General features: G+C 39.2%; 2 protein-coding genes across 7 annotated transcripts; one reads left to right on the top strand and one right to left on the bottom strand.

Annotated features, from left to right (window-relative positions):
• Window positions 1-39,328: 39,328 nt before the first annotated feature.
• Window positions 39,329-101,725, bottom strand: mettl15 (methyltransferase 15, mitochondrial 12S rRNA N4-cytidine). Of its 5 annotated transcripts, none has more exons than XM_018764027.2 (6): window positions 101,621-101,725; window positions 99,157-99,416; window positions 68,741-68,877; window positions 54,059-54,262; window positions 50,528-50,706; window positions 39,329-40,400 (listed from the first exon to the last, which is right to left on the bottom strand). In XM_018764027.2, exons 1-6 carry the CDS (start codon window positions 101,655-101,657, stop codon window positions 39,946-39,948), a joined length of 1,272 nt encoding a protein of 423 aa, XP_018619543.2. In that variant the 5' UTR covers window positions 101,658-101,725; the 3' UTR covers window positions 39,329-39,945. The 5 variants fall into 5 exon arrangements, with proteins under 5 accessions (XP_018619543.2, XP_018619545.2, XP_018619544.2 ...); XM_018764029.2 differs by lacking the exon at window positions 101,621-101,725 and adding an exon at window positions 101,338-101,570; XM_018764028.2 differs by lacking the exon at window positions 101,621-101,725 and adding an exon at window positions 101,245-101,327.
• A 189-nt stretch (window positions 101,726-101,914) lies between these two features.
• kif18a (kinesin family member 18A) lies at window positions 101,915-133,369 on the top strand. 2 transcript variants are annotated; one of them, XM_029256315.1, is made up of 18 exons: window positions 101,915-102,028; window positions 103,989-104,349; window positions 106,472-106,629; window positions 106,842-106,946; window positions 107,615-107,725; window positions 109,154-109,351; window positions 115,030-115,206; window positions 115,333-115,407; window positions 115,518-115,618; window positions 118,034-118,196; window positions 119,055-119,219; window positions 119,794-119,915; window positions 120,919-121,151; window positions 121,835-121,894; window positions 130,186-130,552; window positions 131,148-131,240; window positions 131,635-131,753; window positions 133,159-133,369. In XM_029256315.1, exons 2-18 carry the CDS (start codon window positions 104,031-104,033, stop codon window positions 133,296-133,298), a joined length of 2,706 nt encoding a protein of 901 aa, XP_029112148.1. In that variant the 5' UTR covers window positions 101,915-102,028; window positions 103,989-104,030; the 3' UTR covers window positions 133,299-133,369. The 2 variants fall into 2 exon arrangements, with proteins under 2 accessions (XP_029112148.1, XP_029112147.1); XM_029256314.1 differs by having other exon boundaries at window positions 119,055-119,225.
• The last annotated feature ends 10,810 nt before the right edge of the window (window positions 133,370-144,179 follow it).

Genomic DNA, 144,179 nt, shown 5'->3' with positions numbered 1-144,179 from the left:
TCAGCTAAGGTTTTGATGGTGCCAGTGCATAAGGATAGACCAGGGAAATGTCAACACTGACTCTCTGGGACTCCTTGCTGGGCTCTGGGTCTGGTCCTTTGTTTCATCTTACTGGGGAGACATGTTAAATAGACTGTCAGTGATGAATTACCCGCGTTCGGGAGTGCTCGGTGCTCCCCCCCCCACCCTGGTTGTGTGACCCCATTACCAAAACATAGTTTAAATAAATGAGTTAAAAGTTACATGGTAATAATTTATTTCTAGAAGAGCTCAAAGAAACCGAGCTCAAATCCATCCCCTGCTGTAGTACCACTGATTAAGATAGTTACCCTGAATTGCTCCACTAAAAATTACTGTAACATTGTAAGTCACAGTGAATAGCACTGAATCAGCTATGTATAACAGACAGACACACAGAGGTTTCTTCTAATATAATTTAGTATATATAACATATCATTTCACATAATTTATATTTCTTTCAGATGCATTTGATCAGTTTAATGACAAGTTTATATGTAGTTTAAATAGGTGTAGACTTCATGTAGATGGGTAGAGGGATTATATATAAAGATAAGGAAATAAACTGCAGTGGTTTAAATTAGAATTCAGTGCTGACATTTAGTTTAATCAGTAAAAATACAAACAGTACAGTGATTGAATTTCTGTTGGATGATAATTAAAGAATTGCTAATATTTTTTTCTTACTTAGTTTTTAATGAGGGGAAAGTTATTAATTTATTTAGACTTTACCTTTGGCCACAGAGGTCCCTAGAGTTTATGAATCAGTAGATGACTCATCTTCATTTAAAATCTGACTTGACAGCAAAGTTTGGGCCTTGTTAAGTCCATGTATTAAGTTGCAGAATTATTACATTGGAATTTAAACTTAATGTAGTCTTCTACAGATCTGGAAACACCTGCAAAACATATGTACGTTTTAAGTTCGCTGTATGCAAGACCAGAAAACGCATATTTACTTTTTTATCAGTTTAGCAGATTTTTTTTTCTCCTTGTAAATGCTATGTTTTTAAAGACACATTAAATCTTTTTTGTTTCATAGAAACACAAAAACTGTTTTAAAAGTTGTCAGTTGCATTTTTATTGTGCCAAAGAATGGCTATAATGAAATGTAGGCCAAGATCCAGTATTGAAGTCGATGGTTCCCCTACCAGTCCCACTAGCATATCTAAAATCTGTGCAATGCTATAAGATCAGGCTATTAGAAAATGACATGGTTATTATCATTTCATGTGGCCTCTGTGCTGTACATGTGAAAACCAAGGTGTCCCAGGGTCACACAAAGCATTACTTCTAATGCTAAATGCTGCCCTCAAAGCAGCAGTGTCCTCTGCACATATTGAGCTCAGAAAAGAAGGGTCCAGAGAGGCATGCAGTGGGAGGACACCAAGTAGGATAAGCTGGAGCAGCTTTCTACATGACTGATTGCCAGATCCACATCCACAGTCCCATATGGTAAAGGAAGAACCAAATGCAATAAGTTCTAATAAGAAGCTTGGAGTTTTTTTCTATGATACCTTCTCCACAGCTTTGAAAACAGAGGGGTGACTAATAAAGCCATTTAAAAAACTGATTCACATTAAAAATCCATTTTTGTGGCTTGCATAACTCTTTATACAACTCTGTTAGAGCCAGGTCCTAGCATTAAAAACACTGGTTGCCAGTAAAACACTACTGCAAGCAACTATACAGATTAAAACTGTAAGATGCTTCTGAACGCTGGAGACCTGTAGCACCACAAAATTTCAAATTTCATATTTTGCTCTGTTGAGTCACATTGTTTCTGGGAACAAGTGAATTACACCAATGAGTTGTGTTATTTAACTCTGCAATGTACTATAAAGCTGTTATTTAATGTAAAGTCAGAAATTGATACCTGTACACTATCCTATGTCACCAAAAGTTCCAGTCAAAAGTCTGAGTACATCTTGCCATCGTTGGCAATACTTGAACGGGATGAACTGGACAGGGGAGTCAAAAAAGCAACCCAGAATTTCTTTATATCTCTAGGAGTTGTTGCATAAAGAAATGTTAGCTAAGCCCTCCTAAAACCCCAATGAATACCCTATGAAAAAACACAAAATTTTATTACCGTATCACAAATATCACACTGGAAAAATGTGAAAAGGATATTTTGGATTGTAATATAATACATTTAACATTTTGTCATGATTCTGGGTTAACAAAAGAGTGCAATGAATAATGGATACTTGAGTAGCGCTTAGACAGAAATAGCTCATATTCAGTCATTGGCCAATGAGTTAGCTGAACAATCTTCAGCTGTTTATGAAGCACAGAAGATTTTTTCAAGTAATTTATTTAAGTCTTGTTAGCAAAAATGATGCAGTTTTCAGTCCAATCTGGACACCAAAAGATAAACACAGAGGGGGCTGTAGATGTGTTTCAACTCAAATCAATCAAGTAGCTATGATGCTCTTTTCAAGGTACGAGAATAGTATCAGCAGCGATCGATAATGATGGTCTAACATACATTAGCTAACATACATTAGCCCTCCATAAAACATACTGTTGGTGCTAGACCTTGTCCATTATTGCTTGCTGCATAAAGACATTGACTCTCCAGACTCCTGCAACAAATTAGGACCAAAATAATTCCATAAATTGCCGGATCAGTAGTTTTACGAAAAGCCAAAAATGTTCTGAGAGATTTCCCATTTATTTGTACTTTTATTCCTTGTAACAATAAAGTACGGAAACCTTGGATTTTTGTAGCAGAAGTGATAGCAATTTTATGCATAATGTCAGCAAAGCCTCCGTAGAGATTCCACTGATTTTGTTTAGAAAAAAAACAGCCATCAAACATTCCTGGGCCATTTGGAATCCACCGAATTACATCACTGCGTTGCCTCTAAATCTAAAATGCAGACATCTGGAGATTAAATGCCATGTGCATATTAGAGAACTAGGAAATCTGTCCAATTCCATCATCCTCTGTTTAGCAATTTAGTACTGCTGGTTCCATGGCACCCGCCATAACCATGAGTGATATGCACATTCAAAAATAAGTCTCTTTAATTTACTTCTTATGGGATTTCAGTAAATTGTATTGAGTTAGGTTTATTGCAGCAGCCTTCACAAAAAACCCTGATACAAAGCATGAAGAAGATGAAGATGACATGTAGAACAGGTTTTAGAAAAAAAAAGCATGAATAATGGAAAAATGTAGATTAAACTAAATTTAATTTATTTTTGTTTAATTTAAGCTTAAACTGTTGTCCTGAGAACTATGCCTTCCCGGTTTCTGTTGGAATGATTTTTTTCTGAATAAAATGTTAGAAAAACGCCATTTTATGAAAGAAACCCTAATAACAGAACTCATATTCATCTCTACTCTTGCTTGCTCTCATGTGGTCTCTAGCTATCTGTTTTTTTTTTTTTTTTTTTCCTAACACCATGTGCAAATGTGCTAAGATTGGAGAAATGACACTGTTGCAGCTCACCTTGGCCATACTAATATCCTGAGCTCAGGCTTGAAATGTTAGTATACATTAACACCTGATCCATAAAGACAACAGCACGCTGTGAGTATTAGTCACTGAGCTCTGGAAATGCGGTCATGAATTTTCAGGACTGGCTCATGTCTGGATTCTCAATCATACACACACAGTATTGATAGGATGGATGTTCTGTATACCAGTCTCCTTGTTTCTGTGCCCTCCACAAACATGCACATTGTTCTTCAATGACAGCAGGAAGGACATGCAGTTAAAAATAATACATTTTACATTTTATGAGCTTGTTTTTTTTCCAACCAATTCAGTTCCTCTTATATCTGTTTATTTGACAGATACTGCATGTGCTTAGTTTTAACTGATTTTTGTGCATTTTGAAAAATAAAATATATTTGCAAGGCAGCTTTTAATGTAAACCAGTAAGTTTTTGTTGAGACTAGTATTATTTTAGTTGTGACAATATACATCTGCTCTGTGATCCTATGTTTCAAAACAGTCTGCTTGTTTCTATTTGTTGAATGGTTTCGCATGCAGTGATGGAACTGAGTACTGCTTGGAGGCTGCCCCTGTGTATTGAAGAGTTCAGGTTTTTCTTCTTGAGGGCACCTTGAGGGATGAAGACATTCCACCCAGCCACTTTTCTGACTCTCAATATGTTACAGTCAATTCATTTTCAGTTCAGTTCATCTTTATGGAGTGTTCCTTTCAGCAAAGTGACTCAAAGTGCTGAACAGCGGATAAAACAGAACAGAAAAGTGATGTATGACTAAGCTGGTCAACAAAGCTGGTTGTCAGCCGAGGAGAGGAAAACAAACAACCCCCATCCATGATGAAGGGGAGCAAAAAAGCCTGTAGGTGTCCAAGTGCCAATGGCAACCCATCCTTCTGGGCTTCTAATCTTGTTATGGTGGACCTGTGTAGATTTGTCTATGGTAGATATATAAATTTCTTTATATATTTAAATTTTTTTCTTCATTTTCAGTGATGGCCAGCATCATTAACAACAAAGAACAGGTTGCTTTCAGCAAACAGGTATTTCAGGGGGATTATTAAAAAGCAGTTGGGACTTGGTGTTCTATCATCCAAAATTGCTTCAGCGAAATATTAAGGAAACTGAGCAGTCATAAGCAACTAGGCTAGTAGAAATGAAATGAAAATCAAATTCCGCAAAAACTTTACAATCTAACTTTTTCACAAGATTAGCCCTCGATGTAACAGTTTGAAGTTGTCAAAAGTATAAAATGCGTAGTTAAAAAGGTCTTTTTTTTGCTCACGACTAGCTCAAAACAAACATAAATGTTCTACCCAAAAAGCAAGGTAATAATAGTAATAAATAAACAGAATATGATGAGAAGCAGCGCAGACCTTCTGTCATCTGTTATCCCAACCTTAGTCAAAATATTTTCAGAATGTGACTGATCCAGCAGTGCAGATTTTAGTGTCTTCTGAAGAAGATAGTTAAATTAAACATAAAGCCATAAACAGAAAAAGATCAGTAACCAAAAACAAAATTTATCTCAATGGTGTCATTAGTGAAAAGTAAAAATGAGACGAAACAACACAGGGTAGAGTTTTTAAGTGTCTGTCCACCTATTTGTATGTCTGTGTGCATGTGCAAGTGCCTTTTCATGTCAGAATCAAAGTACCACCCGATACAAATATTGCAATCTATAAATAGCATGTTGACGTCAAACAACGGTTATTTCGGTTCGCCAGTTTGCAGTTTGCATCTTTCATAAATGTACACAAAACACAAACTTTGTGGTATTCTGGGATCCCCAGAAAATATTTGTTTTTGTATCAGCTTCAATTTCAAATTTTCTACAAATGATAAGTATAAATCCCTTAAAATATAGTTAAATTACAGTATAACTACCATGGAGAAAGCAATCTTTTTATTTTTTATAATTATACAATATATATATATATATATAAATATACTTTCTATACTTTTGTGAACAGTACTGGGTCACAACACACAAACAGAAGCAGTACACAAAGAAATTGCAAAAATGTCTACATACATAAAATTTTAATTCTAAGGTCTCCACCTGAATTTCCCTTTGTAAATATTTGCATTACAGAAGGGTTTAATTTTTATCCACTTGGAAAACTAACTAACGAACTATTTGACCTACTATACATGACAGTTCTGAAATTCTGGAATGTCTGGACACCCATCTGAAACTTATTAGATAGGGTTATGTGACCATACCTGTGAAATACATTTACATTTACATTTATTCATTTAGCAGACATAGTTGCAGACGTGATTCTTAAGTAAACTTAGTTTGTTTCTTTCCACTTTATGCACCGATGTTCATCGCACGAGCAGGTGCATAAAACTCAGGATAGACTAATCCTGATCACATTCCTGCAATTTTTTTTTAAATAAATAGGTACACAAACATTTACATATAACACAGGAGTAGGGGCTGTGTAAAGGGTTATCTGGGTATGATCATAAAGTTACGGTGCATAATACCATTACACCATACATGAGCTTGAAAGATTATGAGGAAGTGATCCAGAGAAGGGTGAGTTTTCAGACCCTTCTTGAATGTAGAGAGAGTTTCAGCAGTTCTGAGTGAGAGCGGAAGTTCATTCCACCACAACGGAGCCAGAACTGACAAACTCCACGCATTACCTTTCATGCTCGGGACCACAAAGTTAGCGGAAGTAGATAAGCGAAGGGGTCTGGTTGGGGTGTAGCGGTTGATCAGGTCTTGTAAATAGCTGGGAGCAGCTCTGTTGATGCATTTGTAGGCAATAACCAAGGTCTTGAATTTCATCCGGCCAGCTCTGTACTGCCAGTACAGAGAAACGAGTAGAGGAGATTCATGGGAACACTTTAGCAAGTCAAGCACAACACGTGCAGCAGCATTCTGTATCAGCTGCAGAGGTTTGATGGCAGTAGCGGGAAGGCCACACGAGAGAGTTGCAGTAGTCCAGATGGGATGTCACTGTGGCCTGGACAAGTAGTTGGGCAGAGTCAGTTGTGAGGTAAGGACGGATCCTGCAGCTATTATGCAGGATGTATCTGCAGGTCCAGGTTGTGACCTCGATGTGCTGAGAGAAAGATAGACTTGAGTCAGTCGTCACTCCCAGAGTCTTAGCCAAGGAGGTAAGCAAAATGAGTGAGTTGTCCAGTTTAATCGAGAGACTGTGACAGGACAGGCTAGCTGGGAGGTGAAGAATCTGTTTTGGAGAGGTTGAGTTGGAGATGGTGATCAGACATCCATGCAGGCAGCAATGCGTGCAGAAATGTCTGGTGCTCCATGTGGAAAGCAGTTTTGTTTTTGTCTTATTGGCTCCTTGTCACTGATTTATATTTGTTTTCTTGTTTTACATGCTACACCACTACCTAGCAATTTAGAAAATGCCCTTTCAATGACAAATTTTATTTATTAAATCACCTTGCTTGCTGGAGCAATTCAGGTGAAGATACTTGCCCCATAGTATGTTAGCAACGCCTCTTACTGGATTACATTTTGGAATCTTTCTGTTTTTAGGTTTTTAAATTTATTCCAGCACAAGTTGCGTTTGACCTGGTAAAGCATTCTCATCTATCTTCAGTCTTCATCTCTCTTCATTGACTTCATGCAGCTCACGGTATCAAGTTCAACGCTCCAGTTCTGTCCTACAAGACTGTCAAAGGATCTACAGGACATGATCAGCCTCAGCCACTCAGCTAAAGCGCTGTGCTCCTTCACCTCCGGCCATTGCTCATGCCCATGAGGGATTCAGATTTGAACACCTGTCAGTTTTGCCCCCAGTGTTGCAGAATAAACTCATGTCCTAATTCAGAACTGCTGAGTGCATCCCAGCATTCAAAATATGGGTAGGTGCTTGATTATACCTGTGATATATTATTAACTTTTGATCTTGAGTACTCATCTATGTATGTTGATATATGTGCAATTTCTCAGTGTATGTTATGGCAACAGACGGAAGACAGGAGGTAGGTTGTGAACCCAAGTACGGGTTGGTTTTATTCGTTTCTCCAGGTTCAAAGGGCAGGACAGGATCAAGGTCAAAGACAGGCGAAAGATCTTCAAGGCGCGAACATCACAACAAGGGCAAGGCAAACTCGGTGGTCAGGAAACAGGTGAAGGTCAGGAGTTGGGAACAGTGGTTGTAGATACAGAGCAAGAGATCGCTGATACCGCAAAACCACGTGGGCGTTTGCAAGAATCCACGTTGTCTTGCCGACCCTGAGCTCCTTTTATCCTGGGTGTCAATTAGTCACAGGTGTTGCCGCTCTGCTCGTTCCTGTCGGCGTGACAGTGTACTGTCTCTACCTGTATGTTGTTGTGACCCTGTGCTATTCATCAAAGCAAAACATATATAGGTAGAGATATAGGTATATGACATATATAGGTAGCCCCATTATTAAGTATATAGAAAAATGGTGGTATCACCCAAACAGCCATAGGGATAGCTAGTAGAGTAATGGTTAGTAGTGCTGTCTTTGGGCTCAAAGGTCAGAGGTTCAATCCCTACTTCTGGCTGTAGTACCTTTGAGCAAGGTACTTACCTTAAATTACTCCAGTAAAATTACCTAGCTGTAAATACCTTAACACTGTAAGTTACTTTGGTGAAAAGTATTAGCTAAGTAAATAAACTGTCATGTCAATCATGTGTCTTTATCTAAAGCTGTTTATATGATACCGAATGTACTTCTGTATGTCATTTTAGAGAAATGGTTCTGTCAAGTAAACATGAATAGATGTGAAGCTGCTTTTTAGAAATGTGTCTGAAATGACTGCAAAGCAGGTAAGTTTTATTCTTTCTTATAGGTTAGGTGTTGTCATGTAAATTGTACAGTTGGACACTTATACAGTCAGATTCTCTCAAAAATCAGTAATCCAGACTGTAGACAAGAGTGAAAAGGCACATAGACATCTATCCGAAATCAGAGTTCAGTTAAGTTTTTTAAGGATGAAAAATGAAGCTTAGGAAAAGAAAAAAAAAAACTATTGCAACTCAAAAAACCTGACCTTAGCTTGAGAGGCATCTGACGTTTCCCCACAGCTCTTCTTTCAGTCCTTGCTGACGTCATTCAGCAGCTAATCAATGGCACTTCGCAAGGGAGAGCCTCGACCCTCAGACCGACGCTTCAAAACTTTTGATCCAACATGTCCAGGACGCTCTGTACAAGAGCAGTTATTTCTGGCTTTCTCTGATCATGCATTTATTCCACCTGCTGCCTCCATAAAAAAGACTTTAGTAATCTCTATCGGTACATAGCTGGTCTCAGGAACAGCAAGTACAAACACAGTTTTACTACTTTAAAAGCATTGTAAACATTGCAAATCTCTGAAATTCACATTAACACGCACAGATATTTTGCTGTTCCAGATAATTGTGTCTGTAACTATGTGCAAAGACAAGTTGTAGTTACAAAAATGTTTATGCACCATGGTCATTTTGCTGAAAAACTCACATAATTGCATAATTGAGAGGGGAAAAAAAGAAAACAGTGCCTATGTCTGTTATAGTCAGCAGGGGGAGAAAACATCACACCCACTGAGGCTGCCTTTTCCCCATGCAAAGTAAGAATGTTTGAGGCCAGAGAACTAAGCGTCTATCATAAGTGGCGCAATGAGTGGCAGAGAGAGAGGGTCAAACAGTGTATGTGCTTAACAAATTACCTACTATCCCTCCATATGCCATTAATGACAAATGCGGATTATGTACGGCTTTCTTGTCTGTGTTTGTTTTCGTTCCTCCTTTTTGAAGATATACCCTGACCCTATTACTAAATGAGGTATAAAAACACTCGGCGCCTCTGCTTCATGAATTACCACACAATATAACAGTAATTGCTCCACATTGTGTTTAAAACTCAGTTTAGGACTCTTTTTTTTTTTTTTTTTTCTCGGAATATGTAACACAGTCAGACTTTCAAGTCCACAGGAATATGAATAATAGATTACGTTTCAAGAGCCGTAAAAAAAAAAATCTACACGTTAATGTGTGAGGAAGAATTCTGAAATTTGTGGAATACAAATAGGGTTAAAGAAATTAGAACATGTCTTTCAATAATGATTCTAAAATTGACAGCCTGACAGTAACATGCTGGTGGATGTACTCTGCAGATAGTTTCTGCGGAAAAAATGTAAGTTAAGCTTTATGATGTATGATGATATCAGCATCAACACAGGTTTTGGTTCAATGTGAAGTTGCACATATTGTATATATCCTTCTTTCCCTGCCACCGCAATAGTGAAAACAAACAAGTAAACAACAAAAGGAAAAATATACCCTTTCTCCCTTCCACTGCAAAGCTGAAAACAAACAATCAAACAACAAAAGGAAAAAATGAACATAAAAAAAGTAAATAAATTATAGCCATGGCTCTTTAAGGGCACAGCACATGCATTCTTAATTTTTAATGAAAAGTTTAAAATATGATTCTGTCTTACATTTTTAAAACAGTTGAAATAGCAAACTGTACTGAGGTTATTTGACGCAAACACTAGCAGAGACTTCATAAGCTTGGTGTGTGTTTGATACTGTAATTATCTTACAAGTTAATATTTGTATTTCTGGATTGCTTTAATCATTTTGAGTACATATTCTACATGTGTATGTCAAAATTTTAGGAACTGGAAAAACAAATTAATGTGGTATGCATTAGAAAACTTTACCACATCTTCGCTGTTTAGCTTAGGGTACAGGTATTTTAGGACATACTACTGCTTGTGTGTTACTAGCAGTTATTTAATTATAAGCAAATATTTTGCTTCATTGATGAATTTGAATGGACATAGACATTTACTAATTTAGCCAACGCTTTTCTCCAAAGTATTATTAACCCATTTGAACAGCTGGATAATTTCACTGAAGCAATTTGCAGTAAGTTTCTTGCTCAAGCGTACGACAACTGGAAGTGGGATTCAAACCTGCCACCTTTGGTTCAAATGCAGTAACTCTAACCACTACACTACCAGCAAGTGTAAAATGATGAAATAAATATAGTAAAGTGCAAACATACACCCATCCTTCAAATAACAAGGTCGGATACAATAAAAAATAATACCGTGTGAATATCCCGCCTTTTTCATACAATGGGATTAGAACAATGACATTTTTGTGAATTTGGAAAAGATACAGTGCTCCATAGAAACTCAATCAATTCATATAGAAATGCAATCAAACCTGCATAGTTGAATTCTGACAACACAACTCCCACCACACTGGTTCAGAATGCAGTGCAACATATATTTACATACATTTACATTTATTCATTTGGCAGACGCTTTTCTCCAAAGCGACATACATCTCACAAAAAGTGCAAGAACAAAGAGAACATGGAATAAACACTCATTTGAACATTTTGGAACAATGCAAAAGAAATAATTCTTCACTGTGTAAAACAAACAGTTATGCCCAGTGCAAGTCAATAAACTATGAACATGCAACTATTAACTCAGCTACACCATTGTGGCACATGGTTCTTACAAGGAGCGGAACTGACGGAATGCATTTGTCAAACTTGTGTTTTTTATTTGTGATATTTACAGAAACGGTAACTGGTGTGGGATTATGGTGAAGCACTGAACATGGGGGAAGTCTTGGAAGTGGATTCTCGTTGGCAGGGATTTCCTCTCTTTGGTGTCCTTCTCAGGGTTATGGACTCATAATGCCAAGGAAGTTTTACTGTAAATAAAGGGTGATGAGGATATTGTCCCTCCTCCCTCTTCCTTTTGTATTGCCATGACCACACACACCCCAAACATATAAACAGCTTTTTGCTTCAAAGCAACATATAACTCAGAGAAAACAGAAGTGCACTAAATCTACAGATTGAGAGATATAGATGCATGCAATTCTTGGAGTGCAGTCAGCTTGTCTAATACCACCATTTAAACCAGCATTACATGGATAGCTGCATACCCGATTTGTAAAGAGTACAAAATTCAAATTAGAGTGCAAAATCTTTAAAAAATTACAAAATTACCAAACAATGCAAAATTAAAAAACAGTACAAGATGAAAACAGATAACACTAACAATAACATCCCATGAGTAGTAGCACATGGAACAGATGAATAAGGTCATTGTAAAAGATAATGCAATGGAAATTTATGGAAGTAGATAGCAGATTCAGAGAGATGTAAGTCTGAAAGAGATTTGTTCTGAGCCCCTTTTTGAAAGCTGAGAGGGATTCAGCAGTTTAGTGACAGAGGGAGATCATTCCATTACATGGGAGCCAGACCTTTTCCATCAAACATTTGTGAGTAGTACTGCACAGTGCCTTAACAGCATAGTGTCTATATGCTTTGCAGGATGAATGACAAAGGCAGTATTCTTGGGAAATTTATTCTTTCACCCTGTCTCCCACCATGTAGTTTTGGGGGTGGATGAGCAGATATTGACAAGTGAATGAATAGGAGTATAACACTGAAAGATAAGGAGTGTCATTCTCATGCATAAAAATACTTTTCATTTAGGTTTAATTAATTTTAAAGGAAAACATTTTTCCATCCAGGAACCAATTATGTTTATTCCATAAGAAATATTGCTAAATAATGTTATTGATCCCCTCGCAGGAAATCAATTCATCTCTACTCCATAAGAAAGTAGCCAGGGGTAACCCAGATTAACCAGGTTATCAGGTGATTCAACAAGAAGAAACCCACAGTTTCTACATGATCCAAACATATCAGTAAAGTCACAGGATATATTACAGTATCTACAATAGCAGAACCAAAAAGCTGCCAATCTAGAGCACTAATGTGTAAACAAAGACCACACTTCTGTCTGGGAACCCCTCAAGATGCAACTAATACACTACCCATAATAACACCATAATGCACAAAATCTTGCTTATCAACACACTGTACAGCCCATGTTATTCTAACTGACAGGAACAAGTGAGAAATCAATTCACCGCAGATGTTGGCGTGGAGCTCCATTGCAATGGCCAGTAGTGATACACTCCCGCAAAGTACAGGTAAAGGTTCTCACAAATGCAGTGCTGTCTGTCCTCCGACGACAAATAACCTCACCCATTCTGCATGGATTTGGGGTGGTCCAGGATTATTCCTGATGGATGGTGCTGATATTCATTGGAGTTATGAGGAATATGAGGAAATGACGTAGTCCAGGGCTAACTAAACATTCAACAAGCTTATCCAGGGACTACGGTTCATTACGGCACGCTAACTCCCCCAGAGCCAAAAACCCCATGTGGTAGCTGGATGTGTAAATCATTAATGAGGACAAAAAGAACTCCATAACAACATATAGGGAACTGCAGATCTCTCTTGCCTCAATTCAAGTCAGGGTTCATTACTCTACAATAAGAAAGACACTGTGCAAAAATGGGACGTATGGGAGAATGGTAAGTCAGAATCCAGTGTTCACTTAAAAGAACACGAAAACTCATCTACATTAGGCCAAAAAGCATCTGGATGTCTCTGAAAACCTCTGGGACATTGTTTTGTGGACTGATGAATGAAAAGTGGAACTTTTGTGGATGACATGGGCCCCGTTACATTCGGCAAATGCCAAATATAATATTTCAAAGCAAGAACCTTCTATCAAAAGTTCAAAATATTGGAGGGAATGTGTCTTGGATGATTTGCTGCAATCAGGACTTGGGTGTCGGGCTAATGTTGAAGGAACTGTGAGTTCTCTATGTAACATATAAAATCTTAAGGAAAATGAGTTGAAGCTGAAGCGTAGCTTGGTCATACAGCATGGCAATCATCCAACGTAGAAGCAAATCAACACCAGAATGGCTAGAAAAAGATATAGATTAGCCTAGGCAAAGTGTTGGCTTGAATTCGACTGAGACATCGCAAGACCTGAAAACAGCTGTCAAAGACATATAAATTTTGATGAGTAAAAGCTCTTCTGCCTGAAACAGTGGGCAAACTCATCTGTGAGACCCTGGTGAACAGCTACACGAAGTTTATGTTGCAGTCATTGCAGCTAAAGGTGACACATCTAGTTACTGACTGTGAAAGGACAGCTCCATTTTCGCACCAATATTTGCTCATTACAGGGGGTGCGGTGGTGCAGTGGGTTTGGCTGGGTCCTGCTCTATGGGGGGTCTGGGGTTTGAGTCCTGCTTGCTGCGAACTGGCGTCCTGTCCTGGGTGTGCCTCCTCCCTGTCCAGCCCTGCGCCCTGTGTTGCCGGGTTAGGTTCCGGTTCGACACGACCCTGCTTAGCACAAGCGGTTTCAGTGTGTGTGTCTGTGTATTTGTTAATTTCTTTATCTACCACACAAAAGAAATTATAAAATATTGGTAGAAGGTTCTTAATTTGAAATGCTGTGTTTGGTTTTATCCAGATGTAATCGGGCCCAAGTTATCCAAAAAAATTGTACTGATGTCTCTCAGACTCCATTAATGTATTACTAACACTGACAAATTCATTCTGATTGAATTTAATAAATGAAAGTATCAAAAAGAAATATTTCCAAAGCACTGTATTATTTATCTGAAGTATATGCTTTTATTGTGGTGTACATTGCATATGTATATTGATTGAAAGAAGCAATCCAAGAATAAGGCCAGATAATAGGACATTTTATGTGCAGTCAAAATTTCCCTCCTTCTATGCACCTCGCCACACATACATTTTGCATTTTAATTGTCCTGCTGTTTGAAGAAACTCAAAGCGTATATACAATTTGTCAGTTGATTCCTTTTCTTCCAGGCTATGAATAAAATGCTTTAATTATTTATGCTCTGACGTCACTGGGCCGTTTGTATGATGGATGCAGCACAGGCTCCTTTATCTCCTGGCTTCATTTGCCTTCTCTCACAGCAAAGGTTAATAATGCAACTATGCTCTTACGTAGCTGCTGCTTGCAGAGAGATGACAACCAATAGAAAGTGGCATCTTCTTCTGTGAAGTGGAGCCCATTCACAGCCTCCCAAATAAAGCAAAAAACGTGCCTTAGCTGTGATGATGCTGCAATCTGACACATCAGTAGACCTTGTCTTGCCCTGAAACTAACTGCACTGTCCTTCAATTAAAAATTTTTTAAAGTAAAAGACCACTTTTTTCACATCTGCGCTGTTTGTAACATAACACTTCAAAGAGTTGCTCAAACAAAGGAATATACTTAAAAAAACACAACCAATTCCTGCCTCATACAGAATCTCAAAAATATATTTTAAATGGGTTTAAAACACACACACACACACACACATTTTCAGAACCGCTCGTCCCCCACGGGGTCACGGGAAACCGGAGCCTACCCGGCAACACAGGGCGTAAGGCCGGAGGGGGAAGGGGACACACCCAGGACGGGACGCCAGTCCATCGCAAGGCACCCCAAGCGGGACTCGAACCCCAGACCCACCGGAGAGCAGGACTGCGGTCCAACCCACTGCGCCACCGCACCCCCTATATGGGTTTAAAACAATTTTTACAATAAATTATACTTCTATTCTTGTCAAAATTTTTTGCAAAACAATATTGTAAAAGGCAAGGGCATGTCAGATCCAGGTAGGAACCAGAAGTGAGATGAAAGTGTACAGGATTTATTACTGTTACTGCCCATTATTAAAACAAAAAAAGCTGCCAAAGAATTATAATGAAAAAAAAAATCTTGCCAAGAACTTATGAAACAGGAAAACAAGTCAAATATCAAACTGAATCTGTTTCCCTGAAATTCAACTACTTTAATATTTGTAGACACTTCAGAAGCTCAACAACAAATCATATCTCTCACACACACACACACACACACACACACACTTGCTGAAGCCACTCGTCCCAAGCGGGGTCACGGCAAGTTGGAGCCTAACCCAGCAACACAGGGCACAAGGCTGGAGGGGACACACCCAGGACGGGATGCCAGTCCATCACAGGGCACCCGAAGCAGGACTCGAACCCCAGACCCACCAGAGAGCAGGACCCAGCCAAACCCCAAACCATATCTCTCAAATTCAAATTTGACATCCAGTCCTGAGCACAACTTTGTTCGTGGTATTGTGGAAACCAAAGGGAGGGTTGGGCTAGAAGGAACAGACTGCAATTTGTGTTGCTGTTGCCTCCCGAGGGCACTAATAAGGAATCTGAAAAGGGTTAGAGGCACTTGTTACAGCCCATGATGGAAGCTGAGAAAACACTACAGTTGAATGAGTGTCCTTAACTCATATTCAACTCTTGGTGTCCAGTCACCTGCAGTAGGAAAGGGTATGGAAGTGGTTTGTCATTTCTTTGTTTCACACAAATCTTTGGACTATGAGAGAAATCAGAGCACCCAGAAAGAGAACCTCCATCCACCCATCCACCCATCTATCCATCCTGTGGCATCACTAGGGTTGGTGTCACCCAATGCGGGAAGTCATGGTGTCACCTCCCCCCCAGTCCATGGACCTCCTCTCATACCAGACCATACAGAATCCTTAGTAATGTTTTTGCACCAGTGTCACTCGTGAATCGTAATTCCCGTATATCACTTAATGTAATGGCAATAGTAGTGACATAAACAACTACACACACACACAATGTCGACAACTGCTTGTGAAGTTTTAGATGTATTACCTTGAAGAAGTGAACACTTAAAGGCAAAGAAAAAGAGAAGTAGAGATGTAGTGACTGAAGGACTTGGAGGATGAGGAGGCATGAAAACCTGAAGGCATGGAGGACTTGAAAGACTAGGAGGTACAGAGCGCATGCAGAGAACAGGTGAACAGGAGGCAGGAACACGCAGGCAGTAAACACTGAGCAAACTCGATCAGGCAGCCACTGATTATTTTGCACTGGTTGTGATTACACAACCTTCCAGGTTATGCCGCACATAAGTCCTGGTGGTTACTTGAATGCCAAATTTGCAGATAGTGTTATGAAAATTTGATATGTTGGGTTCAGCCAGAGAGCTCCAATCAAGAGCTTCTGTGAGAAGTGCCCACAGTTAATATTGCTCCAGACCCTCTTAACATACAGGTAACATCTTACACGCTTCTTTTTCAAGATTTTATATTCCTTGAAAAATAGATGGTCTCTTAGTTAGTAGACACAAATTGGATTTTTTCATGGCCTTCCTTAAAGCCAATTTAATGGTAATATCACAAAAAAGGAATATATCACAACTCGATTTCGTGAGGTCTTGAACATTGCAGTCACTAATGTAGTGGCAGATGTACAGTACATTTGAAAAAAAAAACTGTCAGTGCTGTGAAAAATATCTAGTGAGCTCATCTTCGAAGTGATACTCTGCATGGAAAAAGTTGGAAGCATTTTAAAAAGAATTGTATCAGTTCTGAAGCCTCATTAAGAAGCCTAATGTGATTTAATCAGGGTCTTGCTGCCCTTGGAGTGAAAGACTAGGGCTCAATTCTCACCACAGCTTGTTCACTGCTGGGACATTACATTGGTGTCAGAATTGTTCATGGCACTCTTCAGTCTGGGTATTTAAATAAGGTACCAGCAAATTTTGGTGGGGTACTCTCAATATTTTGAAGCCTTGCAAGCTGGCAAATGCTTATTACTGATGTGATGTTCAATTGTGGTCTGGAATTAATATCATTGGTAGTTACTGTGATACACGGGTTAATCTGACAAAGGTTCATAAACCAAAGGTTTTTGCAGTTGTAACTGCCCGGACAGATTTAGAATTATTGCAATACTACATAAAAAGAACATTAAAAAACCCATTATACAGGAAGTTTGTAAGGGGATGTTAAAGGGAGAAGATGCTAGAAAACTGGTAATTAACCAGTTGACTTTATATTACCATGTTCTATGATTTTCACAAGGATTCATGTCACATTTGAGTAAACAGTAGGAAGACTATGTGCCATTTTAACCTGATAAAATAAATTATTAATCTTTATGACATTAGAAAAGTTAACATAATATATATTAATACTGTTAGGTCTAATGAGATGACATGATGAGATGACATCATGGTTGGTCTATTCAAGTGCGCAAGCTTCATTGACAGTGAACAGTGTTGGTGCATGAAACAACCACAAATGAATAATAACAAGGGATATGGAAGACAAACTGACCCAAGGAAACAAAAGTTCACAAACTAACACTACTCTAGCCAAAGTTAAAGACTTTCTTTTTACCACATGTTTTCACACCAAAGAGATGCCTCCTAGTCAACAAGGAAAAGGAACCCGCTGGAGATGCAACATCAGGCTTTCTTGTTCTGTTTCTTTACCTTGGTCTTGCTTCAGAAATAATCACCTTCATGTCCTACAAGCTAATAGTATAAACGTCACATAAACTACAATATTTGCAAATTCTTTTTTGGCAACATTCGGAAACATGTACCAATGAACTTGGGTCAGCAAGTCATTGCAGTCAACGCTGCAATTTCAGCTGAATGAGAGAGATCTTCCAAGTTACTTCACACATGCACTTATCAAAGGTATTTCTTCAATAAACTGATATTTTTACACTGTCATAATATACTGTATAAAATGTGTAGTTGCATTTGTGAGTGTATCATTTATACCCTACAGTGTGTGACTGATGTAATATTCTCATAAACATAACTGAAATTCTAAAGCTTTCACATGGTGAAGCTTTTTAAATCTTGTGTAGATGACAGTAGGTGCTGAATGTAAAGAAATGTAAAGAAATACATTTCACACACACACACACACACTTTCTGAACCGCTTGTCCCATATGGGGTCGCGGGGAACCGGAGCCTATTTCAGTAATTATTAAATGCTCTATTATCTGGTCTGTTCTAAATGTGGTATTATCTGTTGTCTATATATTACCTGTTCATTATCAGTTTATCCATCTGTACCAGTGGATGGAAAACTGCAAATATGACATGAAGGTATACTGTGTTGACACTGTCCTTATCTACAAGGTTATGAGTTCATGTCTGCCTTCATATGTAGGTGGATTTAGTAACATAGTTTTAGCTTAAGAGCACAAATAAAATAGTGATTTCTCAAGTTATAATTCAAAAACATACGGATGTAATATATCTTTACATATACTGTAATTCACTAAATGAAATATTCTTAACTGTTTTTAACAGATTTTTACCAGTTATTTTCAGTTTATCTGACTTTGCGCTATGAAAGTACACGTACATTTCACTTACTGGTACTATAAATTGTAACATGTACTGGTGTTTTCCTGAATGTTCTTTGGGATCTCCAAGCTTTGGGAATCTAGATGGTAGATGGATTTAATAATAAATATCAATGGTATGTGGTAAATAAATACAACGAAGGAGGTGATTCCCCACTGGCTCACTTGATGCACTGTGTGCTTTTTGTTTCTGTTGTTCTCTCAGTACTTAAGACTTGCCATCCTATCATGTGACTATTTAATTTAGTTAATGGAGAGTCTACGCCTCAATCTTTAAAGACAAGTGAGGACAATACATCAGCACTTAAGAACTGATCTTCCGTCCATCACTTTTGACAGAAAGGCTCAGTTCATTGTCAAGGTAAGATCGGTATTTTCAGTTATTAGTATCCGCAATGGACACTGAGAAGCAGGACCAAAGAGGAAATATTCAGGTTGCGCTGGAATGATGACACGGAGAAGGTGATCGGGAGGATGGGCAGAAGACAGGTTAAAAAGGTGAGAAATTGGTGAGCTGAATTTGTCACAGGGCTGAGCCTGTAACATGTGGCCAGTAGACTGCTTGTAAATAATTTACAGCATGAAACATTAGGTTGTAATGTGCAGTCAGCTCTCCTTTCAGGTGTCAGGTGCATTCATTCAGCTTACACTGAAATGCATACAGATTCGTCACATGTGCAGCCAAACACTATACATCTATCTGTTAGTGGGAGGACTCTTCAGGTCAAGAACTCTGCTATACTGAAAAATAAAATGAAAAAAAAAAATTATATACATTTCTGATAAAGACCGTAGAATTGCAGATCTCTAAAGATGACTTGTAAAGTTAATTTCTCGATGGGCCATGTGCCTGCTGCTTTTCATGCTGGCCCATTCCTATGGCTTAATTAATACAATTGTTTATCCTCACTATTTATACAAGTGTGTTTTTCTCAGAATGCAGTTTTTATGTACATTATTCCCAAAAAAAAATTATTTCCAAGAATTAAGTAATTGGAATGTACAATTTTTTTTTTTTTTTTAATGTTAATGTGTGTAAAGGGTTAGAGGTGCAATATTAGGACATCGTGGTGGTACAGCAGGTAGTGCTGCTGTCTCACAGTGCTTGGACTTTACAAAGACTGGTTCAACTCCAGATCACAATGCCTTGTTGACTTAGGTTTCCATCAGGAGCTCTGGTTTCCTCCCATAGTCTGAAAATGTGTTTTATGTTAATCGGTGACTCTAACTTGCCTTCAGTGCAGAACTGTGTGGCTGTCTTGCAGTGGACAGCTGTCCTGTCCAGGGTGTACCTTGATTAGCCTAATTCCCTGTGCTTCTGGGATGGGCTTTGCACTACTGTGACACCAGTTTGAATAAGTGTTGAACAACAGTGACAAAGTGAGATGCAACCTCAGTCGAATGATTCTGGTGCCCTATCTCCAAAATAATAATCTAATCCAAACCGAAATTTTCTTTATATTTGTGACACATACAAGCCACAGCCATCTCCAGACTTTTTTTGGAATATAAGTATGTATTGTCCAACAGAACAAGGTTTGAATTGCATTTTTCTCCCAGGTTTGTGGTGGCAAATATCCCAGTTCTTATGCCTTCTACTTGCAGCACCATAACAAGTCAAACACGGGACAGCTGAGCATATAGCTCATGGGAATGTTGTGAAAAATACACAATTTCATTACATTTTGTACATCTTTCATCAGGCAATGCAACAAACTTGGAGGAATTAGGTATTTGCCCATTTTCACCCACAGTTCTGTAGCTGTGGAGGAGAGAGGGTACTAGAACTATTCTCTCCCTCTACATATATATATATGAAAGGGAAAATTTTGCAAACGTGATGACAATGAATTTTGTATTGACTCTTGATTGTGTTTACTTAGCAGACCTTGTTCCTGTTGATCCACTCCCTTGTGAAAATACTAGTGTATTCTTACCTCACTCAGGGGTACGATACTATATATTCAAGGGTGCTATAGCAGAAAATGGGATCTGAATCTACAATTTCAAAATCCAAAGGCAGCAGCTCTAACCAATACACTACCTGCTGCAATAATGATCAGCTGAATGTTGTAAGAGGATGTTCTACTAGATTATTGTTCCAAGAGATGTGTTTCAGAAATCATCTTGATATGATGTGTTTTAATATGCAATATTCATTAGAATTACGAGATTGTAGAAAGCATAGTTGATAGTTACTGTGATACCTTAAGTGAAAAATACAGAGGTTGTCATAGTAACCTAGATTGCCTACTCTGTTTATAGCTATTCTCAAATTGTGTGCAGAAAAGTGTTTGTTGTCATGATATGTCAGCAAAGAATTATTTGTATATGCTATGTTCAGCAGTTTGTACTCGTAATACTGTTAATACCAGTAACTTCACACTGAAAGCACATTATGTTCTTTGCAATTTTAATTGTAATGAACACTACCAGTCAAAAGTGTGAGTACACATGTGCAACCTGGGCACTACTTTCATGGGAAGAACTGGACCAAAGGAAAGTTTTAGAGGATGGGTACTCAAACTTTTGATGGGCATTATATATGTTAAATCATTACAGAATAATTTAAGCTCACTGTAATATATAGATATTTTCTGTTGCAAAGAACCACTTACTTTCCTTACAGAGACCCAAATAGTGCTCTGTGCTGCCTTCTACTCTTATGGTTCTGAGAACCACTGTTATGGGTACACCCACAATCAGAACGTCACATGCTAGTACTCACACATATTGTCTGAAACCGCTTGTCCCAAGCAGGGTGGTGGTGAGTCAGAGCCCACCCCGGCAATACGGGGCACAGGACTGGAGAGGGAGAGGACACACCCAAGACGGGATGCCAGTCCATCACAAGGAATCCCAAACAGGACTTGAACCCCAAACCCACCAGAAAGCGTGACCCAGGCAAACCCACTGCACCACCGCACGCCCCTACGTACTACTAACTGACCGACAATATTCACCCAAGGCACATCGGTCAGCAAACTGTTAGCTGAATGCTATAGCATTTAATACAGAGATAAAAAAGTAAAAAGTGATTTGTATCAAATATTCTTAGATTTTATGACATGAAATAAAATATTTCTTATATTTTGTATAATCTGAAATATTTTAGATAATGTGAAGTTTTGCATTTCCAGAAAGATTACTTATTAAAAAAACAATTTGGTTTATTCTGTTTTGTGCTGGACTATTGCTCATTCACATAGGGCTTCTGCATTTGTTTAAAACTTGGGGATCCCCTTGAGGCAGCTGGACAATTTTTAATCTTTATAATCTGAACAACTGCATAGTAACTGTGTGGCTGTCTGTCCAAGCTATGAGAAATGAGGGAAAGAAAAATTCTTCCCACCTCTTCCCCATAGCAGCAAAACACGTGCAAGGGTGGTAACAGTGGTAAATAAAGGAAACTTTGCAGGAGTGTGAGAAGGGAGCCACAGAGATTGCCAGTGACGAGCTAATGGCTGCACAACTCCAGCGAACTGATGCTCTGACTCATTGCATTCCCAACGGGATTGCGGCTGACGTCATTCTGAGAACACGGGTCATAATGGGTACAGAGCGAAAGTCGAGCCAGCTGCGCAGAGTCAAGCAGTGTTTGGGTTCAGACAATGGCTCACAGTCTGGTTTTAAATGCTGAATCTCTGTGGCTGATCAGTTGCACTGGAATGTACACTGTATGTGTCCCTGCTGCTTGTCATAAGCAAACAGTTACAATACAATTCTATACATACATTAGCAAAGAGAAATTCTGATCCTGTCCTAGAATAACATTATGATACAAATGTAATCAAATAAATGTTCTACAAGATCAGAGAGAAAATCCATAGAATAGGGGAAATTGTTTCATTTTCAGGAGCGTCAGGGCTGAGTGATTTGTTTGCTGATATTTCGGAATCAGTCTGATGACGGCATCTTGTACGCACCTGATAATCAAATGTTAATCTATGAGTAACTTCAGCAGTCCATTGCTTCTTTCTTGGTTAAAACACTTCGTTTTCACCCTCAACCCTGTCTCCACACTGGCTTTGGCTCTATCAGACAAGATTGGGGTAGAGTGGGGGTGACTTCTCCCAAAGCTCCAAACTAATGAGCTCCCAGTAGCATTTGTGAAGTGCTCTGAATGGGTCATCTCATTAAAAGTACTGGTAGTGTGAAAGTTAGTTTGTTTTATGTATTCATACCAAACTTCTTAGATTCTAGATAAAATGAATGCTTAGTGGTAATTTAGGTTAATTTTCTTCATGAAGAGTAAATGAATAAACTTACTGATTATGTCTCATATGTGGAATATTCCTTAGATTTGGCTTTTATAAGCCAATAATAATGCTACTTCTTCTTTACTCACTAAAGATCGTAAACATATTGTTATCAGTGAAGAAATTTTAAGGACACAAACTTGGGATGTGCAGGTGAACCCAGTGCAGAGTTTAATTACAGTTATAATGGTGCAGACCTTCAGTTGCAAATGAATCTTCAAACACAAGACACACAAGGCACTCAAGAGCACGGTCAACACAGGCAAGAATACACCAGGGTTTTCCCATCAGAGCAGATTAGCAACATGATTTGCAAAGTAAATACAATGAGGCTCAGCAAAGACAGTATTCTGGATTTGCTTTTAAAGAGTCCTCATTAGGGGATGCAGGTTGGGTGTCCAGGAAGGCTGCTACAAGTCTTGCGTAGAGGTACTCTGATTTTCTCCCAAGGTCACTGGAGTTTGTAGAGCAGCTCCATCAGCTGACTGTTGATATGCTGGATGGGATCACCAAGGGAAGACATTGGGTGTTCCAGTGAAACTTCATATTGAGGGAGCTGCCCGAGATGTTATGGGACACTGTCAGCACAGTACAGAAGGCAACTATCCTAGCGTTTGGAGTCCAGGAAGGAATGGACCGCATATGCTGGAGAACGCTCTACATCAATGGTGGGAAAGGGTAATGTCACTTATCAGAAAGACAAAGAAAGTCTGACAGATGCAACAGTAAGGAATCAATTGCAGGTAACAGACTGTCAATTATTTTAAAGGTTCCTAGGTAACGGGGACCTAATGTTTTCCATTTCAGTCGCAGTTTTACATCACATGTGGATAGCCAATTCCTTTGTCCAGACTGGTACAAGGTAGTTTGCTCTTTGCAAGCTTCTACCTTTCTACGAAAAGTTTCCCTTTGGAAAAGGGACATGGACAGACCAGCAGACTTCCTCACTTCTGCTGAACCAGTTGTCCGCTGCAGGCATGTCAACAGGTGCGAGGATTCACGGGAACAAGGCAGGGTGATAACCTAAGATACCCAAGAATGGAGGCAGTGTATTAATTGAATGGATGAGTGAATTCTAAGCATATTCTGCCCATAGGAGAAACTTCTTCTAATCTGCTTGGTTATGAGAAGAGTAAATTTGTAAGTATTGTCCAGTCTTATCATTAATCCACTCTGTTGTGTATATATAGGAATTAAGAGCTCCATATAGCCTGTAGAGGGTCCGAACTTTACATTCGTGGAACCTACCAAGTATGCGATGGTAAATCTGGACCTGTTGAAAATGACGGGCCCAACTTGTATATCTGGGATTTATCTGCTGATCCTTTTATCAATATTCAAAATTTAGCAAGAGTTGGGGGATACACTGCCCACAGGAAGCCAGTCCATTGTAGGGTAGCCACACACACATACACACCCAAAGGTAAATTTAGCATCACCAATACACCTCAACTGCATGTCTTTGGAGTGAGGGTGGGAACTTACATAGGCACAAGGAAGACATGTGAGATGGCAGCTCTACCCAGTGCACCATCATGCTGCATAATAGGTATAGTATATATTAATTTTCCAAAGGTTCTTGCGGGTCATATTATGTGAAAGAGCAGGCTGCATGCATTTGCATTTTGATATAACAGTAACTTTCAGGTACTCTGTCAGTGTTGCCATGGGAATGGGATTTTTCACATAGTTGATGGAACCTGCAGCAAACACATAAACAAACACATGAAGGCTGTTCAGTTGTCTCAAAGGTTTTGTGAAGAGAGTTAACAATATAGGGAAATGATGCTCTCTTAAATTCATTCAGTTAGTGGACAGCTTTTTCCAAAGCAATTTGCAACACTAAGCTTCTTACAATTGTTTACCTGTTCAAACAGTAGGGTAAGCTCACTAGCACAGTTTTAGGGTAAGCACCCAGCTAGAGGGAGGAACTAAACCTACAACCTTTGGAACCAAAGGCAGCACCTATAACCACTATGATACTGGCTGCCTTCATTAAAGTTGTTCACTATTACTTCTAAGGTTAACATGTACAGAAGGCTCAAATTTTTAAGTAACTTTAAATCAGGACAGTATATCAACTATTTCAAGACCCTTGTTTCAACTGCAGTCAGTTACAAAATTCAACATGTGCAGCAATGAGTTCAAAAATCAGTCGTTCTATGGTAAGATGACAAAGTGAATTTGTTATTTCTTTTGTTTTAGTTTTCCGTGTTTGTCTTCATACATCAGTAATGGAATCCTACTATATTATTTATTGAACTATGGAAAATAGCTTTCAAAGCATCTGAAAAATATCTTTTTAAGTATGTAATAAACAAATTTATAGACTGGTCAACTGAACTTTAAAATCCAATGTAGCAGTTTTCCATTAGCAAATTATTATTTATTAGTTTTCTTTAGATGTTAAATATAATTTTTTTTAAACTAGTTAACTTGTGTCACTGTGTTCTCTTTCTCAGTTGTGAAGCCCAAGGTTGAGTTACACGTCTATCAAAAATGAAATTGCCTCCCAGTGAGGCCAGACCGTCAGTTCATGAACATTGGCAAAACATTTATGGCCACAGCTGAAAACAAATGTTCAAATGAATCTGTGAAGTCTGTCACCCTATAGATGTCCTTTTTCTACAGTTTCCTAAAGGGCAGGTGAGTCTTTCCTTGAACCGAGCCTCTGTAATTTGCAGTTGTGCTCTGTGGCCATGGAAAGTTTTTTAAAAATTAATATTTAATTTTTTTCTTCTAAGTCAACTTTGCCTTTGCCTTTTGGATGGTAGGGTGGAAGGCACTCAGGTACTGATTTCGGAGTCAAAATGCAGATTAAACATATTGTGCACACTCATCTTTTCTAGTTTGACTGGAATATAAAGGATATCTATCTAAATCCAGACAAGGAGGATATTCTCCCCACATTTGCGTCTCAGTTATGCTCATGCTGATGCATGGACTTGGCCAATTGCCGTATTACTCAGTCCTGATTTAATGACAGGCCGTCTCTGAAATAATGATACCACTTACAGATTAATGTGGTCTTTATTGTATAATAGCTGTCTTTGTGCCCTAAATGAATTCGATGGAGACCACTGATGACCCACATAGATTTCAACGGACTTACTTTTCACACAGTTGCACATCAGATCAAAGGTCAACAGAATTTTATCAAGGGCTTAAAATAAGAAATCAAGACAGTGATGTGAACATACTAGAAAGAAGAATAGAACATTCAGAGAGTCAACATGAAGGTCTATAGGTTTCGTTCCTTCTTATTCTGAAACAATGCCTAAAATATAAAAAGAAAGATTCTGTCCACATATCTGATCCTCCTATGAGCTTCCTGAGTGCATGAAAGTCCATGTGCTTCAGAAACATCACTATGGGAGTCTAACCAACCGATCAATAGCCACTCGTCCCGAGCAGGGTCGCGGCGAGACTGAGCCTATCCTGAAGACGTTGGGTGCAAGGCTAAGGGACGCGGGGTGGAGGACACCTTCAACGGGATGCTACTCCATCAAGGGGACGCAACTAGGTACCCAGGCATACAGCCAGGTGAAGGCACTGGCGCAATTGCAGGGTAAGCACCTTGCTCAAGGGAACTACAACTGGAGGTAGATATTGAACCAGCAACTTTCGGAGCCAAAGGCAGCCGCTCCAGCCACCCTACGGCAGTGTCTCATTTGCAAAATCACACAGTAAATACAAACAGGCCACTCAATAAATCCATTGAAGGAGGTTTGGTGATGTTGATATGTGAGCCTCTGCAGACCATTCATCTTGTTAAAGTAAGAAATATTCAGAGAAAATTGGTGACTGGAGAGGAAATGTATATATCCAGCAAGTAATCTCAGTATTGATCACATGAAATTATTTGCCATTTTATATGGTTTGAAACTTTTTTCTTTTAAACACATAGCAAGCAAAGAGGAAGGCATTCTAGTTTACCGCTCTAGTTTGAACTGTGTGGTTTAGGTCAGTGAAAAAATTTAGATCTTTGGCTCGTTCATTCATTTATGATGTATGAGGAATTTCCAGACAGCTGATTAATCACAGCATCATTTCCGCCGTTTCCCCTTCCAGCTGCAACAGTAAATTAGCAAGTCAACAGTTAAAACTAATGAATGAATAATCAATACTGTGTCACACGTAGTATTGTAACATTACCCAGGCTAACTGAATTTCAGTGAAATGCAAGTTCTGGAACAATTGATTATAAATGAAATTATGTGGCAGAAATGGTGCAAAAACTGCTCTAGTGTAACTTAACTAAATACAACTCGTGTTTAAAGTTCATATTTCTTTATTATATGGCACAGAAAGATTCACTGACAAAACCCTAGGAATGTTATTATGGATGAATTATTGATGAATACAATATAGCTATAAGCAGACTGCTTCAAATGTGAAAGATGTGCATTGTGAACCATTCTGTGTAATTATGCTTTAGAAGTATTACTTTGCCCCTGACTTGTGACTTGTAATAGGGCAGCCAGTGTCCTCTAACCGCATTTCTTCAAGGCGAATTAATCTTTGTATTTTTATATATCGAAAACAGAAAGCTATATACAGTAAATGTATGAGTGTACTATAGGCAATCCAAAGTGTGTATGTACAGATGATTGATTTAATGTTACATTCTTTTGGCAGTATGGAGGTGCAGCAGGCAGCACTACCCCCTCGCAGAGCCCGGACTATTTTGGCTGAGGTTTGAATCCAGCTCAGTCTGTGTGAGTTTTCTCCAGGAGCTCCAGATCCCTCCTACACATACCTCAAACATACCTGTTGTGTATGTTTAAACATACTGCAGCGCCGAAGCGTCGGCGCATGTGCATTGCGCTTGTCTGTGCTGAGTATGTAGAAATAAAGTTGTCGCGTTCTGTTCCACTGAACCTCGTGCGGACCTGATTGCTTCACGGATTGCGGACATAACAATACCTTTAGGGTGGGCTGGCAACACAAAAATGCCTGTAGCATGTGGCTATCTTGTGAGGGACTCGTGTCCTGTCCAGAGTGTCCTAGGTCTCCTAGACTAGTGCCCATTGGTTCTGGGACTGGATCTAGACCACTGTGACCCTAAAAAGGACATGCAGGCAACAAATGTCTGATATACACACTGTCTACAACTGCTTGTCCCGCGGTGAACCGGAGTCTAACCCGGCAACACAGGGTGCGAGGCTGAGGGGGAGGGGACACATGTAGGATGGGATGCCAGTCCACCACAAGGCCCCCCAAGCAGGACGTCAACCCCAGAAAGGTCTCCAGGGCAGTCCCTGGCCAAACCCGCTGCACCACTGTACTCCCCCATGTCAGTTATGTTATTTTTTAATTATTAGCAGCACTGGGTCACAGCATCATAGAAATAAAAGCAGCAGCACAGAGAGAAGATGAGTCGATCCACAAATATCAAGCATGAGCTGGAAAAAAAAAATCAATATTCAATAAAATACGGAGAACAGCTGGTAACGTAGTGATTAGAGCTACTGCCTTTGGATTCAGAGAGCTTCCAAAAGAAATAACTCCTAGGGAGGAAATCTGTGCTTGACCTTGAGGAAATGTCCATGAGGAGGAGTTTATCACCGATGATGCATTTTGCAGTGGACGTGATACGCAAACACTAGAGAGCGCCTGTGGTCCAATTATGTCACTAAACAAGGTTATAGTTAAAGCTGTGTTACTTTATTAAGTTATGCGTTCACATTTTCAAACTCTCGTCACTTTAAACATGAATTGCAACTTTAAGTATTGGAATTTTTTAAGACGTTTTGCTATATTCCTTCTTTGGAAGTATTTTCGTTTTGTATTCCAATCTCACCTTTCAGCTGTTTACCTCCAAGTTACCATGAAGGCAGTATTTTTTGACAGACTCAGATCATGTGTTCTTTGGGGTTGGTTTAAATACTGAATCCACAGGATAGAAAATGCATTACAGGCAGTTTATTTTATATTTGTTTGATGCTTTTCTCCAAAGCATTTTACAATTATTTACCTATTTGTACAGCTAGAAAAATTTTACTGGAGCAATTTAGGGTAAACGGGTGTGGTGGTGCAACGGGTTTGGCCTGTACCTACTCCATGGGAGGGTCTGGGGTTTGAGTCCTGCGTGGGGTGCCTTGTGACAGACTGGCGTGCCGTCCTGGGTGTGTCCCCTCCCCCTCCAGCCTTGTGCCCTGTGTTGCCAGGCTAGGCTCTGGCTCACCACGACCCTGCTTGGGACAAGTGGCTTCAGTCAGTGTGTGTGTGTGTGTGTGTGTGTGTGTGTGTGTGTGTGTGTGTGTGTCTATATTTAAATAAGGGACTTAAATTCAAATTTCCATAAGCCTAAACAAGATAAGGAAGTGACAAGAACCATGTTACATTTATTTATTGGGCTAATGCTTTTCTCCAAAGCAATTTACAGTGTTGGTCAACCTACAATTATTTATCCATTTACTCAGCTACGTAATTTTACTGGAGCAATTTCAGGGTAAGTACCTTGCTCAGGGCTACTACAGTCAGAGATGGGGATCAAATCTGTGACCTTTGGGTCCAAATGAAACAGCTCCAGCCACCACGCTACCAGCTGTCCCATTGTATGTAATTGTATGTGTTGTATGTGATCGTTCAAAAGCTTAAATGATATTGTTTCAGGGAAGATGCGCTGCTCCAGGGGATGCGGCCAGAAGTGACTTCTACCAGTAGCCTTAAGGCTCTATAATGAGTCTATCTGTTGTTGGAGTAGTGGCTTCCTAATGGCTGAGTGGTACAGAGCTTGGGCTCCATTGCTGTATTCCTCCCCCATCATAACTATGTTCATTTTCATATTTGTTTATTTGTATGTGTCTGTCAATGTCAATATTTGTTCATGCCATCATGTCTTCTTTTTATTACCCTATGTTTCTGCTACAGCCAAGTGCGTTTTCCCTCTGGAGTTAAGAACGTTTTCATTTATTACTTTATTCATTAACAGATGAGGGCTTCAACCACATAGTCTTGAGCTCGTTCAGTAAATACGAGAGAGACCGTCACACATTAAAGCACAACAGCCATTTATGCGCCGTCTCAGGTTGAAGAAGCATGAACAAAGGCGATAATTGGAAATGATAAATCGCAGTTAGTTCTCCATGGGTAAGGCATTAAGCATCCTGATGGATAATTATCCAGGAATCAAGGATGGATAACTATCAAGGAATCAAGGCATGTTGCTCTCCTCTCGACCATATAGCACATACACAAAAGCGCCGAGCCTTGTTGCCTTTATTATAGGTCCAGCCATTATATGCGGGAATGCAAGTAATTTTCTAGGGCCCAAACCTTGTCATTACCTCGGATTCTGTGTCCTTTTTACCTGTCTACCTTAGTGTCAGTCTTGGAGAGGACTGCATTAAAGGCTGGGAGCACAGCAGCTGGAAGTATAACACAGTTCAGTGCTGTATTATTCGCTTTACCCATCTCATGCCCTACAGGACTTGAACCTCTCAGAGGAGGATAATGGAGGGGAACACCAGGCCGGGCCCGTGCCTAAGAGCCTCCTGCCGGGAGGAGGATGATTTGATTCTGTTGTAGTAATCTGCCGTCTCGAAGGTGTTGATTACAGGCTGCATGCTGCTTCCAGTCGTTGCCACTTCTCCACCGATGACTCAGACAGAATTTACTCTTCCGCTGTCAATGTAAAAATGGTTTTGTACCGAAACAATGCAGATGTTGAACCTGAAGACACTGCAACACAAAACATTTATCCAAACATATCCCGGTACAGGAATACAAGCAAAATAAATTAACATTTTTTTTTTATTATTCATAACAATAAGTTGTCGACCATTTGAACGGATTTGCATTTTTAGAGCTGAACTACATGCACGTTCAGTTCCCATCCTCTATTGCGGAGAGTGTCGCAGTACAAGTAGACTGAAACCTTCCTGTCTCCAGCTGCGTTTGGGGGATCACCAAGTGTATGGGTGGAATAGTGGCGTAGTGAGCTGTGCTGCTGTATTACAATGCCTAAGTGGTGTGAGAGGACACGGGTTTGATTCCTGCTCAGTCTGGGTGGAGTTTGTATGTTCTCCCCATGTCTGTGTGGGTTTCCTCTGGGTGCTCTGGTTTCTTCCCACAGTCTAAATACATGTTGTTGAGGTTCCCCCATAGTGTGTGAGTGACTGACAAAGTGTGTCTCACTGATGTATGGAGAAGTGAGCCATTGTTAGTAGTGTATCTAGCAGTGTAAGTCACTGGGGTGAATAAGGTGTGTGAGCTGATATCACTATATGGAGTTTGTTGGAAGTTGCTTTGGAGAAATGTGTCTGCTAAATGAATGTGATGTGTTCCCAACGCAGCTGCAATGTGTCCTTGCTCATCTGCTGTTTACAAGTCCACAAAACCAAGCTTTCCATGTCAAAAACAAAACACATATAGACTTGATTAGCATATCCATATGCCTACTCAAACAGCTGTGCCAGGGAAAGTCAGTAGATGAAATTTGTGTTGTTCCCCCTGAAACTATGGAATTTAAATTTATTTATTAGATGCTTTTCTCCAAAGCGACTCCCAACGAGCTCTAATAATCTGGGACTCAATGGAGCCTCTTTTCAATGGATGGAGCCTATCTTCCAGTATCCTGGCACAGGCTTTACCAGGGAGACTGAGGAGTGGTGAACCTCCCTGTAGCTTTTTGTTTCTTAAATACAAGGGCCACCCCACCACCCCAGATTGCCAGTCTAGAGGTACCCTATCCACCTTCCATGATGCACGGAGTCATACGAGCCACACTTGTATCAACTGCCATTTGAAGCCGGTAATGAGAATCCAGGGACAGAAAAAAATATAATTAATGTCCCAGTTTTTTCTTTCGTATTAGGACACGGTTGACTGTTAATTATTAAAATTGACACAAATGTGTAACACACATTATTTTTGAGCGTGTGTTAACGTTAATGTTAGAAAAGCAGTTCAGTCATTGCCAGTGGCACATACTCAGGTGTAATGCAGCAGCTTCTGACACAAGTTTTTGCTAAATTTATATTTATACCAGTTGGATTTATAGTACTTGTTATTACTGTCATCTTTTCAGGAAAATATTTTTGAGTCGCTGAAATGCTACTAGATATTTTCATATTCTCAATGCAACAAAGCATTGGAAAAAAAAAAGTTTGTCAAGTTGTAATTATTTAAAATAGTATTCAGTAACCCCCATAACATAGGGGTGACAGGTGACCTCCTGCTGGAAGCCAATGACAACTTTTGTTTTCCCTGGGTTGTACATTCCTTTAGAAAAAAGTGTCTGCTAAAGGAATTAATGCAAATGTGAACCACTTCTACCTTGTGTTGTATCTTTGTGTTGTGTTTTGTACTAAGTCCTGCACTTTTGTTCAGCGCTCTGTGTCTCCTTGGTGAGAAGAGCACCCTATAAAAATAAACTGAATTGAACTGAATTGAAATAAATTGAACTGAATTCAGCTGAATGGATGTATGAACTGGAATGAGTTGAAATGCTGCTGTAGAAATTAACACGGCCTGCACAAAGGATCCAAAGAATATTCATTCTGACAACTAGCCTCATTTGGAAAATTCATGCATCTGTAAGAAACATACAGTCAGTCACATATTACATATTAAAGTAGTTGGTAGTGGGATTTTTTTTTTCAAAATACAAAATATGCAAGTATATATTAATTTCAGTTTGCATGCATATTCTGTGGGGGGGGTTGGTGGTGCAGCGGGTTTGACTGGGTCCTGCTCTCCGGTGGGTCTGGGGCTCGAGCCCTGCTCAGGGTGCCCTGCAATGGACTGGTGTCCCGCCCTGGGTGTGTTCCCTCCCTCTCCGGCCTTGCACCCTGTGTTGTTGGGTTGGGCTCCAGCTCGCTGCAATCCCGCTCGGGACAAGCGGTTGTAGACAGTGTAGCTGTATATTCATTTTTTCTTGAACATAGACATGCATTTTAACACAGTCTCATAATACTGCTCCTTAAGAATGGATAAAGTTGAACCAAGAGCTTTCCTGCTGCAACCTTTGTTGTATTTTTATGTTTTTTGCACTTGTTTTTTGAATGTTTTTGGATTAGATTTCACATTCGAACATGAATCAAATTCCCCTCTGGTGTAAAGGAAGTTATCAAGCCTGAAATGTTACATATGCTTCATCCACAAAAGACTGGCTCTTGCAACTTTCGGAAGCATTTTTTGGCAGAACAGAATATCTTCTGTATTTGTAGATAAATTCCATACAGTACTGTGAACAATGGATGCGGTTTGAAATGTGAAGCTGGGTAGGTGTGTTTTTCAAGGGCAAAGACCAGAGACATGTGCAAAAGTGCTTCTTCTGACGTAAGAAGGGGATTGAGTTTGTTTCTCTGGAGTCCCTTCCCTTATTCTCAAAGCTGCTTTTCGCAGTGCAGACCACGCAGCAGAGATTGGGGTCCGGTGACACAACCAGTCAGCCAGTCAGCCATTGCAGGGGACCTTGGTTCTTTTTTCAGCGGTCCAAAATGTCCTTTATAACAAAGGGCTCCTGCGGGAGACAATAAACCCCCAGACCTCTCAACAACAGTGCTGATGAGTTGGCAAGTGTTACGGTCTGCTCTGGTTCTTTCCCAGTGCTGTGGTCCTGCAGAGATTGGGAGCCCACTCATGGCTCCAAAGTGCAAGGGAGTCATGGGGCGCACCTGTGGGTCCCTTTGACCACAGATGCATTCTTCCTCCCATTCTCAAGTTCATCCTGGACTACTTTCATCTTCCCCCTCATTCTCCACAGCGATTCCCATTAAGCTTTCCTGCACCCCAGGGAGTTCCTTTCCTTTACCAGCTTGTACCCAAGGCAGCGAGGCCAGACATGCCAAGATAATTCAGGAGAGGTATAAATAGTGCTCGGTAGGAATACTAGCTATGAAGAAGGAAAGGTGTTTCCATTCTGTAAAGGAAATAATTATTATAAACAAGTGCTTATATAGTTCATGAAGAGCCCTTGTGTGGCGCATCCGGTACAGAAATTCTATATTCCATGAGCATCATTTGCAGGAAAGTCACTCTGGTTTTTTTCCCAGCTTTCTGTGAGCAAAGGCTGCCGTGTTTTAATATAGATTACATACTTTTTCTCTTTCATTTTACAGTCACAGACCATCCCCCAGTTACCCTATGAGGGTAAGGATTCCTATTCTGGGATGGTGACAAGCAGCATCATTTGTTATTTTTGCAGTCTGGCAGAGGCTTATGAACAATTGGCATTGCGCAAAAAGTTTGAAAAATTTCAAGGACTGTTTAGCATCTGAGGACAATCTACATGCCGCGCGCGCCGTACTTTGGCGTTCGCCGAGGTTCATCCCGTTTTAGGTTTTTGATCTCAATTTGAAAATCGCCTCTGTCTTTGGCCCTGCTCCCGAACACAGAAATGCTGGAGAATACAGAAAGCGTCGCCCATCATCGTTCTCCGAATAACTGCTTTTTCAGGTCTTAATCTGAACTGCAGCAGCCTATCACACATGGCTCATTTATGGTATAGACTGGCAAACAACTGTGAAATGTATGCGTAGCCCTTTTTTGTGGGGGGAAGCCTCAGTAGAATACATCCCAGGAAATACCCTTTTTGTCCAGTGAACAAGACAGAGAGACAAGGAGGAAAGGAGTGAGGAAATGTGACAATTAGGAGGAAATGAACAAGAGGGTGGGAGAAACAAGGACTGCGCGGCTTTCTCTGGGCAGTGACTCCCATATCCACTGCCAGAAGCTCCCAGATGGACGGTTTCAGATCTGTTTTTATTAAAGTTTTAATTGAAAGTCTCTGAAAGGCAGGGGGCTCCCAGGCTGCACCATCGCTCTGCTCCGACGTCGCTCTCTCTTTCTCTTCAGCCGGATCCGATCCGCCTCCCAGGAGAACGAGCTCCTGCGTCATTCACAAAAATCATTCAAATGGCTTGAGCCTCAAAGCCTTTTCATTGAGAAATCTTTTTATAGCACAGGAATGCAGCCTTTACCTGATTAACATTGCACGGCACAGCTCACGCGGAAGGTTTTTCGGCAAGTGCGCGAGGCACCGTTCGCAGGTCGGAAATATTCCGTATCCTGGGAGCTCCGATGACCGCAAGGCTCTCTGTTTCCAGAGCCTGCCTGGTTCTATCCTCCAACAACACAGTTATCCCATGTGTTCAGTCAGGGGGCATTATTTACACTCTTGAAAGAGGAGCAGAACCATATATTTTGTTGCTGCTATGTGCGTGTCGTTCTGCAGTGCTGTAATTATATGAAACCATTATGATGTTACTGCTCTGTGTCTTATTTTGCAGAAGTGACGTTTTTTTATTTGTTTTTAAAATATCCCTGCTATAAATTATACACAGGGGGGCGCAGTGGGGCAGCGGGTTTGGCCGGGTCCTGCTCTCTGACGGGTCTGGGGTTCGAGTCCTGCTTGGGGTGCATTGTGATGGACTGGCATCCCGTCCTGGGTGTGTCCCCTCCACCTCCAGCCCTACGCCCTGTGTTGCTGGGTTAGGCTCCAGCTCGCTGCAACCCTGCTTGGGTCAAGCGGTTTCAGCCAGTGTGTGTGTGTGTAAATTATATACTGCATAAACTAAAGTCATCGGAAAATTTGGTTTTTCCTTAGATGTGTCTATATACGAGAGAAATGCACAACAGATAACATTATACAGTATTTTCATTCATTCAATGCAAAAAAAAAAAAAACTACAGCGTTTTGTATGTCACAAAGATGTACAGTAAACACTTAAAAGCAAAGATTTTTTGCTTTGAGTTCAACTTCAACAGCTGCTTACATTTATTCGATGCTTTTCTCCAAAGCAACTAATAATGTTTAACTAATAATTATTAACTCATTTATACAGCTCAAGGGCACTACAGTGGTGAGACTTGAACCAACAGCCTAACTTTCAGATCCAAAATTACCAGCACTAACCATTACATGATCAGGAGTCCCTTATGCACATGCATATTACTTTCCCTGGAATCTTTTCATTATATGCACAATATTATTTTCTTAACCCAGTCATTATTGGGCAGGATACTAAATAATGGCTAATATTTTACCATTATATAGCAATTATATTCAAATATGTACATTTTTAATGCTGAAATGAGACTACAGGAACACAAGTTACTCATAAAATGCATGTTAGGGCAGGGCCCGTCAACCCTGAGCGTACGTGAGGGCACTTCAGGCATCGTGCCTTCGCCACTGGGTACGTTACACTGTACGGCTGAAGATTACGCTCTCAGACACGTTCTACACAGCTGTAGAGGGCTGGGCATAGTAACTACCTCTTGACAAGAGTATTGAATTGTAACGAAGAATGCAGGCTACACCGTTTTACATCTTTCTGGGCTCATTTTCATCCTTTGAAGCTAACAAAGCAAAGCCCATCAAAACGAAATTATGGACGGATTCTTGTTAAAATTAAGAAGATGAGAAATATATTCAAGTGACTTGCTTCCAAAAACATGCAATTGTAGCTGATTTTCGGACTCTCTGTTAATAAATGCATGACTGCATATAATCTGTATGTGTCTGAATGAGTTGTATTAGGTCACTTTTCCTTTTTCATCCCCAGTCTAACTGATGGGGGGGGGGGGGGCGCATTCTTCACCTAGTGCATTTTTCCACTGTTTCATGGAAGCGCATGAACCCTAAAAAGGAATAACCGAGGAACACCTGCATGCACCTGTACTTTTCCCTCCTTTGAGCTTCTGCTGCAGGGTTTGCAGATCAACCAGACTTTTCTTTGTTTCAGTAACTGACGCCGTAAAGCCTGCTTAGGTTTTTGGAGGTTGGTTTTATTGCTGACTGAGGTAACCCAGTGTTCATGTGGCTCCCCGAAAGCAAGCTAAAGGGGATGTTATTTTGTTATTTTGAACTTTGCTATGTTTTATTTAACTCTCAACACTGACGCCCCTAATTAAAGTGGAATTACTTTTCGCAAGTGCTGCCTATTGGATGCCAGATGCCGTTTTGTCATCTGCTTTATTCTATTTGTTTTGCTTTTTGGGCATTTCATTGTTTATTTTACTGACTTTCTTTTGTCAGGACCAGAGAGGACAGACTCTTGTTCAGCAGCACATTGTGGCCTTTGGCCACCAGTGTGGAATCCCAGAAGGCACTCCATCTCTTTGGATGGTGGGAAGAAACCAGAGCACCCAGATGAAACCCACACAGACATGGGGAGAACATGCAAACTCCACACAGGCTGAGCAGGGATTGAGCCCATGTCCTTTCACACCACCCAGGCACTTGAGACAGGAGCACTACTCGCTGTGCCACCATGCCATCCATTTAGAGGGAGTCACATGTGATGATTGAGCACAAGGGCAGCCCCAGTCTGTGAGTAATCCTCTCCTTTACTTTCTGCACTAGTGACAGCAATTGCCCTGTATGGCACAGCATTTTAGCCATTTTAATGTTTCTGTTCATTTTTCTATTGTTTGGATTGTATTCCTTATGGAGCGAGGGGGTGCGGTGGTGCAGTGGGTTGGACCACGGTCCTGCTCTCCAGTGGGTCTGGGGTTCGAGTCCCGCTTGGGGTGCCTTGCGACGGACTGGCGTCCCGTCCTGGGTGTGTCCCCTCCCCCTCCGGCCTTACGCCCTGTGTTACCGGGTAGGCTCCGGTTCCCCGTGACCCTGTATGGGACAAGCGGTTCTGAAAGTGTGTGTGTGTGTGTGTATTCCTTATGCTTTCTTTTTCGTGTAATAAGCCTACATTTTACTGTGGACTTAACTTTGGTATGACTTGGGGATGTGGAAGTCACGTCTCTGACTTTCTATTCAGTAGATGAACTGTGGGTAACCCTTTTACTGTGTCTTAAGTGTGTCAATCAAAGGAAAATAGCTCCGTATCTCCAAGATGGGATAGTTGAGTGGAGTGTGTGTACTTTTGCATGCACTCACTTTTACAATACAAGCCAAACCCCCCTCAAAGGGGTGCCCTGGGGCAACCCACCATATATACATTACTTAATGTAAGATCTGGACTTTCAATGAATGCACGGTGTTTTTCTGGGCAGAAAATATGAAGCAAGGTCAGACTGAAATGTGACAGGAGTAGAATAATTTCATGAACTAGGACCTCTTCTATTTAGCCACACTATCCCAATTTAGGCAGAGCTTAGTTGCATCAGCGCTTACAGGGCCCTTTCCTGTAATCTACCAAAATCGAAGGCAAATTGAAGCCTATTAAGCCTGATTGTCTTGTTTTGTGTGCCGTAATAAAGCCATTTCATGCTTAAACTAACAACCGCAGACTAAGTGATAATTATAATAATTCTGCAGTAATTACTACACTTTGTCAGTAATCTTGCTTGTTGAGAATGGAGGACATCCTCCCCCAGCAATTACATTGCTTAGCAGCAGCATTATTCTGTGGTCATGTTTAAAGAGAGGCAGCAAAATAATATAAATGCAGACTGTGGGACGAAAGAATATGACGGGGAAGAACCATGTTGTACTATGGAGACTGTATACAAAACATGAGCATATTAAGCTCATGAACTGCCATGAAGCACCTTTATTTTCACAATATTCAGTGCCAGATTTACTTCTGGAGCAATTAAAGGCTAATTCTACTGGTCAAAGTCTGTTAGCATAACTATATGTAGGCTGACAATGCAAAGTGGACCTGTGGATTTAGTAACGAAGGTTATTCTTACTCTTCACCCATTTTTTCAGCAACATGCAAAATTGCTATGCATTTTTTAAGCACATAGAAAATCTAATTCAAAACCAAGCCCAGAATATCAGAACATTCTCTAACAGGTAAACCTGAAGAAACTGAGCTGCCAACCCGGGAAAAAAAAAAAGAAAAATTTCAGGGATCTGGTTACTTCTCTTATTGCAGTGATCCTTGTGAGTTTACACAATTTTTACACTTTATTGCAGCATGCAATAAATAATTGCATTTTCAACTGTTGGCACTAGTGTGTGGTGAGCAATCAACAGTGTCTGTATTTGGGTTTGGGTGAGATCTTGAGAATCGTTTCACTTTGAAAAAAATTAACACATTGAGTAAATTTAGTAAAATCTGCTTGCTTTTGTTTCCCCTTAGTAACATAATTACCCTATTCGTAAAATAGTATTGTGTACATAGTCAATGAAAATTTGTGGAAATTTAGATTTTCCGTAAATCACACAGTGAAAAAAGTACTGATTATGTATTTTAAACACCATAAGATAAAAAATGCATCATAAACCTTCTATACTGTTGTTACACTTCTGTGAGTCGATAGAAAAACCGACAACCCCGAGAACGGGTAATATACTGCATTAATATATTTCCAACACTTAATTTTATCGCAAATATAAGAGAAAATTTTATAAAAATCACACCTTTTGCATTCATGTACCTTGTATTTAAAGGACAGATATAATTATTGATTTATATGTGTTCAGTTCAATATCTCTACCTAGTTTTCAAACTACTTCTTGGTAAGACATGACTACTGAGCAGAATTTAAACTTGTACATTCATGAGTGTACGTGGTCATCTACATTTGTTGTTTATACTTGTATGAATTCTGATGAAACATGTATACACAAATGCATGTGATTTGGTTAATAAAACACAAACAAGCTTTTGGTCACAAAAAGAGCTATATATTTGTAACAGAATTTGTAAATCAGTAATTCTGAAGCAAATGGAAAACTGGCAGTGTGTGCAGTAAACATGTAAATGAAAAGTGTGCTTGGTTTAAGTATGATGGCCTGATTCTTTTCCAGGAATGAGTGCAAGTGTGGTTACTCGTGGCTCTGGGAACATGAAGTAACTCACCAAACTGTCAGCAGCTATATCTAAAACAAGTCAGCAGCAGAGAGGTAGATTTCTGTTTGCCCCAACGTAATGAAAATATCGTAGCTCTGTTTGCTGATGTGGAGGAATCACAAACAGTCACTATGACAGAAAGAACACACCTCAACTTCCCCAGACTTTTGCCAATAAATATACTTATATTCCATGTAAGCATACTTCAGGCCATTTTGCATAAATAAACCTTTTACCACACCGTTTGCATACTTTACATTTTTCCCATTTGAGTTAAAGAAACACATAAAAATGCAGCATGTAAAGCAGCCAATTAGCCATTAAATCATACTACCATATAAAACATAAATGGTGTTCATACACTGTCAGGCACAGAGCTCCCTGTCTGGTAATAAGAGACAGATTCCTACTGAGGACCTACAAGGACAGGATGTACTTGGTCCTACAGCCTCACAGCTGCCCTGAGCTTGGCTGAGCGTCCTCTGGGATTCTCCTGTAGCTCTGCCTCCTGGGGCATTATAGCCTTCTTTGGCTCACAGACCCAGCAGGCATTCCTTGCAGTCACCACCCCCTCGTCCTCCTCATCCTCCTTCTCCTCTTGGTCCCCAATAGTCCTTCCCTGAAGTACCCACTGACGGACACTTCGGCGGGGTGGGGCGGTCACATCCAGGCCATGCAAGAAGCGCTTGACCAAACGGTCCTCTAGGGAATGGAAGGTTAGCACGCAGAGCCGGCCACCACAACCTAGCAACATCTCAGCTGCCTGCAGTCCACTGTGCAACTCATGCAGCTCATCATTGACAAAAATGCGCAGAGCCTGAAAGGTCTTGGTGGCCACATGTGCAGGCCGTTGAAGTAGGTCTTTGCGAGCATACAGGACGGAGGGAGAGAATGCACCTGGAAGGTGACAGGAGAACAGAAAACACATTCAGTTTTCTACCTCGACAAAGCAATATAACATCAGATATACAGTATAAAAAGCTGAAAATTCCGATATGAGGTGCTGGAAAACTTTTGATCGATTCATTCATTGTCAAAGTAAGGATTAATAAAACAAAAGCAACACAACAGAGCAGGAAATCCACCTGTATAACAAAACTGTCCACCTGTCCTTAAATCCACCTGTATTAATAAATATTAGCATATGTAAGTTACTTTGTGTACGTCCATCAGCAAAGCTAGTAAAAGTCATGCAACAATAAAAGTGGCCAAAACTGGGAATTTACATTTGCTCATTTAGATTATGCTTTTTTCCAAAATGGCTTACAATTATTTACCCTTTTATATGCTGGGTATTTTCACTTGAACAATTTACCCCTTGCTCAGGAGTACTGTAGCCAGAGGTGGGGATCAAACCTGTGACCTTTGGTTGAAAAGGCAGCAGCAGAAACCAGTACATTACCAGCTGTCCCTACCAGGTTTGCTCGCTGTTCCATCAATTCCTCTTAAGAGTGGTGATTTAAGCCATCAGACTGAAACCAGCTGAGAAGCATAAGGAGATTTCACTGCACAAGTTCAAGTTCAGCTACACTTTACAAAGAGATTGTTCAAAAAACGGACTGCTTGTGGCACCAATCAGAATGCTTGTTTCAGGCTCTCCTCCAAAACTAAACTGTCTTAAAGCCTGTTTGCAGATCAAGAAGTATTTAATATTGTGATTTTAGAAAGTTTTGAAATGCCTTAGTTTAACTAGAGGGGGAGGAGAGAAAAAAATATTTTTCTATTTACCTCTACTTCAAGTTGATTATATGCAGTTGAGAAAAAATGTGAACTCTTTGGAATTATTTTGATTTCTTCGTGAAAGTCTCCTAAAATGTGATCTAATCTCCATCTAAGTCTTGTTCAACAAAAACACACTTTTCCATATTTTTGTTGAACAAATGGTTTAAACAATTAAGAATATTTATGGAGAGGAGGAAGTTCCCACTAGTGAAACTTCCTTCTTTGGCAGTAGCCTCAAACCAAATGCTTTTTGTAGCTGTTGACTGACCTGCGCAACAGTTATGAGGTATTTTGATCAATTCCTCTAAAAAAAAAAAAAAAAAGTCACTTCATGTATATTTTCTTGGATGTCTTGCATGAATGACCAGCTTCAAAGCACAGCATTTCAGGAGGACTGAGACCAGGACTCTGACTTGACCGTTCTAACATATAGAATTTCTTCTGTCTGAGTTACTCTGGGGGCGCACGGTGGCGCAGCAGACTTGGCTGATTCCTGGTCCTGTTCTTGTAGTGCTGTGGAAAATCAAGGTGGTCTTTAGCAAACTTGAGACAGACAGCAATATTTCATATATCTTTGGAGAGTAACTTGCCATGAATTGTTTTGTCTTTGTTTTTCTCACGGCAGACTCGTGAAAACAGACCTTATTAAGTGCAAGAGATACCTGCGGATGATTAGTTGTCACCCTAGGGTTCTTTGTCACCTGTTTCAACACTATTTACATCTACATTTATTTATTTGGCAGACGCTTTTCTGCAAAGCGACTTCCAATGAACTCTATGTAGCGTTATGAGCCCACACACCTTATTCACCGCGGTGACTTACGCTGCTAGATACACTATTTACAATGGGTCACTCATCCATACATCAGTGGAACACACTCTCTGTCTCTCTCTGTCACTCACACACTATGGGGGAACCTGAACAGCATGTCTTTGGGCTGTGGGAGGAAACCAGAGCATCCGGAGGAAACCCACGCAGACATGGGAACTCTTACGCACTATACAGTGTGCCCTTGCGCTGATATTTGTTGGATGGTCATTCCTAGGGAGAGTAGCAACAGCACAGAATTTCTGGCATTTACAAACTATCTGATGAAGTCAGAAAAAGAAATCCTTTTGTTACCCTTTAGAGTGTTATGAGTTTCAAGAAATCTTCTTTTGAGGTCCTCTGAAATCTCTTTTGATCAAAGATGCCCTATACATGTGTACAATGAATGTAGTAAAAGCAGTGACATATGAACTGATACAGCAACCAGGTTTCTTTTTTGTGCTGAATAAGGGAGATTGAGGGAAAACTAGCACCACCTGCAAAACCCCAACCCCCTACTTCCCCCTCAGTCAACCACCTTTAATGTCTGGCTTCGTCTAGCAGCCCTGTGGCATTTCTCATCCCTGTCTGGGGCTGTCGGGAGTGACTCATCAGATCAATAAGGAACCTAGGCCATCCGCCCAACAGTGAAGGAATTAACTCCACACGTTGTCATTCATCTTTAAAAGGTCCAAATGCAAAAAGATGTCCTCTCTGTACTGGGTGATGATATGGAACTCAACTTCAGATGGACATCGCCAGCCAAAATGTGCAGAGTGGTGGAGGGTTCAAGGAGCAACAACACATTTGACAACTGAATCTTTCACACCGTGTGCATCTTGACACCCACAGCAGAACCAGTGAATAGAATATCAGCACATGTGTTCCACCATAGCGTGCTAAACAGGTTGTATTAACAAGACAATGGAAAACTGCATAAACATAGGTAGGTACAGAAATCATAAGGACAAGGGGCCAAGGAGGTGTGCGGGGATGAGAAAGCAAAAACTGCTTTCAGCTGCTCCGGGCAAGGCTGAAATGACCATTTTCTTACGTTGTAGTGCTGTATGAAGTTTAATACTGTGTTGCCAGGAAAAGGATCACTGTTCATGCCACACTGAATGCACAACGTACAATTATAATCTCGTATAATTCTTATTTCTCTCATATTTGGGGACAGAGAGAAACAGATGCTGTGTGAGCACTGGCTTTGTTCCAAAGTAGTAAATGATTGATAATGTCTCGGATGAAAAGGTGTTTTAATAATGACAACGTATACTGGCTTAGAAGTGGAGTATGGAAAAGTAAATTACCTAACCTGTTCTCGTAACCTTCTGATAAAAACACGTCATCATCGATGAAACTGTTAACAGTTGTGTACTTTATTCTTTTTCTTAGTTTTATAGTTCCTTTAAGCACTTCACTTTTGACCACTCATAAACTGAATTCTTAATCTCATAATACCTTAAAACAAGGCAAGTTAAAGAAAGCTTAGACACAGTCCTACAGTCTTTAAGGCCCTTTAGTAAGAGATGCCGTACCTTCATAAAGTATTCAAGCCTCTCCATTTTTTCCTTTGTTGTGTTCTAGACTTATTTCAAATGGATTCAACTGATTCTTTTTTTTTTTGCCATCACTCAACACACAATACCCCATAATGACAAAGTCAAAATATAAAAATCTCCAATTTGCCTAAGTGCTCAGACCCTTTACAGTGATACTCCAAATTGAGCTCAAATGCATCATTGAAATATCTCGACATTTTGACTGTAGTTCACCCACTTGTGGCAAATTCAGCTGATTGGAAAAAATTTAGAAAGGCACAAACCTGCCTTTATAAGGCCAGAATCACAGTGCATGGCAGAGTAAAAACCAAGCCAAAAAGGTTTCAAACAAAGTGTAGAAAAAAATGGAGGGGCCTTCCTGAAGACAGTGTATATCATTCCGGACACCTCACCGTAGCACATATTACAGTCCTGAAAGAAGGCTCTAAATGGAACAGTACATCTGGATTTTCCTCTCTTCCCTCAGGAACCACAGCTGCACCAGTCCATACGATCCTGGACACTTACGTGCTCCTACACTTACACACAAAACTACAGCTTGTAACGCAGCTGCTAGCTGGCAGGGCTGCGATTCAAGATTCCACAGGTATAGGCAGTTGAGCTGGACCGATAAGTGTATTAACAAACAAACAAACAAAAAAAAACTGAAAACTGCTGTTTTTTTCCAAGAGCTTATTTCATATATGCTCCAGTTACAAGAAATGTAAAGTCAACATTTATTATATTCCGCAAGAAGTCTGAGGATGAAGTTTCTTAGAAACCATAATAAGCTAATCAATAGGTCTATATTTAATACCTGTATGATTAAAGTTACATTCTGCTGCACTGTCATGTTTGGTTTCATTCTGAAGATTCTGGATATTAATAAAATCAAGTGGTGATAATGGAAAGTGGATTACATTTATTCATTTAACTGACACTTTCCTTCAAAACAACTTACAGTGTTAAAGTTACAATTATTTACCCATTTATACAGATGGTTAATTTTACTGGAACAATTTAGGGTAAGTACCTTGATCAAGGGTATTGCAGCAAGAGGTAGGGATTGAACCGGCAACCTTTGGATGCAAAGGCAGTAGCTCTAACCACTACACTACCAGCTGCCCCCCGGGAGAGGGACAGGGACAGGGACAGGGACAGGGTTTCATTCAGCGCAGGATGTCTTGTTGTCATACTTTGCTTATCACAAACTGGTCAAGGTTAACGTAATGCTGCTTGCTGGCTTATGTCTAAAAAAAGATCATCTTCAATTAAGTACAACAATGCTAAAATCAATAGTGCTCAGATATTCAAGCATAACAGTCAGTGAGGGGCACAGTGGTTAGGGCCACTGCTTTGCAGTCTGAAAGCTCCCAGTTGAATTCCGTTATTGCCGTAGTACCCTTAATTATAGAACTTAACCTGAATTCCTCCCCAAAGAAAATCCTGCTATGCAAATGTGTAAGTAATGTTAACTCATGGCATACAAACATTGTAAACCATAAGTCATTTTGGCTGAGCTAAACAAAGAATACATTGTGGAGAAGTACTGAGTCATGTTATAGAACATAATGAGTTCCCTCACTTAGGCCAGATGCCCTAGTAACCACAGCCCAAAATGTGCTGCACGCTGATAAGCCTGCCCCCTATCTTTTTTTTTTTTCATTTAAAAAAAAAAAAAACCACTGGCCGCCCTGCTTGTGGGTTACTCTGCCGAGTCATCTCCCAGCACACTGCTTAGCACCATTGCACCCAAGAATAAAGGCGAAGCTGCATTGAACCTGCGATGTGCGTAAAATTCTTCAACACCCTTTCCTCATGTAACAAGGTCCCATACAATGAAAAACCAGCAGTCATAAAAAAAATACAATTTTTTTTTTCCACACAGCAAGCTTCATTATTCAGTGAAATGGCATTCTTGCCCTCACCATTTTACTTCCATGCTTTTATTCACTGCCTACTATGCATTTCGCTCAGCAAAGCATGCAAACATAACGTTTCCTATAACAAAACCAACTACAGCATATATTTTCTACTTCCTGCCACATCAAAAAAAAAAAAAAAAAAGAAAAAATCAACTAATCGCAAACTCAATTATGGAAAACCGAGCTGACAAGTAAAAATCAGATTCAATGGTAAGCTGTAGAAATAAACTGAATAAACATGTAAATATTAGCTCAGTTAATAATTAATTTCCATACAACAGGCTTATAAATTCAGTCTAACAGCATTTTTGCCCATTAATGCTTGTTTCACTTTCGTAAATGTGTTTTGCATGATTATGACAGACAAAACAAACTGTAGAACTACACATCAATCTAATGTCAACAGAAACAGCAGACTATTCTTAGAAATTCCTTCAGTTGATCCTCTTTGCAAGGGGGTGTGGTGGCACAGTGGGTTGGTCCTGGTCCTGCTCTCCGGTGGGTCTGGGGTTCGAGTCCTGCTTGGGGTGCCTTGTGATGGACTGGCATCCCATCCTGCATGTGTCCCCTCCCCTTCCGGCCTTACGCCCTGAGTTGCCGGGTAGGCTCCGGTTCCCCGCGACCCCATATGGGACAAGCAGTTCAGAAGGTGTGTGTGTGTGTTAGATCCTCTTTGCCAGTGTGACTTACACTAGTAAGCTACTAACAGTTATCACATTTATTAATTTCGCCAACATTTTTCTATGAAGTGATTTATAATGTTTGGCTATTAACTTATTTACCCATTTATACAGCTGGGTAACTTCACTGGAGTAATTTAGACAAAGTACCTTGCTCAAGGATACTACACGTTGAGACTGGATTCAAAGCTGCTACCTCTGAGTCCAAAGGCAGCAGGTCTAACCACTACACTACCAGCTGGCTTTCAGAAGTAAGAAGCACTTTGTGGTGACAGTGCCTCTTACATCCTCTCACAGAAAAAATAACTCGTTAGGTATGGGATGGGTGTACCATTTATTTTGGTAATTTAATTTATTTTAGACTACATATTTTTTTATCCAGAAACCTACTTTTTCCAAAAAAAAAGTTCATCCCCCTTACAACAGAAATTCGACAGGGTGATTTCACAGACCTAATTAATCCCGTTAGACGGATAGGCTTGATAATCTGAAATGTGACTTCAGTTCCCTAAATCAAAATGGAAAATGATAATGAGGTCCCAAAATTCTGTACATGTCAGGGGCATACAAAGCCTTGCAAAAGTGCTTAGACCATTGACCAATTCTCTGAATTAATTTTACTGTATCATATGTGGTACATGGTAATGTCTTTCTCTGTGCCTTTTATTTCAGAAGACTGAAATTCTTCTAGAAAAAAAAAACTGAAATGTGATGAAATATATACAATCCCCACTCAACCTGTATGAAATTTGCATGTTCACACTAGTCTCTGCTGATGAAAAGCAACTCCACTGCATGATGCCGCCACCACCACTTTAGCATGTTGTTCTGCCATACAAGGCAATGCTGCTCAAGCTTTAAGGCAGACTAATAAATGGAGTTAGCAGCTTATCCTTTTCTCATATGGTCTCGACAACTGATATAGTTGGAAGGGCCAAAGAATTTGCAACAGAATGCCATACTGATATACCAATGCATTAACTTGATCAGTGCTGCTAGCCAACTGTCCAAGTCAGAGTAAGTTGCCTACGCAGTAGCTACAGCATCCCACAAGCTGCTGTGAAAAAACCTACCTAAGCGCTTCACTGGCTTCTCCAAAATGCAAGGAATCAAAGTAGTTTTTATGTTAAAGTAGAACTTATCCGTAGGCTTTCCTTTCCTCAGCACCAGACACCTACAGTTTGGTGGCCCGAAAACTCATCCTAGCTCATGCGATTAGCCTTTCAAGCCACCGAAAATCCCACCTACATCCTGGGATGGACATTGTAATAATTGCCAAGTTATCCGTGAAGGCTATAATCAGTAATTACGTGACACTTTGAAACTACATCATTATACTCTAAGCACCAGGTACCTTGGGGATTCCTCCTTTTTGCGCTGATGTGTCAAAATATGCATTCACTCTCATTCAAGGAAGTCAGTAGACTTTGTGGTTCTATCAAGGTCCTGCATCACCCCAGCTCCTGGCCTTGTAGAATTACTCTGTGCAGTTTCAAAGTAGTTGTTAGAGATAGACACTGACATTTTACCAGTGCTACTCCTTCTTCGCATGCTGTCTGATACCTAGAACACAAAACTCACTACCCCTGATCTACAACTGTCTTGGTGCCTTCTCCACAGCCTCAGTAACAAAACAAAACTACATTTTCTCTTCATAAAAGTTCCATTTTCCTGTTGACGCTGCAACTGTAGCAAACCGTATATAATGTTTTCATCTCTCTTATACACACACACACAGATACCCATTAAAAGATGACTGTTACGTTCCTTGTCTTGTCTGAGAGCCAGAAATCATGTAGTTAATCATTTTTCCATCAGTCCTTACAAAACAGCAGAGAGCAGATGCAACGCCACCTGGCTGTTTGAAACTTAGCTGTGACGCATTCCCACAAGTCTAATCCACCCCCAGAGAGCAAGCAAAGGCATTCATACTTCAAAGAGCAGTGACATTTGATTGGATAAAGACTTCTTGCGATTGCCTATTGATGGTGCAGGTACAAATCTGTTTTTGTGACTTCCAGATGACAGTTAGACATGAGATTACACAACTGGTCTCAATTCAACATCTTGGTGAGATGTACAGAAAGGCTTGCCAAATTAAGGCACAAGGATGAAGTGACGCATCCTGCAAGATGTTATGCTCGAGCTGTGCAAACACATTTTCAGTGGGAAACAAGGAGTTCACATCTGCTGCACAATGACCAATTTATAATGGATACACAACAACTCTACCATGTCTAATTTACTGTGCCTTGCAAAATTATTCAGACTCTTGACCAGTTCTCTCATGTTATTGAACCACAAATGGTACACTGAAATTTGGTTCTCTGTGATATCCTATTTTAAAACACTGAAACTCAAAATGAAAAGGAAATACAGTATATATGCTTTAAATAAATATTTAATCCCTGTGCAGTAGAGGTTGCAAGTTCACTCAGTTGAAAAACAGTTTGTCTAATGAAGACACAATTAGCTTTCAATTGGCTTCTATCTGTGAAACATTAAAATTAACATTTTCTAGATAAAAAGCCCACAAATAAAGGAATCTGGTTGGAAGGCTGGGAATTTGAAGGAAAGGTATGAAAATAAGAAGCCAAGAAGAATAAGAAGATTTCTTCAGAAGTTAAAATAACACAAATGCATATAATGCATTAGGAAGAACACAAAATATTGTCCAAGTGTTTGGGTATCTCATTGGGCACTACATTTTGGAAGTGGAAGCTATCACATTCACTGCCTAAAAAAAGCCACCCCCGTGATTGAGAAACCGCAGCACTCTTTGAAAATCTGCAGTCTTCAAACACCATCCAATGAATCTGAACAACCTGCAGCACAAGATAGTTCAACTAAGCACGAATGTGATAGGACTGAATACTTATACAAACAGTATAATAACACAATATACAATGATTTTCCCTTCTTTATTCAGTAATACTGTATAGCTCAATAGAATTTTTGCTGTTTTATTATTATTATTATTAGCCACCTTCTGGTTTACATGGGGTGGGTCAGACAGATTTAAGTATCTACTGGGAGAAGACAGCATCTTTACTGTACAAAGATAAATACAAAGAATTTAGCTTCAAGCAATGAAACCTGCCTATGTGCAGCACCTAAGACTTTTTCCTCACAGTCTCTCCTCCTTTTGTGGGACTTAAACCAAGGTGACAAAGCAGAGCTGAATTCCACTACCTTGTCAGCCAAGAACTCCACTGACAAACATATTTGAGCTGTGACCTGCCTGTCATGACAGGCAAAGTAATCTGACTGCCATGACGATATTGTTTGCTTTTCTCCTACATGACAAATTTAAAATCATTTAACTGCAACGCTATTGTCCAACTCTTTAAATTCTACAACATTCCATGTCGGAGTTACTAAAATGAGGTCTCGGGGGCATAGCAAGAGTCTTATACCTTTTTAGATTAAATTGTGCTTTTTGGAATGCAGCAGCACTTTTCCATTCCACAGAAAAATGACCACAAATTATTATCGATACGAAATAAATTAAAGGAAATTTTTTTTCAGTAACAGAGTCAGCAGCAAAAGATGACTTAAGCAAAACCAAACACCACCAATGGACAATACTGCTGTGCTTTGCAATAAATGATGCAAATTGATTACAGACAAAAAGACAAATTAATGCACTCCTCTGCAGTTCAGCAAGGGTTGCAACAGCCTGGCCCTGAAAGAGGACATTCCCTGGCACAAAGAACTGCAGCCAGGCACACTTCCAATAAAGGAGAAAATCTGTCCAAGTCTGAGCCACTCCCCAATCAATAATTAAGACATCTAACTGCTATCACCACCCCTGCTTTGTTAAGGGAAGTGTGTGACAACTTAACAGCAGAAGACACAGCTGGACTCCACACCTCCCAGTACCCATGTAGGCAAAGCCTCTGCAGACTGATTGGATAGAGCATTGGAGCTGACATAAAAAATAAAAAAGGATAAATAAACGGGCCCTTGTCACACTCGTTCCCTCCAGTGACGCACAAGCGCCACTGTGCAAGTAAGTGAACCCTCTTCGTGACTCAAAAAGTGGCGGAGGGGGTAAGGGGGTGTCAGGACAAAATCAAAGGAAAGCAGAGAAGGAGAGGGGTGAAAATTGAGAGAAGTCAGACAAAGGAGCCTCACCCCGTACAAATGCCTCCTCCCTCCATTAAAGAGTCTCATCAGGAAGCAACCGGTGAAAACATAAACACTGACGTGTGAGGATGATGGACGGGATTAGCGGCAGTACGATTTTCCCGACAAATAGATCCCACTGGGAGGGACTACATTAATATTTCTCCCCATCCCTCTGCTCTGCTCAGGAGGAGGTGCACAGAATTAATGAGGGTACCTGCAATGATGCTGGCTAGCTGCTGGGTCCTGGTGATGGGCTGGATGCTGCGTGCCGCCACGATTGCCGAAGCTATTTTCTTGGCGTACCTCTCCTCCCCGTACGTGCTCAGTATGGACACAAGTGCCTGTTGATCTAAGGCATTCACCACGTCAGCGGCATCGGGCATGGTAGGGAACCTACGTAAAAAGAGGAGCCCAATTAGTTGCTTGACGTCACATCCTCATTCACAGCTCTCAGACAACTTTCAGTGCATTCGCCATTTAGAGAGCTAAAAACAGAAAAACAAGGGAGGCAAGGGAGCACCTTGGAGATCTATATCTTTTAATTTTTTTTAAGTGAGACAATACTTTATCAACACCGGAAAAAAAAAAAAAAAAAAAAAACCTTTAGCTCTGATCCAATAAAACTGTGAAATGAAAAATGCATTGGTACAGCAAACAACGCAAGAGAACAACTGAAATGGTATTAGAAGTGGAGGACTTTGCATGCTTGATGTGACTTGTAGAAAAACACAAAATTAACATTGTGAGCAGAGCAACACTACATAAGTGCATGGTCTCAAGTGAATTAGTTTCAAACACTCCAGCCCTTCAAGGATGGCTGTTACCCTTGGGATTTTAATGACTTGTCAAATACGGAGGTCACTCTTTTTATTTTTTTCAAAAACTGAATGGAAACCAATGTGAATAGCTTGTAAGCATTGAAATACTTTTTAATTATTTGCAAACACACACACACATTTTCAGAACCGCTTGTCCCATATGGGGTCACGGAGCCTAACCCAGCAACTCAGGGCGCAAGGCTGGAGGGGACACACCCAGGACGGGACGCCAGTCCGTCGCAAGGCACCCCAAGCGGGACTCGAACCCCAGACCCACCGAAGAGCAGGACTGCGGTCCAACCCACTGCACCACTGCGCCACCGCACCCCCTTATTTGCAAACACTTTTTTTAAAAATATTTGACTTAATGACAACTTTTTATTAATTACTTTGCTAGTATGGAAGGCAAAGACCAATTTAACTAAATATAGAAGCATGCATCTAAATTTACATGTGAAAATGAATAAATGTTATTCATTTTATGGTTTAGTAATTCTTCCCCAGGAACATGACAGGATATGTTGGGCTCTAGGAGTGACGAGATATGGGGCTGTAACAGCTTGACTTCCATTTGTTTTTATTGAGAAGATCCATATGTGCAAACACAAAACTCACTCTCTTCAGCCCTAAACAGTATTTAACAGAAAGCTACAAACTGAGCTCAAACCATTTTCATCACAATAACTCTTAAAAACCCAAAAACTCTCACGCAGAATTTGCTGTCACACACACCCTCCTCCGTTTCCATAACGCAATCTTTTATAAGGAATTCTTAAATGCTGAATTGGTAGCAAATGGTGTTCATTAGTTAGACACCACCTCCAGGTGCAGCCGTCAGGTAAATGGGCATGGTCAGGTTCCATCTCACTACATCCCTTCTTCACGCATTCAAATCTATGCAAGTGCTATGTGCATGACAGAGAGAGATGGCAGAACCCAAAACTGAAAACCAAGATAGAAAGAAAAAAAATTCCTTCACCCCAATCCTCCCACCTTCCCTTAGAGAGCTTGTCGGCGACCACTTTATTTACAGGTGCCAGGCAGGGAATGCACCTCCAAACTAATAAAAATCAGATAAGACACAAGATACCAAAAGAGAAAGAGTAAAATAAAAACAGAACAAAAAGAAATTCTGCTGTATCGAGCACTTGTGTGAACCAGTCTCAGCCTTTTGGATTTGCCCGATACACTGGCAGATGCTGAGTTGTCAAAGGATCTTTCGCTGGGAAGGAGAAACCATTGTAGATCTTCCGTTCTTTAAAGCTCTGGTGGTCTCAGAGAATTTCTGTGTTCTCCGCATGATTTTAGCTGGCAGATCAGAGTAAAATCCGGGAGGGTACTCTTTAAAGATGATGTTACATTTCTTTGCTGCAGCTTTATCAATGTCTTCTTTGTCAGAGAGCTGCAGAAACCAAGCCAAAATGTTTATCGGACAGACGTTGGGTTGGGAGTGCAGCCAGGGAGTAAAATCCATCTCAATAGCTCTTGAATCAGTCTCAGCCAGGAACATAGGCAGCCTTGCACAAATGATTTGAGGAGTGTTTTTTTCAGAATCCTCCATTAATCCCACAATTTTCAAATTGTTGTGACAGTGTTTATATTCTGTTTTGCCCAGTTTTGCTTAGCGCAACTCTGCTTTTCACTCTTGAACGGTTATTGATTCACCTTGTGAGTCCTGCAAATCCTCCAAAGCACAGATTGAGCATTCAGTCCCAACAATACGATTTTGAGAGTGATTCACATGGTCAGCCAAGTAGGTAAGTTTTACTTCTACGGCCACAAAGGAGGAAAAGTTTCTTTAGTTCAGCATTGACATCACCCAGCTTTTTCAGATTAGCTGCATACATCTTAGCTTAGCTTCTACAAGGCTCACTCCATCAAGACAGATCCTTCATAGCACTTGCATGGCTTGCATAACTAAATAACATTTGGACCCAAAGGTCACAGGTTTGATCCCCACCTCCAGTTGTAGTACCCTTGAGCAAGGTACTCACCCTAAATTGCTCCAGTAGAATTACCCAGCTATATAAATGGGTAAATAACTGTAAGCTTGTAATAATTGTAACCTTACCATTACAAGTCACTTCGGAGAAAGCATCAGCTAAATTCAATTCAACAAATGATGAAGCACATGAAATAAATTTAAATCATGCCTTTTGTAACATTTCTTTTCTTTATGACATCCAACTTTTGTGGCTTTGTGGCCTTTCTTTTATGATCTCTAGGAACCCTTGGACCATCAGAACACGCATCATTCAGGCTACTCACGTATAGTGGATAGTACAGCAGAGCAAAATTAAACACTAAATATGACAAATTTGTGGTGTGAATGTCAGTTTTTGGAATGGCATCGTGTCAAAATAAATTTGTAATAAAATATGAATTGTGCTCTATTTATTCATCACGTTATATTAAGTTGTTGCAATTAAAACCCTTTTTGCAGCAAAAGCAGCAAAACTGAGTATATTCATTTAGGTTTACACACGCGGATGGGTAAGGCCATACGTGTAATTTGCCAAGAAACGGAAAGAATAATGAACCACACCACGACAGTGCTCAGTCAAAGATGTAGAGACTTTGCTACCCCTTTACTCCCTCTACCTGTGAATCCATTTGCCCCTGCCAACTCACCTTCAAGGCCATACCTTCACTCTATTAGTACAAAGTGTACCTCTGCATTAATTTGTATCTGTGTAGTTTGGTTTCAGGCATTGCCCATAAGAAATTCACCCTGAAATCAAAGTTTTCACATTTTATCTCTGAAACAAATGTATATCAATGATGTGTTAAAGATTAAGGTGGAATATATAACATCAGTATGTTCTGATAATGTTGTTGTCTCTTTCACACAGCACATATGAAAAGAAAGAAATAGCTACTCTGAGAAGTTAATTCCTCCTCCACCAGATGCTTCCTTGTGCACCTACCTGTTTTCATCCATCCGCATGTCCAGTGGCCCATCCTTGCTGATGGAGAAGCCCCTTTTTGGGTTGTCCAGCTGCATGGAGGAGCAGCCAGCATCCAGGAGAACAGCATCCAGACTGCCCGGATGCACACCTTGCCGTGAAAGAAGGTCAACGACGTCACTGAACCGCCCCAGTATAGGGTGGACCCGACTGCTGGAGGATGACCTAAAACAACAGAACGCTCAGAGTATCATGAAATGCCCCAGGATAAGGCAAATACCTCCCCACACCATGGAATCTCAGCTAAATTCATTCATAAAAATTCATCTGTAAGGATACTGTGGGAACACAAAGCAGTTATTTCAATTATTTCTTGAGGAAAAAATTACGGCAATTCTACTGTCCAAATGAACTCAATCACTGAAGGACATATACAAACATCAGTAACATTATTTTATTCTTATAGAGAATGATCCTTATCCTGAAGACCCCTCTTCAGTTGCACAACTATTTACATTTTCCAACTTTATTCCCTTTATTCAAACAAGTATTTACAGATCCATTCTTGCTCCTATAGGTCACATACTACTGAACTGAGCCCTGTTGATATACCACAGAATAACTTAAAACGCGGTGCAAAATTTTGGACTCCATGGCCCACAATATATTTTGTCTACTGTGTACTTTTCTTTTACAGCTACCTCTGCTATGACATGCTGTTGCTATTGAATTTGGATACAATTCAATGAAGAAATACAGGAACACAATTATCATAACACAAACTCTTGCGAGAGCGATTTGATAAAAATGCAACTTCACTCTCAAAAATTACAGATGAAGATGTGGGCCTGAGGTGTGAAATGCTTAGTCCACCCCAAGACCTTGCTTTAGTCTATGGTTATTTGACATGCTAACCTTATTTTATTTTCGCATTTTGTGTTTAATTTTGGCTAACTGTATGTTAAACTTGGTTGGTCAAATGGTAACAGTCTAAAGAAGCACTACAATGATTCAAGAGCAGATTGTAAAAGAAAAGCTATAATGCTCAAAGCGGGAGATTATAAAGCGCATTGAATGAAACAAATAAATATTGCTTTGCATGTGTAACAGGTATTAGTGAATTGGCATTGTGCACCATTACAGAGAACACTGAAGAAATAAAAGCTATACTGAAAAAGAAAGCTAGGACATTTCATTATATTCATGTGGTTCATCATTCATTTGCAACAGACTAGAACACTTTTGGTAGGTTTTCCAGTATCTTTCATTTTGAATCAAAGAGTTTTTAGCAGATGGCTACTGTACTCATTTTGTCCAATGAACCGTTTTTTTTTTTTATTATGCAAATTAACATAATACGATGTTTAATAAGAGTATCACTATGGCATTACACGAGAACTGAATGTGCTGTCTTTACTTATTTGCATCATCTTCATATTTCCAGTCTTGATGCTAAATTCCATTGGCACTAACTTGATTCTAGATCCAGACTTCTTCCATTCTAGCCCCGTATGGAGAACTTCAGTATTTTTACTATTAGGTAGTTGAGTGCTGCACAGCTGGAATCTGTATTGCTGGACAAAAGTTTTGAATAAATGTGATTGCAAATTGCCACAAGAAAAAAAAAAAATATATATATATATATATTTCTATTCCAATCAGCTTCTGTAATATTTAGCCTTTATGGAGAAAGTGGATGCAGAAATGGTGGTCCTGTCACCTGATTCTACAGTCTTACAGGGAGGCATCAGCACTGATGTGAGTAATCAAAGACATACCTGAAAAGCCATGACTGTGAGAAGCAGCCTGTGTGAACTGAACTCAAGTGTTTAGTAGTGAGACTTTGGATTATACTGACATCCCGCCTTTCTACAGCAGGTTGCATCAGGACTGCTATGTGTACATGCATGCAAGAACAAATCTTGCTTCAGACAAGCACAATCCACAAATCATTTAGAGAGAATTTTCTGAAAGAAATGGGTCGTAGCCAGCTCAGACTGTGAAAAATTCAGAACTAAGGTCAGTCTGCTTTCTTGGAGTTATGTGCATATTATAAGATGAACTTAAGTGAACTTGAGTTGTCACTTCTTTTCTTTCTGTCTTAGGTTGCTTCCAGCTCAGGGAAAGCACTGTTTCCCTGCCAATGAATTCGAATTTCAAAGTCCCAGCAAAAGACAATGAAGGGGCCTTTTACCTACTGTCATCAATTTCCTACATGGCCCTTACAAAGTGTAAAGCAGACAGCAGAAACTGTTAAGTTCACCCATGGGATCATGAAAGCTGCACAGCAGAGTGTGGAACTTCCTGAGTAAGAACTACAACAGCCATCAAAGATGCCTTCCCTTCTGTCCTTCCATCCTCTGTTAACCTCAAACTTGATTTTTTTTTTTTTTTTTTTTTTAAAATAACACTTTCTACAACAAGAAGAGATCAGTAAATGTCTGTTTGAGATTTACCTTGCAGATGAGGGCTGGGATTCTGCCTTAGCCCACAGCTTCATTAATACCAAGGGCAAGAGAAAATTTTGCATGTGCTGTCAGAGTTTGTTAACATGTTCTACAAGTTTGTGCATCCAATAATTTGCGGGAAAATCTAGCCAAGCATTTTTCTCCACCCACGTGCCACTCACCCATCTGTACACATTGGTTCTTCGGACTGTGGAGCCCACAGTGCTTCAGAGCTTTAGCACAGTATAAAGCAGAGCTGCTAAAAGACACCCTCATCCCCAAAACTCAAGTTCACAGTAAGAATCCATGTTAGAGACAGGAGCTATAAGCATGTAATTTTGTTTCTCAAGGAGACGATGAGACAAAGTGCTTGAAAATAAATCCTCACCCTGTAAGTGTTCACTTAAAATGACAAATTGCACATTAAATGTTCCTGCTGGTGTGTGGCTGTGTTTTTCTTGCCATCCTATTTTCACATTACAGCTTCACTGTGGAATTGTGAAAGACTGCTGTAAATTTAAAATGAAGATTTAAAACAGCAATGAACAATGGCTAAATACAGTAGTGAGAATATTTTAATATATCAACAGATGATAAATAGTGTAGGGACAAAATATTTCAGCCAAAGATTTCTTGACTCTGTCAATAAGCAGTTAGACTAGTGAAATGCTAGTTTAGCAATTTACTTTTTAAGACTGACTCAGGCTGTTGTGGATAACAACTTAAGAGCTTACCTACAGCTAGTAGCTGGGTGGCACAGCAGTAGTGCTGTAGCCTTATACCACCTAAGCTGTTTGGGCATAGGTTCAAATCCAGCTCTGTCTCTATAGAGTTTGCATATTCTGCCTGTATCTGTGTGGGTTTCAACCTGCAGGATAGTGTTTTGAGGGAAGTGGTTATGCTAAATTGACCATTGTGTGTATGCCTACATTGCAATAGACTGGCATCCCACCCAGGGTGTACCCCCAAACTTTATGCCCGATGACTCTAGATGGTAGTGACCCTGGGTAGAAAAAGTGATCAGTAAAAATTAATTTAAATTATTTCATTATTTAAACAATGAATATTGATTCAACTATTCATTATGTGGTGAAAGTTTGCACCAAATAACATCTGTAAATGTACTTTTATCAAATAACAAATCAGTCATTCCTCGTATGTCAGTTACTATCAAGAAAAAAAGTACTCAGGTAAACCGATTAAACTGCTAAATGATGCAATTAAAATATTAATGAGGGTTAAATAACACTTCCTTCATATTTGAAATTTCCATCAAAATTAATTCAGCCATACATGCGTATACATACATATATATATGTATTATATTATACATGTAGACACACAAAAAGGACATGCTCAAATGTGTAAGATGGACAACCTTTATACTTCACGCTATCACAGCGCCTTCCTCACACACTGCTCGTGAAGGTTACATCGCTTGATCCCAATTTAATGTTTCTCACCCATGACCTCATTCAACTGCTTTTTCATTTATTCAATGAGGCACCAGAGATTGACATTTAAGCTTAAGACTTCTCTTATGTGATGCACAGACAGCTCTGGCTGGGTTGTTTCATAGGAGAAAGGATGATTGGATTATGTGGATGACTCAGGGCATTTTGTGCACCCTCTGCTGTAATTAGGCAGTAGCCACGATCTGCCACATCACTACGGGAAGACAAATCTGTTCAATGTAGTCCCTATGGGAAGGAGGAGCATCTCAGAAACTACTCTATTTGAATGAGATGTCCTCAGTCATCAGCCTTCATTTTTCTGAAATGCACTTGACTGTGTCCTTAACCTTTTTTTGCTTACTCACATAACTCATTAGGAAATATCATAGGATGGCTAAACTAATACACAGCTTTTCATCATTGTGTGTACTTTAAGTTCTAGTATTTCCATGTAGTCACACTTCAAATTGTATTGATGAGCATTGCCTGAGATAACCTGCTTTAAACTGAAACATTTCACATATAATATGAAAGTAAACTTTCACTTCTTACCACTCTGAGTCAAAGCCTAGAAGCCAAAACACAATGTCTGTTAGACAGATGTCATGCTTTATGCTTCCATACGCAGACTTATCAATTCTACATCAGGTTTTTTTTAAAAAAATCTGTAAACAGAGATGGCATCTATTCAACTTTTACAGTTGTTAGAGCACTAACCGTCAGCATACCCACCATAATTCTGGATACAAAGCAGAGCATGATTTTGAAGTTCCACGGACATATTCTGCAGGTGTGCTTAAATTATGGCACTGATCACATTTCTTATTGTAGCGCAAATATCATTTACAGAATAAGCCCAAAGTCCCATGTCCCTGCAGGAAAAATAAAATCTAATGGGGACAAATTTGGGAAGCTCATGATTTTCTTCTTATGGGAAAAACCAGCTCAGCTAGCCAGAAAACACAATTGACCTTTTCTTCATTTGGAGAGATCAGTATAGTGTAGGGTTTATATCTACAAAATAAAAGCATGAAATTAGAACAAATAAATTAACAATTTTATTTAAACCTTGAAATAACTCACTCTCTTTTGCAGAAGTTTTTAAAAATTAAGACTGCAAAACAAGTTTACACACACACTGTATTAATATTACTTTTAAAACTAGATTATATTCTAATAATTTACCCTGAATAAAAAAGCATGCAAGTGTTGCCACAAATAAAATCACAATGTATTAAATATATAAAACCAGAGGTGATATTTCCAAATTGTTTAACAGAATTGTGAAATTACACATAGTACTATTTCAGCTCCTGATAAATCACATACATTGCCAAACACACATATCAGTTGTTCACATCGATCAGTTGACCCCACAACCAAAGACTTCTACACTGTTTCTGATCTTTAGCAAATTTATTTCAGAATTCATAAATCAGTCTCCTGTTCTTCAAAGTCTATTGTAGTTTTCACAAAAGTTGGAGAAACACATGCATTATGTAAGCTATTTTATTATTAAACCCGTTTGCACATAGTCATGTGTAGGCTTATAATTACTAAAAACTAGTCTATTTATAGTTCTACAACCCACAACATTTACATCACACCACACATAAAATAATAAAATATCTTGTCCCACCTACATCGCCTCAGATGACTTTGTGCCAAGAGTACACTGGGCAACTCATGTTAAACATGACGAATTAAAATGTGGAGCTTTCTATTTTACTTCTATTTAAAGAAGAGAACCACCAGCAAGCCAGGAAACACCCAACAATGCTGTAACTTCACTCTGTTGAGGATAAGCTGCAGAAAAGTTCAGTCCTGAAACAAACACTTTACTTGGCTCACTGTCAGTTTTGTCAAATATCTGTAAATCTCTGAAGATGACCCTACTTAAACACCTGTGCAAGTAGATCTGTGATTGAGACTCTGTGCTTATGATCAAAAGATATTTGCTGTCATTCCTTGGAGAAAGTCACTTGACATTACCTGCATTATTTCAGTCGCAAAATATAAAATAAATGTTGCGGGATGCGAGACAATATGCATAAATCACCTACAGACTGACAATATCGAAAAACGTCATAGAAAATATATCCTTTGACTGTATATTGAATGAAAATATATCCTATAACTGTGCAAAAACCTGAGTTTTCACAGGTTTTCCTAAATAGTATAAACAAGCCTCTGAAAATGCAGACTGCAGGTTTGTTTTTTTTTTTTTTTTAAGTGTTGGATATGTTTACTGGCATTCCTATTGCACACAACACTTAGAGTTAACCAAAACAGTCAACATTAGAATGCATAATGCAAAATAACTGGTGCATTTACACACATTTAGCTGAATCCAGTTGTAATTCAATGAGGAGTTGGCATATTCTCAGGTTGTACATGGGTTTCTTCTGTGGATGCCACTTTCTTCAAATGTCCTTGAATGACATTGGTACAGTAAACTGGCAACCACCTCTAAACAGCCTTAGGGGTGTGAAAACGTGTTTTGAGATCTGGTCTGTAGACTAGCCCATGAGATCATGTCACAATTCCAATGAGGTATCAGTTGTAGAAAATGACACTAGCAGTGTAGCATAAGTGGTTAGAAGTGCCTAAAAATCTCAAATTTGAATCCCCCTCTAGCTGTACTACCTATGAGCAAGGTACTTACCCTAAATTTCTTCACTAAAGTTACTCAGCTACACAAATGGGTAAATAATTGTTAATTTGCTTTGGAGAAAAAACACATCAGCTAAATGAATGGATGAACAAATAATGACTTTTAAATCATTATGTACTGTACAATGCTGATTATTGCCATGTGGAAACATCTTTTCAGTACTTTCTGGTTTTGAAATTACAGGAAAAAAAATACAAATGGATAATTTTAATACAGATTTATGATGGGCAACATGTACCATAACGGTTAAGCACAGGGTGCAATTTCAAGTTCCAGCACAAAACCTGCAGTTGTTTCCTGTATAATTGTAATGACAGCTTCTTTAAAATAGTTCTAGAAACTGGTAAAATGTACGGCTTTGTACCGTGTAAGTCACATATCTTCAACAGGAATGCAATGTAAAAGGAATCTCTAACTTTGCTGAACAGATTATATTGTATTGTATAGTGTCCTGTTTACAGAGAACAGTATGTCCATTTGCCCTCTTTCGGAAGTGTCACTGCACTTTCTGACATGTCTAATGTTTACAAACCTTCCTAAAATATCTGCATAACAGAAGCATTTTCAGAACCTTAAAAAAACTAAAATAACTAAAAATAAATTAATGTTTGTAAAAACTGAAGAATTTTTCTTCTTGGTTTTTGCATACATCGTCTAAATGTAGGGAGCCTACAGAGAACAATGTAAAAATGTTCACCTGATCACTGTTTTTGCCTGCCTCCTGGCTCCTCCACAGCAATGACTACAAAACAGCACAAAAAAAAAAAAAACTGGCAAAAAAAAACATTTTAAAAAAAAAAAAAAAAAAAAAAACAATATGTACATTAATATTTTTTTGGCCCAGACCCTTTTAAAAATTCTAGTTAACATTAAAGAGCAATGCATCAGTTATCTTAAAATCACATCGCAAGAGACCCTTCAATTCTAGTACACTCTGTGACAGAAACACTCTTCAGCTGTGTTTACTTTGGACGTCATAACATTTTTTTCTAGTTCTTTTTTTCCCATATAAAACAGGGGGGACTAAGAATGTCAGAAGTGCACTCGCCTGATTCATCTCTATGGACCATGTGTGTGCACTGAGCGCACTGATGCCTTGCTGCCTCTCCACAAATGTGCACGTAGGAAATGTTCCTCAAGCTTGAAATATTCTCCTGCACTGACCCGACTGTTTTCTCTGCCTGCGTCACTGATGCTACGAACAAGTTGGGGATTGATTGCCTTCAGCAGGGGACTGCAGATGGAAATATCTACAGGACATGTGCAGAAAATCAGTTAAAAAAAAAAAAAATACACCACACACTCACCTGAAACCACTTTTAGGGAAGTGTTACACAAGAAATGCAATATAACAATAGCTGTGGGCAACTGATTTTGTTCTTTAAAGTCTAGTAAATATCAGTAAAAAAGCTAAAGTTCAGAAAATAAGTAGAAAATTGCATGCAAAAATGCTATGTCTGTACAACAGAATATACAACAGCTAATAAGGACTATGGCATATTGTCAGATATGTTTTCCTTCTCGTGTTCAAGGAGACAGACAGCCACATAGCTACAAGGTACATGCTGTCCGCTCTCAGTCTATCAGTTTCAACTGATGAAATGGATATACAAATAAACTGCTTACTAAGCACTGAGTACATTCGATGGCAAAAAAAGAGAAGCTCTATCTCATCTGTATTAATTAGCTCATGTCATGCTCCCACATCAGAGAGGAGAAAATATCACATTAACGCTCCGTAGTGGAGAAACAACCTCCCCTTCTCACTCAGAACTGCTGATTCTCTGCCCACATTTAAAAAGAGTCTTAAAACTCACCTTTTCCAGACTCACTTTGCCCATAATCTTAACTTCATGTAAGGTGTAAATGTTCATGCACTATAACTTTAAGACCATGCCTGGATAAACCTTTACACAGCTACTCCTGTACTAGAAATCATGGATATTCTGGTAAACTTTTATACAGCAACTCATGTGATGTACATTGGTTCATATGGCGGAAACTAACTCCACTTAAAAATCACAAATCTGCATCTAAGTTTCTCTTCCTGTTAACGCAATGCACACATTGTATTTTCTGTGAGATGTACGATGCTTTGAAGAAAAGCGTCTGCTAAATGACTAAATGTAATGTAATGTAGAGAAATCATGTTATTTGCTGTCTCACTCCAGTTCACGCAGGGCTGTGCCCCACAACATCAAAACACAGCCCATTATCATGTGTCAAGCACAGACACTGGAAAAGAATAAAGAAGTGTGCTAAAATCTGCCTCTTAGGCATCAGTGTTCTGTTATTCATCCCTGGAAGAGGTCAAATCACTGTCACACAGCAGGTGGTTTGAAATAAGCAACTCAAAATGACCAAACCAGCATGCTCCAATATCAGTCCAAATTGCATGCCCTACAAAATATACACATTCGCACCGGTGAGGAGGCAACTTATTCATGCCATATCAAAAATATAATTTGGGTTGCTTTTGGATTGCCATGTGGAGTGTTCCAAATGCAGCTGAGCATGGGGAGAAAGATATCTCCGAAAAACCTCTTGTAAATTCGAGTTTCAAATCCTAAAAGAAAAAGCAACATTGCACCTTTTGAAGATATGCAAATGTACAAAGTGGAAACTGTGCGACTACCAGGAAAAGGATGCACTTCCAGCAAATCAGTAAACACAAAACAATGAGGACAAAGCAGATGAAGGGGATAGAGATGAATAATGAAAGAAAGTTGCTGATTAGCAACGAGGGAAGTGAAGAAGAGTGGTGACAACAGTAGCATTCAGGAAAGAAACGTAGACAAACTACCCCTGCATTATGAAGCTAAATTAATTCATTTAGTGGATGCTTTTCTCCTGAGCAATCTACAAAATTAAGCTACTTACAATTATTTACCCATTTATACAGCTGAGTAATTTTATTGGTGCAATTTAGATTAAGTACCTTACTCAAGGGTACTACAGCCAGAGGCGGGATTTGAATGCAACCTTTGGGTGCAAAGGCAGCAGCTCCAACCACTACAGTGCCAGCAATATGAGGGGCCTTATTAAGAGCTTCAGGCATCATGCATTCATAAGTAGCACATACACACTAAGCTGTTACCTATGTCTTATAAACGCTCTTCTTTTTTATATTTAAATTTTTCACGAACACTGAAAATGGAATTCATTTGATAGCTCAGAAATAAATGCACTTGATAAGATTTTCACATCCCTCAACAAAGTTGGTGTTTCTTTAAAAAGCATTTACTAAGAAAATAATTCACTAAGAATTTAACTTTTACTAACACAGAAATAAGCCAATAATGTGTGAGCTGCAACTCATGGTTCAAAGCACAGTACTACAATATTCTTTTTTCAATTCAGCATTTGTACTTCATAAAATAAAATAAAACAAAATAAAATAAAATATTTTAAGCATTAGCCAAGAAGTCTGAATCACTTAGATGGAGGACAATTTGAATTTCAATTCAATCCTGACATCTGAACATCAAGTTCCATATCTTACAGCTCAGATGCCAAATAAAAGGGTTTATTTTATATTTACAGCTCCAGGTACAGTAAGACAACTGCCCTGTCTTCCAGTGGAGTCCTGGCCAGACTGAAGTGCTATATTTGGCACTTCCCCCGTACAGAAAACTACGTCAATAATGATATCAGTACCTTCTGCTGAATGACATTTGACCAGTAGTTACCACTGATGACTGGGATCCTGAGAAGATTTTTTTTTTTCCCGTTTGGCCATTAAAGTTCTCATGTCATATGAATCAGATAAGTAAACTGGATATTATAACAAGTATGGCGAGCAGCTTTTAATGGTAAAGAAATCCAAACACTGGGAAAACAGAAGTATTAAAACGAATATAGATGGGGCCTAACAATATCAGTACAGATGACAAATTCATGGTTTTGTGATCAGTCTATCCAAATCTCATATCAAGTCACATCACACAGTAGTGAATGGGCTGGGGGGGGGGGGGACAAGTTTTTCTTTTCTTTTCTGTTAAACATGAATTTTTTGCATAAACCTTGTGAAAGGCATTCAGCATCCAACCATATTGATGAGAAAAACAAATTATACTGATGTAGAGTACCTCACCAAATCAATATCCATGGTTTGTTTATGCATGAATGTGCCTGCTAATGGTGACTCGGTAGCTTTCATCGAGGACAAATGTACCGCCTGCTGCCTGTGGCAATGCTTAAGATCCTTTTACAGCTACAGGCTACATCCCTAAGGACTTTTTCGGCTGTGAATATCTCCCCCCAATTCACCCACAGAGTTGGAGTTGAGCAATTATGTAAGAGGACTATATTAATATCCTTTTAAATGCTTCACTTCTTGGATGTACTTTTTTGTGGAGGCACAGGGGCATTAAAAAGTGACAGGATAAGAAAAAGGAGAAGATGCTACCCGGCTGTTGCACGCGTGGGTGGAGAGTGGGCCGCCAGGCCTGTTACACAGGCTCACGATAATATTCGCTAATTGCTACATCTCTCCAGCTTCTCTCACTTCTCACCATGAGTGGGTGTCAGAGGGTTTATTACCGGGACACGGTGTCGTATGGGCTGTTTCTTTCTCTCGTTCTCCTACGTGTGTTTCTGTAAAGCCACTCCCAAGAGAGAGGCTTCCCCAGAATCAACGTCAAAGGATTCCTACTGATGCAGTGGAGCTACAGGCACCACGTACTTTCTCCTACCTCGCATGCACACACTCTCTTATTAAGCATGCCAAAATTAAGCTGCTTTCTCAAAATTTTTTTTTTTAACTCTTCACAGTGCTTTCAACTTTCTATAACTCACACGCAATATACTGTATACACTGACGCTACTCAAACAGAAAATTTGAAATCTTTTATTTTCTTAAGGTTAAAGAATAATAGGGGCAGCTGGAAGTGTAGTGGTTGGAGATGCTGGCTTTGGACCCCAAGGTTGCAGGTTCCAGTCCTACCTCTTGCTATAGTACCCTTGAGGAACGGATTTTCCCAAAAATGCTCCAGTACAATTACAAAGCTATACAAACAGTTAAATAATTGTCAAGTAGCTTAACACTAAGTGACTTTGGAGAAATGCGTCATCTGTAATACAGTCTACGTGGTACACAGAAATTGACTTTCTTCATACAGCAGTCATCACTGAATACCTCTATTTTCATAAGAATAACAGATGGCAAGTTAGTCTGCATATCAAATTATTATTAATAATAATACTACTAATAATAATAATGTGAATATTGCCCTTTCAGCACAAAGAACCCTGTTTTTTCTTTATTTAGTTAAATGCAAGTTTTAAAAAAAAAACACATGAATTTAAAGTCAAATCAGTCAGTCAGATATTTTCATTAGTTATTCAGTTAGTCTCCATCCATTTGTCCTAGTGAGGGTTGTGGTGGTAGCACGCTGAGCAGGAAAACCTAAACCTTCCTTTAGCTGTTCTTGAGGGATTCCCAGGCCATCTGGGAGATGTAAACTCCAACATGACTTTGACCTGCCCAAGGGTCTCCTCCTCCAGCAGAATCAGACAAGGAGGCATTCTTGTCTGAACCACCTCATGTAACTCCTCTTGATCCAGAGTAGCAACAACTCTACTCAAAGGTTTTTCTACATCATTGAACTCCTCACCCTTCATGGAAAGTGAGCCTAGAAATCCTGCAAAGAAATCTCATTTTGACCATTTATATCTGTGACTTCATTCCTTCTGTCATTACCTAGAGTTCATGACTATAGGTGAGAGTGGGGACACAGACTGAGCAGAAAACCAAGAGCTTTGTCTGAAGGCTCTGCTCCCACTTTAATACTACAATTCACTACAACGCCCACAAAAACTGCTGATGTCGCACCCATCTGCCTTTCAACTTCCCATTCCCTTCACTTGTGAACAGGACCCCAAGATACTTGAACTCCTCTACTAGGGGCAAAGGTTCCCCTTCACCTGGACAGATATACTCTTTTCAGTGAGAGGACCATGACCTCAGACTTCGAGATGCCGATTTCATACTTGCCACTTTACAGTCCACAGCAAAATGCAGAGATGCGACCCATAGTACCCCAACTGTACACCCTCTAAGTGTCAGATGCACTTTGATATCCTGTTCATGAAAATCACATCAAAACCTTGGCATTGCACAACACCCACAAGGAAAAGATTCAACTTAATGCTGAGACACAAATGCAACTCACACCACACTTAGACAAGGAACAGAGACCACACATGAATGGCCCCAAAACCCTTTATTCCTACAGTATCTCAGATAGCACATGCTGAGAAACACGGTGATGGTCAAACATGTTGTCCTTCATTAAATAGAAAGAACCTGAGGATTGGGATAGGGCTTGTAAAAGAGCTTTCATGGGTGCTTCTCAGTACATAAAACAATACATAAAATGCACAGAGAAAAAATGTGAACAGACAACAGGACAGTACAAAGGAAAACTAAGTGTTTCCCCTAGCCTAAACGCATTTACAGGGTGCTACTCACCAGTTATACAGGGTGGCCCCTTCAGATTACCATGATAACTTTTAATAAACACTACACATCAAGGAGTTTACTGTTATTTAGCATTCTGTTGTATCATTCATTACATAGCCCAGCTATTATCCTAACCCACTGTCAATGCCCCAGCCAAAAAATATTAGATGGGTAAACTCCTCTAATGACTTGCAACTCATGTTCACACTAACCATATGCCTGAAATTTAAGTCCTTAAGAGGTTAAGATATTGTCAAGTGGCAGAGCAAGCTGACACAAACAATGTTTTCACAGGATTTATTATCAAGGCTGGACGTGAAGTCATGAAATCTTACACCACTACAGGGATTGTGGAGCCAGTATTAAGTAGAGCGGGAACTTTCAAATTTCTTTCAACCACAGCTAAATGTTCACAAAGAGTGTCAACAGGTTGTGAGCAATTCCTTCTGGAGCAGATTGTGGAGTCTGAGTATGAGGCTCTGAAGCAGCATCTGCTGTTTGCCTATATCTGTCTGGGGATCAGGACTCACATCATGCTTCCTCAATGCACCTGTCACCAGCATGACATTTGTCCTTTCAATACTGGGAGCAAGTTGTACATGCTGAAGAGTGATGGTGCCAACAGTCACTGGAGTTCTAGGCACATCACCTGCAATAATCAGGAGGAGAAGCACGATACCAGCCTTTGGGGTGTACAACATGGACACTTTAGCATTCAGGTGAACAGCAGTCCCTGGACTAGGGATGCACGTGGTGGTAAGGAGAAGGAGGTATGCACGCACTCTTGGAAGGATTACTGACTGGAGAGGTGTTCTCTTCAGTCCAGTGGTCCAAGCACTGTGAGAGGTAAGCAATCTTACCTGTTCCCAACTGGAGTGGGAATTCCAGGCAAAAAAGCTGTGTAACATCCAAAACATTAAGCAATGAAAATAAACAAAAACCAACGAACCATCTAAAACATTAACCCAGCTGCCACCAATGTACGTGTAAAGTTTGATAAAGTGTTTGGATTCCTCTTTTTAACACTGGGGGGGGGGGGGGGGGGGGGCGTGGTGATGCAACGGCGCAGCAGGTTTGGCTAGGTCCTGCTCTCTAGTGAGTCTGGGGTTCGAGTCCTGCTTGGGGTGCCTTGCGACAGACTGGCGTCCAGTCCTGGGTGTATCCCCTCCCCCTCCAGCCTTGTGCCCTATGTTGGCAGGTTAGGCTCCGCCTTGCCGCGACCCCGCGCGGTCTGGACAAGTAGTTTCAGACTCTGTGTGTACGTGTGTGTGTGTGTGTGTGTGTGTGTGTGTGTGAATCTATGTTTTTTTGAATTCTGACACTGGACAGAGACAACAGCGTTTCCCAACATAACTAAGGTAACGCATTCTGGAAAAACCTTTCGTAAAACAAACTGCCATAATCTAAAGACAGGCAGAATAATAGACTTCAAATGCTCTTAAAGAGACATATGTTTGTGCAAAAATAAAAAAAAAAGAAAAAAGTTATATCGTTACTTTTGATTCTGCTGCATTTCTACAAATAAAGGAAGGCATTCTATTTAGAAATGTGTAATATCTAGAATTCCTAGATTTTGCTAAATAAATATGAGAAATTAAGAAAATTAGAAACCAAAGACTACTTTAATGCCTATGAATATCACATTAATCAAGAAGTTGTACTTACAGTTGCTCTGCTGACAGCTGTTGGGCCATTTGAAAAGCTAAAGGGTCACGGTCCAGGGCATACACAGTCACACCAGGTGTGGCATTCAAAATGGCCTTGGTGTGGCCACCAGCTCCAAATGTCATGTCCAGGAAAACCTTGAAAAGCCAAATATAAATAACGTGCTCAAAAATGTGAGACTTATTTTTCGATGTATTTTCATGTCAAACAAATTACACGTATACCCCAGTACACAGACTCTCAGTTTACAGACTTTTGGTATATAGCCCTAGAAAAGTTGTACCCATCTTCGGTAAACGGACAAACTGCTCCCAGTATTAGACATTTCAGGTGTTTGAGGCAGACTTCCCCGATGACACAGAAGTCAAAAGCCCAATAAAGCATAAACTTTTACATCAGTGTTGAAAAGTCTAAGAGGGGTCTGAAACTCATCTTTCTGACTCACTTCTCCCCGTATCTTTTGATCGTTAAACATGTACGTGTTTACTAGTTTGTAAGAACAATCTGTCAATACATTTAAATTTACTTATTTAGCAGACACTTTTCTCCAAAGTGATGTACATCTCATAAAAAATACAGTTTGTGCATTACCTTAGGAGAAAGAGACATAGCTGCAGATGTGTGATTCTTAAGTACAGTTAGTCTCCTTCCTTCACCGTATACACTGACGTTCATCACACAAGTAGCTACATAAAACTTTACCAGAATATCGCCAATTCCTTATCACCTTCCTAGTAGTTTTTTTTTGAGATCCATATAAACATTTACGTTACATTGCAGGAGTGGCTCTGTAAAGGACTGGATCCGAGCACGATCATGAACATTTATACTTTACATGAACTTAAGAGATCATGGGCAAAGTGAGTCCGAAAGAGATGAGTTTTAAGACCCTTTGTAAATGTGGATAAAGATTCAGCAGTTCTGAGCAAGAGGGGGAGGTCATTCCACCACAACGGAGCCGGAAGCGACAACCTCCATGCTTTACCTTTCATGCGTGGGGACCACCAAGCGGAAAGATGTGGAAGAGTGTAGCAGTGTGGTTGGTGTGCAGCAAATGACTAAGTCTCGCAAATAGCTGGGAGCAGTTCTACTGATGCATTTGTAGGCCATAACCAGGATTTTAAGTTTGATCCAGGCAGCTATTCAGTTAATAATGTATTAACTGAAAAGCCTATACAGGTGGTCCTCGATTTACGGTGGTTCGACTTACGATTTTTTTTCGATGTTACGATGGTGAGCTGGCAACAGACATTCAGTAGAGACCGTACTTCGAATTTTGACTTTTGATTTTTTCCTGGGCAAGCGATATGCGGAGCAATACTCTCTCGTGATGCTGGGAAGTGGCAGAGGTCCACATCTCCCAGTCTGTCACGCAGAGGTGTGTATTAGGGATTAATTATGATATTTTCAACTTATGATGGGTTTCGCGGAACGTAACCCCATCGTAAGTTGGAGACCACCTGTATTCAGGTAGTCGTGTAATGTATACTGGTACATACAGCAGTATGTTTCAAGTTGACTGTTCTCAAGAATCTCATGTCTGCATCCAAATCTCTCCTTCTGCAGATGTAATGCACTTTTTGTATTGTTCTCAGATATCTAGGTCACTTTGGAGAAGAGTGTCCAATAAATAAATAAATTTAAATGTATGTAAATATAAATGTACTGCATGTGTCTTTCATATGTTTACGTGTACTGTACTTCAACTAAAAAATAAACCTTCAACTTAATTTAAGCTTTCGTTCTCAATTATTTTGAATACCTTATCCCAAAGTTTTCATTATTATTTCATAAGACTGGTTTTAAGTGTTTGTGGAAATATTTGGGTATGTTCATAAAGCCAGGGAGCACATCTTTTATGATGCCACATTTAAAATAAGAGGAAAGGAGCTCCTGCTTTACAAACTCTTGGTATAAAGACCATTTTTGGTTACAAATTAGAACCATATAACAGGGAATACCTGTATTTCACATTTGTGCATGGAATTCTAAATAGTAACATCCTGAAATATGAGATGTACGTTATCTCGGAGCACAGTGTTTGCTAAACACATTTAATTCATCTTCCTTTTGACATATTCAGGAATAAATTTTTAACTAAGCTTGATCCTTTTTAGGTTTAATGGTGCTAGACAAGTTGAGTAACAGCTATAGCACATTACACAAATTACAAAAAATGTCTGCAAAACTCTGTTGTATTCTTAAGTAGACATTCTTCTATTCCCGGTGGGGTGTCAACGTATGATTAAATTTAATACCTTAAACGTCGTCAATATTTAAAAAAAAAAAAAAAAAAAACTGGTATAAGCAGAAAAAAAAAAGTTAATTTTTGCAAAAAATTAATAAAATTTTTATATAAATCTTACATCATTTTTTAAAAGAAAATTAATACTTTTTTATGACTCTATGGCAACCATACATGTGAAACAAATGGAGAGCCACAATTTTTGTTTTCTTTTCCTTTTTTTCATTTTTTGAATTTATTCCAACCCAGGATACAACAGCCATACCTTAGTCATTACACAGCAGCTCATCTGAGATTTATGAAAATGATGTTACTCATTTAATGGCATACTTATTGCTCATGAAGGAGTTAATAATAGTTCAGTGTTAAGCTACTGCGACTACACTGAATTTCTGTTCAAAGGCCTATGAAGAAATTCCACACATTCAAAGGCAGTTGGGCCTAAATTGTTCAGGACGCAGCCAATCTATGTAGATGTCAATTTGTATGAATTCAAGCCATAATGGGGCATTCAGTGTTCATTTTTTGATCGATTTAAGATGTGTCTGGTAAATGAGGACCCCTTTGTGACCAAAAATAATTCTTTATATTACGCATTTCTGATACACCCCATTGCTTCTAAATTACAGTGTGAACTCAACGCATCGCAGTAACAAGCTGTGGTTCGATCTAATGCATCACACATGCCAATTAGCATTTAAATGTTTTTTTTATAATTGTTTAAAATCAGTCTCCAGCTTGGCATCTTCAATTAGCTACTAGTAAACTGGTTGTTCCTCTTCAAGCAAATAAAATAAAGTCAACCCCTTGCCCTGCCCTCCACACAAGATCATCACTACAACTGTGCTCTATTCTCAACCAAAAGTCAATGTGTGAGTCATCCCCGCTCCCCTCAAAGACCCACTCATCTCTGCAGCCTGCGGTCCGAGTTACACCCCAGTCTCAATTCCCTCAGCACCCGACTCCCACACATCACATTCTGTGTGAGCCAAGAAATAAATGCCACTGAGCAATAAAGAGCCATTCCAAAAGGACACTATAAAAATATTTACAATTACGCTACTGGAGAATTCTAACCTGATACAAAGAGGAAGTTTCCTGTACTCACACAACTGTGATTGAAAAAGATTGTTTCATTCATTGACCAGTTGTAAAGCATTGTACAAGACAATGTAAAATAAGCATCTGGACACTGTGTTGCTTTTTTACATTTAAATGGAGGGAAGAAAATTACTCTAACTGTGATCTATACAAGCAAACACCTACTTAATACAAAGTGATCTGATCAACTTCCTGTGCTGAGGATTGATTTTCGGTGCTAAAATCCCTGTCTGAATGTAGTGCTTTTATAATGGAAAAAAGTGAGAGCACTCTAAAACTTTGTATGTAAAATTTAATTTACATAACATATGCATTATCCCTTTTAATTAAAAAGAAATACAAAAAAGATACGAGAAAAAACAGTAATCAGAAAGCAGTCACTGTATTTTATGCAAATAGTCAATCCATTACATGACATTAAGTTTAATCCAACATAAAGACAATGTATATTTCTTGAATAATTAATGGAAATATATGGAATCAAGAGTATAAAGTCATGTACAAATAGTGACATATTTAAAGAAGGCATACATATGGTTTTAAACTTTTTCAGAACATCTGATTTCATTAATTAAAATGCTTACATTGTGATTTTGGTCTTAAAGAACACATTTGAACGCAGGCCAAAATCACAAGATCATAAAATAAATCCGAATAATTAGCAGATTTTAATGAACATGTGCCATTCTCATCGTTTTTTTTTTTGGAGCTGTGACAACAATGGGGAAAAAACTGTCATGACACGCTGCTTTAATTTGATCTTGCTTCAGAGCCTGCAAACTTTCATTTCTGTGCTCTCACCTCGCGGGAAATGTTCTGAGAGGGTGAGTCACTTGCCTTTTTATTTGTGACTGTTAAATAAAACTTTGTGTTCGACTTTCTCCCCCATCTTTAAAAATGCTGTAAATGTCAAAGCTTGTAAACCCCACAATACGTGTAGCTGAGTAAATAACTGCCACAATTAGAGTACTGTAAACTCAAAGTTAAAGATTAACTATGCAAGGGATGCTTTACACAGTCTGTCTTCAACGTGCGCAGTCATTTGCACGTATGTATTTCTAACCTGTCCCTGATGGGGATAATTGGCTAATCTCTATTTTTATTTCACCGGCAGTGACAAAGCCTTAACGGTGGCTTTTGCTGCTCAAGACCAGGAGGTCCCGAGACACAAGACAACCTCTGTTTTGCTCTGGGCAGCATTTGCCATTGAACTGTTAGCAGTGGCTTTTTGTGTATAGAAGCGCATCGATAAAAGGTACCCATCCTTCGTTTAAAGGATGACTGAAAACAGGTGCAGGGTGTGTGTGAAGGGGTGGGGAGTTGTTGCTAGGTACAGCGATGAGTCACCCCGCCTAATGAACTTGCCTGTTGTGCCATTTGAAACAATAGTACAACACAAATAACAACAGGCTAGTCTGCTGGCCTTTACCAAAAGGGTAAGCATTGCGGCTGTGTAGCACCCAGGCTCACAGAAAACAGATGTCCTCTTTCCCCAGAAACACTGATCTGCCCACCCCCCGCCAACCCCCTAACACCAGCTTGCGGGTTTTTACACTTTCCTCCTTGCAAGTCACAGCCCCGTTGGGTAAAGGTGCTGTACGTCAAATGCACGACATAGGTAGCTGGAGACTACAAGTTGTGAATGTACTCTGAATAAAGGGGGAATTAGCCACATACTTTCCTTCAGAATGACATTCTTGAGTTGTTGTTGCAGCCACTTTAAATTCTAAGAAGCTTCTGTAAATACAGTTACAAGGGACAAGATATAAGCCTCACCCACATTCCATATCATACTGTGAAAATTCCATTCCCCTTACCTTTATACAAAATACAATATACCATTGAGGCATATAATCACTTTGAAAAAATTATCCAAGCAACAGAGAATTGTCTTGATCATTTAATGGGAACCCCAGGATTCACAAAAGGTTTGAACAACTCCATCTGTTGATACTGTAAAGAAGCCTCCCAAGGCTCATACACTCCTCCTCTTCAGGCACAGCAATGTCATGGACCTTGCAAGTAAAGTGTAATGATAAGTGAAAAATAAATACCACCCACAAAATTATAACATAAAGAAGTCCAGTGTGTGTTATGGTGTACAGGAATGCCACGTAAAAAGCAAACGTAATGAATTACTCAATAACCAAACTCAGAATAAAAATTAAATTTTGCAACAATACTTCATATAAACAAATTAAGACTGAGAAATACAGAAAAGAATAATTTAATGCATAAATAAATCAGAATCAAGGTAAAATACATAATTAATACATAAATTAAAATCCATTAAGGCTTTAAACTGCATTTGTAATTATTTTCCTTATATTTTTACTTCAATTATTTCTTCTGCAAGCAGTGACACTTTCATTGGTCATAAACTGAACATTTGGAATATCTTTACTTATTAACCAAACGTTTGAACTCACGTTGTGGCACTCCACATCCTCCGTAAACAACACTTTCACTGGTCACTAACCATCTTTGGTCCCATCCTGTGGTGTTTCTCGTGCTCCATGTTTTGCCATCGCAGCACTGACAGCACTGGATGATTACATTCGCTGGGGGTTTCTCACATGATCTTGACAAGATTCACATTGTTGCATTTAATACACACTTGAAAATGAAGTCCACCATACAAAATATTTTCATTTGTAATATTTTTGGGTTAGCACAGTGGTGCTGTTGCATAGGTTCAAATCCAGCACAGTCTGTGTGTCGTTTGCATGTTCTCCCTGGGTTTCCAGCAGGTGCTCTGGTTTCCTCCCACAGTCCACTGACATGTGTTTCGGGTTAATTCATGACTCTAAATTGCCCACAGTGTGCGTATGTGCGTTTGTGGCTACTTTGCAATGACCTGCCATTATTATGTATTTTTACCTAAACTTCTAAAATACAAAGTACCACTATAACTTTGTAACTAAAAACATGTCGGACGAGTTTTGTTCTGAGTGCAAGTAGATAACTAAGTTTAAGACCGTATTGAAAGATGGGCACAGTGCAGTCACATCGGTGCATTAACATCAGCATGTGTGTGCGCCTGTGATGAATAACACTTGGTGAAATCCTACAGAAACCGTAATACTTTTTAAACTTCATTGTGTCTACTGGCTCTCCAACAAACCAAGAATTGTCAGTCAACTCCAATACCATTATTAAAGCACAACTAATCTTCTGGATACCGACATTTTGCTGGGACAAATTACTGAAGTAGCTGCTGACAGAAGTAACATTCAAATAGAAAATATGTAGCTAACAGATGATGTGGGACTAATTTATGTAGCTGCTAGAAGACAGGGAGAGAAGTGGGGTCAAGGAGTCTGGTTTCGAGAGCGTTTTTCAGTACCGGGAAGGATTCAGCAGTTCTGAGTGAACGAGTTAGTTCTAGAACTGATGAGATTTCACTTTGCCCGTCTCATGGAATGAGCAAGTGGCCAGAAGTGGAGGAACTCGGTGTTCCTTCCAGTAGTATGATTGTGCCTGTCAGAACAGACAGGCCTTGGCCAAACTAAAATGACACAGAGCATCGTATTAGAAGGGCCAGCACCGAGAGGACAAGGATGTCTGCTGTTCTTCCGCCTCTGATAACAGCTGAAAGATGATATGGACGGACAGAAGTGCCACTGAGTCGAGCACAAATCATAGCGAGCAATCGCACAATGTTCAAGGGAAGGGAAGAAATATAAAACATAAAAAAATAAACCCAAGAAAAAATAATTAACTAATTCATGATTAACTTATAAGTTGCCTAGAGGCAATATGGTGGTGCAGCAAGTAGCAGGAAGTAATATAGTGGTTCGAAATTTTGCCTTGTAACTGAAAAGCCCAGGTTTGAATCACACTTAATATTGTAGTACTCTTGAGCAGATCACTTGTTCTGGACTGCTATATTAGAAAGCACCCAGCTGTATAAATGGGTAAAGAACAGTGAGTAGCTTAACACCTCGGTCACTTTGGAGTGAAGTAAACTATGTTAAATAACACTGCTCTACAACGATTTTGTCACATGGACTGCAATGGGTGTTCTAAGTAGACTTTTCACACTGAATTCAAAAATGAAATCAGACTTTTTTTTCTGTCACACTTAATTTATTCTGACCCCCATCTCTATTATTCTGTTTCATTAGTGACATTATGATACTATGATGGATGGATAAACAGATGAATAGATACTTTATTGATCCCCAGTAGGAAATTCAGTAAATTATATGAAATTATAGTTTATAAACTATAGTAGCATATTTGTAACAATCATTTAGCAAAATGTAATTATTGTTATTAGCTAATTGTTATTAATAGTTATTGTTCTGTTATCTAGTTATTATTGTAAATAACTTCAAGACAAAGTGGAGCCCTAGTATGCTGACTGAATACTGCAGGACCCTTAAGAGAGATGTTCCGGAGTCAAAATTCTGCAGAAAATCAAACACTGCGTCTTTTCAGGTGACACTTTTGTACTTTTAATTAACTTGTAAATATAGGCTATTATCAAAGTAAAGTCGTGCGTCACTCAAAAACCTTGCTTGACAGAGGAATTCTGAAAATATATTGAATTCAGCGTTAAAAATACTATAAGATTCACCAAGTTTTGTTTGCATAACACAAAAAAAATCGTTCCCCACTGCAGATAATTGTTTTTCATTTTCAATGTGCTTAATGATTAATATATTACTCATTCGCTTTTTACGTGCCACTCCTCATCCTTCATCGTCAGTCAGTGCCAGGCTTAAATATGAATGGTATGATGTGAAACACACATGCTGTACACTATCAGAATTCAGAATTAGAATCAGAATTATTACATTCATCCTTTCTACACAACATCAAGCTAAAATATGTGTCAAGGCCACAGGTTTAAAACCTGTGAACATCAAGAAAAATACATGGAAATTTGAGGTGGACAGAGAGGGAAAGGCGACACCAAGCAAAAAAACCTCCCTTTGAGCTTCAAGCCAGATTACAAATAGTAAATTATAACTGTGTCACGCTGGGAATTTTTTTTCCCATCTAACAGCTAACAAAAATATGCTTTAATCACAATTCGCTTGTTATGGTTACAGTGGTTTCATATAACACTGAATTTTCAAAATTCTGTTTGGTGTAGATCTGGGTGTGGGTGATCTGCTTCTCCAATCTGAATGTACACTGAATTATCACAGCTTACTGAAGATGACAGCATTGGAATGTGCCTGAAACGTTTCTGCAAGAGAATGTTTAAACTTTGGCGGGAAAAAAGGGAAGAAAAAACATAAAAACTCAGCTTTTCCATTATTATTAAGGAAGACAGCACTAACCCTTCCTGAAAAGCAGTGTGCAATGTGACTTGATTCTGTGCATATGTTCATACCATGTGTCAGAAAAACATCCAGCATGGTTTCAATAGTGATATCAGCAAGGCCTTCCTTGTCACATTCACAATGTTCCATTTTTAAAATGCATTTATTCTATAACAAAACAAAACAAACACAGAGCAGCCTATAATCTGACAATCGTCTGCAAAAAAAATGTTTTGAATAAATGACTTTTGTGCATGTGTCATATTTCTTGAAAGAAAATAAATATTTTTTTTTTGCAATATATCTAATAGATGATCTGTACAAAGGATAAAAATAGCCTGGGTGTAAAGGCTGGCATGCTGCTGTGAGCTGCCAAATCTGAACACCGGTGAACAAAAGAGTGACAGTAAATTTGACATCAACAAAGACCCAAACCTGCCCCAAAACTGACTACTTTTTACAAGTCTCTGCCCATATTCATTTTTTTTTTTTTTTTACCCTTAAGCTCCTATGGGAGCTGCGCATTTTTTTTTTTTTTTTTTTGGTCTTTCATTTCTTTAAACTGGTTTTCATTCCTGGTTACGTGTCAATTGTCTATTTTTAGAAAAGCACATAAAACATTAACGCTGCCTGTGTCATCTACGCAGACAGCCTTAACAGAAAGCTGTTTTCCTTCAAAACTGAGAGCCTCTCCATACCAGAAGCCCATCACAACACCTCCCTTAAGGATTCAGCTATGATGGCCTTGCCATTTGCAATAGTGATTGATACTAAAGTCAAAGTGAGTCATCCACGTTGATATTTCATTCATTCAGAGCTCTGGCCAGCTTTGCCAGCTCCAAAATCCAGATCAGGCAGAAAAAAAACTACGCAACAAAAGTCTCAAACTGTGATGGAAAAATTCCAGCTCTTGTGCTTTCCTAGAGGCCCTGAGTAACTTGCTCCCAGAGACGTCAAATGAAACCAGTCATATTATATTGAATGTATGCCCTAAATATCCTCAAATAACTATATGTGTCTCAGCAAAAAAGATCATTTGGTAGCAAGTTGTTCAGAATGTCATTGGTTACAATAACATGACAGTCGTTACAGTCAGTGCAACGTCGAAAATAGTCCTCTGCCACTTTCCAAAGGTTATGTAGTCCTGAAAAAACCTTTAATAAGGTGAATTCTCATAAGTAAAAAAAAATTAATAAATTCTCAGTTGTCCTGGGCCCCAAAAATAACATCCATTTGTGGTAAAATATCAAAACCCAATAAAATGAACACAATTACTTCAACATTCAGCATTGTCTGTCATAATACGACATAATAAAGCAGTTTCTCTCCATTAACTACTCAATATAACTATATTAACTATTCAATATACTGAATTAACCTGCTTAGAACATATGTATGAGATGTTTATAAAATATATATTGTAATTAAATATAAATGTGTCAATATAGAATAAATAAATATATATAACTGCCTCACATAAACAAACCACACCCATGTTTTGCATGGGTATCCTCCAGGTGCCCTAGTTTCCTACCAGTGTACAAAAACATATTTCAGGTGAACTGGTGACCCCAAATGGTCCATAGTGTGCACATCTGTATACGCAAGTTACACTGCTGTACTCTATAAATGGGTGAATAATTGTGGGAAGTTTGGTGCAGCACATCCAGCATTCTAAGTGGTCTTGGTTAAAAGTGTCAGATAAATACTACATAATCATTTCAGCTCGCTTTGAAGGAAAGCATCTGTTAAATGAATACATCCAACTGCAAAAAGATGCCTCATAAGAGGAAGTGGGGCTATTAAATGAAATTCCCCATAAAGTCGGACACATCCAGGGGTACAACTGTATTTTAGGATTTCAAGAACTCAATTTCAAATGGGGGGGGGGGGGTACGGTGGCACAGCGGCCTTGGCTGGGTCCTGCTCTCTGGCGGGTCTGGGGCTCGAGTCCCGCTTGGGGTGCCTTGTGATGGACTGGCATCCCATCCTGGGTGTGTCCCTTCCCCCTCTAGCATTACACCCTGTGTTGCCGGGTTAAGCTTGGCTCGCCGCGACCCCGCTCAGGACAAGCGGCTTCAGCCAGTGTGTGTGTGTGAATTCCAAATGGAACACCAATACATGCTGATGCAGCAATGCTCGGTGTGTACGTTAATCCCCACACGAGCACATTTTCATCTGTTCATTGTTGATCTTTTCCTGCCCCCCCCCCCGCCCCCTTTTCCGAAGACCACATTCAGAATGGTTCGGAAATATGAGCATGAATTGCTTTAGATGCATCATCATGCAATAATTGCCTGTCCCAGCAGAGGGAACAAGTGTGTCAAATACCATTTAAAATGATACTTAAGTTATTTCAGTCTCATTTTGTGTCCCCACATTTTTAAAAACCTAATGACATATTTAAATAGTACTGTAGAATAAAGCTTTAGCTGTGCCCAACTGACTAATTCACTTGTTTTAGCGGTACACACTTTCTCCAAACGTTTCACACAGGTTATTTCCATGTTAGAGGGACTTACACAACTTCTGTGTGCATCACCACAATGACCGGGCATGTGAGGGACAGAGAAGCTCTCCTCCTTGATGTTGGGTTACAGCAGGTGATCTAAAATGTCAGCAGGCAGTTTTAAATATCTCCTTACAATATCAGGCTGAGGATTCAGGAGACAGACCGCCTGGAACAGAATCGCTTTCTTCCTCGTTTGTTGTCGGGGTCCATTTCCCTGTCATGCCAAGTTCAGGCCAGGATTCGGTTTACGTCTTTATTTGGGAAACTGTCATAAAACACGCAGTCCTGTCTCACTCCTACTGCAAACGGCTGCAGAAGCGCACACGCGAGCGCGTTCGTCCCAGGGGTAGTGCAGCCGCGCACACCCCAGGGTCAGTTGCTGTAGGGTCTGCAGCATAGAAGTAACAGACCCCCTGGCAGGCATTCGCTCCCAGAGCCAAGAAGCACATCTGAGAATGCAGCTTTATTCCCCCAAGAGCCGCTTCTCAGTTTTCAAGGTGTATCAGAGATAAATGGCAAAGCAGCGCCATGCTTTTTCTGCATAACATGTTGTTAAAAAAAAATGGTAGCATTAAGTCCCCCCATCCCAAATTACAAGAAATTGCCAGGAAAGTGAGACAGAAAGGCTCAACCACAAATGATGTATGAGGTACTGGTGTTTGGTTGTTCATCTGCAAAGGATACAGAAAGCTTCCTGCAATTACTCTGTCAAGAGGTAATTGTGATGTTTGAATTTGATCAGCATCACTGTTATTGATGTCAATCGCAGAGCCACATGTCGTCTCATGTCTGTGTGTGTTTGCATACAACCTGTGTGCACCGAGCGGACAAGTCACCCTAAGGCAGGCTGGTTTTCAGATAAGCAGTGAGTACAGCCGCTGTTTTATGGACTTTACTGCATCCAGTCCTTTCTTGTGATAACCACAAGAAAGAGTCGGTTTTCATGTCTGTTTTGACTTGCCCCATTATTTGTCAACTGAAATAATATGTTCATGAAAAGAGAACTTTGAAAAGGGTAAAGACTAAACACTGGGGTTTTATAAATGCCTTCAGGTATGATTTGAAATCCACCAGAATCCTTTAAGTTGTAAGGCAACACATAATAATTGGCAAGTTCATTAGTTGCTAATCATCACTGCAAAACTTCAAAAGATGTTTTAACGTTTTGTTCCCCCCCCCCGCCATTTGGTTTTGTTCAACAAAACACAGTGTTCGTACAACCATTTTTTGATTACAAATTATCAATTTCCATTACCATTTTTTCCCTTCACTGAATCACTGTGCACAAAGCTACTATTTTTTTCGAATCCATATGGAGACATAATTTTATTTTTGTATTTAGGAAATAATTTATTTCATTGCTGTGGTTTTGGGAAAGACCATGAAATAAATAATAAAGTTGGACCAATAAAAGTCTGAAGGATGAAGAACACAAATAGATCTTGCCAGGGCTTCAAAGCTTAAGGGCCACAGTATATCTACCACTGATGACAATAATCAAGACAGCAGTGCAATATGATAGTCTGAAAACATTGTGAAATGTAGATAGAAAGATATATTTATAAATAATGAATAATTCTTCATTTTGTCTACAATATATAACTGTAAAACTCTCAGTCTTTTAGATCCTATTTCTTTAAAAAAAAAAAAAAAAAAAAAAGAAGAACAGCAGCAGCTGTCTTTGGACCCAAAGGTTGCAGGTTCAAATCCCGCCTCCAACTGCAATACTGTTGAGAAAGGTATTTATCCTAAAATTGCTCTAATAAAACTACCCAGCTATAAAAAAGGTAGATGGATTATCATTGTTAAGTTGCGTTGAAGTGTTAGCTAAATGAATAAATGTAACTGCAGTCAACATCTTTATAACTGATATATTAAATACACTGTTGCTTAGCCGATATTTTACATTTACGTTTATTCATTTAGCAGACGCTTTTCTCCAAAGCGATGTACATCTGAGAGAAAATAGAATTTGTGCATTAAATTAGGAGAAAGAGAGACACAATTGCAGACATGTGATTCTTAAGTAAACCTAGTTTGTTTCTTTGCACTTCATGCACCAATGTTCATCGCACGAGTAGGTGCACAAAACTCAGGAGAGACTAATCCTGATCACCTTCTTACAATTTTTTTTTTTTTTTAAATTCAATATCACAATTTTACACATTTTCACAGCAAGATATTTAGCAGGAGCAAGTATGATGTTTGAGCTCTATGTCAAATGGTACCATAGCAAGTGCTCTCCTGAGATTTGAACCAGTATTCCACAACCATTACACCACCTGCTGCCTCCTATACACAGCTAAAAGTTCAGAAAACATTTTAGCAACGTCAGAGAACCAAAAAATTTTGTAAGCAAGGCTGAAAAGAAACTCTACACACTGAGCACAGTCAGACTCCCAAGGTGGACTGCTTGTGCATGCAACATAGGGCTTTAGGATGAGATATGCACATATGTTAGGAGTAAGCCTGCCACTTCACTCCAGGGTCATTATGGTAATGTGTGAAGTCCTGAGATTTCCACTGTACTGTTTTGGCAGCAGGTCATATAAGCAAAGAGTGCCTAGAGTAAGAATGCAGTTCATCTCATACATGTGAAAAACAATTCAGACTGTAGAATGTGCACTGAAGGCATGATGTATAGGGTGCCAAAGTCCATAATGCTAGGATCCAAGCACTGTATTCTTTCACTGCCAATCCCTGCCTCGTGATGGGCAATCAAATCTGTGAATCAGAGAGGTTAGGGAACAGCTAACAGCACAGCGGTTAGAGCTGCTGCTTTTAAACCAAAACATTGCGGTTTCAATTCCCAACCCCAGCTGTAGTACCCTCGAGCAAGGTACTTACCCTAAATTGCTCCAGTAAAATTATCGAGCTCTATCAACGTACAAATAGTTGTAAATAGCTTCACATTGTAAGTTGCTTTGGAGAAAAGTGTCAGCTAAATGAATAGATGTACTTGCTCAGCCTCTTTAGTCACCTGCGATGTGCTTTGTTTTTAAGTTTGCTAAATGGGTTCTGTTCAGCTCTCCTTCTGTTGCCATGGTTGTGATGCATTGATCTATATGTTTGACACATCAAGGCAGCAGTACAGATTAGTGTCTAAGGGATTTTTACTTTTGTATAGTTTAAGTCCTCAATCATACAAAAACATTGTGCTTTTACTCTCTTTACAGAAACCTGTTAAGACTTATCCATGGCCACTATGAGACACGACTGAGTCACTCATGCCACCAACAACAAGAAAGTTGAACAGGAAATGCTCCATTTGCAATAAAATCGTAAAATTCATGTGTTGATTATCAGAGGGACTTTGGGAAAAATGAATACACAGATATATCTGCACGTCAAAACATTTGAATTCACTTTAGATACAAAACAATACACCAAAAATGTGCAATATTACCAGTGTAAAATATAGAATGCTTCCTGTGATTCTAAAAAGCTGAAGAAAGATTATGCACCTTATATTATATAACAGGCATTAAGCATGTATACATTGCCCCTGCTGTACAGCACCCCGGTATATACTGCTTTGCAAATTTCTTAGCATTTTAATGTTTCTTTTAAAATTGTTTATGAAATATTTTTGAATATTGTGCCAGAAGAAAAATTTGCATGCATTATTCCATCCCACTAAGTGAGAGAGCTTAAGAATCAAAGTGAAATACACTTAATATCAAATATAATACAGAAAAAAGGTAAGAACTCACTTTACAGAAATATAGCAGGAGGCACGCATCTTTTACCGTACTTTATATTATAACCATTAAAAGAAAACCAGGCCACACTTTCAGTCTAGTGGGAACAAGAGATCTGTTCGCAAGACTGAGCACAATGGCTTTGTTTTTTCTCTACAAGAACAAAATGTACATGATCCTCTCCAAGAAGCAAAAGTCTAAATAAATCCATGAATACCAAATGTGAGAGTATCACCATGGATAATACAGTTTCATCCGGTAGCAAATGTGTTATCAAATGTAAAAAATACGTACATATGCTAAAGTTGAACGCACTGTTCTTCCCATGGTAATGTTGAGTTTACAAAGTACAGCCATTTTTTCCCCTTATGGGTCATTCTGTGCCTTCTCCCAGTATGCACAGGTCTTCAATTATTTCCAATTAGCTAACAACCTCTGCACTGAGAGCAGGCAAAATTAGCTCTTTGGCAATGCTTGGCTGGAACAAAAACTCGGACACACGCCAGCCACCACTGGACACCCTGCAACAAATAGCAGCAAAACATTATCTTCTGTTATCAATTATTAATCAATAATCAACATGTTTTACAAAGAAACAAGTGGGACATCAATGTGACAGGGTGCCAAGGTAACACACAAGGAAGGCGGTGGAACATGTGCGTCCTTCTGTATGGGTTTCCTTCAAGTTTAACGTCACAAAGCAATTGCTGATCCACAATAGCAGCCCTTGGTTGGAGGCAGTCACAGATAAATGGCGGGACGTTGACCCAGACAGATTCTGACAGCAGCCTTTGTTTGCTTTGTTAGCTTTATCTCCCCTATCGCTTTACGGGAAGACGACCGAAAGAGGACTTCAACATGTAATAAGTCAGGTTTAGTCAAAGTAGCTACAGGTAAGTCCAAGTATACACATTTGCTCTATTCCCGAGCATTTGACTGTATTAGTGTATGTCCTTTGCTAAATGTAGGCAAAGATTTCTTCATAAGTCAAGTTTCAGCAAAAAAACCTCACTCTTGGCAAAAAAAAAAAAAAAAAAAAAAAAAAACAACATTATTTCAGAGGTATATGGCAATCTCATTTTACTCTCATCATTTATTTCTCCAGGATCTACTCACTATCCTTATTTACAGAAGTATCCTAAGCTGCCTGCACTGTAAATCTAAAGTCTCATTTCAAATCAGTGAAAGAAACAAGGTTTCTTTATACCATCTTGTCACACACCAGGCTTAAAAAATTCAATACAATGGTATATTTTACCAGTAATGTGATCACTCCACTTCATATAAAATCTTCATGTATATAAACAGCTTTAATAACATTAACATCCTTACACTAGTGTAAATAAGGCTTAACCCTGGAAAGCAAAGGATTGGTGTATTTGTAACGAAAGAAAATACTTCCGATATCTATGATTTAACAGCAATCCACTATATGCAGTACATGCATGCTGAGGACCACAGGTGAGACGTCATTTCACACAATGACTTTTTTTTCCCTTTTTTACCTGAAAAATTAAGTTAAATGAAATTTAAAGTTTGGAAGTTATCAAGTACCCATGGACACAGTACTTAACCTGAACTGTTGCATTAAAAACCATGCAGTACAAACAGATACTGAAAATACTATGTCACTCTGGAGCAACAATAACAAAAGCAAAACCAGCATGTGGGATAATGTTAGTTAGGGTTAGTGCATAGCTGAAAAACTACAGAATTCAAAAATCCAAACTTCTGAATGAAAAAAAGTGCATAAACACCAGACATTGTGAAAACAGTGCCATTCATTTTAATACATTTTAAGCACAGAACATTTTATGAATGAATAAAGCTGAACTTGAGTGTTGTGTTTCTGTCATCACTGTCACCCCCCAACCTTACAGGCTTACTCAGGTCATTAATATTATGGCACTGCTCTGTGGTCTGTCTCACAAGAGAACAGCCAGCCAAGTGCTGAGGTCATTGCTGTCTGGAAACAGAGAGTTTGTTACTGAACAACATCACAAGCCACCTGCTATGGGACAGTCACAGTCTTACTGGTACACAAAAAAGTACTGAAAAAATTACTAATTCATAAAGTAGGAATAAGAAGTTGACAAACAAGCTGTGGACAACAGCATGAATAATTAAGACATGTTACGCAAGTTGACGCACATAAGCTGCCCCCCTACCCCCTGATAAAGAGGACATACCTTTAGACTTGCTTATAGTTAGCCACATATATAGCTAAAATACTGTACATAGTGACTTTCTTTTGTTTCCCTCCAAAATTCAATGACTTAACATTTCAGAGTTGTATGTAGTTATGGAGTTTTGTATAAACAGAATGATGTCATTTTAATTTAATAAAATCCATTCTTCCAAACATAAAAGAAAATGACCTTAAATTATGGAACCTTATTGTTTCAGTAATAATGGTATGTAAAGAAGTGCCTCTGCTGTAACCTTGAGCAAAGTTCTTGAACAGAAATGAATCCATTTATATTTAGAGCTAAATGGGTAAAAGAAACTGCACACTGCTTTTGTGAAGAGTCTGCAAAGCAATAAAATAACAATAACAAAATGAACTTGAAACAGTTATTCCTGCCCTAATAATAATCAGACATATTTCACAGCTAAATTACAATACGTAGGGCTATATTTAATAATTCACTTTATTGTTGGTGCATATAAAACAGTGCACCCTAAAACCACAATAAATTTAAGAACAACTGAGAAGTTTGCATTTTACAAAGCACTGCTGATAGCAAATTCACCAAATGTCGAAAAAACAAAACTCAAATTAAGAGACCACAGGAAACGGGCCTATGCCCACTTGGACCCCCTTTAATGCTCATATTAGACTTGTATCACCGTAAATCACCATATAACAACACATTCCAGGTTTTATCAAGGGCACACAGCACAACTCCATGTATGTATTTACATCATGCATAAATGGTAAGGATGGGGCAATGGTTTAAATAATGACATAAAACAAATGGAGGATAGTTTTGTGGAACCAGCTTCATATTTTTACACCCAAAAGAAAAGTGATATTACTATGTAAGTGTAGTGGAATGACTACTTTGTATAACAACTCCTGATCCTAATTTACATTAATTATACTTCAAACCAAAAGTACAAGTGAAAGACCAGTTGAAACAATGTACATTGTGGGATTCCAAAATCTGGACTCCTGGCATAAAAATATAGCAAATGAAAACAGATTAACTTTTAATTTGTCTTTGCTGGTATGGTGAAGTGGAATTCTGTTGAGCTGGTGGTTGACATGCTGAGATTACCGGCCTTGGCTGCCGGCATTTGGAGTATGTCCACATAAACTGGGAAATCATGGCCGCCATACCAATGATCCCATCTACTGCAACTGCAACAGCTGCCATGCAGTCCAGATGGCTGCAAGAATAACCCAACAGACATTGTGGGGGGTCTGGAAAGTAATCCATCGATGAAATAAAGGAATAACATGAGAGATACTTGAGGGAGTTGTCAGTCAGGTGTGTGAAGCTAACAACTGCACTTTAATTAAATCGCAGGCTGTTTCCAATTAGTTAGTCGAGGGCACTGCTGGCCACAAAGACTGTGAGTCAGTGTGGCTGACTCATCCGCAAAACTTTTCATCTTTTTTTTTTTTCGTTTTTTGCCTAGAAAAGGAAATATCAACGGAAACAATCCAGCAAAGGTAGATGATATCAAAAAGACAGTGTATTTCAAAGCCAGTCTGACCTTCAGGTGTCTGCTGTGGGGTTCAGACCAAGCAGGTAGCCTAGTGTGGGGTCAAAATCCCAGAAGCGCTGTTTAGAGGAATACTTCTAATTTCTTACACTTAGGAACTTTTCAATAGAAAGATTATTTGTTATTTTTTTTTTATAGAAAAGCTAAGCTCCCAATAATGAGTCTGGGATGTCAAAACATTTTTAGATTTAATCTTGGAAAACTAGTGCAACAGAAACATTTTGAAGTGGTGATACATGCCAGAAAATATTAGTACACACATTAAACCTTTGTTGTTAGGCTATATACAAAACTGATTTATGGGGGAGGGAAATCAGCTATAGAGAAATATATATGGGGTTTAGTCTCATTGACTTGAAATTGGTGAAAAATACATGAATAAGGAGGTGAAAAAATGCACCATGCACACTTTCTTGGACTATAAAGTTTTTTATGGTCTATTTGCTCTTTTAGAGCATTAAAACTAAACTGGCATTTTACCATTTTGTCACTTGAATGACAATACACCAAATACACACACACCTGCCAAGTGTAATAAGTCTACAGAACCTTTAGAAATAATTTCACTAGCCTTCTGCATCTGTATCCCATTTACAAATGACTCATAGTCTAATTCAGTTTGCTGTTGCTAAATTTAATGTATAATGAAACATCAGTGTGCAAGCTACGCCAATTTGGGAAAATCACACTGGAGCTCTGAAACATCTGCATCAGGTTTCTGCAACAGTTTGGGGAGTAACTTCAATTCAACAGCTCAGCCAAGGAACACCCCCCCCCGCCCAACTCCTAACACCCAAGAGGATGAGTGTGACTTTGATGACTTTCCTCTGGAAAGCGGGTACATGTTTGTTGCTTGACCCTTACAAAATTTAAAAAGTACATAAACTGATGATGTCCTGTAACATCATGGTATGGTGAAAGCATACTTTCAGTGTGTCTTCATTATGGAAATCAATTTCAGCAAATTATACATTATAATAATCCCCCCAATAATAATGTGCCGGGGGTTTTGCTTCCTTACAAATCCTAATCAAGGACATGTTGCAGAGATGAGTCATCCTTCCATTCCAGCTGTCCACAGGGCATTCATCTGATTACCATGCCCACGCTCACACATGAGCCGCAAATGTAAATATTGTAATAAAACCCTCACTAATAAATTCACTTGAACATCTTGGCAAGGCTTCACTTTGTTTGTTTTTTCCATTTTCAGCAATATTGTATTACCACTAACATTCTGTGATGCACATTATTTTAAAGTAACAAAGACAATGAAAATATTCTCAGAAAGAAATAAACTTCTATCACTTTACTCAAAGTACACTCATCCCCGCTTTACCAAGGTGTGGAATGACGAAAAAGAAAGAAAAAAAAAAAAAAGACCTATGAATATATCCATTTTTCATACAACACGCTTTTTTACTCAGCACAACAGTATTTTGACCATAATTTTATTTCCACAATAGGTACTTTATTTTATACAACATTTTGTTATCAGGCACTTGTAGGAGATCTTTGGAATAGTCTCCGGTCATATGTCAAGATATGCCCATTCAAGTTACGGAAATTCAACCTTACGGGGAGAACATGCAATCTTCACACATACTGAGCAGCGGGCATCGAAACCTGATGTTCAATTATATCCCAGGCGTTGTAAGAGACTATGTCAGTTTCTTCAGAAAGTATGAATTCATTTGCATTGCTTTTCATAAATTTCTTTTGTCTTCACTGTTTTGTTATGTTTTTGACATGAATTAATACATAACCACTGAATATCATGTGCATGTTGTGTCTGTCAGTGTTTCAGCATACAGTATGTATTAACTTGTAAAGAGCTGAATGAGTACAGACATATTTTAAAAATTAAAATGAATAAAGCTATAAATGATTATAAAGTAACTGTGTCCATTTTAACAGAGGCAGCTGGTAGTGTAGGGGTTAGAGCTGCTGCCTTTGGACCCAGAGATTGCAGGTTGTAGTACCCTTGAGCAAAATACTTGCCCTAAATTTCTCCAAGATGTACAAATGGGTAAGTAGTTATAAGTAGATTAACATTGTAATTTGCTCTGGAGAAAAGCATCAGCTAAATGAATAAATGTAATGGGATTTGGTGATATTTCTGCATGTGTGTGTCACTTTCGCTCAGGAGGACAAAAACTTCTACCACTGAAATTACACTGGTAACTAATTACGTTGTTGAATTATGAGAGTTTGCATTACAAAGGGTTTCCTCAACAATGCGGAGAAAGACTACATAATTTCTACAAAACTAACTTTTGACTATTATTAAAATTAGAAACTGCTTTACTAAAGTGAAAGATGTCAGCAGTGATCTTGTGGACTTTATTTGCTTATGCTATAAAAATCTGAGTGAAATTATGAAAAAACTATTTCCATCCATCATTGACCTGGATAAAAATGTTCAATTCATTTTAGGTAGTATTCTTTTTGTCTGTGAAATAATATTTCTCCATAAGAAATAAGGGAAATTCAACCTGCTCACAAGTGGAATTCATCTACCTGGGAGATGTCATGGAACAAATTAAACCAGTTATGTGAGAAATGGGTGTATAGATGTATGTATGGGCCAAATGAAAAAAAATAGAAAATAGCTTTTGCTTTAGCTTCCATTGCTGTTGCAATGACTGCCCACTGGGAATGCTCATAAATTACAATCCTCTATATTTCAACTGCAAATATTTTAAAATAAACAGCAGTTTTTTTTTTTTTTTTTTAAACTTTTCTGAAATTTTGTACAAATGCAGGGTGTCTCAAAGTAAATATAAAACATTTGATGTTCACCACTAACTTGGAAGTACCTAGACTTAAAAGGTTAACATTTAAAATACTTATTCTAGCTCGAAAGAAATCATTTCTTCATACAACAAATATTTTTAAATAAATAATTTATTATAGGTAAATAATTTAAGGAAAATTTTTAAGCATGATACTGTTGTACATTAAAGTATGTATATATCTGAAACATGTCAAGTATATAACCAGTCTGTTGCAGAATTCTGTACATAACTAGTACTTTTTTTCCCCCCCCTTACTTTACATTTTTTTACTATAGCTTGAAGCAATTCCTACCTGATATGCTTTTGAGGCCACATCTATTTATGAGTATAATGAGAAGTTCAAAAAGACTTTCTGGTCACTGATAACCTTAGACTAAACCTGCACCCATGTGATGAGAGGGCTTAATATCTTGCAGTCAATCAGCCTGGGTCCCCAAGCCAGAGTGTTTAATTACACAAATCAATTATTTAGCAGCTCCCTTTCAGTGTGCCAGGAGCTGAAACAATGTCGGGCCAACAGGACACAAATACCTTAGGTGAAACCTACTGTGAGGCCTGTGACAAAAATACAGCAAATTGAAGCCATACACTTGGTAAAAGAACACTTAGACAAAGTCCAAAAAAAAAAAAAAAAAAATCTCACTATGAAATATATGTTTAGACAAACTTTAAAAAAAGAAAAATGTTTGTTACAAAAGTGTAGTGATCAAAATGGGAGGAGAGTTGCTCGTCAGACCATTTCCATGTCAATTTCAACAAGCTGACAATCAACAAAATCGTAATGAGCTTAATAGCATGAACTAGTCCTTTGATTTATTCACGTTAGGTTATGTTTTAAAAAAAAAAAAAAAATCTGATGAATTAATATTTAAGAAAAATTCACTGTAGTACTTACACCTCAGTGCCCCTCTATCCTGGAAGCACTGGGTATGTGGGAGGGAATAATACGGATAGGGCACCAGTTTACTATCGTTCACTCTCATGAAGATTAAACTCTACACTATAATGACTGCAAATAAAATTTCACAGCCTCCTCTTTATTGTATTTTCTGCTTTACTTACACACACACACACACACACACACACACACACAGTGCCATGTTGCTTCTGCGCATTAGGTGGCACAAGAGAATGACACAAAGGGGGGTGAGTTGTAGAGCGATGGAGGATCAAGTGGAACAACAAAGTGTTAAAGTTCCACAAAATGGGCCTCAAGGAACATAACAATATATCATGTTTGTCACTAACATTTTCTGTTTCCAATGTCAGTAATAATTGACATGTACCTCTATTTATTTGCTAGGCAGTTTCTGTGAAAGTCTCAGATATAGCTGTAATGAATTTAAATAAAAATTTAAAGGAGGGAAAAAACACACTTGCAGCTGTACAACACACCGCAGCCCCTCCTCCTACAGTGTCACTTCAGGTTCCCTTCAGAGTGCATTTTGATTCATTGTAATGGAAAAAACATGGCCATTCTTGGTCCGCAACACAGAAATTAAAAAAATTAAAATGTTAAACATTTCTGTTTTTCTAATTGCATTTTATTCATTTATATCTTTTCGTAACTCAAATATGTGTTGGTGCCTTTCAAACACATTTGACATGCAATACCTTTTAGTAAGAGGTGGATCTCTTTAAAAATAAACAAATGCTGCCCATAAAGGCTTAAGTTGGCAAATAACCTAGATGTTGACTAGGTTATAAAAGCAGCACTGTCAAAGTAGGAAAATCTACAAAACACACACACACACACACACACACACACACACACAGTTCAAAAAACCTGAAGTCTTATATCATAAAATTAAATTTTAAGCAGTTTGAAAAACTTGTGGGGGGTGTGGTGGGTTTGACCGGGTCCTGCTTTCCAGTTGGTCTGGGGTTCGAGTCCCACTTGGGGTGCCTTGTGACGGACTGGCGTCCCGTCTTGGGTGTGTCCCCTCCCCCTCCGGCCTTACGCCGTGTTGCCAGGTTAGGTTCTCGCTCCCCGTGACCCCGCCTGGGACAAGTGGTTTCAGATAATGTGTGTTAAGAAAATTTTTGTTCAGACATTTCTAACGCCTTCTACATATTTCAGCTCAACCGTGAAGATGTAAAAGCTTGATTAAAATCAGTCACTGTTCTCTAGCCTATACTTTAATCCTACACTCACCCACCAACACCCCAAGGGTATTGCTCTCTTCTTTGGCTGTATGATCCTAAGTTTGAGCCTATCAGTATCAGCACCTACAAATCAATCTTTGTTGCTGAGCTTCACCCCCGCAGTTCCCCCACCCACCAGTAGGGTAAGACCTGGAGGGGGGGGCTAATGGCAATAAAACTTAAGGGTGTCTAGGGAGCCATCACAGAGCCCTTGTGAGTCTTCTCTGTAGACCTCAGAGTGAGAAAGCCCCTGAGCTGGTACTGATACAGACAAAGGCTATCGCCCACACCATAAGTCAGGCTGGGTACTGAGGCATGTCGACTTAAAGGGGATCAATGACCAGTAGGCCACCTGGACGGGGGCGTGCAGAAACAGACAAAATACTCTGCAAAACTTTGGACATCAGGCGTCAGTTTCCTTTCAGCAAAGCTTCCCAAAGAAGAGTAGACAATCGAAGGGCAGGAGTGATGCAGCAAATAAGAAATGCACACTTCCTGTTTTTTCCAGTTTGCTGGAATCCATTATTTCCTATGGCTTAATATCAGTGAGTCACGGTGAAGAATCTGTAGTCTCCCATTACTATGACTGAAGAGTGTACAGGAATTGGGGGGGGACCTTGAACTTTGGAAGCATTCCTTAAATTTCCAGCATAATTCTAACATTGCACAGAATTCAAAAAGGACTACTGCCCTCACAAGACTTCCTTTATTCCATACAAAACACAATGTACAATACTAAGTGTCAAATATGACATCACAGTTTATGCATTATAGGCCATATTGCTTAAAGTCAGTGTAAACATTTATACAGATTTTTGTCACCTTCACGTTCATTTCTTGCAGGCCATGGTTGTCACAGATGGTATTCAACTTCGTCTGTGGACAGCCATAGATATGCTTTTTTTTTTTTTCTTCTTTTTTGTTGTTTCTTCTAAAATATCTTTTACACTACAGCTGTCAGGTCCAAGGAATTAGCTGTATAAAATTAATCAGATATAGTTATCAATCAATCTTTGTAACAATCTAGAAACTTGTATAAAATAACTGAAATGCCTCATCCAATATTTGTTGCAGTTTTCCATATGGAGTGGTAACTATGTTGCTGCTAGGCAACAGTTTTGGTTTTACATCCATGATCAACATTAGACAGCAAAACCCTTAACACAAACTCTTCACGCTTTTTCCTTCCTGGACATGTTGAACCAACACATTTAAACACCAAAGTTACTGACTTGCTGTAAGGTCTGGGAATGCTGTTAAATACAAGCAAAATAGGCTCTACTTTAGATCCAGGTTTCTCCATTGAACACTTCCATGAGAGACTACTCCATCAGAAATACTCGTGCAACAAAGATAGTGCTTGTCAGCCAAACTGCTGTACCATACATTAATATGAGACCGTTCATAAGTGTGCTTGTCTTCTGCACCAGAAAGCTCAGTTCCACTTGGAGGGACATCCCTACCTGAGACCAACCAGACTCTTTTGCCATGACTGTTAATTACCACAGCAGCCTCCAACTGATCATTACCCAATTTGCCCAAAGCTCCTGCTGTATCTCACTGGCTAAAAAATTACAGGAAATTTTGGCTGGTGAAACAGATTTGCATCAAGGTTAACGGAATGTCAACCAAATTTGTAAAACATAATATTTCACAGCCCAGTTTGTGGGTTTAATGAGGCATATCTGCTTTAGATAATTCACAGACTATTCAAATGGAGAGAAGGCAAGTTTAAGAGCTTGAATTAATTTACTACAGTGTTGGAAAAACCGAGTGTAATATAAAGACATTTCTACAAAGAACGACCATATGACATGCTTCTACCAGCACTTTATACAATATAAAAAAATCTTTATGTATTAAGAACTGACCTGGGGAACAAAATATGGCAGAAGTAAGGATTTATCGTCAACTAATGTTTAGACCTTTTTCTGTAAATTTAGTAGAATTTCTCCGAACTATCATTCTCCTTGATTTCTTTTAAAGATATATTAAAATTAAACTTATGTACAAATCTGTATTGTATCTGTAAAATGTTATAACATTTTTAATTTAAGAACAATAAACATCTTCAAGCACTGTGGTACACTAAAGCACCTGAAAATGTTTCAGCTTTTCATGGGTGAGCTGTCTCCCACTGGCCTATCGCTGACAACATATTAGTCACAAGTCACTTTTCTTAATAATGGTACAACTGGTTGGGAAATGGAACAGTGTGGTTTTTAAAAACATAACCCCATGCTGAAACTCCTAATTGCAACTCTGTCACAAAGAAAGGAAAGATCTGCAGACAATTCAACTAACTAAATAAGCTCTTAAGTGTTGCATGTATTTCAGCCAGTAGTACTTTGTGTCTGACTGAATATAAATGGGTATAATGAAAATGGTAAATATTGAATGGCACCTCACAGGTGCATACTCCTCTGTATAATGGACTTGGACAATGGCAGTTGATCTCTTCTGAAAAAAAAAACACTAATGTGCTATCCTTGATTAATACCCCCAGTTGCTCTCAATATTACTTTGTGTTGTCACCTTTGTTTGTCTCTGTTTGTCAGTGTGACTCAGTGATGGCGTTGTTGTAATTAAAAACTCTAAAATATAAGCTAATTCAAAATACACATCTAAACCGTAAATACACACACACACACACACACACACACACTTTCAGAACCGCTTGTCCCATACAGGGTCGCGGGGAACCGGAGCCTAACCCGGCAACACAGGGCGTAAGGCCGGAGGGGGAGGGGACACACCCAGGACGGGACGCCAGTCCATCACAAGGCACCCCAAGCGGGACTCGAACCCCAGACCCACCGGAAAGCATGACCAGGTCCAACCCACTGCGCCACCGCACCCCCCTAAACCGTAAATATACTTTTAAAAATCTAGATTGTTTCCATCACAGAAAAGGTGCCCTTACATAAAAACGCAACAACGGCATCAGGTTTTACAAACTTGTACAAATATACACACAGCTTCAATTTTCAACATGACAAAATCAACAGCAGCACAACACAGTCGCCATTTGAGGTCGTCTGCTATTTTTGTATATTTTGCATATTGTTATTGTCTTTGCCTTCAGAGTCTTTTATATCGTTATATTGTTTTTCATTGTTGGTGCTGAACCACAACCAATTACAGTATGCTATATACTGGCAATAAAAAGCTCTGAGCTGGAGTCACCTTGTCAACATGCCCAATGCTATGGTTCACTGCAGCTCTTCTCTTCATCCATATCCATCGCTAGTCTCTGTACGTACGCACATCCTGTGCTTGTGCGAACACAGCACGGTGTCTTTGTACAGCTCTTTGCGTGGGAACAGGTCGAGCTCATAATGGCTGTATTTACCCACTTGCTGTAATTGCACCATTTGTACATTGACTGCCATAGTATCTCAAAGTGCTCCACTTATGTACTCAACCTAATGGAAGAGGCACTGCAAAGAGTTCATTGGTTAACAAGCGCTTGTATCAAAATATTATCCAGATTCCTTACTTTGATTGTTAAATTGCTTCAGTGATTGTACAATTGTGTAGTATTTTGCCCCCACTGCGAGCCTATTTGACTCAGTAGAAAAACCCTTACATGAAATAAAGGGATTCTGATAACTCTGAAAAGCCATTACTGCATTTGATTTTTTTTTTTTTTTTTTTTTAAATGGTGTGGTGATTACTAACTACGCTGCTGTCACCAAGGTTTGCCTTTTGTGGGATAAACAGACTTTCTCCTTCAAAACAAGTGAGATATGAATATAAGAAAGAAAAAAAAAAAAAAAAAAAAAAAAAAAAAAAACACAACATGACTACATATCTAGAGATGCTTTACAAGTATCAAACACTTTTTAAAAATCTGTTCTGGACCCAGCTTATCCCATGAATCCACCTAGAAACTCTACCATCATCCCAGTAATAGAGCAACTGTTGATACTTCCTTAAACAAGGAATTTAACAGACACAGCTGAGTGCATCCTTGAAAAGAGCTGCCAGTGGAAGGCTACATCTGAGTCAGGGGTAAGCAGATGTCACAGAAACCCTAAGCACAGCCAGATGACAGGGAAAGGAGCAGCATGGATCACAGTGCCTCTCTCAAACCCATGCTGCACTATAGGGACTCGACTTTTCCTGTAACTTCAGAGATCAATTAGAGCGAACTGGGAAAATCTGACACGTTTAGAGAGTTCCATTTATTCATGTAGTGAGTTCCAATGAATTCTATGTAGTACTTGGCCCACACCTTTTTCTCCCAAGGTGACTTACAAAGGTAGATACACTACCTACAGTAAGTTCCTCATCTGTACACCTGTGGAGCACACACTCCCTCTCTCACACATACTATGGGCAATTCAGAGTCACCCGTTCAACTGAAACAGGTCGTTGGACTGTGGGAGAAAACTGGAGAACCCAGAGGAAGCTCACTTATTTTCAGTCATTTCAAGTAAGCTTTAAGTTGAATGCAGATTGACATTTATAAGATAGCAACATTGATACACTGCAATGAATCACGCATTGCACCCAGTGGTTCCAGGATAGCCACTGGAAGAGTGGCTGATGATGGATGGATTGAAGTGTTAGACTAGTTTTTCACTGATTACAGCTTTACCTCAGTTTTAATAGACTGTATATTGTGAAAGAAAGGAAAAAAAAAAAAAAAAAGATGTTTGAATGATGTAGTCTTTCTTAATGTTGACTTAGTGTTAAAAGTGAGTTACAAACAAATCAACAAAAACGGACGTCCAGTTGCACTTGTGTTCTTTAGATTGGGAGGGCATAAAATTAATTTGTAATAAAGCTGCTTGAATGCATTAAGGAAGAAAAAGTACATCCATGTGCAAATGGACTGCAGAGAATCAGGCAATGTTTGATGAGTCTCTGGCAGCCTTCTATGCGCCAGCTGGCCCTAGGGCGGATGGTGAAAAGTTAGGAGGTGCTAAACGGAGGGCTCAAGTGTCAATTGAGGCTGAACGTGCTCTCCTGCCAGCAGCCCTGTGGCCAGCGCAGGTCTGACGCAACTCTTGACTCAAGGCCCACCTGCCACAAATACACCTATCCAAATGCCCACCTGTCCACAGCACACAGTGCCAGCTTCCTACCCCATGGACTCCTGACTACATACTCCCAACTATTGCACTGTACTTCTACAGGGACACTGGTTACATTTTCCAGCTCCAACTACCTAGCCCATAGGGTCTCACCTGTACATTGGCATACCTATCCAAAGTCACCATTACCAGCTAACCAGCCCAAAGGGCCCACCTGTCCATCCCTGCATCGTGCCTCAGTCGACTGAGGGCCTGCCAGCGCAGAAGGCCTTGACTCATGCCCATCTGCCTTGGTAACGCATTTGCAAAGCTGGCCTTGGCAGCTCACCCTTGTTAGAGACAGGGCCTTGAAAGGAAAGGAAGGTTTGAATTCACAAGAACCTTCAAGTATCCACTGAACTTTGTAATCTCTACGAGTTCTGTAGATGTGATGGGAAACGTGGATCCAAATGTCCTCTTCTCCACTGATACGTCGACGTGCAAAGAGGATACAAATTTTGTAGCTGCAAACTAGACCAAAACTCTAGTACTTCCATCAGTCAATGGAGAACTTTTGACAATTTGTGATTTTTCTATTGTTTCCCTAAATACGCAGGCAGTGCAGCAGAAATTCTCTACTGCACACGCAGACTTTTTCACATTTTATGCGTCTTTAATTGAGCTGAAAGTACTTCTACACCTGCTGTGCCAGTTCTCATCTATTTCGCAGCTTCTCGGCAGTCTAGTTTTGTTTCACCTCAGAATCCCTAGCATCTTCATCACAGAGGTGTCCACTTCCTCAGCCCAGTGATTGAGTGTTTTTAGCAAGATCATATTCTATTGAATCACAAGTTGGGTGTTTTTTTTATTAAAGTTATCTTTGTGAACAATGTTGCAGACTTATTTTAAAAGCATCGCACAAACAACCAAAAGTAATTTACACGGGAAGAAAATTAAGAATCAACAGCAAATACTTCCCATTCCAAAGCAAAATCCTGATGAAGTCCTGATTAATTTATAAAAAGGGACAACTGGTAGTGTAGTGGTTAGAGCTGCTAGCTTTGGACCCACAGGTTTGAGTCTCACCTCCAGCTGTAGTACCCTTGGGCAAGGTACTTACCTTAAATTGCTCCAGTAAAATTACCCAGGTGTATATAAATGGGTAAATAATTCAAAATAGATTAAGATTGTAAGTTGCTTTATGAGAAAAGTGTCATCTAAGTAAGTAAATGTAATTTGCATGATAATATCTGTCAAAATCCATGAATGCACTGGCATGGACACACACAGTATCTGGCAAGTCCAGAAAGACCACAAGTGTTATAAACACATTATAGAAGATGTAAAATTGTGTTTTCCTCTGATGCACAGAGCCATAGATTTTGCATGACAATTGATCCCCTTTTCAAAACAGTAACACTACACACCCCACATTTCTGGAGAAGTAAATCACCGTCAGCTACTGTAATGTTTATACTGCCCCAGTCCAAAAAAATACTGGGGAACTACAACCACTCGCAACCTGCCTATCAAAGGGAATCAATTATTCCACTAAGTATCAGTGCACACATTTGGCAAACCAACAAAGAACTAAGTGTACGCGTTAGGGCAAAGTGTAATGATATGGTCTGAACAGTTTCCTTCCTAACACAAGTGCAAACTGTGCTTCATTGTAGCCTGGAATTGTGCAAGAGAATGTCATTCAAATTCTTGTGTGTCAAAACAAGTTACTGCAAAGTAAAAATGTGAATTTGGGTGGTTCAGAGAAAGGAAAATCTCCTTTTCTTAAACCCTGATGTTTCAATCTGTCTAATCAAAGTAACTGTAGTGAGAATTTAGGCAAAGACCGTAAATAATAATTAGATAAACTGAGCTGCAAACTGACCTGTCCTGGCTTGAGGTCCAAGAAGCTGACCACCTCTCTCAACATGACCGGTTTGTGCAACTGCTTTACTGTTGAGTTGGAGTCCAGGTCTGTGCAAGTTTGCTGTACAGATGACCCTGAAGAAAAGACGCAGAACTGCATAGGTGGAAGCCGTGTTTTCCTATGAAGTCGCTTTTTGCCATGCGCAGAAAGAAGAGCTATCCACATGCTCTGTGCAGGCCTTCCACAGGACTGCATGGTAATGGCAGCCAAAAGTGTCTCTAAAAACAAAAATAAATAAGATGATTAGAGAGCTTTTTTTCTCCTTAAACTATCTGAACAAGCAGCAGTTCGACCACAAATTTTCCCTTTTGTTTCAACTCTGAAGACAGAAAATTTACCCTGAAGAAAGATGCTGCATAATCCTCATCTGGATTAGAATCGTTTGTGGGCGTTCTTTTTTCTCTACTACTATTACTTTTTTGAAACTGACAGACCTACAGCAATCTTTTATTCAGTATAGGTGAAGCATCACATTTCTTTATTAGTCAGTCAAACAGAAAGCTCAGATGTTTATCTGAGAAACACAAAAAATGTGGCCTAAGATCGTAGTAAACGAAACACAACTGGTACTACATTTGATTGTCAGGAGTAAGACTTTTTTAAACTATGTTAAAAATGGATTTCATTATAACACATTTGGCATTTGTTTAAAATTTAAATGCTTAGTTCTTCTACTACAGTTCATTTGACTAAATGAGAAACCAAGAGCCCCTTCAGAACCTTTTTATCAAAAAGGAAAAATGTGTTTCCTAACCACTGACAGCAAGTTCAAGTAATGTTTTAATTTGTACTTTCACATTATAAATATCCCTCAGCTACCTCAACAATCCCTCAAACCACCCTGGTACCTGTTCAACCTCATCAGAAGGATGTGTTGTTCAAGGGGAGTGATAAGCATCCTGAATTCTTGAGAAATTTAAGAACTGTGCAACATGGGAAACTGTTGCTTTCAAAAAAAAAAAAAAAAAAAAAAAAAAAAAAAAAAACACTTTTAGGTGTATTGACACCCTGGGATGAGGCTATAGGCTGTGTGACGGGGGGTTCAATAACAGACTTCACCAGATGCATCCACCTTATACACTGATTAGTTAAGCTGGTGAACTTAACAGCAGACCACTATAGGTTTATGCCATTTAGCTGATGCTTTTCTCCAAAGTCAAAGTGACTTACTGGGTTAAGCTACTTATTCACACAACTGGGAAATTTTCACCATAGCAATTTTAGGATAAGCACCTTGCTCAAAAGGTACTATAGTTTTAGGTGAGACCTGAACCTGCAACCTTTCGGTCCCACGGCAGCAACTCAACTCTAACCGCTACGCAACAAGCTGCGATGATGGACAGATGATAGATGCATTGATCCTCAGCAGAAATTTATGAGACTTAGTTCTTTCTGAAACACTTGTGTCCAACCAGCCTTCACTTGCACCAGGAGGCAGAAACCAAAGTCCCCCGTCCCCCCCCCACTTCTCAGTATGTGGACAAAAACAAATACCTGGATTTACTGGACAAAATTTAATAAATGTACAACACGTCATGTCAAGTCCAGACCATGATGATGATGGTAGTTGTTACAGCTGCTGCTTGGATCCAAAGAAGGTCACAGTTTCGATTCCCCACTTCCGGCTATAGGAGCCTAAGGCACTTAACCTAAATTACTCCAGTAAAATTACTCAGCTGATAAAAAAATGAGTCAATAACTGTAACTTGTATTAAACCTGAAATTCTGCCGCTTTCGTGGCAGCTAATGAAATAGCTGTGTGAAGCTGTTAATGCCGTAAAGGAAACTATGTTTTTAAGACATGTTTCATGTTCAGCTAAATCATCTTCAGAACACGGAGAAATTTGCAGAAACAAGCGCGAAAGCCGAGGAGGATTGCCACCGGCCAGAACAAGCTTGGCGAAGTCTGGACGAGACTAAAAGGGCCACTTTGCCTAAGCGGTCCGTCACCTAACCGAAAACGTTACACTATATAAGGACGAGGACATGACAAACAGACAGGTAACGTATTCTCAGAGAGCCGCGAAGACAACACTGCAGCCCTACCGTCTAGACAGGCCGACTAACAGCGCGCGCCGCCAGCACGTGTCTACCCGAGCACGTGAGCTTTCCGCACGCACGTCCTCAACTTGCACTCACCGTACGCGTCCAATCAGGTACACCACAGCTACCACGCATGGGCGTCAATACAGAACCGCTGGAACGCCCCAGGCCACTCGGGTCCTTCCTCTTAAACCCTCCGTAAGGCAACCAGTACAATATACCAATGTGTTCCACGTTAAGGAGTAAACGAGCATTATTCTACTTTTACCTTTTGAAAATTTATTGAAATAAAAGTATACTAAATATTTCTGTCTGTATAGTTCCGTATTTATGATGGAAAATAATGAATTAGGAAAATATTTGTTCAGTATTCACATACTTTCAAAGGTTGGATAATAATCTGGCGCTGTGTACATTCGCAGGGTGTCACAAATCGGGATATTGTAACAATAATAGTAGTAATTTCAAACTCGAAGTGGTTTCCAGCACATAATAGCAGACCTCCAACTGAATACTGATCAAATATCCTCGGATGATACAGCCTCACCCACTATTTACCAAGAAAGATTATTCGCTTCGCTATTCCTGTGACGTCTTTTTTACGTTGGCGATAAACTGACCAATCAAATGTCATAACGAAGAACGATTGCGCGTCCAACGGTCCAATCAAAAGTCGAGTAGCCTGTGTTTGAAATCCTCGCTGTCGCTGAAGGTCCGCTGATATCCACAGAACTCGTTTTTAAATTATAGTCATCATTGTTTTTATTGTGGTTCTGTTTTTATAGAGGTGAGTTGAATAGCTTTTCATTAATTCCTGCTGATTAGTAGTACTATTTAGTATGCAGATGTTGGGCGGTTAAGTTTTGTACTACTAGACGACGCGACGGCACGTTATTCTTATCCTCAGTCATGAGGCTCATGATGATCTGCTTCTCTTCTTGTTTTGTTTGCTTTTTTGTTTTTTATCCGAACATAAAATGCGGTGTAACATCACGTTTCCAAAATGATTTTAACATCTGAGGAATAGGAAAGCATTTGATTTCAGCTGTGAAAAACAGTTTTATCAGTGAGACTCAACGGAAACTTTTCCATCATGATCAACCAGCGCAGCGTTTTGTGAATAAACCGAGGAAAAATAAACCTAGACTTAGACGTGCAATATGAATAAGAAATAAAGCAACACCTTTTGTTTGCGCCGGATCATGTTGATATTTATACACAAGTCAAGTGTTAACATACAAACAAAGTTAATAGTAAAATTGGTGATCTGGCAGGTGTGTTTATCCAAAAATCTAGTTTTGAAAGATACACTTGATATAGAAAAAAAATATATATATATTTTTTTTCCTCCCACTATTTTGATTCTTTTGAAATGTCATGTCAGTTTGCAGCTCAATTTTCTGTTAAGGCCTATTATTAGTACTATGTTATTTTTCTTCAGCACTAGAAGGTGTGCAGACCTTTGCTTGGTGTGTTTTGTTTCTTTGCCTCATGCCTTTTGTTTCACACTGTGTCACTCATTCAATTGTGTGTGAAAAGAGCACTCTAAAAATAAAAGGAATTGAAATAAGAAAGGTGAGAAACGGCGGATTGTGGGGAACAGTTCCAAGCCTACGACCTGTTCATTGCGTACTTCTTTCTACCGCTGTGTTCTGTGTTGCTTTGACAAGAGTTCTCTGTGAATCCAGGAACAGAACTTGCAGCTCATTCACAGAATCTGCCCTCTTCTGCTGAGTCTTCGAAGGATGTTTCCGGGGGGCATCCCAGCTGTGTTTTCAAAGCGAATTATCTCACTTTTGGTACATTTATTCTAAGTGTGTGATAAGGTGCGAGATGTGAAATGCAAATGGCATCCTGTTTTTTTTTCCCTTGTTAAATCACAGCCCAAAAATTCTTATTTTGATGAAGTTATGGAATATAGGCTGATTGACCTTCCTTGCCAAGCATGTAACAGTATTTTAATGCTACAATACACACCTGAAACTCCCTCTTTAAATATGTTGTTCTTATTTTGCTTGAAAAATTACATTTAATACTCGTTTATGTATTTAGCACATGCTTTTCTCTGAAAGCGACGTACATCTCGTAGAAAATGCAATGTTTTCATTACATTAGCAAAAAGAGACACTTAGATGCAGATGTGATTTCTTAAATACAGTTAGTTTTTTTTCACCATATCATATGAACCAATGTTTACCACACGAGTTGCTGCATAAAACTGTCAGAATATCCACGATACCTGATCACCGGCTTAATTTTTTTAAAATATTTAAACATTTACTTTACATTACTGGAGTAGCTGTGTGAAGTTTTATCCGTTGTTCAACAGCTAAAATCTTAAAGTTATAAAGCACGAACATTTACACGTTACACAAACGTAAGAAATCATGGACAAGGTGAGTCTGGAAGAGGTGATCTGTGCGACGATTCCGAATAATTCTGGAATGTCTGGACACCTTTTTTGATTTCTGTATGTGGACGTATTTGTAATTGTCCAGTGTTCTTTCTGACTCTTGCTGTCATGGAGTTTAATGGGGATGAAAGTGATGAATTTTTGGGGGGGGAAAAAAATAATAATAATAATAAAGAAGGTGTGACAATGAAACGGTAACAAGTCCACAATGCGTATATCTGCATTTTCCCCTCCGAATTGGCAGAAATGTACCAAATTAGTAGAAGACCTTATAGTTTGACAATCATGCTGCTGTCAGATTTGCTAACATGTTTTGATCCAATGTCTTCACAAGCCACAGCTCTGTAGACGCTACTGGAAGCATAAGACGACCACCATGGCTGAGAGCAACGTCTGCAGCCATGTGAGGGTGGCGGTCCGCGTGCGGCCTGCAAACACCCGGGAACTGGAGGGAAACTACAAGAGGGTGGTTCATGTGGTGGACAATCACATGCTAATCTTTGACCCAAAGGAGGAGGAAGTGACCTTCTTCCATGCACAGAGACTTAGGAACAGAGATATCAGCAAAAAACCCAATAAGGATCTAAAGTTTGTTTTTGACACGGTCTTTGCTGAGGATTCTACTCAGGGTGATGTCTTTGAGAACTCCACAAAAGGGATTCTGGATGGATTCTTGAATGGATACAACTGCACTGGTAAGATCAGGAGATTTGTCTTCTTTTGTCTTCTTTAAAAAAAAAAAAAAAAAAAAAAAAAAAAAAATGTTTTTTCTTCTGAATGTTAGGCAGAGCGGGGGAGAACAGAGGTAGTAGAGTGTAAGTGGCGGATGTGTGGAGTGTAGAGTTTTTACATTCAGTTATTTAGAGCTATTTGGAGTGCAGTTTTGCTTTTGTTTTAAAGTTTGGCCCATCATCCCAGGTGAGGTATCATCAACATCAACAGTAGATTTCCAAAGGCTTAGATCCTGTGCCATCTTCTATAAATACTCTAGGGAAGAGGACTCTGCCAATGCTGGTGCCAGGCCCAGATATAAAAAGAGGAGGGTTGGGTGTGGGGCTAGCACCCCCACCCTATAAAAACTCAGCGTGCTAAAGAAACATTCCCAGAAACTGTTTGTGCCAGGGTCCATCAGGAGCTGTAAAATCCTGCAGTGGTAAGAAGGTCCTTAGTGGTTCCTGCTATTCTTCTGGCGATGTGTGTAGGTTGCAGTTGCGGTTTACATAGTGTTCATTCCCATTCATCATTGTAGTCCACAAGAATGTTTTGTCAGTATGCCTTTTTTTTGTTCTGTTAAGTGCTCACTTTTGCTGTCGAAAACTACGCAGTTATGATTGCTATGTAAGTCATCTGAATGATAGAACTTCTCCACTCACTTATGGTTAATTGCTGGTTGGAGGGTTGTTGGGTGGAGAACTATACACAGTGCACCGTGATGGAGCCGAGCAGAGGTCTAGAACGGAACCTGGAACAACTGAAATAAAGCAAAGCAATCAAGTGTATAATGACATCACTGCTCAAAAATGATGTGCTGTCAGCTGAGGATTCCAGCTCGTAGAGGGCGAGAGTTAGTCGCACAAGTGAGTCCATCTCTTGCACAGTGAGAGCTAAGGATGGACGGATTCTCAGAAGGAGTCTCTGAGTCTTCTAAAAATTCAAGATACTCTGGAAAAACAGACCACACAGTTACCCATTTATCAGCATCACCAAATCTAAGTGTATATTCAGGGGGAAAGAAGAGGTCCTGAAGAGGCCCACAAGGCTTTTTAAAGATATTTTAATGCATGAAATTTAAAAAAAGTAATATAGAGTGATTAAAAATGCCTTGTCTTCACTAGCTCTTACTCTGTCCCCAACGTTCGTCGTCTTGACCGCCAGCGGTCACAGGCATCAGGCACGGACTAAAACTACAGAAGCAAGTTGAATTAACGCGGCCTCAGAAGCATGGGGCACTTTTGCTTCACGACACGCGTTTTGAGAATATATCGCTGAAGAAAATTTGTTGAAATGCGTAAATTAAACCAGAGAATGTTTGCATCGTTATCAAAAATTGGAACCAGTTTATGAATTTAGGTAGAGATGCTGACTGCACCCCTAGATGTTAGAATACATTGGCATCTGTTATATGTGTTACTGCATAGCGAGGATGTCAACACAGTTGTGGCTTTGTGTAAGATATTAAACTAGAAGAAGCTGGATTTTTTTTTTTTTTTAAATTTTTCTTGGTTGTAGTAACGAGCATTACGCTGCTGTTTTATCATATACCAGTCGATGCTCCGGAGGAGTACAGCACTTCGTGGTATAGTCATTAAGTAGAATGCAACAGAGTAACTCGATTACTGGCACAACTGGTAGCGTTGTGGTAAAGCGTCACTGCCTGTTACTGCTCTGACTCCCTTAATCAAGGTACTTAACATTGAATTGCCGTAGTAAAAGGTCCAGACTTATAAACGCTGGTTAAAAAAACTTCCGTTTTGGATTAAAAATATCAGCTTAGCAGGAAGTCAGATATAATATTAAATGTCTCATCACTTATAAAGCATGATTGGGCTTTTATTGAAGGTTATGCTTTTAGAGTTTGACTAACTTTTATTATTATTACATTTATTCATTTAGCAGACGCTTTTGTCCAAAGTGACATACATCTCAGCAGAAGTACAGTTTATCTTTTTTTAATTAATGGGATGGTGGTGATTTTGATAAGGAAACATAGAAATTACACTTGCCAGAAATTAGTAAGATGACTTTCTTCCATGTGAATTTAAAGGTGATGGTCACTTTTTTTTTTTTCCCCCAAATGAAATTTCTGATATCCTGCAGTGTTTGCCTATGGTGCAACGGGGGCGGGGAAGACGCACACCATGCTGGGCACTGACCAGGAGCCAGGTGTTATGTACCTTACCATGATGGACCTGTTCAGTCGAATTGATCAAGTCAGAGATGAGAAGGTGTTTGATGTTGCTTTCTCTTATTTGGAGGTGAGTCCTTTGTCAGTCTGTCTTGTGAATTTTCTTAATTCTTCTCAGAGCTGTCACTTCTTTTCTGATATCCACAATTCCAGTGGAATTGGTTGGCTGTGATTTATTTATATATAATTTTTAAACAAATGGACATTTTTTTTCTTAGTTTTGACACATCAAGTAAGTGCATCAGGGGCTTTAATTATATATGTATATGTATTTTGTTTAAGGTCTATAATGAACAAATTCGGGACCTGCTGGCCAATTCTGGGCCCCTCGCTGTTCGTGAAGACAGTACTAAAGGGGTAGTGGTACAAGGTCTCACACTTCATCAGGTAGGAGGGCACAAGCTTGTGATGATGTCTATTATAATGCATTTGCTTTGCCAGTGTTTATTTCCATGTCAGAGAACTCAGCCTTCTTTGTCTCTACCAATTAAGTGAAATTATAAAATGTTCACTGGCTAAATACACCTTATGGCCATTTGTAGCCTAGAACACATCTGTGTATGGAACAGCTGGTAGTGTACTGGTTTGAGCTGCTGCCTTTGGACCCAAAGGTCGCAGGTTTGAATCTCACCTCCAGCTGTAATACCCTTGAGCAAGGTGCTTAACCTAAATTGCTCCTGTAAAGTTTCCGAGATGTGTAAATGGGTACAAAGTTGTAGGTAGACTAACATTGTAAGTCGCTTTGGAGAAAAGCGTCTGCTAAATAAATAAATGTGAATGTAAACACCTGGGGTGGGTTCACTAAAAAGAAACCCTTTCAGGCTTAGGGTTTACCATATGAGGACTGCCAGCTGACAGGCTACTTTTAAACAGATGTCAGGACAAAGAAATGAGGGTTGCTTTGTGGGCTGCTTTGTTTTAAGTTATTCTGTTCATAGTTTAATTATCAGTCCCAGGAACAGATTTCGTAAATCTGTAATCACTACGTTACACTTGACACTGTTCTGTTATAGACGTATAAATGAGTTCTTATGAGTGGTCTTCATCTCATTTAGCCTAAATCTGCCGAACACATCCTTGAAGCCTTGGACTATGGCAATAGAAACAGAACACAGCACCCTACTGATGTGAACTCCTGCTCATCACGGTCACATGCTGTGTTCCAGGTAAGCACTGGGTGTTCAAGAACTCTGACTAGAGCCTATTGGTAAACAGCCTTAACCATGGGGTGTTGGCATTCATCAGTCAGTAGAGGTGCTTATGACAGTAGCGTCCAGTTCTGCCAAGCTGATAAGTGACTCTCTTACACAGTTGTGCTATGTCAGATTTCAGATACACCCATCCATCTGTAGTTCCTTCTGTGAAATTATGCTATTGGACAAATTCCTATTGTGAGGGGATTGAACTGAAATTATTTCTTAAAATTATCTGTTCCCAAATTAAAAAGGTGAGCTAAAATTAATTTACATTCACTCATTTAGTGGACACTTTTCTCCGAAGTGACTTAGTGTCACGCTACCTACAGTTATTTACCCATTTATACAGATGGGTAATTTTAGTAGAGCAATTTAGGGTAAGTACCTTGCTCAAGGGTACTACAGCTCAAGGTGGGATTTGAACCTGCAAGCTTTGGGTCCAGAAGCAGCAGTTGTAACCAGTATGTTGATTTAAACCAAACATGTATTTTTTGTGCATAACAGTGACAACACTAATATATTTTTTAAGTTTCTGACAAAATAATTTTCTATCTTTTAATGTTATATTTTCATTCATTTTCAGTAACAACTTGTTTAGTGCAGGGTCATAGTGGTCTAGAGTCTACCCTGTAAGCATAGGGTGTGAGACAAGGTACACAGTACACTGGACAGACACAGTTTGGTAATTTTATTCATTAATCTTTATGAAATAAGTGTAGTTCCCAAGGTCTCTGCAAAGCTCTGGCAGTATTCGCTTAGAGGTGCTTTGCCTTGTTGCTAACATATCTTTGACACCACATTATATTCACATGATGGCAAGATAAAAATTTAATTTATAGTAGTGTAAGGGTGTTCATGTCGTTAAAGTTGTATAAATGATTGTGTTGCACGTCTCTGTGACCGTGGCAGCACAAAGGGAGGAGGAACAATGTAAATAACTCTGTACATATTTAAATGTATTTATTCTGTTCTCTAGTTCCTATAAATGTTCCCATGAGTTTTAATTTCATGTTAACCAGGAATCGGGGATGGGAGATGTGTTGCTGGGATCACCTGTGTAGGGTTTTTCCTCACATGTGTGGCTTTGCCCTTTCTTGCATCTTGGTCAGGGTGTCACAAAGGACATGTCCAGCAGTAAAAATGACCAAGTAATGGGTAAAAATGCTGTTGTACTGAATTATTAGCCTGTTGCAAGAGGAAATGGTATATATTTACGCAAGCTCATGTGGTGGTTTTTCATTGTAAGGGACCCTTCCGTGTAAGTGAAGGGTGTATATTATTTCCATTTTGATTCACTTCCTTAAATTTTCAAGTGTTTCCAAAATGACTTGCTGCAAAAATTTGTGTTTTAAAATATTATATTCTCCCTGATGCTACAAATGTCCTCTTCTGCGTCAGATCTATCTAAGGCAACAAGAGAAGTCAGCCAGCCTAAACCCCAATGTAAGAATCGCCAAGATGAGCCTCATTGACCTTGCTGGCTCGGAACGAGCCAGTGCTACCAACGCCAAGGGCGCACGCTTCAGGGAGGGGGCCAACATCAACCGCTCGCTGCTTGCCCTAGGAAATGTCATTAACACCCTGGCGGACCCAAAGGTAGGAGCTTACTTTGCGTAGCCATCGCCACTGGCTTTTCTTATTATGTTAAACCAAATAAATCTCATAGCAGAAAAGGGAAACGTAAGTGCCCTTCAGATGGAGTCATTGATAGTTCTTTGGTAATATTCACTATGATTATGCAAATGAGGGTGGCTGTTAAGAGACTGTTAGAGGTGTTGTGGCATTCATAATGAGTGCTTGACACCAGATAACCTCCATTAGATGTCAAGCTTCATTTAGGCTAGTGTAAGGTATTCATGTTATTAAAGTTGTTCATCCCTGGATCGATCGGTCCATCAGCTGTTGTTTAGACAACGCTGATCACAACACGCTCAGTGTATGTCCCTTGTCCTTGCTTTTCTCCTCCACATACAGCCAAAGCTGTTTGTACAACTTAAATATCTGAGTTAATAGTTTAATGTTTGTGAATGTGATATTACTGGTAGCGCTGCCACCTTGGATTTGAAAGATCCAGATTCAAATCCCACATCCTATTGTAGGAGCCATGAGCAAAGAAGTTATGCTGAATTGTTCCAGTAAAAATTCCCCAGTTTTATAAGTGGGTAGGTAGGTGTAATTTGCTTAGTGCTTTCAACTGCTTTGGGGGAGCATCACCTAAATTTAATAAATATATTCAAATCACTTCTTAAATTGTGGCGTACATTTATCTTAACTGATTGTCAGTGGTCGCGATTTAGTGTAATAGGAAGTGTTTACCGTACTGCTTGAAAGTTTAACTCCTTGTATCCCTTAGTTTTACCATGAAATCGTTATTTAATGAGAAAGTATTTCTCATGTAACATAACAGGTGTGACGGTTAATGACCAATTCCATATATTGCTTTAGAGGAAATCGTGTGTAATAGAAATGGGGCAAGCAGTGCAGGTGCAAAAATAAGTGACGCCCAAGTTGCATTGGTTGAACCAAGTAGGTAAGGAGGATCAGTTGTGCAAATTGTAATCATTTATTAATTTTATTTCAATATTTAAGATGTTTTATAAGTATCTTATGCAAGCGTTATGAACACCTCTACAGAGTTCACTGGGTACTTTACAGCCATTGGTTTTATTATGGAAGAAGTGTGACCCTGTTTGTAAATTTGCGTGATGGAATATTTATCTCCATCCAGTGCCCAAGAATGTAGTTCGAACACCACCATTCAAACTCCTGCTTGGACACTGTTATTCTTTCCAGGGCAATGAAGAGATTAATACAGTAGCTTTAGTCAGGAAATGCCTAAATTGATGCCACCGACAGAGGTTTCGCGTTTAGTGACAGCAAGTCTGTATCTCTGTCCCAATGTCCGAGTTTGAATTTGTCTACGGCTCAGTTGTGGTCTCATCTACATAGCAGAGTAAAATTACTGGAGTTAATGTTCCACTATGCCCTTATACATATGCATAATTTTGTTAAAGGCTTATATTGTTTTGATTCATTGCCAGAAAATACTTTGGAACACCTTTTGTAGGATAGGCTACCATTCTTCCCAGTCCTATTGTGTATCACAATTTAATTCATCATCAAATTACTATAGTTTGTCATTGGTAGCAGTCTTTTCGTCGTCGCTTTGTCAATTTAGTTGTGGTGTTTGTGATCTGATGCTCTTTCCTCAAACTAGCTTGACAGGAGCAGGGAGAGCAAATCAGTGAGATGTTGGTGAAAAGCCAGAATAAAGGTGTGCATCTACACGAGCGAAATAAATGAATGCCATGCAGCAAAAATGAGTTAGAAAAAATTGGTAAATAGACTCTTGTAATTCAGAGTCTAATCTGAATTGGAGTACAAAGGGTACAGAGCAGCATAACATGATTAGACGCTTTACGTGCAGTAATCTTTTGGAATGAAAATCATCACCCAGGGGTTTAGTCTGTGAGTGGGATTCCCTGAATGTGTTGTGGTTCATCAGTGCCAAGCATCTTTGTGTCCAAATTTAGTTCTTGGAAAAATCACAGCATTTATGGTATTTTCCTCCCAATTAAATCAAAATATAATGAATCTGTCAGAGATGATGGGGTTTAAGAAATAACCAAAAATGTAGTTTCCCTTCATTCCGCATAGGGACATATTTCTGTAATGTTGTAAGTTTATTCAGATTTGAATTTTACAGTAGTTCTGAACAAATTGATCTGTTTGTTCTTTATCATGATCTTGATATTTATCAAATACAATATTTATTGTGACATAGGCATTGGTTTAAGATGTGTATATTTGTTTTGTTTATCAGCAAGTAAACATATCCAGCAGCACATTACAGGTGGTCCCCGATTTACGATGGTTCGACTTAGAACGTTGAGCTGACGATAGGCATTCAGTAGAAACCATACTTCTGAATTTTGAATCTCCCCCCCCACCCCGGTAAGCGATATGCGGAGTGATACTCTTTTGCAATGCTGGGCGGCAGAAGCAGCAGCAATCTGCATCTCCCAGTCCCCAATATAGTGCCATGTTCCATGTAAGTTTACTTTTATTTATCAGATGCTTTCTCCAAAGCTACTTCCAATGAACTCTGTGTAGTGTTTTCAGCCCACACACCTTATTCACCAAGGTGATTTACACTGCTGGATACACTAATCACAGTGGGTCACTCATCCATAAATCAGTGGAACACACTCTCACACACTATGGGGGAACCTGAACAGCATGTCTTTGGACTGTGGGAGGAAACCTGAGCACCCAGAGGAAACCCACACAGACATGGGGAGAACATGCAAACTCTACACTGACTGAGCGGGGATTGAACCTATATCCTCACGCACCATTCAGGCGCTCTGAGACAGCAGCACTAATCGCTGTGCCACCGTACCACCCAAGTTAAACAAATGGAGCAACAATCTTTTTTGTCTTATCAGTTCTTCTGAACTGATGAAACAATCCAGCCAGATTGTGGAGAAACCTGAATATATGCATAAAATTAGACTAAGTGCTACATTTTTAGTGTTTGCTTAATTTCACTTTGCTCTTTAAGCATTCACCACATATTTACAGGGGTCTTGAGAGAACAGCAGCTTCATATAAAAAAAGATTTAGGCACTTGTATAGCGTCCTTACTGCCGTTTCATGATGACGAATTGAATGAAGGAGTGTATATGCAGAACAAACTGCAAAGCCAGGTTCATTCAGCAGCTTGTACTTATTCTGTTATTGCAAGTATCACTATATAAAGAGTGATCTGACACAATCCGTCCTTGAATTTGTAGTCCTTGAATCGCAGTGATTCACAGCTGCTGCATAACTACACGTCGCCAAGCTGAATCAGATGGGGTGAATTTATTTTCATTCCCATCTGATGATACTTGAAACGATATTTGCGTAAATGGTTGAGCCAGATGTCATGATTCAGTGGGGGGGGGAAGCCCCCCCTTTTTTTTTTCTTTTTTTTCTCCTTCCTTCAAGTAAAGTTGATATATTCAAACTATATTGTTAGTGACACAATCGTGTTATGTCACAGATTGGATGGGGGAGGAAAAATTGGATGATCCCAATAAATGCATAACTAATAAGGTTAAGGAGATTTCATATAAATTACTTAATCAAATCTACCCAGTAAAGACCCTTGTTGTGAAACAATTTAAAAAGATTTTTTGTGAAAGTAGCCCTGAAACAATGCAACATTTAAATAGATTGCTATTACTTTCAAAAGAAATAGATGTGGAGATAAACTTCAATTCCACTGAAAATAAGATATCTTTTGTAATTGATGTAATCACGTTGGTACGTTACTGCATGCACAAAGTAAAATGGTCACGAAGAATTCACTTTGAACGCTTTAAACTAGATGTGAAGGCCTATTTGCAAGTAATCTCAAATTGTAAAAATCTGAAAGCGAAGTTTACCTTTTTCTTGCTTACTCTGTTTAATCTTTTTTTCATCAATGTGTGTTTGTGTTTTAATATGTACTGCTGATTTGTTTGTTTAATTTTCCATGTGGTTGAGGAATGCTATATATACTCCTGTTTTGTATCATGTTTTTTTTTTGCTGAACTTAAACTTTGTCGGGCTCAAATCTGAATAAATGAATCTATTTTATGATCTGCCCAGAAATAAAGGTGGGTAGTCTGAAACTGCAATATTGTATACCTGTAGAGCTTTTCTAATCTTTCGTTAAGATTTTAGCATCCTTGTTTCCAAGTACCGTTGAAGGTATGTCCGTTTCTTTGTTTATTTAGGGAAGGTAGTTTAATCAGTCGTGTTACTTGGTTCACACGTTCACTGCAGTTGTCGGTCTAGGCCCATGACTGGCTTCTACATTACCCAGTGGCTGGGGGCCAGCATGTTTGGGTATTGTTTCGCACCAGCCGCATATATTAACCTGTAACTCAGGTGTCTCGGGTTACAGCCATCCCAGGGGAGGCCACTGGCGGGCTGCTCGCATTCGGAGTCTGCTGTCTGAACGTGCCGTCTCCTCATGGTAACCTAATCCCCGCTTAGGCAACCAGAATGTCCACCTCTCCCTGCTTGCCATAAGGGAAACTTACTCAAGGCATGGATTAGTGTGCAGTTATTCATATACAGTTATGTGCTGTAGACAAGTAAAGTAACAGCTGTGCACAGTGTATAGTTTTCTAAATTTGGGGGGGGAAGGGGGGAGTGTGTGTGTGTGTTTTTTTTTTTTTTTTTTTTTTTTTTTTTTTTTTTTTTTTTTTTTTTTTAAACCTTAACATTCAATTCATAATGTAGCAAACACTTTTCACCAAAGCAACACACAATGATTATTAACTACTAATAAGCTGACACCTTTGTCCTGGGTGACTTAAAATGATGCTCTAGATGAAACTTTCTACACTCGTTCGCACATTTGTAGCAGTGTAATGTACCGTTACGTACTAACACACTCAGTGCAACTTTTTAGATTCCTGTTTTCACCTGAAATGTGTCTCTATGGATTATGGGAGGAAACCAGAACATGCGAACATATGAACTCCGTAAGGAAACTTAGTGTTTGTACATTAAGCTACTTACAGCTCTTTGCTCATTTTTGTTTTGTTTTTTTTTCCCTCCACTCATTTATAGCTAGGAAGCTTTTTTTTTTTTTTTTTTTTTTTTTTTAACAGGAGCAATTTAGGGCAATTCCTACTTACAGCAGGAATGAGAATTCTAGTTGCAGGGCTGCACAGCTCCATTACATTTCCTGCTGCCTCCTTTGGTTCCAGTTTCATACTGCAGTTAAGATTCTGCAAATTAAAGAATGATATTAGGGCCAGAGTTGAGTGGAACTCTCTGTACTCCTAAAATTCCTGCAGGGCCATCAGTTTTATGGTGTTGAGTGCCTTTAGACATTAGATTAAATCCATTTTGTTTGTTTTTCTAACAAGTTTAAACAATGTGCCATGTGTGCAGAAAAGCTCAATATTTCATTTTGTTATGATTATGTAATTGATTATGTAATTTTTCTTTTCCCTTGGTGAATTTGTATTTTCACTGTATTTTGTATATTGACCAGTAAAACTAATTCTTATTCTGAATTTGTATTTTCGATATACCAGTAAAGGTCAGAGTCCTTCACCCAAACAGATGAAGTAATATTGGACATAGAGTTGAACAATAGCCTTTAAAACAAAGGGTTAACTTTTTTTTTTTTTTAAAAGCACCTGGGAGAAGAGTGTTGCTTTGTTGTGGCTGGTGATTTACTGTTTACTTCATTTCTTTAATGACAAAATTTTTGTTTGTTTGTAAAGAGCAAAAAAGCCCACATACCCTATAGGGACAGCAAACTCACACGCCTTCTGAAGGACTCGCTGGGAGGGAACTGCCGCACCATCATGATCGCCAACATCAGCCCTTCGTCTTTGTCCTATGAGGACACCTACAACACACTAAAGTATGCGAACCGAGCTAAAGAAATCAAGTCTAATGTAAGTATTTTATTGTCTTTCTTTTATCAGTATTTCCAGCCCTACTTTCATCACTATAATGTTGTACTGTGAAATGGCCTTTTTTAAAAAAATAAATAAATTTAACGCAGATATTTCGTTTTCTAGCTCAAGAGCAATGTGGTGAGTTTGGACAGCCACATCAGCCAGTATGCGGTGATATGCGAGAAGCAGCGAGCGGAGGTAACGTCGCGAGCCGGTGGATCCTGCATTGCCTCCCAGTCTGTCCCATGTCGCTTTTGTGAAGTATGTTGTGTTCTGCCAAAATGCTAATTGTGCATTTTTCCTTTCAGATAGTTATGCTGAAACAGAAACTGAAAGTGTACGAAGAGAAGAAAACGGAGGCTTTGACTGATTCGAGTGCGAATCCTGCGCGCGAAGCTGAGTTCAGAAAGTAAGTTTTCCAGTGAATAAAATGTCAGTGACGGATGTTAACGTTTGTATATTAGTATTAAATATGTTGTTGTGACTCAACTCCTGGTGACCAGAGAAGCTTTGTTTGTTTGTTTGGTTTATTGCAAGTGTAGAGAGTGGCGATCTTTGTACAGCACACACATTACCATGTGTTTTGACATTTTCCCGTGAACCTGCTGCCCTTAGCTAATGAAGGTATGCATAATTGGATTTTATGTATTATAAATCGGTTAGCAACCACACTGTAAAGACTCGTGTAAACCCCCTGTGGGGCTGTTGGTTTACATTCCTTATTTAGATATGTTTGTTTATTTAAAATGCATTAATTTATTAGATTTGTTTCAAAACCGCCATACTGTTTTATACAGTCATACTGTAACTGTGAAAACAGTCCCATTTGCTTGATTTCTTTCTTGTTAATTGAACACTGGTAACTACACTTTGTTTAGCTTGGACAAGGTTAAAGAGCCAATGAATGGGGCTTAAATTTAATTTAAGAAAAAATTAGATTTTGAATGACACAAGCTCATTAAACTAATGCCTTCTTGAAAGCGGTTTGTGTGATTTGTATTTCTCGCTATACTGATAAAACATTTCTTTAGAAGATCTACAGCATCTAAACCTCACATCAGGGTTTAGGTGTAGTTTTATGAGCTTTAGTACCAGTAATTTAGCTCCAAAATTCCCATAAATAAACATATAAATTGGGGTTTTTTCCCTTGCTATTTGGCATCTTTGTCATGTTGCCGGTGCTACACTATTAACTACATGCAGTCAGTTTGAAGTATAGTAAGTCCCGTTTTCAGTTTTTAACTGTATTTGTCTGTCTTGGGCATCAGTACTAACTGAAATGTCATCGGTAGTTTTTGGTGGTCTGATGTTTAGGTTCGCTTCTCGTTTTGCTGCACTGATATTTGCGGAATAGTGGTGATTACTGATTGCTTGTCTTTGCTTCCATAAATGAGATCACTCTCAGTGGAAGATTTAATTTCATTGTGCTCTACTCATAAACATTTCACGCCGATGCTCTCGGGTGCAGCGTTGCCTAAATCACGCAGTTCTGTAAAGCGAAGCAGTAATGAATTTGGTAGGTTTTAGACTATGTTGATGGTAAAATCAAGGTGTCGGATGGCTTGCGCTGGATATTGGCAATTTTTATGATGTGCCGAAATATTGTCTTGCTGTCTTATTGCATTTTATAAAATTTGTAAGGGCATCTCCTGCTGGGCCAACGTTATTGGTGCTGGCATGGGCGCAGTCGCTGAAGGAGACATTGAGTTTTTCATCGGCTGTGACTTTCTACAAATTGTAATTCGCTATACAGTAACTGAGTTTTTCTTTCTCTTTTCATGTTTTTTTTTTTGTGTTTTGTTATAGCTGATGCCTGCATCTGGCACTGGCACACAAACACATTCATTCTGTATGCATCACATCCACCGCAATCTCCCTGTGACCTTACTTTATGCAGTTTATATGCATAGTTTGAAAATGTGTGACTGCTCATTGGAAGCAGGAAACCTGTGAGATGCCAACATGTGGGTCCGGAAGCTCTGTTCCTCAGTCCTTTCTCCACCATCAGGATTCGTAATGTGTACAGTGAGCAAGCCAGTGGATTGTGCTCTTATAATAATTAAAAACGGTGGTTGTTGTTGTTCTTCTTTTTCTTATTATTATTATTATTATTATTATTTATTATTAAGTCTGTCAAAGATGCTGCACCTTCTCCAAGATGTGTGGAGGGTTGGAGTGCAGTAACACTCCTGTGACAGTTTAAATATGCTTATTTCTATTTCTCAGCTGACTTTTAGGGAAAAGGTAGAAGAAATTTTTCAAGCAAAGAAAAAAGAAGGGTTCAGTATTTGCAACCAATAAACTTAATTTCATCAAGCATCTCATTATTTAGTTTATTGTATTTAATTTACTGTATTAATGTGTTAATCAGTTTTATTCCATATTGCAGCAGTACTATATAGCCACCTCCTCTGTTCTATTCTTTGCAGTCTTTTTGCTAAATGTTAAAGTGATAATTTATGGTGGGTTTGAGCTTTATGTATAAGTGGCAGCCACATCAACTGCCTGTAACAGTTCCTCCTGATACAATTAAATTTGAGAGAGAAATAATATGAGAACAGAACAAAGTTATGATAAACCAACGGTTTGAAAATACTAGAATTTGAGAAACTGATTCCTCCCCCCCTACATTTCATCTACTTTTCTCGCATTCTTCAGCCATATAAGTAACAAACAAAAGACTGTATCGGCAAGGGTGTGTACTTTATCGGACATTTCTTGAAGTGCTGTGAAGCCTCGAAACGTGAAAGGCCCTGAAATGATTCCAGTTAATTTTTCACGGTATTTATTTTAACTATTTATTCTTTTTCAATTATGCACTTAGGATGGAGGAGTCTCTGCAGAGCATCTTCAGCAGCCGGGCGCAGATCCGCCAGGACTTCCTGGCCCTGGAGCGGCAACTGAAGGAGAATGAGCTTCGGCGACAGTACCGGGAAGAGTGGCATCAGCAAGCCCAGCTGCTGTGTGCAGAGGACAAGGCTGAGAAGGTGAGGAACGAGGGCACGGCTTGCAGCGTGTTCTAACTGGGCATAAAGAAAGCACTGCTTGTCCAGAGTGGCACAGACTCAAATGTAATGTTATTTCAAGCTCGAGGCTCATCCAAGAACCCAGCTTTCCCAAATACTGCACTGAGTACGCTGGCACATCTGGGCTTTAGGTATTAGAACTGTCAGCAGTCAAATGGAAAAGAGCATCTCTCCTCTTGATATCGTGATATTAATAAAGAAAACAGTAGCTGTAATGATTTTTTTGCGCTGTGTAACCATGCCAGTAGGGGACATAACTTTCCAAATGCAGGTGGTCCCTAATTTACGATGGTTCGACTTTACGATGTTGAGCTGGGGATAGACATTTAGTAGAAACCTTACTTCAAATTTTGAATTTAGGTTTCTTTTTTTTTTTCTTGGGCAAACGATATGTGGTGCGATACTCTCTCGTGATGCTGGGCAGCTGCAGCATTCCGCATCTCCCAGTCTGTCACGCAGAGGTGTGTATTAAATGTATTTTCGACCTTGATGCATTTTGGGGAACGTAACCCCATCGTAAATCGGGGACCACCTGTATTAACAGCTGTGGTCTTGTGTGTCTCAGTGGAAAAATCCCAGCAATTTATCGCCAGTGTGTAAGCAGCATAAAGGTGCTGAAGGTTGGAGACTTGGCGCAATTCTGTGTCTAAAAACGTACTCGCAGGTATGTGCTTGTCAGACATTTAAGAGCAGCACTTTGTATTGATCATATGTTAAGTTTCGGTTGAAGAATAAGGTCAACTGTGGTACGTACTGGCTAGCCGTCCACTCCCAAAACAGGTCTTCAGGAGTACTAGAAATGGTTCCTTCTGTTATCAGGCAACCTGCAAACATGAGCGCAAGTTGGCCTCGCTGCTGAGCCACCAGCAGCACATCAAGATGAGGCTGTCGGAAGTTGAGCGGCGTTTCCAAGAAAACGAAAGCTGGCTGCATCGTGCAGAGAATGAGATGAAGCTGTTGGGTGAGGAGGGACAAACTCCCAAGGTGAGGGTAAGACAAACAGAAGCCAGTTCAGGAACAGCGGTGTGCGTGTGCGCGCCTTGGGCATCCTTATTTGGGCCAAAGCTTTGTCAACGGAGCTCATTCGTGCTGATCCACATGGTAACCAGCTTGTGTTTTTTTTTTGCTTCTGCTGCCTCCTTCATTAGAGCAGTGTTTATTTTAGTTTTTCTTCTGAAAGACTTGACTGGAAGAATCAGTGACTGCTAGTTTCTCAGTGTTACTTACCTGAAGTTATGTCTTTTTTTTTTTTTTTTTTTTTTTTTTTTTTTTTCCTCCCCCTCTCTCTCTCTTCCTTTTTGCTTTTCTAGGAACTTGGATAGATCAGTGGTGCATCTCTTATCAAATTTACTAGGTAGCCCTGTTCTTAGCGCCTTTGTGTCAGAGCGTTACTCTGGAAATTTCCTCCATGAACCAAAATACTTTTCTGTTGTTTTCAAAATGTTGTTTTTTTTTTTTTTTTTTTTTTTCTCCCCCTTCCCAACCCCCCAGCCCCTTCGCCGGAGTGGTTTCATTGTATCTGGGGAACTGATGTTTTTGTTTCATTTTGCCTCTGCAGGTTCTCCAGAAGGATTTGCAGTGCCACAAACTGCAGCTGCAGGTGGACGACCTTAAACGGCACATTGACCATATCACTCATCTTATCCATCTTCAGGATCAGGAGAACAGGCAAACTCAAAAGTATGAGATTACTAACAGTTATTTGTTAGTTTAGATTGCACTTTGAGTCACAGCACTTCACAGTATTTACAAGGTGCAAATTTTTGCCTGGGCCAAGGCATCTGAGTTGCTATGAATTCAGGTTACAAGTCCATGACTTTTACTTCTCTTACCCAGTTTTTTGTGGCCTGTTGTGCGGCTGGAAAAGTTTAATATTCATTGTGATAAATTCTCCCGTTCAACCTGAACAGTTACGTCCTCATATTTTAAAGAGGTTAATTATAAGAGCAGCACACAGGGAATACTCGATGCGTCATTACTATGACCACGTTAAATATTCCCAGGAAATTTAGAAAGGCAGGGTGGCACAGCGGGTAGCTCTGGTGCCTCTTGGTTCCTGGGAAAAGTTTTCAGACGTGAGTTCAAATCAGTCTCAGTCTTGTGGATTTTACATTTTCTCCCCATGTTCACATGGGTTTCCTCCGGGTGCTCTAGTCCACCCCCCCAATCCAAACGCTCATTTGTGGTGAATCAGTGAATCTAAATTTCCCACTGGATGTGACTGTAAGTGAATCAGTTGGCATGCAGGTGATCCCAGTCAAGCTATGTCTCACCTCTTGCTCTGTGCTTCCAGATTTCTCTTGTTTTTACAGCTCTGTCTAATTGAGTGGAACTTCTGTGAAAATGTGTGTATTTTCAAGAAGAAATGGCCTGTATAAGAAGATTGAGAATGTTTTATATGTTTATAATTAGAATTGTCTAAACAGTAATTGCAGCATTTGGGAAGTTTGGTCTTCATCGTTCAATAATAGGAAACCGCAACATTTATGACAGAAGAAAGTACAATAGGCAAATAAAGAACCAGTGACTTTGGAAATGTAGAATCATGGCCTTCATAACTAATCTTTACCCGTGTTTATTTTAGCGTAATTCAGATTTAATAAACCTCATTGACATGTTTTAGCAGAGCAGAGTGTAGCTGTAGCTTGAGCTCACTGATGAAGAGATGCATTGTTTCTCTCAGAATAGTGGGAACTCTGCTGCCAGCATTCCGCCAGCAGTACGTGGCTCTCAAGAAGGCAGGCCTGGCCACATCCCAGAATGACTCCGAGTACCATGCTGTGGAGCAGCTTGTCCTGAGGGAGAGGGGCGTGGCATGGGCTGACCAGCCACAGGATGAGGATTCCACATCCAGCCAGCAGCTCGCAGCACTCCTGTCTTTCTCACACCTCGTTTCCCATCAGAGCACTCCATGCAGTAAGTGATGGTATTGTGGTACAGCCCACCTCCACCTGACCTATACTGGTCTACTAGCAAAACAAAGTGACACAATAAGTTGCTGTACAGACTCGCCATTAACGTGGGGTTTCTCCACTGTACACGTTGCATTGTAATACAGCAACTGGTGGTGTAGTGGTTAGTTAGTTATTGCCTTTGGACCCAAAGGTCGCAGGTTCGAGCCTCACCTCCACCTGTAGTATCCTTGAGCAAGGTACTTAACCTGAATTGCTCTAGTAAAATTACCCAGTTATATAAGTGGGTAAATAATTGTAACCTTAACATTGTATGTCGCTTTAGAGAAAAGTATCAGCTAAATGAATAAATGTAATACATCTGGTCTCGGCCTACATTGTTGATGGTATCACATCCATGCTAGTCTTCTGGTGATTTATTACCCCTGCCCTCATACTCAAGTAGTTTTTTTTTTTTATTGATTATTATTATTATTATTATTATTTTATTTATAAAAAAAAAAAAAACTATTCTCCCCTGAGTGGGCACTGAGCTTTTGCCATGTAATCTGCATGCCTCCCCCCCCCCCCCCCCCCTCCCCAGTTTAAACTCCCTGTGTGTACTTTCCAGTTCTTAATCTATGTCAGTTGTGCTCACCTTCCCTGGTCCAGGCCTGTATGTTCTAACACTTGGCCTCCTTTTCTCAGGTACTGAGAGACCCAAGCAGAAAGTGTCCCGAACTCATCATCCTGTTCCATTAGGAAAAGGTACAGTAAACTATGGTTGCTACAGTATTGTTAGCATTTCTATGTGGTAGATTGAGATCTAGCAAAGGGGTCGTCATGTCCTGTATTTTTTTTTTTCTTGTGTACGTAACTGGAGGGCATGCGTAATTTTTATAATACTTTTCAGTATTAACTCTTCAACCAAATACCTAATCTTGTAGCAAAGAAATGGTTATCATCATCAGGCAAAGTGTAGTTGTATTGCCTGTATCTTTATATGCATCTTACTGCCCAGTTGCTCTGAAAGAAAACTGTCCAGGATGTTTAATGTATTTCAATAGGGGGGGGAAAAAAAATTAAATAAATAAAAATCTTCCCGTTTTTCAAAATGTATGGATTTTGTTCTGAATCAACACGTTTGTCTGCGTGGTGTTGTCATGGTTACTGACACCTTAGAGTTTCACAATCTGTGGTGAGGACTTTCAACTACAGCAGCTTCTTGATTTTTGTTTTTAAATTTTTAGTTTTTTAAAGTATAGCTATTATTGGACACACAATTTGTGTTTGAATTTGGAATTGAATGACATAGCATTGCTGAAGCAGTTTCGTCAGATTTAACAATGACTAGTTGGGCAAGTACATGAACTAGTGATGCCTTCATCTGCAGCACTGCTCCCTAATATTTGGACAGTGGTCCTGGAGACTACCTCTTTCTGCAAGTTTTTGTTTCAGCTGTGCTCATATTTACTTTTCAGGAACTGTGTCTATTTAAGTGCCTTAGCAAATAACTCACTATTCTTTTTTTAATAAGGAAAAATCAGGTAATTTGCTGTAAGAATGCTATTAGAGGTTTATTTTCTCCAATAAAATATGATTTTTCTGCCTTTTCCCAAAACTTAAGCACTAAAACCTTTTCATTAATCAGTCTTTTGCTTAGTTAATTGTGGGAAGAATGATTTTTGTTTTGTGCTATAATAACTGGAATGATCACAGTATTATTGAAATTAAAAGTAATAAAATGTTTTGCTAAGATGTCAAGAATTTGATAAGCAGCTGTTCTACAAATAAATCTTGTGGTTTAATGCTGGCATCAAGTCCAGCTGACAGCAAGCATTGTTTATCATACTTTGAATTGAGAAATACATTCAGTAAATGTTTAAAGTAATTGATTAGACTAGTCATTTGAGTAAATTTTAATTTTTGTTCAAATGCTTATTCAGTCATTCAACATTTTTCATTTGCAGTACTTTTAGTGGTGGATACTAAAATGCAGTAAAACGATTTTCTTTTCACTTTAAAGCCTTTTGTCAAATTGACTAGTTGCAGATAGATATATATATATATATATATATATATATATAGTCAGTGGTTTTGTTAAACCTTGCACTGAATGATCTTTACAGAGATGCTGGTCTCAGATGTGTCTGAAATGTACATTTGTCATGAAGAAAAAGGCATGTTTTATCTTGTTGCCCGTTACCTCCCAGAATACAGCAGATGTGTCCTCATTCAGAAAGTATAGATAATTTGATGGTACATTGCTACGTTATTTGCTTGCGACACAATATCCTAATCCAGCAGGTAAAGAGCTGGGGGGTTTTTTGTATTTTTTTTCGTAGCATTATAGAAGCCAAAGTGGACTTTTTCTAGATTAGTCACATATTCAAAAATTTAACAGTAATGGTTATACCCTTTCAGATATTTATTCCTTTATTTTAAAAGTTCCATTAAGCTGATGTACTAGGGTCAGGTAAATGAAATTTAAATTAAAACATTTATCAAATGTTTAAATATATGAAATTTAAGCATTTATCAGACTAGTTTTTTGGCAAATAAACACGAGTAGTTAGAGACTATGATACAATGAACTGCAGCTTTTTTCTATTGCACTTAATATTTTTCAGGTGTTATCTAAAAATACCGTCTAAGAGACAACGTGAAAATGTGTATTTCTCCAAGCAGCCCAGACTACTTTAGTAACAGCCCCAGGGTGCTGCCAACGGTCTCTGGGCTGTGCACCTTTCGGCAAATTGCTCCCTATATGGGGACCTTTCCTGGAGATGCTTTTCTGCCATTACAAGTACTGTTCCAATCTGTCTCTTTCTAAGCATGGCGATGAAATACCCCGGAGCTGGATGCTTTTGAAGGTTATAAGCCAGGGTCATGATCTTGGAAGTGCACCGAGAAACTCTTCGCTGCAAAAGCCTAAGGGGGCGTGGCTAAATATACCATCGGCGTACACATTTGGCTCCGCTCACATCAGCGTTGCCTTAGCATCACATGGCAACCTTGAGTTTCCCTGCCCACATTTTTACACAGCTTTTCTGTAATGAAGTACTGAAATGAAGTCACCACCAGTCTTCACAGCACATTTGTTTTTGGGGTTTTCAATTGTCCATATATCTGTAGATGGTCCACTTCTGGTTTGTTGGGATTTTTATTTTTTTTTATTTTTTTTAAAGTTGAGTAATAACACTCAGTTATTACTGCGGTGTTATGGTAAAACAAATTCTGATTGGGACAGCTGGTGGCGTAGTGGTTAGAACAACTGCCTTTGGACTCAAAGGTTGCAGGTTCAAGCCTCACTTCTGGCTGTAGTATTCTTGAGCAATGTACTTACCCTGAATTGCTCCAGTAAAATTACCTAGCTGTATAAGTGGGTGAATAATTGTAACCTTAACATTGTAAGTTGCTTTGGAGAAAAGTGTCAGCTAAATGAGTAAATGTAATATGTAGGTTACCGGTATAAAGGACATGTGTTTAAAGGTGTATCAGACAGCACACTTCAAAATAACTTTTTCAGTGGACATGTTTTGTATAACCACACAGGGTTAGCCATTGCTTTCTCCCTTAATGTACAAGATTTGCTCAGTAATGTAAGAAGAGTAACTGATGATGCTAGTACACAGTTGTAAGATCGTCTGATCAAAATAATTTTCGAATGTAGGATATTTAAAAATGTAAAAGCTCAGCTTTCACATTTTTGTGTATCTCTTCTGGTTTTGTGCACTTAAAGGCCAGGCATTGAACAAATACTTGATTTTCAGGTTAGCTTAAGTTTAATTTCAGTGGTTTAAAGAAGTTGCACTAAATGATACCAGAAGAGTTTAATTGCTCTAAACCAAATCTTTATGATCTGGAGGATCCACCCGAAAGTTTCATGCATGATTGGTTGAATTAGGTCAGCATGTGTACATTTTGTATTACAGTGGGTTGGACCGCAGTCCTGCTTTGCGGTGGGTCTGGGGTTCGAGTCCCGCTTGGGATGCCTTGCGACGGAGTGGCGTCCCGTCCTGGGTGTGTCCCCTCCCCCTCCGGCCTTACGCCCTTTGTTACCGGGTAGGCTCCGGTTCCCCGCAACCCCGTATGGGACAAGCGGTTCTGAAAGTGTGTGTGTGTGTGTGTGTGTGTGTGTGTGTATTTCTAATATTAATCCATTGACTGCAGCACTGATTTTTAAGGTGTTATTCAGGTCATTTTGTATGTGTACTTACAAGCACATGGTGCCCTAAAATTTGCATAACAAGCTGTTAGCTCGCACTCCTGAGAAACACTTTTACGCACGAAAAATTTCAATTCATAACACAAGTTTCGGTGACTTTGAATATGGTACAAGTTGAGCATCCTCCTTCCCCCTCATTGTGTGGCATGGCGTTTCTGCTGTCTCAGAGTGTACCTGCTTCCAAGCATCTCCCTGAAAGCTTGTTACTTTAAAACCATCATCTGTCATAGTGGTGAGCCCTAAAGCAAAATAGTTTTAAAGTGCAAAAAGATGTTGAGCAGTACATAAGACAAATGAAAGCCTTACCTATTGGTTTAAACTTGAAGTTGTAAATTGCATGAACAAATTTTCTTCAAAGGGTGTAGTGAGGTGAATTACTTTGTACGTGTGATTTGATTTACTGTTGATTTTGTTGCAAATGATACTTTATGAGGAGCTCAGCAGAGAGGGTTACGAGCAAGTGATTACAGTAATTACTTTATTAGAATTGCCTCTATATGACTGGCTTGGATTTTAATTATATTTTCTCAGTTTTTGAAATATAGGGCAGGAATTTTGCAGGTTGGGTGGGAAAAGTTGTGAACTTTTTTTGGTTTAGAAATGCATTTTATTTTATTTTTTTTTTCTTTTTAAATTAATGTTAGGTTTTTTAAATGAACATTATTAAGAGCATATTTTCAGGAACAAATTTTGCTGGACATAGAAGGGAAGCTTGTATATTGAATACAGTACTAATAATTGATACCTGCTGATACCTGATGCCTAATAATTGTTTACATATTGATGTATTGCTTTAAAATAGAAAGTTATATTTTGGTACAGAAGGTAATTATGCAGCACAGTGGCACAGCAGGAACAATACAATGTACTTTCATACAGCGCTCTATTCTGAAGACAGGTAGGATGTATACAGTATACAGATGTTGGCTTTGTTATGGAAAAAGTGTTGATAAACTGCTTGAAATATGTCTCCATCCAGTGCCTAAAAATGGCGTCCACACATGACCACCATCAAACCCTACTTGGATATAATAATAAGAATACTGTTCTATTATTACAGAAAGCTTTTGTTTCTTTAAAAAAAAAAACTTGGGTAAGGTTTTGTTCAAGTAGTTTCTATGTGGTTTAGTGTAGATGAGGTGTGTGCTCTCTGTCCCGGGACTCCATGTAACCTTTTCAGCAAGTTATGACGTGGAAGGCAGGCTGGCACAATGCCTTTCATGGCCCGTCTGTGTGAGTCACGCGTCCACTGCGGGAGCCTGCGAGCAACCCCACTCCGGCTCTAATAGGCGCGCTTATTTGACTGAGACATCTGCATTGACATCACCCGAGGAACCCATTTTTAATTCAGAATGAACTACAAAAATAGCACCTCATACATGTATTAATATGCCACCAAAAAAATGTGATTGAAAGAATGTGGTGCCATTTATTGTTTGGTCAAATCCCCCTCTAGAAGATCTGCCATTCGTCGGTGTCTTTTTTGACACTACGTCAACCGTGTAAGCAGTGACTCAAGTTGGTGAATACTCTATTCAGCTTTCTGCACTAGTGTTTCATTCCATTTTTCATGAAATATTACTTAATCTCGACTTTGGCAGGTTTGCCCTGGTGACACACACATTAGTTGAAACCAGTTTTTAGATTGAGGGGGAAGCCTTAAAAACTATGAAACTTAAAACTGTTCTCTTGCGTTTAATATTTTACACTTTTTTCCTTTCTCTTAAAGATTGGCGTAAGAGGACATGTACCATCTGCTGCTAAGTGGTTCTAAACTGTGGCACTAAGGACCCCTTGTGCATTCTGTGTTCAGCTATATAGAGTGACAGAAGCACCACTCTAGATGTTATTTATACATATACTGTAAGTCATGCAAAACTGATTGCAAGCAGTAATACGTGACATTGTACAGCGCAGCTACCTGTAAATGTGGTAAACAATATCGAAGTACATCTGAAATAAAATATTAAATTGTTAATGTTGTTGTTTTTCACACAGGAAAACATTGTTCACAGTATTAATATTTTTGCTAAAATTCCAGGACAGCTTGCGGTGCTAAACTACCTTATAGAGAATATTTTTAACTTTCAGTACTCATAAATATTTCGACATAGCTGAAAGTTGTGGCAGTTGAGTAGAAAATGGAAATATTCATAGCTGATTTTCAATATTTATCTATTTTTATCTGATCTCACACTTGCAGCTGTCCAGTTACGGCGTCTTGAGCTAATATAACTTGTCCTGCAATTTAGTGAACATTTTCTGCAAGGCTTTTTTATGAGTACCATATGATATACATTGTGCCACTATGAAAACTTATGCAATGTGCACTTAAGTTACTAAAATGTATGAAAGGTGGCAGATGGCGTTATACAACCTCTGTGTCAGTTGCTTGTCTAATTTCACCCTGCTTCTCAGGAATGTTGAGTATTGAATATGTAGAGTAAAATTAGAAATGAGATGTTACGTGGTCCTCATTCAAATATTGATATTTGTGATGATACATCAAAATGAACTACGATTATTAAAATATCTTGGCACCAAAGAGTATTTGAATCTTTATTAACCTTAATTAAATTGTTACCTAAAATAAGAGACAAATGATAAATGTTATTCCAAAACCAGTAGTGCATGACCCAAACTGTTCTCCAACACAACTTTTGATATGTATAATTGTGTATACATTTGAACTAAAAAAAAAAAAAAAAAAAAAAAGCTTATGCAGTGAGGACTAAATAATACAGGTCTGCGTGATGTATTAAATCTTTCAGGAATTAGCTGAAATTTCTCATTAAAAAGCGTCACAGATTTGTGCAAAGTGTCGTCTTTTGGAATAGTTTCGTAGAGCAGCTTCAGTTTTATTTCAGTTTCTTTTGCATTTCCCACCATTCTTTGCTGTGAGAGCAAGGTTCTAGATGGGTGCAGTATTTGTGCTCTGTATTGGAGGAACTGCTCATTTTCATAATGATGTAAAGTGGGAAATGTGGAGCCCATTCCAAAGAATATTGTAAGGCATTGGTGGGCTGGGTAAAACAGCTGTGACGGAGCTGCTGTAGCCTCTGCAGTCTTCCCTCCTACTGCAGCGGGAGTGTCTGCGATGACTCATTGCTGCTTTGTCGCGCACTTTATTTTTAGACATACACACTCACGTAACATTAAATAATTTCTTGTGTGGACTTCCACATCCTATGGAATGCTTTGACGTTTCACCGTGTTTTTGCGTCCGCTGTCTTTGAGGCGTCTGTTTAAAACTTCAGCGAAAGACGTCCTAATGGCGTTTACTAGTTTTGTGTAGGGTGTGGCTCCTGTTGTCTCTCAGGTTAACGTCGGGCTGCTGAAGATGAGCATCCGCTTCTCCGGAGCAACGCGTTGCGTCTTTCAGATCCGTTCGGGTTATAATGCTCATCGGATGCCAGGTTGGATGTTGCTTGTCCGTGTTCTCTAATGCAGATCGTTGATCGATTTTCAGATCAGCAATCGCTGCTATGAAAGGTCAGTTGGCCTGGACTGTAGCAAACTCTACTCTAGTGTCTATAACTCCTTTACTTTTTTTTTTTTCCTTTTTCTCCAGAGTCTGTGTTGCCATTCTGAGCATTACAGCTGCTTTCTGTTTCCCATTATTTCCAGAAAATTCGCTCAGTCTCTACATAGTCTACAAATTCACTGAAGTCCTAAATGATTTTCTAGGCCGTTATGTGAGCTAAACATTACCACAATTACGTGGTACGGTGTAAGGGATATTGCAGTTTTTCTCCAGTAATAATTGGCCATCTGAAATCGGTCTGATTAGAATGAATGCAACGGAATTATAAATACACTTATGGATCGGTCTTGTGTTCAGCATGTGCCCACCTTAGCCTGGCTCGCTATGCTAACCTATGGGATAGGTTGCAGACCACTGTGACCTTGCCTTGGAATAAGCAGTTATCAACACTGGGTCCCTGAGGAATTGTAAATATAAAACATAAATTGCATGCTGGCATGGTTTCTTGTAGGCCAGCGACTCATACTTGATAAAAGATTAAACCAAAGATTATGATTTTACCCTAAATTTCACAGTGATATTATTTCACTTGGTGTATTTTACTGCAATAATTGAGAGTTGCTGCAGGCAGTTAATATCCCCTACAAGCACAACGTGCATTTTTCAGTTTTACATCACATCTCTAAATTGCTTTAAAGTCAAACCTCACAAAACAAGAGATAAGTGATAGAGATTGCATGGGACGCCTCATCAACGCTGCCTCATATTGATTCTAAAGAGCAGCATTCATTTTTCAATATTTACTTATTTGTTCAAACGGCAGCAGGCAGACTGAGAAATACCAGTGGTGTCGTTGGCTTAGGTGACGATACATCATGTTAAAGCACTGTTTGGAAATAGCTTTTTTTTTTTTTTTAGTTGAAAATTTGATTTATTGCTACTAAAATTTGTCATCATCAATAACTGCTTGCAAAATGACTGCATAATTTGCAGTTGGAGCTCAAATCAAATGTAGCTACTGGATCGGAAAACATAGTTACAAAAAAAACAATGAAATGTATGAAAAATGTCCAGTTATTCCTCTGCTGAGAGTTAGTGTTTAAGAGCTTTCTTCCCTCCTCTCTGATTCTCTGTTAATAATGGCTGCAATTCAGCTCGGGATGGGATAACAAGGCGCCCTAGTAAAAGTTGCATACAGAGGACTGAATTGATTTACCAGAAAACACGTCAGAACACATTAGAATCTGTTTATTGTGATATTGTTTCCCTCTGCAGCTCAGTAAAATGTTTTTTCTCCTGTATGTCTTCTCATAGTCCTGTGTTGATGTCCCCTTTTCTCCAATTAAGAGTATTCCGGGATTGGAGATAAAGAGAATGCTCAGTCCGTGGCACAGGAAGTCCACATCAAGAAGCCCACAAGGAGGAGGTTAGCTGTGTCCCCCCAACATGAGAGCGCTACCAGTGTGGCTCCGTCTGTCTCCGGACACAGCTTCCAGGAAGCCCTGAGTCAAGAGGGCATGTTCCCGCTGCAGTACACCCCTGAGGGCGGCACCCAGCATGACGCAGACCTGCATGCCGCTGCTGATGACCCCAATGTCACGTTTGACCTTCCCGACAGTGAAAAACCTAGTAGTAATGCTACTATCATCGTATCCCCTGGGACCAGTAGCCACCAAGCTGTTGGAGGGCACGGATCAAACAAACCCTACAGAAGGTGCTTGAAGAGCACGTATATTTGTGTGTGTGTGTGTGTGTGTGTGTGTGTGTGTGTGTGTGTGTCAGTGCTGACTTCATACCCTTTCATCACATTAGTGGGCTTAGCACCTCAACAGTAGAGCTGCTACATGCAATTTGGATTAGTCAAACTAAATCAAAGCTTGCTGGAATAAGTGCATGCGCATTATCCCTGATTAGTCCTTCCTCACCTATGATTTATACATTTGTTTTCAATCCCTTTGACTTTGCTTCTTACAGTCATAGGACTATTGGAAATGTAGTGTATTGAAAATAAAGTTTGAAATGTTAAATTCACTATTGTTAAACACATTTGCTTGTTTCTGTCTGCCTGCCTGTTGCTTGTTTAAATGTGCGCTGTGCCTCCTAGTTATTTGCTCTATTTCTTCTGAATATTATTTTTCCCCTTCAAATTTACAGAATGTTTTAAGCATATGGCAAGGACGTGGAACGTTTACTTTTTGCATTAACGTTTGCGCAGAGTATGTTTCACTCATTTGGTTTGACTGAGGGGATTTTGATTGGAAGCAAAGGTTCCTAAGAGTTAGTATTTCTTATTTTTCTTAACTCCATAGGTTAGAGATACCAGTCCTGATGGATCTCAAACGTGCAAAGCCTTCATACATGGCTATGACTTCTGCCGCTCAACGCAAACGAAAACTCGGAGGGTAAGTATCTTCTCTTAGTATCTCGTAAGGGTATCTATCTTAGTAAGTGTAGTAGGGTAACTACAGTAGGATACTAGGATATCTAGTAAGGCTAAGTATCTTATGCTGATAGTAAATTTTTAAATTATCAAATTTAACAAAATATTAGTAGCATAGTGGGTTTTTTTTTCTCTACCCAACCCTTCAGCAATCAAGTTTTAACAATCTAGTACTTTGTCATTTTTACTAATACTACTATAGTTACAATGTTACAATTACAATAGTTACACTGATAACTATTCATTTTAGCTTTGCAAGTAACAGTTCAATTTTATTCCCATTAGACTCATTTTGAAGACAATATATATCTATTGTTTTTTTTTTTTTTTTTTTTTGGTGCCCTTTGTTTTTTTAGTGGTAATGGAAACGGCAAAGAGCCCCTTAAGGAGTGTTCCCAGGGCCTAGCCGCTCCTAAACGCATGAAGCAGGACTTCTCCGCAGCCAGTAAGCCCATGCGGGTACCTCGATTCAAAGGTGAGTTTTGGAGGCTTTCTTTCCAAACAGACTGCAATATCACACAAAAATATTTCTCATTTTTAAGATGAGAAAAGTTTCCAGGTGTGAAGATATATAAAATCATTTAAAATATGCTAATTGAAATTGTTGTACACAACCGAAACTACTAAACCACACTATTAAAAATAAAGTATTATATTTCGGAAAAATTGTGAGCTTTTTACATGTTCAAAATTTTGATCTTGTAAACATTTATGCCCTTTTTTCCATTGTGCCAGTTTTGCTGTCCAAAAAAATAGTGAAAGCAGTATTCAGCTACTGTTCACTAAATGTGACTTTGGAATCTGTCGTAAAACTCACATTGTGAACCTGTGTCACACTGCTTGTGCGACACTAACATTGAGTTTGTCAACAAAAAGTATATGCTGTACATGCTTCTGATGGCTAGGTATATGAACTTTGCAGGGTTTTTTCTTTTTTTACGGCAGGGATTTACACCCTTGTTGTCCTTTTACATTTCCTGCAAATATAGTAATTTCCTTCAGGAGTTTAGCTAACACCTGTCAGCAGTGATGTTAGTAGTTCCGAAAACGTTTAAATACCAAGCTACAGCTTTTGTGCGCATGCCTCGGAATGCATGTGTGCGTCTTAGGTGAACTGTGGTTTTGGACGTCAGTTCTTTGGTTATTCATGTACCATGCACAAGGTTATTGTGTCACATCATAGACTTATTTTATGCTTTGTGTATTTACATTTTCAGAGGGCTTACGTGCATATATATACAAACATTGAACCACAGTTTGTTTATTCAGTGCTGGCATTGTCATAGTGCACACATTCCAGTAGGTACCTGCTGAAGTGCTATTCAAATAGGAAAATGGGTAGATAAAAAAAACTTAGTTGGAGGAGTTCGGGAGGAAGTGGGAGGTGAGATGAGTTTTGGTGAGTGAAATGAGACCCTTCTTGAAAGCTGTAAGGGATTCAGCTGTTCTGAGGGACATTCCACAGCATCGGGAACCAATGGGCTTTAAATTTTGTGTCCTTTGTGAAGTGGAGGAGCAGCTGAGTGGAGTAGTAGTTTTCTTGGTAGCATGTTGGGACAGATCAGGTTGAGATCAGTGGTGAGAAAAATGTTACAATTTATAAAATGTTAAATTGATAATAGTATTTTTTCATATTCTTTCATCCTGTACATGTTGTTTAAGCAATGTCTTCAAGAAGGTAGCAGTTGGCTGCCTTCTACAAGAAAATGCCATTTTATTGTTCTGTCATGTTTTACTATTCTTACAGCAAACAAGTCAACACTTTTTTGTGAAACACTCTTAAAGTAATATGGTAAAAGTAGTGGCTACCAGGAATTACCCCTCACGTTTTTATTTCCCTTTTTCTTTTTCTTTTTTAAATCTCAATACTGCCTTTGTAGGGGTAGAAGACAACGGTCCGGGACGAAAGGTGATGCGGAGCGTTTCGGAAGGGAACCTCAACCTTGTTGGAGTTCAGAAGCCAAAATCCAGCTTTCTGAAAACCACACAGCTTTTCAAGAAAGTCACCAGAAGACTTTGATTGCCTTGGTCCTTCTGCCCATTCTAACTATCCGATTGTCATTTCTAGATCTACATATAATGTGCTCTGGATGGGGGGGGGGGGGGATTGTGAATAGATCTGTATTGGTGTTGGACTGATTTTTAATTTTTTGTATTTTTAATGTGATTTCTCGTCTTTGTGTTTTTAACTTATGTACATAGTTTTTCCGATTTTTGTTCAGCAATAAAAACTGTCAGTTTTTATTTAGGTGAACAGTTCTGTGTCCTAGTTGAACTAACATTATTAAATATTTCTTAACTTTAAATGTTTTCCTTCTTTCAACAGAGAAGTTATACCAAGTACCATCACTTTGCGCAGATAGCATTAGGCTCGAGCTGTTTATTGCTTGTAGCATAATGTTAATGGTTAACTGCTTATTTCTGTATAGCAACAGATTGTCACAGAATTGTCTTTCTTTGTCTGTAGCCTTTCATACATTCATTCTTTATTGTTAACAATTTGTCCTCATGTACAATTGCACTGTACACCATTGGATCAGAGTCACCCCATCAAGGGGAAGTCACACTAATCCACCTACACTATTACACACTATATTGAATTCAGAGTCACCAGTTCACCCAAACACACATTTTCCAGCTGTGGGAAGAAACCAGTGCTCCAGGATCTCACCCACATGAACATGGGAGAATGCAGACAGACAGAAATGTGCAGAGCCTGCATCCAAGTGCACAGCTCAGGGACTGTGGGGAACCCTCATGCTGCTCTTTCCTAAACATTTTACCTGGAAATATTAATGTAAACAACTTTTTTTTTTTTTTTTTTTTTGGACTAGGTCCTTTTTTTCTAATTGTAATGGCATTATCCTTCTAAGGTACCCTGACACATGTTGCCCAAAGCTCTGCCATGTATGTCCTGTCTAACTGATCATGTATATTCTTGTTAATGTCACTACTGTTCTCTGCTCTTTTAACCATTTTCCGTTTCCGTCTTTATCGCTAAGGTGTCCATAGCAGCTCCTCAACTTTGCAATCCTCAGAAATAGTAAAGATATAGATGCCCATCTAGTAATCCTCAAACTTCTTGTTACTGACATTTGACTTTTCTTTGCTTCTTCTCTGTTTTCATCTCTTTTCATTTCCCTGCCAGCAGGCATTTTTTTTTTTTTTTTTTTTTTTTTTTTTTTATTGGTGACATTCTCCTTTTTTCGAAAAATTAAACGCTGAAATACTGAAGAGTTTATTCTTAAAAGCTCCCATGTTTCCAATACATTTCCTCAACCTGCTGCTGCAAATTTTCTCCGTACAGCCAAATTCAATAATATTTTATTTGTATTTTGCTGTTGCAGTAAAATAATAAATCTTCTGTAGTGCTTTTGAATAGAATTAATTCCAATAAACTGTACCTAGAGATTATTGAAAGATTCAAACTAAATAATGAGTTTAAGCATTAAGAATGTTTGAATAGTTTCTCAAGCCAGTTAAATGAAGGAGTATCTTTCAAAGTGTTGCAAGACTTTCTCTTTTGTTTCAGTAAATCATTTAGCTTTGATTCTTTCCTCTGGACACTGAGCTAGAAAATGGTCATATTTGAATCGTCGTGTATGGTTAGTAGTCATATGAGTTAAAGCATAAAGTGTCATAAAGCATCAGCTAAATAAGTGTAATGTAATGAGTTAAATATAAAAATCCACTTTCCATAGTCATTAAACACTTTTTAAATAGTGTATTTTGAATTCAGTGCATCAGAAGGAAAACTTTACTTTTTGTTACACATTAAAATAGAAACAGTTTATTAATGAAACCTGTGTCATGTATGCTTCCTGCTTGCTTCTTTATACGTTTTAATTTCTGGTTTTTAAAATAATGCATCTAGTGCGAAATTGTGTAGACGGTAAGTAATGCCTGCATGTCATTCTTGGAAATATAGCTTTTTTTTTTTTTTTTTTATATTTCCATGGGTAAATCTGAACTTAAGCTTACAGTCTTTAAGGTAACTTTAACAAATTAGGTGAGTGCTGTACTGCAACAAGTAACCAATAAGATTTACGGATGTACTGAAGGTGCATGTTACTTAGCAACCGCAGGTGCAATGTGGTACCAAGTTAGTCATTTAATTTTCTGTCCCAGACACATCTCAGCTATTTCTTTCAGAAGTGACTGAAAAAAATAAGCCGCTCAGTCTGCTTTCAAAGCGGCTAAAAAGTTTCTCACTCCTACACAACTTTCCTCAGGACTTTGTGTTTGGTTTCTTCTTTTTTTTTTTTGCAATGGCTGCGACCCACATTAAATGGTTGTAAATGTGCTCTTTTTTTTCCCCCCTCGGTTTAGGAGATGAGAGAAGCAGTGGGGACGTGAGCAAGGAGACAGAACGGGGAGGTACTTGACGGGCTCCGCTCGAGTGCCAGGGTAGCAGACAGATTGCAGGCATTGTTTCCATGACAGGAGAGCAGGAGGACATGCACACGCTCCACATGCCAGTGTAAACAAACATATGCACTTCCTCCTACAGCACGCCGCTCTCCCACCACTCTTCTGTCCCTCGGCTAATTAGGCGAACCGCTGCTGCACCGCTTCTGCTCCACGATAGGTGCCTTTTTCTTTTTATCAGCCTTTGACTTTTTTTTTTTTTTTTTTTTTTTTCTTTTCCCCCCCCCTCTCAAAACTGTTTTGTTCCTGTTATGTTTTGTTTGTTCATTGTTAGGTGTTTCTTCATGTTCCACTCTTCGCTTCTCAACTTCTGCCTTTGGCAACTTATATTTTTCTTGTGCTCAGGTGCTGAAGAATGATACAAAAAAAAAAAAAAAAAAAAAAAAGCACAGGCCATAGCTGACAGATGTTTTATTTTCATACAGCGTTGCCACATTTAAGTGTTCGTAAAGCTTGAGTTCAAAAGACGTCGGTAACGAAAAGCAAGAATTTGGGGAATGTTGTTGCAGATTGCAAAAACAGCTGAAACGGCACAAACCCGGACGGTAACCTGAATCGCAGCGAGTCACCGGTTAGACGTTGAGACACCTCTGTGGAATGCCTGCTCTGATATCTTGCTTTCTTCCTGGGTGCTGACATTTATAACGGTGTCTGAAAAATTAAATAGTTTGTGATTCTTTTTTTGTGATTTTTTTTCAGAAAAAAACATGGCAAAATAATTTTTTTTTTTCCTTACAATAAAGTTAAAGAAAATTTCTATTAAGTACCTTTATTGCATTAGTTTCAGCCCGCCATTCTACTCCCAGAGGACTGCAGCATCTGTGTTCGTTACATCCTCTCCTTACACTGTGTTTTCTGGTTTGCTCTTACTTTAAGTAATTGGCAGTGTAGCTAGTAGCTTTAGCTATTAACAAAACCAATGCACATCAATGTTAAACCCTCAAACAGCCATACCTTTAAGTCTTACACCTTACGGTCACTTGACAAATGCGAAAGGTGAAGCGAAACGGTTGGAAGTGGGACTGAAGCGACCTCGTGTTAAATGGCCTTCGTAAATTGAATTATTCCCTCCATATTAAACACACCGACAAGTCTTTTTCCTCGCTGATTTAATATTAAAGAGGTCACAGCGCTCATATTGGAAAGCACATTTCCAGATGTTTTGTGTACCAGTGCATGGGAAAGAGCAACTGAAGGAGCTTTATGCTGAAGAATCCAATACCACCAAACCAGGAGAAATATGCTTCAGAAATGAACATGCTACGTAGTAGGTGTACATTGATTCATTTAGCTGTTGCTTTTTGCCAAAGCGACCTACAAGTACTTACCTGTTTATGTATCTGGGTAATTTTACTGGAGCATTTTTAGGGTAAGTACCTTCTCCCCAGTTCTGTAACCTCAGCTCTTCTCAGAAGCATGAATAGAACAAGGCACCCAGAGTTCAGTCTCTTTATTCCATGGAAACATGCAAATGATGAGTATACAAATCTCAGGATGTGCTTTACTGTGGTTTTGTAATGTAAAGCAGGGCAGAACTGTCATAGGTTGTAGTTAGTCGAGAATTGCCGTGACTGATGTTTCGTAGGAAGTCGCAGAAATCCCTCGCAGCACACAGGGTGTTTGGAAGTGCGGCAGTACTTGGTGCTCCCTGGAACCTAAGGTAAGCTTAAGGAAATTTGTTCCACTTTATTGTGTCACTGGAGGACAATTCTTAGTATCGATAAAGTTCAGTTTTTAGATGCTTTCTGCATGCTGAGCAGAAATTTGAACAGGACTTCATGGTAGTGATTCAAGTATATCTAAGTATCAGTATATTACAAAAATTTCATCAAAACTGTGACTCAATATGCTCAAAATATTGATTCATGACTTTCTCCTCCTGTTTTCTCTGCCCAAAAGAAATTATAATCCGCTTTTGTTTAACCTCCTGTACTCTAATGAAAGCTTTAATGACTGTAAGATTTATGGAAATGTCAAAATATGAATATAAATGAGATAAATATTAAAATATAAATATTTTTTGCCAAGTGCACTTAGGAAGCAATGCAGGTTCTTCTGGTTCTCTGACTTGCACTATGCCAAGTTATCATAGTAAGTAATATTTACTGTGTAGGTCATTCGTAGAAGTCCTGTCACCCCGTGGCCCATGGAGAGCAAATCTTGTCTAAGGAGAAACTTTTACTGCCGGATGAACTGCAGAACATAATTATGTCAGAGGTGTGTCAGAAAACACAGGTATGGGTTGCACGTCTAACAGAAACGCTGTACTCGGGAGGTCTCCTCATATTCTGAAAGTCAACGGGCAACACCCCCCCCCCCCCCCCCCCCCCCAGTCATTGTGCTTGGCAGGTTCTTGAATTTAGGTCCAGGACGGGTCCTTAAATCATATGATAAAAACTCTGATTTTTCCCAGCAATATGTGTTTCCATAAATCTACCTATGTACTTATTATGTGACTGTATAATAACTGCACATCTCTAGAACGTACGAGTCAGTGACCTGTATTATTTACACCCTTGTTTGTATTTTAAACGTTCATTTTAACGTTGAGTAACAGTTCTTTAGTTATGCACTGATTGAGTAAATTACATTTACATGTATTCATTTAGCAGACTTACATGTCATAGAAAATACAATGTGTTCATTACATTAAGAGAAAGAGACATAGTTGCAGACGTGATTCTTAAGTACAGTTAGTTTGTTACTTTCCACCATATGAACCAATATGCGTCAGACGAGCAGCCGCATAAAACTTGGAATACTGACGATATTCTAAATGTGTTTCTACAAGGGGTTAATTTTTAACTCGTCCCCGTGCCGGTATCTTAGTGGTCCGTGTGTGACCATGTAAAGTGAAATGAGTGTATCCTTGTTTACTCAGCCCTGATACTCTCTTCTTTCACTGTTCAAGAAGTCTGCCGAGATGTGGCCAGGATGTATGGGAGTGGTGTATGACTCACTGGCGCTATGACTGTTCTTGTGAAGGTGAAGAAGAGTGCTTAGTGTGTTACCATGGTTTTGAGCCGAAAGCACGCACTCCCCCCCCCCCCCAGCAAAAGGCCCCGAAGTTCGATTGCAGCTCCACTTTGTTTGTGTCCATTATTTTCCAGCAGAGCAGCAGACAGGATCCGGGGGGCTTTTGGTTTCCCTTCCGATAGGGACAGTCTCCTGTTTGGGGTGGTCTTGAGCACATAAATATTCCGGAAAACAGTTTGACTTAATTCCCACTCTCAGATTACGTGCGTGCGTGTCTGTGTGCGTGCGTGCGTGCGTGTGTGCGTGCTGGAGATCAGAAGCCTATATTAAGGTATTATTTATGTCACTAGAACCTATGATTTGCAGTGATTCAAAATTTAACTCTCTCACGACATCTGTCTCCCAGGCGTTTAATTGAAACGCAGGGATGCATTCTTACATTTTTTTCCCCTTGCTTTCCCAAAATAGCACCTGAATAATAAGAACAATAACCAGTTTATATCGGCAAGTTAGTGAGACACCCACACTCATTTGCAGTGAAAGGCAGATGACCCCTGCAATGACTCACAGCACTGCTTAAAGACTCTTAAATCACAGTGAATCCTGTAGGACTGCTAGATATGCATGCGTTGGAAAAGAACACAAGGAGAGGTTTGCAGCCCTAAAATCAGATTGCCTCCGATCCTTAGCCTTACGCACCCCAAATAAATAAGCTCTCTTTGGTTATTGTACTTAAAAGCATACGCACGCAGTCAAGGGTGCTCAGTATGTGCTAGAACTTGCTCGTGCTGTGGTTCCCACATTGACCCTCCGCACGATAGCAGAAGGCTGCGAAGAGCATGAATATTTATACAAGCACTGTTGCTAAGCCCGAGCAGCCAAAACTGTCACTCTTGGCCATAAACAAAAGATTTGCTCTTGGCTCCTTTATGCACGTGACAAACGGAGAAACGTCTACTTTTGCTGTTGTTCTCATACAAACACACACACACACACGACGCGCACGAGGTAGGCAAGCGACCGCCCAGTAGTCTGCGCAAAAGCGGTCTCGTAGCCGCCAATAGAAAGCTGAGTAAAAACTCAGTCATTAGTGGTAATGATCTCTATATGAAACCTTTATGTGAGTCACTAAAGGAAAAAATGCTTTTGTGAAGAAAAGCCAGTTTAAATTTACCACGGCCAGGGATCAGATCATGTCGAAAGCAGTGGGGTGGGGGGGGGGGGAAGAGTGTGCTTTTTTGCATGCTGAACATGCTTGAGACAGCTTATTTTAAACCTGTTTGTCTGACTGATCTGTGCTCTCCTACCAAATTCTGACTGCGGGTTTGAGAGTTTTCCACAGCAAACTATCACAGACTACTAAAAGTTGCAGGTGGAATACGTGTTACATTCTGGGAATTCTTCCTCTAGTTACTGGAGGAGGACTGTTGAGTCCTTTAATCCCCCTGAATCTACCTGCCAGAGAATGTGCAGGAGCAAGTCGTTATTTTTTTTACATCTGTGCACCTGTACATAAGTGCAAACACTTTAGAGATTATTTAAATATGTGCAAAGGACTGCTGAAAAGTGGTATTTTTAATAAATGTGTATAAAATACCACATTTTATCAAAGGGGTTTGCTCTTCGGTTATGTACTTTATATTTAGCTGAAACTGTAATGCAAAGTTGGAGACTCATAGTATCCATTCATAGTCAAATATATGTGTTAAAAGGTGTTACATGCAAGAACTTAATTATGAATATTCGCATGTCCTTCAGTACTGCGGTACCAGGCGTCTGTGTCTTTACACGTCCACATTGTATGTATGTGGGACAGAGTCACGTCCAAAATCTCAAGGCAGAGAAACACAAGAAAAGGTAAAGGAACCTGATACCTGCGTGCCGCTATTCTCTGAACCCTCTTAAAGTGAAGAAGGTGAAAAGGTTTCAGGCCCTGATAGTGAAGGGAACATCAATTCGGCTAACCGGTGAAGAATGTACTTTTTCTTCGGACGGGCATTGTTCCCCATGGGTCTACTTGAGTAGACTTATAGATTTTTTTTGGAACTCCATTCCTGTCATTAATCACTCTCTTCCAATTGAAGGTTAAACGCTCTTACTGGTATTTTTCATGACATTTGAGGACTTATTGTAGGTGCTGTATGACATTTCAGCTTTGTTAATATGTATTCTCATTTAAAGCATAACTTTGAGCAACTTGACACCAACTTTGGATTACTTGAGCTAATTCAGCATCCAGTGTTAACAGAGTTTTAACTCCTCTTTTACTCAGTGTGCTTACATTGATTGTACTCTGTAAAAATAAAAAGGTTGGGGTGGGGGGGGGGCTGGCCAGAGGGACAGCACATTGTAATGGGAGACTCTACAACTGTGAGAGAAAGGGACTAAAAGAATTTTGATGCAGTAATATTATATGCCTGGCTTGGACCAGACAAACAAAAGAGCACATCCAACCATCAAGGAACGGCATGTCATCTAAATTGTAAAGTCTTTTTTGTGCTGTGTTACATCTCTGAATTTGTATGGTGGAACACACAAAGAAGGCAGTTTGTTAACCCCCAACAAGTGTGCTTTTATTTTCTCCAAGCCTTTGATGTATAGAGAGCTTGACTGGATTTCCCTCTCAGACAAACGGGGGAGAAATCCCACTCCCATTTATTATCCTTTACAATTCCTACCTATTCAAGGGCAAAGCTTTTAGTCACATTACAGGTATAATTTTATAGCTCCGCTCCCCGAGTCCCTTTAAAACAGTACCTTTATCTTCCTGTACCGATACAATATGAAGTCGTGCTTTTTACCTGTAATTCTACTTCAAACCACTGTGAGAAACATTTATGCTTGATTATTTTGCTTAACATAATGGAGACTTACACCTGGGGAAGGATAGAGCTTGAAAAGGAACATATTTAGGGAATGTTGGTGAAAACTACTGAAACGAGTAACTTCAACTTTAGACATTTTTACCTGTCTCTTATCTCACTTAAAATATTCACCAGAATCACAGGTTGCATCTTTGCAGCTTGTTAACGGCATTCTCCGTTTAAACTAATTCCATGTTTGTTTGTTTTGTTTTATTTTAAAGTTCATCCTATATATTTATTTGGTGGGAAAAAAAAAAAAAATCAACAAAAGACAACACTTACATTCAGGTTGTAGGAGCAAAGAAGGATTTCTCACTGACACATTAAGAAAAGGAATATTCAGCACCAATACAATTATTTTGTCATTTTGTTGAGATAGCAGAAATGGTTTTATGCAGAAAAAAAGGGGATTTATGACCATTACTGATGATTATTACACTGCTGATGGACTTTGCAGTGTGCAGTTACACACTGGGTGTGGTACTTGGTGAAGATGATATCCCTTCGTGAAGGGTCTTCGATGCAGATCTGAGACTGAACCTGTTTTGCAAATTACTTGATAATATGTCCTAAGCACTGCTGCTTACTAGAGTAAATAAAATGCAATACAATGTATTGTGGCAGATAACGTTTCATGAAATAATGAAGGAAAAGCTTCTCAACCTGCTAGTTATTAGTTTTCCGTCCGCTTTACTTCATGCGTAAAGTACACTCGGGCCGCTTCGTTTCCACTTTGGCTACATATGGATGCTATACTGCTGCATGAAATATGGTTTGAGTGAGAAACACATTTGAATACTTTTTAACAAACAGGTTGAATTTAAAGCAATTTCTGCTTCACATTGCTTAACTAACACAAAGCAGTCCTTTCTATGGGGCAGCAAAGCAAAGCGTTAGGGAAGCTGTCACACAGCATGGCGGAGCAATAATTTATTTCATAATCCTCTAGCCTCAGTTACATGCTGAGGTAGGAGTTCAGAGCTCTGTTACTAGGTGGAAGCACTCATTTTAACATGCAGGAAACGTAGTTACTTCCTTAGATATGGCGTCCTCATTGTGGGATGCCTCGCTTAATTTTTTGCCATTAATTTTGACATTTACGTTCAAGTTATATGGATTCACATAAATCCTTCCCTAAAAACAAATAAACAAAATGAAAAAAACATTTTAAAATTTTGAATTCCTCATGAGACCAGATGAAGCAGTGCTGCGTCCTTTTCCCCCTTTGCTGCTGTGATTTGGAAAACAATCATCAGCTTTGGTTTTTCGATATACTACGATTTCATGATACGCTGTAGTCCTATCCCACAGGTCAGTAAAATTACGTAGCATCTGGATGTTCTTACGACTAAGAGTTAAGTTTAATCTTTCTGATGACTATATTATTTACCATCTTATTTTACTGCAATGTTTACTTGTTTCAGAATGTATATTATTCAAACATCCATCCATCCACCCATCCATCCATCCATCCATCCATCCATCCATCCATTTTCTGAAATTGATTACTCCTGAAGAAGGAAATATTGTGAACAGATGATAGTTACAAATGTATCTTTGAAAGGTTACAGGCAAAGCATGTCAGTATCTGGTTCCTAAACCATTTTCTTTAGTTTTCTGAACTAATCAACAATGTCCTTATTTGACAGTATTATGGCTGGGACTTTCATGTTACTCTAAGAGACAAAATTCATGGAGAGGTGGGAAAGCTGCTCATTGATAAAGACTGAATAGTCTACAGTGTAGTATAGTGAATAGACTAATATACTGTACATTTGCTGAGAATGAACATACAGGTACATGCAGTTTCATGCTAATATTTAATTTATTTACAAGTCTTCAGCAACCTCAGTTACCCATTTGTTTCTTGGAAGTGTCAAGTGGTCTAATGAACACGCTGAATTACTGTCACAACGCTTCACTTCTGTCCATTTTTCATTGAAAAAACTGGATATCTTGGAATATATCAGCCGAAACACAAAGTAGTCCTGGATGCAAATGCGAAACAGAAGAGGGTCACAGTTCAAACCATTGAGTCTCTCTGGGCAAGACTGAGAACAACATGCAAATGCACGTATTCAAATTGAGGGCTTTCTTTATTAACGATTACATAGATTGTTGTTGTTTCAAGGTCATTCATTATTCTCACTAAGTTCCTTTGGTCTAATATGCTCTTATTAGTACTACTCTAGTTTTTATATACAGTGTCTCTGTGACCACGCCTAACCTTATCTGTATGTAAAGCTCTGTTGGACTGGAAATCCTCTACTACTGCGTTCCCTTCTCTTTCCACTCAAAGAGTTGCTTAACAGGTACTGCCACTTTCTAAGGCATCCAGCTTAAGATAATCATATGGCCATGAGCATTACATTTAATCAATCATTTTAAGTGAAAGTAATTTTAAAATGTAAAACATATTTTCTGCTTGAAGAATACTTCTTCATTTGCAACACACAGCGAAATTACAATTGCCCAACTTCATACAAGTAAACCAGTGTAAATGTTTGCATGATCTTTCATATGTTTTAACTACATTATAAAAGATCCAGCAAATTTAGTTTTGATCGTGTCTATACGTTTATGTTTAGAGGTCTGGGCATTTTACAAAGTTCCAGTCTTTCGGTCTGCAAAGT

This window comes from Scleropages formosus, chromosome 11 (assembly GCF_900964775.1).
Source record: "Scleropages formosus chromosome 11, fSclFor1.1, whole genome shotgun sequence".
NCBI classification, from domain to species: Eukaryota; Metazoa; Chordata; class Actinopteri; order Osteoglossiformes; family Osteoglossidae; genus Scleropages; species Scleropages formosus.
The sequence above is the reverse complement of the archived record's forward strand: the minus strand, read 5'-3'. Positions and strand labels throughout refer to the sequence as shown.

Coding starts and splice junctions, on each gene's coding strand:
- mettl15 (XM_029256504.1), bottom strand. CDS start 100,735: ATGACGTGTTGTACATTTATTAAATTTTGTCCAGTAAATCCAG. Junction 99,417..100,692: donor ATTTTGTCCAGTAAATCCAG/GTATTTGTTTTT, acceptor TTTTGTTTTTAG/AGACACTTTTGGCTGCCATT. Junction 68,878..99,156: donor TGGACCTCAAGCCAGGACAG/GTCAGTTTGCAG, acceptor TGGCTTTTCAAG/GTTTTCCTGGACATGACATT.
- kif18a (XM_029256314.1), top strand. CDS start 104,031: ATGGCTGAGAGCAACGTCTGCAGCCATGTGAGGGTGGCGGTCCGCGTG. Junction 109,352..115,029: donor ACACCCTGGCGGACCCAAAG/GTAGGAGCTTAC, acceptor TTGTTTGTAAAG/AGCAAAAAAGCCCACATACC. Junction 131,241..131,634: donor CGCAAACGAAAACTCGGAGG/GTAAGTATCTTC, acceptor TTGTTTTTTTAG/TGGTAATGGAAACGGCAAAG.